Source organism: Trematomus bernacchii, unplaced genomic scaffold, assembly GCF_902827165.1.
Source record: "Trematomus bernacchii unplaced genomic scaffold, fTreBer1.1, whole genome shotgun sequence".
In the NCBI taxonomy this organism is placed as follows: Eukaryota; Metazoa; Chordata; class Actinopteri; order Perciformes; family Nototheniidae; genus Trematomus; species Trematomus bernacchii.
The window spans coordinates 4,492,056-4,636,234 of record NW_022987531.1 but is presented as its reverse complement, the minus strand read 5'-3'; the positions used below and the strand labels follow the sequence as shown (position 1 = coordinate 4,636,234).

The following is a 144,179-nucleotide window of genomic DNA, read 5'->3' as shown; positions in this document are numbered from 1 at the left end:
ATATATATATATATTATAATTAAATGATATGTTATTATTGGAATAATGCTAGATCATGTGCATGCATATCTTCCTATGGTTTCACTATGTGTTCAATAGAAACACATGCATACAAATAAAATAACACTGTAATCCCCCCCACCCCTTCTTCTATTGTGTCTTTGTGTTTTGCCTGAACATTGTTGACTTTTATTTACTGCCAGATATCGTAATCCATACAATCATAATTCACGAGTTGACTAATTGTTAATGATATGAACCTACATAATAGCCTAACTTTTATTGTCATGCATGAAGAGGAGACAGGAAATCAAATTACTCATACAGTATAGAGTAAAGCTACCTCAAAATGTTATATAAATACGGTACTTGTAAAATGTATTTAATTACTTTCCAGGCCAGGGGATCAGTTGGGTACTAATAGCATACATTTGGACTGGACACCCCTATACAGTCATACTCACAGAAAAACAGGTCAAGATTACACGGTTTGGGTTAAAACTTGATTTTTTTTGTGTGTCTTTTAAATAAGCAATCTTTGGTTTGTTTTATATCTGATTGCAGGAATGTTTTCTGTATGTTTTACTGATCAACTTTTTTTTGGCGACGTCACCCTGTTCCCAGATCCCCAGAAGTAATTTAGGTCGGACTGTATTATTAACACTGATCTGAATGATGGGCTAGAGGAATAAGACCCAAATTACATATGAAAGTTAATTATTTACCTTAGACTTTAACATCAGCTACTTATTTGCATGTGCTGAAACACGTCTGGTCAACATACCAAAACAGGTGATGTAACCTTATCTAATGTTTATGTATAAAACATTTTGAGGAGTTTGGGTGTAATGCATTAAACTTCCTTCAAATCCACTTGTTTCTAGTCTCCTTTGCAAGACTTTCAGAAAAGTATCCGTGTATATTATCAAGCTTCACTGGGCACCACAGTAGCCATTCAGAAGAATTTCATGCCAACTAACCCAAGGTGTAATTCATTGAATTGTAAACTTTATTGCAGTGACTGTTGCCAAAGCAGTATGCAAAGTGTACGTCAAGATAATTTGGTTTGAAAGCATTTATTATACAATAAAACACAGCTGCAATTCCAACGATAATGTAAAAGCTCTGCAGATCATGCAAAAGCAAAGTCAGAACACTCTAATAATTATTCCTTGTGTACTGAATGAGTGTTCCTATATGTGTGTGTTGTTTCTTGCCCTAGATAGTGACTCTTCCTGCTTCTCTACACCCACCACCTCACAGTTGCAGATTAGGCCGCTTAGCGCTCACCACAGGGCGAGCTAATCACCAAGGAAAGCAAGAGAGAGAGAGAGAGAAAGAGAGAGGGGTAGACATAGAAAGGGGAGTGGTGCTTAAATGCCCCCCACCTCCCATCTCCAACCACCCGACCCCCGCCAATTCCCGCCCCCGTACTGCCCGCGGGGCATCGTCACGGTGACAGCGGTGTGACAGTAATCTTCCAGTGACACTTTTCTGTCTTCTTTCTTTTTTCTATTTTTTAATGGGGGGGTTGAGAGAGAAAGGGGGTGGGGGGTGGCAGGGAGGGTTATTGTCACCCTCCCCTACACACACACAACACCCAGAGGTACCGTGACACTTAAACGATTGCCCCCGGAGAAGGCAACAACACGGCGGCAAAATGCCGAGCGTTTGCCGGCACCAGAGCAGCCAGAGATGCCTTCTCCTCTCTCGCCTCTAAAAATACTTCAACACAATGCATCTGATAATAGGTTTATGCAATGATGCACCGGCGCCTGGTAGTGCATCCACACCAACATCACCCACCACCACTACCAAGTTTTTTAAAAAAGGGTACAGGAGCACACTGATTTATTTTGTCCTTTAGTAGTACCACTTTATTTGGTAATATTACAATCTATGATGGGCCTCTATACCACATAATAACATCTGCTTACAGATTGCCACATACCTCCTCTCATGGTAGTAATCCACAATTTCTAGAGATGTAACAGTAATCCGATACAGCTTTTTTTGATGTACTGTAACTGTAAGGGAATACTTTTTCTTGTCCTGATTACGTAATCCTGTTACAAGTAATCCATTGCTCCCCAAGCCAGCTGCTTCTACATCAATTATTGCATCAATAACTAAATAAGGGATAATGAAATCAGCAAAAAAAGAAAGAAAAGTGCCAAATGCATTGACACTGCTGCAGCTTCATCAGAGTCAAAATGGACAAAGACATAACACTGATGAATGATGAAGACGTGCAGTAGTAGTGTCGAAATGGAAGTCTGGTTACAAATCAATCAGTGTGCCGCAGTCCCTGTGACACGTAATCTGATAAGCTACTGCATGTCTTAGATGTAAATTAAAAAAAATATCTCCAATATCCACCAAAATACAGAGGTCAGGAGATGTTTTCAATACTAAGATTTATTCTATTTCATTTTTTTTTTGCTGTCATCTAGTCCCCTGACTGAGCTTCAAGCCCATTGCTTCCTGCTTAAATATTAAAAATGGGTAACAAATATCTAGGTAAAAAAAAAAGCTAGGCGCACACACATGTTGGACTAAGTCATTATGGTGGCAAGACATTTTAATTAGGTCTGACCCAAAATCTATTACAGAGTGTGTGTAATGAAGGAGCAGGAGGAATAAACTACTAAGGCTATACTAGTAAGTAGGCAGGCTTGGGGAGTCATGGATTACATTTATTGGTACTATGTAATCAGGATACAAAAAAGGTAACTGTATTCCCTTAGTTACATGAAAAGAGACATAGATGTTTGTAACATCTGTAGGCTAATACTTTAAGTGTGAATCTATACGCCTACTGCCTGAATGCTTTATGGTTTCCACTTTCTTTGCTTCATTTGTTCTGTTTTTAATTCAGCAGGTGAACCTATATGTTCATAAAATAGTGTGTGTGAGCTTAACTGTGTGTATTAAACTAAAACGGAGCATTTTCTGTCAGCTCAGATTTTATTTCTGTTTTTTTAAACTGTAGTATGTGCTCATGTGTTTCAGTGTTGGTGTGTAGGCTACTGCCTGAATATGCTTCATGAAAGGCAGGTTTTCTATCAATAAAATCTCTGAGCAGAGCACACTTTTTATACTAAATATCTTGCTTTCTTATTTTTCTAAGGTTACATTTGTCTGTTGTCTTACACAGTGCACTGATATTCAGGTTATCAACAGTAACGGAAAGTAATCATGTTACATGACCTTTAAATAGTGGTCCTCAGATAAGGTTACTGACATTTTGACTCATTGTAACGGAACACATTTGAAAAGTAACCCTCCCGACCCTGTTAGTAGGAGGAATACATTGTTGCTTTTGGTCTATAAAAGAAAATGGCCAGCCAAAAAGAACCATATAAAACATTCCCCAACATTATCCTTTATTTAACAGCACTGCTCTTTGAAACAGAGAATAAATGTACCAGAAGAATGAGACAAAGGTCATGAAGAAGCACAACCTTAGCCACACACTGCGCTTAGTTATGATCCCAAAACCACCTGTTTATTGTTACTTATTCTCTTCCCTTGTTTGAATTGGCGCACACGTACACATTTATCTCCTCATTGAGCACAATGAGGAGCGATGTGTCTACGCATGTGTCAGTAAGCAGAAGGTAGCACTCCAGACAAAAGGAAAAGGAGCCAGATTTAAGAGCATTGTCGCTTGGTGTGCGCCAAGCATCTCCATAAATCCTAATACACACTCATTCCCCGTGGAACCGGGGGGAGAAAAAAGAAAGGCAAAGAAAGGGAGGGAACAAATGCATTTTCTTCTTATCTATCTGTCTTTCACTCTCCTTCCCCAGTGAGGGAGACAGAAGGGAATAAATGGCTCCCCTCTTCCTCCTCTCCTCGGTGTGGGCTGACAGCGCAGCAGATGGTGGTTTAAGCAGTGAATTTATGAGCGCCACAATCTTAATGTTGCAGAAAGAAAAGAAAAGGACTCGCATCAAACGCCACTGACAAATGCACTTGCTAATATTAATGCACTCCTCATTCATCCAATATGCTGCCTAATTGCTTTTCTGTACACAGTAATATGGCACCTGCTGCTCAAGTCCGGTGCTCGCATCAGGAGAGGGTGTAAGGGGGGGAGGGGGGTAGAGATGTGGAAGTAGAGAGAGATGAGAAAGTCTCCCCCTCTCTCTTGCTGTCTTTCTTTCTTCCTCCCTTTTTTTTCCCTGTGATGAATGCAAGGCTGTGGATCATGCGCCAGACCTGTCAGTGTTCCTAATTAAAATTGTATACTTACAGGCTCAGGGAAAAAAAGGTGGAAAGCACTCAGTAAACAATCAGTTATGAGAGTAGAGGAAGGGAGAGGCCAGCACACACACTCCTCACACTTTAAGTACAGCATCATACGCTGAAAAAATATCTGTGGACTTTATTAGAGCTTAACAAGGCCGTCTTGTCGGCAGATCAAGCCCGAATCCGAAAAGGGCCTAAAAAAAGCTACGTGCCGCCCACCTTTGCTGCAAGAGAGAACTCTTTCATGGGCTCTTGTGGACACGCCAAATGTAATAAAAGCACAAAGGCGGTATGGCTCTGTCACCTTCAAAGTGTCGGTGACTGAAGCGGTTTCACAGAATCGTTGGACTGAGCCAGAAAGTTCGAACGTGCCTTACATTTCTCCGAAGTTCCAGCTAGTGACTGGTGTCGCAGCGCTGAGGGTTATTGTAATCTGAGAAGGAAATCAGAGCAAACCCATCATCAAAGAAAACATCCGAAGACTTTATTTATCCTGGGGAAATTATCCTGTTGCTCCACTTGAAAGATGAATTAAAAATATAATAGAAAGTACAATTAAAATACATTTATGAATGTAAAGACAAAGTAAGTATGTGTCATAAAAAATTACAATTAAAATATGTATATAAATGTAAAGTTAAAGAAAGTATGTGTAATAAAAAAGAAAATATTGAAACGTAACTCAATTAAAAAATGTGCACATTGTATTGCAATATATGACATGTATATTACGATTTATACAGGCATGTAAATGTATTTGTAAGAAACTATTTTAGGGTTTCAAATAATATTTGTATCATAATTTACTTTAAAGAATCCATGCCATATGTTAGTTGATGTTGTATGAATGAATCAGTGCTGATATATTGCACATTATCCCCATCACTGCATTACTAGAGGCTGCTTTTCCTGGTATCAACTTGTTTTATCTTCATTATTGTTCATGCACTCAAATCTGACTTTTCAAACATCAGGCCCATGCATGTGATGATTCCAGTGCTTTGCATCATGTTCGGGGTCCATCTGGGGCCCGTGGTAGCCCCCTGTAGCCCCACCATTATCTGCCCTCCAGCTGCTGTTAAATGCACTAAATTGTAAAATAATGAGTTTGTAAATTGCAAGCAATTACGGATGTAAATTAAATAAATCCTCCAAACTATAGATTGTCCTTTCTCCTCACATCAACAGTTAATGGATGCATGTTTGATGGAGAGTAGCAGGTATTTCCTTGTGTGCTGGGATGAGAAACTGAAAATGCATTTTGTTTGTTTGAGGCGTCAGAGGCTGGGAGGAGATGAATAGGGATTTGATGGAACCGAGTGCAGCAGTTCTGGAATGAGAGGCGCAGAATGCTCCACTGGTTGCTGGGTGGATGATCAATGCAGTGCGATGAAGGAGGGCAGTAAATAAAATCATCAACGGCAATGTGATCTAATGCTGGAATATGACGTAACCTTAAAAATAAAATACTGAAAGTCAGTGATCCAGGGGTCAAGTCTAAAAATAACCAGTCACTAAATGAAAAATGGGATATAAGTGATTTAAAAAATGATTTTTACTGTACAAAATGATGTTAAAAAAGTGTGTTTTTCTCTCTAATAAATTACTAACATAATAAACCTCTGATGAGATGTCATACCAAAAAGTTTTTATTACAACTTAAATAAAAATAAACTTTATACTACGTAATGAAGGGTAAGTTGCATGAAAAATAAATTACAGCGATCCTGTCAGGGCCGTCTCTCCCTACAGGCCGATCACGCAGACTGCCCTCGCCGGGGGGGCCTCGTCTTGCGGAGGGAGCCTCAACTGAGCCTCAACTGAGCCTCAACTGAGCCACAAAAGCGGCGCACATATGCGCTTATGCGGCACAATTAGTGCCCGCCCCCCCCCCGACGCTCGCGAAACAGAGGGCCTCATCATCTAACGTTGCGTGGGGCCTCAAGTTGGCCAGGGACGGCCCTGGATCCTGTAATACACTTTAGAAGGATAATGCTCATGTACTAATTGAATTATTTTCAAAGGAATATTAATATAGACAGGGATGAAAACGTTTATACTGATATATTAGTCATTATCCATTTTGCATCAAAGTATATGAAGAAATCGGAATAATAAACTATCATCACAGGGCTGTAGCCAGGATATTAGAAATGTGTTCCACCCTCCCCCCAACACTTCACCTGAAGTTTTAACATTTTAACAAGAATAAAAAAGCTTTTATTAATCAGTTTTAAAGCCTCCTAATTTTCTTGTACCCTTTTTTATTATAATGGCCTATAAATTGTCACATTTCAACACATAAGATTAACAATTGTAATAACTTGTATTTAATAATGGTTTTAATTATACATTTAAACTCCCCCTGAGGCTTTTAAATCTACATTTTCATAATGCATTGTGCAGTGTTTGGTTGCTTCTTGTAATGTATTACATGTGGCACATACGTATACCACTACCACAGTAGCATACCTCACAGAACCATTATAAGCACAATGATAAACCTGCTATATAAGCTTATTTATGATTATTATGAGCTATATACTGTAAATCCTGATACACCGGAACATGATTGAAGTGTTCCCAAATGTTCATTTTCACAGCTAAAGGATGATTATTATTCTCAAAAGCAGCATATGTAAGTTGGAATAATGAGGCAGCAGACACTGAAACATCAGACACAGTCAATCACACAGGATTCACTTTGAGCATCTGACACACACACACACACACACACCTGCTTTTACCGCTTCTTACCCGGCGTGTCTGTGTATGTGGCCGGATGTTTTGCATGCTCTTACCTTGTCCCCGTGTGTGTACGTGCCATATGTGTGTATACATGTGCGCGGGCTAACTCCTTTATGCGTGAAATGGAGAACACTCTGCACCTGAAGGCACACGTCAACACGCCAAGAACTGCCATCAGCACAGGACTTTGAGTCATACCCAGCTGTTCACACACATACACACTCACATATGTATTTGCATGCATGTGTGCGGGAATGCAAAAATATATCTGACAGAAAAAAAGTAATAAAACATTTTATTTTTCAGCGCTCTTCCACCCACTCACTACAACAATCAACTGTGATTTCTCCCATGAGACGAATAACTGGCATTAGTTTAATTATTTCAGCAGCATCATACATTCAGTTTTAATAAAGAATGTGTTATAGAGTGCTACCAAATTAGTGCCATTATTAGTGTGATCATATACAATACAATAAAAGTGTAAATAGATTAAGGAATAGATCTAACCAATTTCTCGTGCTGGCAATTCTGAGGTCACCACAACCCCAATGTTTTATAGTTTGTGTGTTTGAGGGGGGAGGAGTGCAAAAAGTCTTCCCTAATTTAATCACCGGCATATTTGCAAGTTGTAAAAAAAGACCGGAGCATCGCCATCGCCATCGCCATTATCTTCGCTGGAGATATATTACCCACAATCCTTTTCCACAAGCTGACTAATTAGCCACAGAAAGGTCAAGTAAAGTCAGAGTGTGATTAGAGAGAGGAGGGGGAGACAGGGGTGGGAGGGAGGCATAAGAGACAGACAAGAAGAAGAAGCTCACATACATGTAGTTTTGGACCTGTGCCAAAACGTCTCTCTTTTTTTTCTTTTTTTTTTGTCAACGTGCTTTCTCTTCTTCTTTTTACCCCGTGCCGACAAGAGGGCTTTTTTTCTACAAAACGTTGGCTTCAATTTTTAATGAAATGCTTATGTTGCTGCACCTGGACACGCTGGCTAAGCTGGCCCATCAGGTAAGGGTTCCCAGGAGGGTCATTAAAAGCAGATCGGACCTGCCTGAGTGCCAGGCGTGATGCGAGGCCTCCAGAATGAAATGCAGTGAAGACGGGTGGGTTTCTGTGCATTTAGGGAAGGTGTGTGTGCAGTTAATAAGTAAATATGCATTTGGTTTTTGTTCACATTTTGTGTTACTCTTGCGTGACGCTCCAAACATGTTAGTGTTAGATGCTCGGTTTCTGTGCTGTGAGGGAAAGTGTGTGTGCAGTTTTTATATCAATATGCATTTGGTTTTCCTTTTTTTGTCTATTTTTGAACAATACCAATTGGGCATCATAGGTAGATTACAAACCACTTTGTTAACAGCTACATTACAGTGTGTGTAGTATTTAATGTGTGTACATGTTTAGAATCATAGTATTTATGTGCTTTAAGGGAAGGTGTGTGTACGGTTTTTTAAGTGTAAATGCATTAGGATTTCCTTTTTTGTTCATATTTGTATTATTTATTGCATAGCACTCCAAAAATATACGAATTTGACATCATACGTAGATTAGCAACCACTTTCTTCGCTAGCATTTACTATGTGTGTGTGTGTATGAGTTTGTGTTAATTGCAAGTGTTTCTGTGCTTTCAGGGGAAGGTGTGTGTGTGCTTTATAATTCAAAAGGCATTAGATTTATTTTTATGTCCATATTTGTAGTTTTTATTGCGTGACAATCTGAAAAATACAAATTGAATGTCATAGATTAGCAACCACTGGCTTTAAAGCTATATTAGCGTGTATGTGCTAGCATTTGCTGTTTGTATGTGTTAAATGCATGCGTTTTTAGGGAAGGTGTGTATGTGGTTTGTAAGTCAATACGCATTTGGTTTCCTTTTTTTGTCTAATTTAAAGTAATAATTGCCTGACTCTACAAAAAAGAAAAATTGGGCGTCATAGGCAGTGGCGATTCTAGAGTCTGTGGGGGCCCTAGGCAAAAACTTCACTGGGGACCCCTCGAACTAGCTTTCATCACCATCAGTGGCGCCCCAACACACTCTTCCACACTCTTAGGTCGATTCCCAACCACTTTCTTCAAGCTATATTACTGTGTGCTAGCATTTAATGTGTATATGTTAAATGCAAGTGTTTCTGCACTTTTATAAAGTTGGGTGTGTAGTGTCTAAGTCAATATGCATTTTGTTTTCTTCTGTTGTTCATATTTTAGGTTTTTATTGCGTTGCACTCAAAGATATACTAATGGCGCATTTCCACTACAGCGCGGAGCTCGCTTTAAGCGTGCCGAGTCGTGCGGGGCCCGTTTTTGGTTGCGTTTCCACTTAGCGTAGTTCCTAAACTAGAGAGAGAATCGCTGGCAAGGGGGCTACAACTACAACAAGATGAACATATTTGACCGTGATTTAATTGTAATACACTTTTCAAAAATGATGCCGAAGTAACAACATACTGATACCGGTTAGTAAAAACCATGAATTAATGCTTTGACAAGTCTGCAGACACACGGCAGGCGAAAAACCTTTCTTTTAAAATGCGTGTTGTCTAAATGGAGATTGGCTAAGCTAACGTTGTGTGTGTGTGTGTGTGTGTGTGTGTGTGTGTGTGTGTGTGTGTGTGTGTGTGTGTGTGTGTGTGTGTGTGTGTGTGTGTGTGTGTGTGTGTGTGTGTGTGTGTGTGTGTGTGTGTGTGCCAACATGACGGTAGATGGAGGACCGGTGCTATTCCCAGTGAGCCTCGTACAGTGGTCTTGCCGCAGGCTTGTCCCCTGGCTCAACGTTGAGTCAAAACATCTCCTGTGGTACAACAAAAAATCCCAAGAAAAAAAAAAATACAGCATAGGAGTGCGCTTCCCTGTCAACAGCAAAACCCAGCAACGTGTTGGATGACAATGACACTGACACTGCACTCCCAACCTTTGGGAATTCACCGGAGTGACGAGCCTGTGTTCGCCTGGCGCCAAAGATCCGAAAGACGAACAGTAGGCTATGTGTCATTCTGCTGGCTTTTCTTAAGCTACATATGCTTTGCTACACACAAGGCAGACCTCTTACACACTGACAATGGCTGTGCATTTGTCCCTCTACCTGGAATAGCCTGATCCCTGAGGGGAGTGGATGTTTTAAGACATTCGAACATTCACACACATACACACACACACTCACAGGGTAAGTGGACCCGCAGCCTAATGCAGTTTAATCACTCCCAGCACATCCATCAGGGGCTCCAGTAGGGGAGTGGAGTATTTTATCACCACTTTTAAGGGTTATTAGTACAAATACACTGTCACCCTGCATTACCACTGCAGCGCTTTAGGGTGCCATGCCCCCACCACATTCATTACAATCTCTATCAATATCTATCAGAACTAAACGCTCCCTCTTTCTCCCTCCACCCTTCTCCTTCCACGTTCTCTCCTCACACACTTGCTGCCATTAAAAGATGAAGACTGACTCCTCCCTTACCCTCTCCTCCCCCTCTCTTTGCCTCTGTGTCCCTTCACCTCCTTTGACAAGCACCTCTAAAAGTTTCACTCTATTTATCGTCCGATGTTCTTCCGGCCGGATGCTGTCCGACCGACTTGATGGAGTTTGGCGGCTGGCAAGGACACAGCTAGACGATGACTTTAAGAGCCCAGTGGTCACTCAAAAAGAAAAAAAGAGAAGGGAAAAATCCTGGATCGGATGACTTCTTTTCAGGCAGGCTGAGCACATTATTCACTTTGCTGTTCGCTCCATTACCGGCCGTGCAAAGGTGAGGGGATTAAGAGAGATTTGCTTTTTTATTTTTTTTGATGTGTAAAGTTACTTGAGGGAAAGGACAGTTTGCAGTTTCTGGCCTCGGGAGGTGAAGTGGGGGATATCAATCAAGCAGTATCCGACACCTATGGAGTCCATTACTGACTGGCAAGACTGACATTTGGACAAATTTGAAGGGATGTTCTTGTTCAGGTCTTTTAGTCAATGATAATGTATAGGGCGTCTCAGTGTGTATCTGTTTCTGTACTTCGAAGTAGGTGGGACTCACACTATATCATTTGTGTAATTAGCTGCATATGATGTATACTATGGATCTTGAGTTTTAGTTATATCTTGTATGTTTATTTTTGAGGCATAACAGCAATTGCTAGAAGTAAAAAGCGAACAATAGCTTATAAAGTAACCACATCTTGGTCACATGACATTAGCCGACTTTGAGATGAGGGAAATGGTAAAATGGCCATTTCTGGGTTTTAGGACTCATTCCTGTAACTATTTATGTGACCCACACAAAATATGTGGTCACAATTTTCTGTTTTGAAATAATATAATGTTTGATTTAATATATGTTTAGCCAGACCCGGCGTCATGGGGCCGGGATTAGTTTAATATAATTTTTTTATTTTGCTAGGAAATTCTGAATGAAAGGCTGCGCGCGAGACTGGTTTTTCGCTGGGTTGAGTCGTGTGGGTTTTTGAGTGATATGCGGCACAGCAGCCTGTCAGTTTACTCTTGCTAGGTTAGTTTGGCTATTATCATTTATATTTATCTGCAACAATGGATATCAGGAAGTGGTTCACGAACAAAAAGAGCTCACAAAAGGAATATGGCAACTCAGCGCCAGATGCAGGCACATTAGAAGAAATCAGTTACGTTACCAACGAGCTAGCAAGCCAGCCAGGGACAAGGAAGGGAGGCTGGCAATCAATTATATTTTGAAGAGAAATTGACTCTCAAGCCGGCTCTCTCACAAACTCCTGCTCTGTGCGCAAGCAGACCGCTGCACACGCTCTCTGCCTCGCTCAATCTCTCTCTCTCTCTCCCTTTCTCTCCATCGCTCAACCTCACTCCACCTCTGCACCCTGTGTGCGCTCAAGTTTGCCTGCGTGCTTGCCCAAGTTGGCACAGCATTACAAAAATGTGCCACAAAACCAACCAATGGATGTCTAATAAGACCGTCAACAGCCTTATGGCAACCTAAAACCCCTCTCTTTCCGTAACAACAATTCACGAGCGCCTCCCTCCCCCCCCCCCCCCCCCCCCCCCCCCCCCCCCCACGTTGACAAATCTCGAGCGTCTAACAACCCCCCCCCCGTTGACATTTCAGATTTCCCGGGAAATGTAAGTGTCGGGGTGGGCCCGCCCTGGTAAATCAAATGCCCGCCCAGAGATGTATGTCTGCCACCGGGTCTGTGTTTAGCTCATATAACAGTGTTTAATAAGGTAAACATGTAAAACCTGTTTAACTATGGACAGTAGAGGGCAGTAGAGGGCAGGGTAGGGCTGCCGTAAAGGGAATGTTATTATTTGCATCTGCCGTAAAATGCCTGACGTTATGACCTGCCGTGCCGTTAGCTTGCCGTTCTGCAAGACCCGCCAAACGTAGCCAAAGGATTTCTCTTCTCATCATTTCTCCTGTGGTACAGGTCAGTAATGTGTACAGATTGTCAAAAATGTTATAAATATACACAGTAGTGTTATGTTGCAATGTCCTAATGTTTTAAGTGATTTTTAGATGTTGTTGTTTATTGTGTTTAATGCCGTGAAGGAGACTATGTCGTGGTGGCTGTGTGTATGTGTAATGGTGGTCGCTATTTAGATGTAGTTGACTCGCGCTCCCTGATGAAAGTGAATGCAAGTTAATTGTTTATAGCTCCTGTGCACTTTATTAGCTACCTATTTTCAGTGTTTATATTCCAAATGACAATGTGTGTTCTGTATTATCTATAGCCTATGTGTACCGAGTCGTTCTTTAATTATTGTAAATGCTTGTTAGATGCTAATGCTAGCACATTTTAGACTAATGCTAATAGTTATCCTGAAAAGATACTTAAAGGTGGGGTAGGTAATTTTGGAGAAACCAGCTCGAGTGCGCTAGAATTTGAAAATACACAGCCGGAAGAAATCTGCTACTTCCTTACAGAGCCCCTCCTCCAACACACACGAACGCGCACATGACCAATGAGGGCACGAGATAAGTTTGTGCACAGATGGAAGGCTGACAGGCAGGTAGGCCATCCAGTTATTTTAGCCGGGCCGGCTACAATGATTGGTCGTGCTTTTTACAGTATTACGGCTTCCACAGATGAAATATTTTTATGGATTTTTTGTCAAAGCACTTAAGATATTCATTGCTATCGGGATGTTAAGAGCATTCCATGGAATATAACAAAAAGTGTATCTCCAGCCGGTTTCTCAAACTTACCTACCCTACCTTTAACAGTACATTCTTATTTTGAGTCATGATGTTAATGACACTTGGTTATAGACAAATGTGTTTATTTTGAATACTTCAAGCATGTTAAAAGTATATTTTGAAGACATGAACATATATACATGTGTTTATATTGAGAGTAGAAAAAGGGCAAGAACAATTGTGTTTTGTTTTGTGCCAATTGTTAAATAGATTCTGGCAAGACCCGCCAAACGAGCAGCAAAAGGATTTCTCTGCTCGTCATTTCTCCTGTTTTACAGGTATACTATCTGTTTACGCGCCCTGCATAGCGGGGCCTGTTACATATACAGCAACCAAATGTTGTTATACTTTGTACAGCACATTGTTCTTATTTATGGGAAAATTACACAAAGGCCAGAACGTCATAGAAAGTTTTAATTGAAATACATACAATACTGCATTTTTATAATATTCCTTTATCCACGCACAGTGCAAGGGCAACAGAAGGTGCGTTTAAGCTCACTGTTTTTAAAACACATACTTTTCTTTTTGTTCAAAAACACTTGAACCAAACAAACTTACATAACATATCCAACACCCTCCCTTTTAGTTATTTTTTCATATTTTACTAATGTATGGATATTCTCCAGCTCAGACTGAAGTCTCATTAATCTTTTTCAACAAACTGTGTATGTGCACATTTATCTGCATCTCCTCATGTTATATTCCTAATCCCAATTCCTGAAACAATAGCCGTCATCAAACCTTCATGATTTACTTCTACATAACACATTCTGCCTGGTAGTATTAACTTCGAGGTAAGTTTTGGTTATGAGAAAGGTTTTGGTAAGAATATCAGAGGCAGAGTAGGACAGGTCATGCCTTCACCTGGTAAGGTAAGAGGAGAAAGAATGATTTTTCTGAGCAATTGGCCTTCAGAACAATAGGTATTTATTGGCATGACTGGCATGTCAAGATTAAGCTCCAAAGATCCATATTCCACGCTAGCTAGCTAGCAGGTCTAGACAACCAAGTTTCAGTTGGCAAAGCTAGCATATAGCTATCAAAGAAAAATGTGTCACATTTTTGGTTTCTCATTGGCCACTCAAGTGTTTAACTAATTATCTAGTTCTTCCTCCACAGGTAGATAACTGAGGTTTAGCAATAACATTATTCTGCCTTAGGAGCATCTCTGCATCATAGAAACATATGTACACATATACCAAAATATCCAATTTGCGCTTTTTGTTCAAAACATTTAGGTCTCCCCACCTACGCCAGTGCTAGTCCTAGTACTGGCAGCTGTTGGCCACAGGTTCCATGGCTGGGGAAGGTTATTTGGAGGTAAACCCACACAGCTTGGGCTTGCTAAGTGGCACAATTATCATGCTTACACAGTATTTACGTCCATGGCACACACCTGGCACACAATCGACTTGGTGTGCATTACTGTATGAACCAACCTCTAGAAAATGCATACAATGCTCCAACCCCCTCCCTCAAGAGAAACAATTTAAGTTTGAGGTTGATGTATAGCAGCTAGCTCCAAATTAAAAAGATATTAAAGAAGGAACCATTAAAGTCCTGCTTCTCAAATAGCCTTGAAGCCTGCAGCTAATGTGATTTGAGAAAAAGATCTTGTGCATGTAAACCGTATCTGCATTTACATTCAAGCACGTACAGAAAATAACCATCACATCAACTCCATATGTTGCATCTTTCATCCCCCCACACTAGCATTATAAATACACAAGCACTTCAGTCATTTTTTTAAGTTCCTGTTTCAATCCCCCATCTGATCAGGTGGCTGTTTATTCTCCTTTTAATTATTTTCTTCTTTTTTCTTTTCCCAGGATCATGACATAAAAATCTATACTTAGAATCCCCAAGCTCTCGTTATCCCGTTGCACATATTTTATGGTGAAATAAAACAGCTTCATAATGAACGTTGGAATTTGACCCCATGCGGTCCGGGCCATGCAAAGGTCGGGGAAATTAATTTTGCCCACAATTCAGTGGAAAGATGGCGAAAAAGAGCTTGAAACTGAGAGGAGCAGAAGGTTATTGATACAGTGTAACCCTAACCCTGCGTAACTTGAACCTGTATAAAAAGCGTTATCCGTCGGTTGATGAGTTTGTTCCGAAATGTCTACGTGTTCCTTGGTCACTGCATGCAATTCGAACGTGTAGTCCCCAGAAATGGAAGTGTATCTTTACGGTGCTTTCCAAATTCAATGTACCTCTAAAAGCGCCGTTAAGGATGAGTTTGTGTGCGTGTGCGTGAAGCACCTCGAGCACCGCTGTCATCCTTACGAGGAACAAAAGCACTCAGCGTTACAAGCCCGTCCAAGCCGAGTTCTGCCCTGTTATTTATGGAAAACAAGGAGTGTATGGATTAAACAGATGATGCCAAGACGAACAACACACACAAAAAAGAAGAAGCCATGATTCATTTCCCAAACCATGGAAAAGGGCCAAAGGACAAACAAATCAATGGCAGTTTGGATGATATCTGGCCTCGAGCACTGACAGGCCCGCAAGTGTTTGGCATGAATGTAAATGTGAAAAGTATAGTTTTCTTTAAATGCAGCCGGGCAATCTAAAGCTACAATATATGCAATTTTTTGTCCCGATTAACTCAATGCGTGTATTTGACGCTACTGTTGTAATAAAGCTTTCAGCAGCGCGCTCCCTCCTTTTTCATCGGAACGGATTAAGCAGAAAAGTGATGCTGATGATTTTAGGAGACAACACTGAGATCCATCAAATTAGAAACCAGCCAAAACAATCAAATAATGCACTGTATAAATGATGTCATACTGTAAAATCTATGGCTTATTGTCTGGGCAGGGGGCCAATTCACATTGCTACACTGGTTATGCAAAACGGAAGGAATGCTTTGGAACGCGAGCTAGTCATCAGTATACAGCTACTGTTATTCAATGTAAATTTGACGTCTGTTTGTCTGCTGACGGCGAGCCCTGTTAAAAGCTACATGTGAGGGAGGATGAGGAAGAGGAGGAGAGCGAGGAAGAGGGAGGAGATGGAGACGAGGCCCTGGCTGGCTGGCTGCCACTCATCTGGGCACCTTCTCTAAGCAGGGCAGAAAATCAAATACGCCAGGAAAGAATTAAAAGGAGAAAGAGAGGGGAGAGAGAGAGAAAGAAAAATGATTTTTTTTCTCTTATAAATAGCAGGGCTTGCCAGAAGGCAGAGGAAATGAGAGCAAGTGAGCGCTGGAAAAGAAGGGCTTGAGCTTGACACGGGGCTTAAAATTGAGAGGGGGGCGGTAAGAAGGGACCTACTGCGCGAAAATGTCTCCAACCAAAGCAAGGATTAGTGTTCCAACCTCCTCCACCGCCAAGATCCGCCAGTACAACTAATCACCTTCACAGCTTCTCTCACTCCCTCTCTCCTCTGTCCTTTTTTACTCTTTTCATTCCCTTCTTTTTTTTTGCCTCCACTCTCCTCTGCTCTTTAAAGTATCATTTCGCCCCTCTCGTCGTCATTATGGCTAAAATTAAAGCGGAGTATGTTCTGCCAAGAACGATTAGCAGCCGCAGCCTAACCGGGTGCAGTAAGGTGCTTTCTTTTTTATCTAGTGTGCGCGTGCACGGTACATTACCCGGCACGGGAACACAACTTCAAAAGGCATCTACATATATGATGACAAGGGATGTCGCAGATAAACCACACTCCATCCTCTCCCTTTGCTTTCTGTCTGTCAAATCCCCTCTGTCACTCCATCCCTCACTCTCTGATCTCCCCACCATCCCGCCTTTTTTCCACCTGTCAGTCCATCCTTCCCTCCTTTTTTCTCTTCCCTCCTTCCTCTCCGACATCCATTTCCTCTCCCTCTACGACAAGGCTCCTCACAAAGATGGCGACGGCGACAAGTAAGACGGCGCATAAACATAAACAAGTCAAATTGATCACACGGAAGATGAGCCTCTTTTTTTTTTTGAGGGGGTTGTGGTGGGCATGAAACAGACAGGAACGATTAAGCATCTTTCTGTTCTTTTCTCCCAATTCTTCCTCTTGTAGAATGTAGGGGGGAAAGCATTTGCAGATCCATCCCGGAGAAAGAGCCACTTCATAAGCAGATGCCTGGCATACGATTGCAGCCGGGGGAGTGTGTGAATTCATTCTCCTCCGCTATAAATACACGGCCGTGTCTCTGTATAGGTGCAAGCTCAAAATGTAATTAGGCAGTGAGGCAGAAAAGCAAGCTGCCTTTCTCTACGTTTGCATATTTTGTCCACAAATAATGTACTACAAAGACAACGAGAGGGAGAAATCTCTCTTGAATATTCATTTACAAAATAACGGTTTGCTGATAAGGCCAAGGCATGTGATAATCAATTAGCTAAATGTTCTACAAAAACCTGGCAAGAAGCGAAAAAGGCAATAATAATAAATGCACACACACACAGTGTAAGTTGGGGAAGTGAAATGACGGCTTCAGCAGAAGTCTGCGCGGAATATCCATACCACATTAGCCTAGATAAAATATCACAAAGAACAAAAAAAGGGAGCAGGATGTGTATTTCTAATGAGTTTGTTTGTTTCCAGTGTTCGTACAATAAGGAAGAGTTTGTTTTACATACAGTCAGCCTAAACGCACCTGCTGTTGCCTCTGTAATGTGCGTGGGGTAAAAGAATATTACAGGAGAAGATGCAGATAGCGAGTGTGTGACAGGAAGAGAGTGTGGCACGGTAATGCAAGTTCATTTTGTTTTCCAGAGCGATAAATAGCACAAACGGCGAGGGTTAAATGCTTAATGTTTCAGCACTGCTCTCGATTTGTTTCCTAATTTATTTATGAAATGTTGGTCCAAAAATATTTATAAATAATGAAAAATGCCCATCACAATTTCCTAAGCTTAAAGTCTTCAAAGTGCATGATTTATTAGAGCAAAAGTCCAAAGACCCATAATGGTAAATGACTGAGCCCTGCACTCCAAGAACTTTAAAAACACACAGGATGAAATTGATATAGAGCTGCAAATAGTTTTTCTGATTGATTTATTTTCTCAATCAATAGATTTTATTCACTTCATGGAAGTTCATACCAATGTGAAAAATAGTAACAATTGTCAGTAATTTCAACAGTCCAACATGATTTCTTTAAACGTCTTTCGCCTGATCTATGAAAGTAAAAGTGCTGTATAATGATGCAAATTCTCAAATGCAATATGCAGAAATCACAGAAATGGCTTTAATCATGAATTGATTATAATAACATTTATGATTAATTGTCTGTCTATCAACTCATTGATTATTGAGCAGGTTGTTTCAGCTCTTGCACACATTTTCTGCTGAATTCCACAAGTCTAATTGTACAGCATGTCCAACATACTGTAAGTGAATTGTCCTAAACGCAGTGCTTCAGTATTATGCATTACTGCTGTGTATGCATGTGAAACCAATTACAACACATGCAATTAGGCCTTGTGCCCATTAATACCGCTAACAAATACTAATGTTAGATATAAGCAGCTGCTTTTAATCCAGTTCTTGTCACCACTAAGGCTTCTCCTCGAGGCCCCCTGCCCCTGATGCCATGCAGGGCCCGGCGTCCTCTACTGGCCAGAGCAGGAACAACAGCTGACCCTCCTGCAGCCGACCTGGCAGGGAACAAAGAGCCAGCGCTGTGCCAAGGAGGGCCCGGGGAGGGAGGGTTCCAGAAGGGGGGGGGGGGGGGGTTGGGTTAAGGGCATAGGCATACTGGAGCAATGCAGCTGTGCTCCGCGGTATACCCCCAGCCAACAAGGGGCAAACGGTTTCAGCGTGTGTCACGGGAGGAGGGCAAGGGGTGGGTAGCTGTTGGCACAGAGGGGTGGGCTGGGAAGACATCTGTCATCCTATCATCAATGCTGTCACATCTTAGACAAATGGGCTGATTTTTACAAACCGAAAAACAAGGGATGGCAAAAGGTATCATGTGACCTGTTACGGCCTACTACAATGAAAAACTGAAACGTTGACTTTAATTAAATGTCAGCAAATTTCACATTACATTCATTATAACTATATTAGGTTAGTTGAAAGCAATAATATTAAGTTGAGCCTAATTTAAACGTGATATTATTGCTTTCATCTACTGAATACAGTTATGTGAAATGTGTTGACATAATACGTTTAATTAAAGTCAACGGTTTCACTGTTACTCTTTGGTGACGATTCAGTAAGCGTCAGCCACAACTCATCAAAGGAGGCTAAAATAAATGGTCACCAAGTGAGTAAATCTGTCAAACTGAAATTAAAAATCAGCCCCTGAAGCTGTTGTGCATGTGATCGTCCTTGGCGGAGGCCCAAAGCCACGTTTCGGGGTCCGGAGCACCCACTTCCGATGAGTGAAAGAAGGGAGAGTGGCATATTTAATTTCCCCCTTACTACCCCCATTGCCCCACCACCACCACCAGCCTTTTGTTTTTCGAAGCCACACCGTGGCAAGGTCTTCCATAATGACACCTTGACTGTGAAGAACTTCATCCACTCCGCCGCACTATCTGCCGCCCGCGTGACAAGACGGCGGGCTTTGTTGCGAGGAGGGTGGAGTAGAGCTTTGAACTGCAGACTGACAGCGCAGGGGAAGCCGTTCCAGGCGTAAATGTAAATTATTATTACTTACACGTTTAACCCAGCACCTACAATCCCCCCCCCCTCCTCTTGCACACCCTTCACCACCCTCTTCCCCGTTCACTGGCTGAAGGAGGCGGTGGTGGTGGGGGGACAATTCTGACATCATGTTGCCCTCTTTTGGCGGGTGTTTGGAACTACACCTCACTGTCCTCTCACCTCAAAGGCAACAAGATGTTTGACAACTCATTCTAATGGTTCTATCTCGATATTAAATGTAGGAATACACAACATGAGGATGCCAAGATGAATAAAATCTTGGAAAATGTGCATTATTCGAGGAACGTTTAAAATGCCTTGAATTCACACCACAGGTAAGAATGTCAAACTTCTTTATCACCTCACCATCACAATGTGTGTTTTATATTGCCTGTCTATGAAGCATCATGGGGTGAATTTGGGAAAACTTCAGAGGATTAATAGTATTCACCTTTACTCCTCAATCTTTCATACACCTCAGCATTTTCTTTTAACCATATTTTCATTTAGCTTATTGTCGTTGAAATCCATTTTATGAGATAAATCACCAAAATGGCAGCTTAAGAATAGTATAAAACAACAGAAACATACATCAATGACTGCAACCCGCTACATTGGATTTCCATGCCTGAATTGATGTCCAGTTAAGATGCATATGCAGTAATGCATTTCTGAAATCTGATAAGTATGATAAGTAGATGGGAACAAATTGAAAACACTAAATTAACCTTAATCCACCAAAAGTAGTTAATTTGGTCAATTTCAAGGTGACAAAGGCCAACATTTAAAGTTTTTTTTGGCCCAATTCTGTCCTTAATCATGGGGACGTCTGAAAAAGAAATGTCATATAGGCTTTACATTTCTACCTACTTATTTAGAGTTTTATGTATAAAAGTCAACCACTTACCAATAGCAATACTACGCATAATAACAAATATGACTGCGCTGGTGTATTCATCACAGTCATCTCATAAAAGCCGGAAGAAAAGGTCTTCTTAAATGAATTGATTATTCTCAGCTTTATATTCTGTCATTACACATTTTTGTTATAAATCCAGGGCTGTCCTTCAAGTTAATCTTCATATGATTTCAAAAGACTTCAGAAAGAAAGCAGGAGGGACATACTGTTAAATACATTTAAACTTCAGATACAATCAGTGCCTGGACTAACTAGCGCCAGAGGGTTACATTTGAGGCACTTTATGATGAAACAGGTGAAAGCAGATAAGGTAACAAAGCTTAATCATTGGCCACAGATTGAATTATTTAATATAAAATGACACAGAACGTGGATTGAGGCTCGTGTTCTGCTGTTGATCTGATTCCCCCCCCCCCCCCACACACACACAGGCAGAGCTGAGAACACTGGCAGCGCCTGTCGTCAGGCAAAGCTCCAAGCCATTTCCCCGAGATGCATCTCCACTGAATCAATATGGCCCTCGTAGCATATCATTAGACATAAGTATTATAATTACTTGTGTTATTAATTTTGCCTTAATACCAGGGATAATATGATATGTAATTCAACCCTATTGAGGGAAGAGAAAATAAGATAATCACAAATGCATCTCTTATGAAAATCAATGCTGAAATGGATATTCCAATAATGCCAAACCACTGCCCCTCTGTTTTTTTCCTCATGCATATCAACCAATCATTTTCCGCATTCATCTGGAAAGAAATATATAAATATGTCCGACATATTTCACATGGGCGCCCCTGTCCGAGGCAAAACAATATGGATTTGTGTTGCCTCGCAAACAATTTTAATAAAAAGCTATTGATTGGGGATCGAGCGGTTAGCCTGTGGGCGCGGAGCAGCAGACCCCACCGGGTCCAGATCATTAATGTCCTCAACTGCTGGCTTCACTGGCGCAAATTTGTTCAATAAGGGTCTGGCACGCATGCTTTAGGGTTTGATTTTGATACAGCACATCAAAGTGTCTGAGGCTGCTCCATAGGCCAGAAAGCTAACACCACACGTTAGCTTAAAACACGAAACGAGCATGTGTTTTTCTTCTCTGGCAGTGTTAGAATGAATTCCAATTAATAAAGCATGCTAATGTTTTGAGAAAGTGGCAAATGATTAATGAATTTAAACACACATTACTCCTACTCAGCCTGAGCACTCATGGCAAACATCATCTGGACTGGAGACTAAACAGGGCTAGTCGGAGGAATGTGCATAGTAATAGAGCCCCAACCCACAGCAATACACACGCGCACACACACACACACACTGTTCAGCTTGTCATCAACAGACATCCTCCAGACAGAGCGGGGGGAATGAAGAAGCAAAACACACTCTTACATCCTCTGCTTTATGTCAAACCTCATCGAAATGTGTGCAGCCACTGTATCTACGTCCAGGCTAAAACACAGGCATATACTTTCCTGAGCAGGTATCAAAGCCTTGGCGCAGCGAGACACTTTTAATTACCAGGTACTTTCCTTATGCTCGTGATTTCAATTTCTCCCCGCAAAGCTGGTAATGATATTCAAAATGCCTGCTGGCAACTCCGACTCCTCATTCTCCCCCCTTTCTTTTTCTTCCCACTAAGATGTGAATAGCCTATTTATAGGCTTATTTGTCCTCCAGTCACTTTGTAAAATCTTTATTCTACCGAAGATATCTTTTTAAATGTGAGCCTCGCTGGAAGGAATGGCAATAAAGGTTTTGGGGTGGGTTGGAGAGATCAATGCAGAATGTATTAGCCGGCACTACCGAGACCGACTTCAATAATAAAAGAATTGATCCTTTAAAGTGAAGCTTACTCCGGGCCTGCATGGTAAAGGAGGATGGTCCATTCCAATACTAAGCGGGACAGATAGAGAATCACAGCAGGGTATTTCACCCCCTCCCCCCCAAAAAATATTCACATTGTATTTCAAACCCATATTAGATTCAGTCGCACGATTACTGAGGGATTCTTGTTGAAATGCATGCATTATGGAGCAGCATATCCACTCATACAGCATATGGAATAACATATTCAACTGGCACTACTTAGGCTTTGTCAAAGGAGGGTGAGGAAAAGAGAATAAAAGGCAAAAAATAATACAGTTAAATGTAGATTTATAGAATGTAGAATATGTACTGAATGACATTTTAATTTACTGTTATTAGGGCAATTCGAAGAGTCGATACGTGTGATTTAATTTCAAACAATTTTCCTTGGCATTTCTTGTTTTTAAAACAGGAGCTCCTAATATTTCCATTAGTCACCGGACACATCAGATCCCAGCAGTGTCTGTGCACACAGCCGTCAGTGGTAAAGCGCCAGCAGTAATCAAGCGTGAGGGCTGGATATATAACAAGCACACTTCACAGTATGCCTAACAAGCGCACTTCACACACTAATCAGCTCAAGTGGACTTGCACATCCTTGCGCTCCGTTTCCGCATGGATACGAGCAATGGTTTAGATTATGAAATTATCCAGATAGTATCAATAGATAATGTTATCAATGATTTGACAAAATTACTGACTACGTCGAGGATTAGTAGCGGGTGAATGTCCCTGTGGCAGTAAGAGTGGCAAATGCAAAATGGGGCTCATCTTATCAGAGAGGAAGTACACACAATGTACTTTTTCTTTCTTTTAAAGAAAACTTTCGTATGTTTTTTCTTATAAATGTTTTGTGCTCCTTCACAGTGCTTCCATATCAACACATTAAACAAAAAAATACAGGGGCTATAAATACACCAGACAGCAATAAGGCTGCAGCTACGTAAAACTTTGGAACAAAGCCAATGTGTTTTCTTTTTTTTATGAAATCTACATATAATCAATAAAATGTCAAATAGTGGAAAAAAGCCAATCCAAGGTGCAGTCTTCAAATATATTTTCCTGACACAGAAAAGCCTGTATATATTTATATTTAATTGTATAAGACATACTGAGGCAGTACATTTCCATATTTAAAATGTTGGAAACAGCAAATATTCTTGTTTGACTGACAACTGACCAATTCTCCAAATTCAACAAATGTTCTGTCGATCATTGATAATTTGAATAATTGGTTCAACTTTAATAAACAGTTTTAAGAAGCTCTAATACATCAAGACTTAAACGATAATCCTGAATAAAGAGTTGAGTGTTACTTAAATAGAGACTTTTTTGCCCCGTGTCATAATTCGGGTTCAAAAGCTGCAAATTATAAAATAACACTTTTTTTCCATTTATTTTTACTCAACCGTAAATATAGTAAAATGTTATACATTGTGCGCATAGAGTGCATTGAAAAATCTGTTATTTGTAGCCTAAATAAAAGCGAAATAAGTGTCAGCATCAGCCTGTAATGGTATAAAGCTAAAATACACACACACACACACACACATGCAGTGACCCCCAGTTCTACCTAGTGTGTCCTCCACCCATAGAGGGATGCGGAGGGGGGTGCAGGATAGACACCGCCTCCTGTAATCCCATCAACTCATGTCAGACAGCAGTCTGGATACAAGCCTATCTGTGAGGCCTGTAATCCACGACTAAGACTTCACACACCACACTCACACTATCTGCAAACACACACACACACACACACACTCATGCACACACGCACGGGTGGAGAGAAAAGTGATAGTTGGTGTCTGCTTTACTCAATTTGTTTTTGCAGAAACTCTTGATATGCTATATATAAAGGCAGAATCAGCATGTTGTCATGCATCGTTTTGGCATACGCGCAGTGCTTTAATAATACATTTAAAGACTTGTAGATATGTAGATATAGAATGTAGATATCAACGGCAAAACATGCAAAGGGAATTATATTATGACTAGTTAATGTGTCAGTTAATCCTTAGGGCAATGGTGCAGGTATAGAAAAATATAAAGAAATGTTAATTTATGTACTGACAATTTGACAGACTAGTGCATGTTTTCAGAGAACATAAATCAAATGTCTGTGTCTGCAAGTTTAAGTTTTAAAAATGTTTGCAAAAAGGGCTGATATATTACAAGAAAATAAAAAGATGTGATGCTTTTGTCAATAAGTCTAAAATCTGACCTGCTGAAACTGTATTTCTTGAAATATAAATGAGAATCAAAGCTCCTCTTAGTGTGGTTAAGAATCACGCATTACATTACTCAGATTAAACATAAAAAGCGGCTTAAAATGACAAATTCAAATATGTTAAAAAGGGGCAAAAACCATAAAATAATCTACACGTGGCCATGCACAAATCCCTGAACGCCTCCACCACATTTTCCTGTCAAGCCATTCAATCAATCACCGGTACCGGGGAACAACGTGTCCCATTGTCATTCAGATAGGCTACATGCAAAATGCCACAAAGAGGGGAAAAAAAAGGAAAAAAAAGGAGAGATAAAATGACACGTCGGACAAGGCACCCCTGCTCATGTCTTGCTTCTGAGAAAGAGAGGGAGGGAGGAAGAGAGAGAGAGAGAGAGAGAGAGAGAGAGGCAGAGACACAGGGTGCAGGACCCACACGGTGTAGTTCCAGCCAATTGCATTCCAGAGAAGTGACCATGGCCAGTGATAAACAAAGCACCATAGATCATTCCTCCCCCAGACGGAGCTCCGGCGCTGGAGGCAGCGGAAGGCAGAGCGGTCAGAGTGAGACAGAAAGAGAAGCAGACAGAGACAGAAGACCACAGAGAGCTCACCGCTTATATGCCCCTCTGCTATCCTCTGATGCTACATTTTGACGCCCTTTTTGCAACTGGAAAATGCCATTAAAGCCGGCTGTGCAGATTCCATCACTGCATGACAAGAGAAAGGCAGCGAGAGAAAAAGAGGGAGGGATCCTTCTCTCACTGTGCCGATGCAAAGCAAAAAATACTGCCTTAAATTGTTTCCTTTAACAGAACAAAAAAGGCATTCAACACTTACCCAGATTCATTTGCATCACAACAGAAACCTCAGATATTCCTCCCAAACAGATGTGGAGCAGTGAGGTTCCCCCTCTTTTGTTTGTGAGCCTGCCCGGGCTAGGTTTCTCTGTTTGCATCAGCCGGCTTTTTTACGGCTTTTGAAGCAGGTGGATGACAAAAACATCAATCTCTCCAGGCACATTGTGTGGCATGCACGCTTTGACACACTCCCCTCACCGGCTCTATACAGTATAATCACACATTCCTATTCTCTCCTCGCAGCTCCACGAGTAAAATACGGGCTCAAAAGGGAAACTGAAGGACAAGTGTGCATTGCATTGTTGGAGTGTGCTTTTGTTGTAATCATGTTTTGATTGGATTATAATGGGAATTTGCTTTCTCTTCAGAGTTACATTTGCCATATGTTGAGGCAATTGGTAAAAGGGAGGGTATTGGGTGAATAAGCCAGAGTTGGAATCCTGAATCAGTTCTATTGTTTCCCCTCTTTAAATCATTTATTGCAAACTTAGCTGTCAGTCAGGTTAAAGATCAAAAGTCCAAAGTCAAAACTTGATCAAAACTTAGAATATAAAAAAACAAGATATTTAGGATCAAACATGTGTCCTCTGCTCAGAGATTTTATTTTTAGAAAACCTGCCTTTCATGAAGCATATTCAGGCAGCAGCCTATACACCAACAATGAAACGCATGAGCACATACTACAGTTTAAAAAAGCAGAAATCTGAGCTGACAGAAAATGCTCAGTTTTAGTTTAATAATACATACAGGTAACCTTGCACACTATTTTATGAACAAATAGGTTCACCTACTGAATTAAAGAATAACAAATGAACCAAAGAAAGTGAAAACCATAAAGCAAATTCAGGCGGTAGGTTTATTGAATACTGCTAGTAATCCCCAATTTTCAGAAAAGTAACAGTATCTGTTTTGGTATCTTTGAAGTACAGCTACCTTTTTTTGTATCCTGATTACGTAAACCTGTTACATGTAACCCGTTACTCCCCAAGCCTGATTATAAACTAGTATTCATTGGGTTGCCAGAAACATGACTGCGATGATTAACCAGACAACATAACACAGCGGTCTGTATAATATGTTGGGAAAAGTTTTGTTTGTGTTTTATGTTTTTCTAATAATGTTGGGCAACATGAGTGATAGCCCTAGCCCCTGCAGAGCAGACCTTTTGAGGCAACAACACAAGTGGTGTCGATGAGGTACGGCAATGACACAACAAATAACGGTCATGTTGATTCTGGCTTCACACAGGATATAAACAACTGGGTGACATTCCTGTGTTATTTGGACCAACCCATTATCCCAGCCATTCATCCTCCTCACTTTGTCAAAGTCTGTAGCTATGTATCACCTTTCCTCGCTCGTTATAATGAAGTACATTTCAGTAACCTGTCTGTGTATTTAAACAATGTTTATAATATTATGTTGTCATATTCCTTACCATTTGTTGCAAGGTGCAGGATCAGATGTAGCTGCAACCCAACCAACAGCCTTCCAACATGGACACCGAAATTATCTGGGATTTAAAATATGTAAAACATTAATACTTTATTGCAACACTATTCTAAATATAAAAAATAAAGTGAGAAAAGTTGAGAATATATTCAATTTGAAGACGCCTAAAATACCTCAACATGAGCACTCGAAGTTAACTCAATTTGCTTTTATTACCTAATCACATTTTATTGCATATTTTTGTAGAATTTGACTGCTGTCGTTATTTATCTTCCAGTCTGCTTTGCAGTAACACACACATTAGCCAATGCAGTAATAACCTCAGCAGAGGACAATGAATGTTATGTTAAGGTAAAGGCAGCAAATTAGAATAATCTTAATTCAGATCCAAGTGTCTGCCCTAAACTGTTATTTTGACAGCTTTGTATGTGTAACAGTTTATCCAACTTTTATAATCTTCGAAATCAGGGACTACATTTGTGTTTTTGAGTAATACAAATAATGTTAATGGCCCTTGTAATCACTGCAACCAACAGTTAAGACAAAATAAAACTATTTACACGTCAAAAAAGTATCTGCATCTGATTTCCGATACTTTTGAAAGACACTGAATGCAACCGCATGACGTCACCTGTTTTGTTTTTCATGGCGGGATGTGGAGGTTTCAGGCAACTTCTTCTGACATTCCTGACCAAAAACAAGTAACACATTGAGTTTTAAAAACTTTAATTTAAAGTTATACGTTCAAATGTGGGATTAAGGGTGCTCGTTTACTGAAACATGCCTGCTAGTTAATACTGTTAGGCTGGCCTCGCTAACGTTAGCTAAGGGAACAGACCTCCTGGTTTGACAGCTAGTTTAGACCAGGTTTACACTCACTGTTAGTGCGATGGAGAGTTCATTGGTGAAAGACAACCCACTGCTTTTACCTCTCAACAAGGAGAAAACTATTTATGACGGATTCATTACAGTCCAGGTAAGTGAATGCGTCAGTGCATTGTTCTTTCAACGACCCTACAACTCCAAACATCGTCGATTATTAGAATTCTAGGATTTCTAGCTATGAACAAATTACCATGTTGATACAAAATAACTGACAGGCGTTACATCAATGTCTACAAACTGCTGGTAAATTCGGCATATTGTAATAGTTCCTCACTTTGGAGAACATGTTTGTAGCAACCTTTAGCAAACTACGTTTACATTATGGGTACCAACTTCAAAAAAGTAAAATTTTAAAATACTTTTTATTTTCAGGTATTGTTAATGCCGAATTGAAGAAGTAATATAGTTTATTAAGATGTGGAAAAAGGTTGTGTTACACACTAAGTGCAGCTTTTAGAATAAGCAGCGAAACCTTAAATTGGAACATTTCTCACTGGAGTTCGGAAGGTCACGTGTTGCTTTTCTCGGTTCTCAGTATAAAGGTCATTAAAAATGCAGCTGGTTAACGTTTGCACACGACCCTCCTCAATTCAGCTCCGTTCTGTTGCCTGTCATGCTTTGATTATTCTCACAGGAACGAGACTTCAGATTGAGAATACTACTACCACCAGATCGTCAAGTTAAACAGGCCAGGTATAAATGATCATCTCACTTTCTCTTTACAAAAAACCTAGCATATGCATAGTGATGTTCCAACTATAAATACTTTTTTCTTGCAGGCTGCACTGCTGCTGGCAGTTAAAACACCTGTTGCATGGGTATGAGCACATAGTGAAGCAGGTAAACTCTACATACATCCCAAAATAATGAATAAAAACAGTTGTATTTTGCTGCAAAGTTAATCATAGTATTAATTTTAAAGGTCTCTCTGCTGGTTCTTATTGAAATCAGGCTTTGTGTTTTTAGTTTTATTGCCATGTCATTTAAGCCCCTTTGTGTTATCTGCATCATGCCTGGCTTCATACTTCTACTCCCTGTCAGCCACTCAGAAGCAGAACAAAATATATTTTTCACTGTTTAATTAACATCGCCTGGAAAATGTCCCTATTTGTTATGCTGCCCCTCAGGGTTATTTGGATGAGATTGATATTTCACCCCGGGCTGCAAAGTTCATTATTTTCACAGCCTTTAAGCTATCATTAATTATTAAAGCTGGTGGCAGCCCCCATTAATCACAAACACTGCGTTTGATTTGAATGGCTGGCTAGAGGAAGAAAAAAAGAATTGACACTGTCACTTCATTATCCTCCCATTCAAGGATGTCTCTTCTCTCTTGTTTGACTCCGCACAGAGGCAGCAGCAGTCGCCTGATCTTGTCACTTTCATTCTGGAGCTGAAGACCGTCTTGGTAAGGAGGAGAATGACACGGTCACTTTGACATTTGTTGCTTCATGAATAAGAAGCAAAAGGAAAGCTAGAGGCGCTATCAATAGCCTGATCTGGAGGTACCAAATACATGTTTGTTTTGTTAGATTAATGAAAAGTGTAAGAACCTATGTGCTCGCCACTAAACACTTGCATAAGACTTACTGGCCCTGCTTGGTGTATTCATGCTATTCGCTTTTAGTATAACGATGAAGTTGTGATATGATGTGCATAGTAATCAGGGATTAAAATAAGAAGCATCCTCTCTGTTGTTGCAGGAAGTGGGTCTGAAGAGCCGCCATGAGTGCCGCTCCATCCCGCCTCCACAGTATTACGCTCAGCTCATCTCTGAGATGGAGACCCTTGGGTGGGGCAAGTAAGTGACAAATACTAGCAGTGTTTAAAGGAGCATAAAGCCTCTGATCAGACAGAGTGTCACACAAACCGTGAACTCTTCGCTAGCTTATTTTAGTTTCCTTGAACCACTTATACGTCTTTTAAACAGATATTTCTGATGCGTAATCTTTCAATATAGTAGTTTTACTGATAGTTGCGAGTACTTGTTTGGCTTCTAGTGATGACTTAAGGTTATTTGACTGGTGGTTGATTAAAATAAGATGAAATAGTTTCCAAACTCATTCAATAAAAAAATAGGCTTTTACAATAGTCAAACAAATCAAAAGAGGCAAAGCTCAAATAAAATGATAAACAGATTTCTATCATCTTTCTTTCCAACACGCTGTGCAGACTACTGCTTCTACACAGCTTGCCCCTATCGGTGGCACTTGAAGGCTGGCGCTGTGGGAATTGTAGTCTTTTACAGTCCATTGACTACAGAGATCATTAGTAGGGTACAATATTATTTGACCATGACACAAAAACAAAAACTGGCTCTAACGGTACACTTTAAATGAATGAAAACAACTTATCTGAACCCACAAACACTCATTATCTCTCAGGCTGTTGTTTTCTGTTCGAATCATGGTAACTACGTAAGATCATAATGCTCCAAATATCCAGTAGGTAAATAATCATTGGGAATAAATGATTTAAAAATATTTATAAAGTTGGGCATCTTTTCTCTGTGTTTTTCTCAGTTTTTTCACTTTTTAGCGAAGCATTATCAGGGAGAAAAGAAATGAACTTGTCAGTAATTGAAAACAACTTCATAAACACACTGCTGTCTGATCAGGGCTTAACCCTCTACATGTCAGCTTACCTGTTTTGTTTGTGGCTAAAGTTACTGTTGTTTCCTCCAATGAGTCAAATTGCATTATGCTAAATCCTAAACAGTAGTCTGTGGTAATCAACTAGTGTTAACTAGTATATTTTTGTGTTTAGAACATGTGATGGAAAACTTACTAAATGTTAATAGTTGTTGAAATTGAAAAAATAGGTGAACCAAATTTTCCCTGTTTCATATTGAACTGAATATATTCTATATTTGTAAACGAGCAAGCTTTCTGAGGGCCCATTCCTTCCTCAAATGGCATCTGAATGAGGCGTTGGTGGTCCAGCTGCCATATTCTCACAATATCCTGTGTGGTTGACTGCCATTGGCCTGAGATATAACTTTCTACAATTGCACTGGTCGATGTTTGTCTGTTGTGTCGTTGTGTCACATACATTTTTTGGCGACTAAACCCACACACTTACCCATTTCGCTGATTTCAGATAGAAGCCACTAGCTTGACACAACTCTAGCACGGCGTCACCAGGTGTAAATAGGTTTTATAAACGGACCTACAGTAAGAATCAAATGACAAAAAGAGGTATTTTCTCCAAATGAACAACTATTTTTGTTTATCATGTTCCTATCCCCCCTTACATGGTCTCAGGATACTCTGAAAGACATTTACGTGCAGAACTGATGGAGCTTGTTTCACGTTGATATGGTTCTCAACTCTGTACTTTGCTTTTCTCTTTAGAAGCTACATGCTATACACCTCAGAGTTTCGGGGCCAGTTATTATTAAAAATGTACATTTTCTGAGACTTCTTTGACTTTTTGTTTACTTTCCCCAGAGGTGCGATTAACATAGTGTATACATAGCTAGAATCCTCTGGTGCCTTACAGAGCTATATGGAGCAGTCCTTGTTTTCCCCCCAGCAGTGATTGTAGCGCCAGCAAAAACACAGCTCCACATTAACAAATGGCTCTTAATGACTTCCTTATTTTTAGTTATTGAGTTACATTTAAATCCAGGTCACATTTAATAACTCTCACCCACGTGCAGCGACAGACCCGGCTAATACCGTCGTCTCCTCTCGTCAGCAGGGAAGGGGGGTGGTGGTGCTTCGTGGGAAGATATCTATTCTCCCCCAGCTCGGATTAAGCCTTGACTACTACACTCATTTTCCACTTTCCTATTAATGACCACGGCTACAATTATGATATTAGCAAAATGCAAATGGCTCTAATTGAAGACTCTCAGGTTTTAATAGGAGAAGGGGGAGGGGGGGTGAAGGTATGCTTTATGCTGAAAATGGGACCAACATAATTTTCAGTGTCGTGTTACGGTTAGCAGGCATTATACACAGTGGGCCTCAATCTCCAAAGCACTCGAGATTCGCTTAGCGTCTTAATTGGTATGGGCCGTGCTAATAGCCACCAGGGGTTTTCAGCTGTAATTCTGTCTGCTGATTGGCCCAGGTAAGTGAGTCTTCCTCTCTCTCCGCTCCCTCTCTGTGTGTCTCCATCCCCACGTTTGAAAGTGTGGTCATCTTAATTGGCTGAAGATGGCATACCATGTGTTAATTAATGGAAAATGAGGTCAAGTAGGTCAGCCGCCATCACTCGGTGGCCCTAAAACCGTGGCCCTGCACGCTATGGTGCTCATTACGGGCACAGCTGGCACTCATGTTCGCAGCCTCTTGGTGTACCTACCAAGGCTCCTCTTATCACAGTGTAACCACTCTGTCACAGTGTGTTTCTGCTCTTCTGAGGGCCAGGTACAGCAGCTCTCTGACAACGGGGCCACATAGGCCCGGAGCTGAGGGATTACATGCTATCATGGATTTTTTTTTTTGTGTCGTATTTATTTTCTTACATTATTAGGCCAGCTAAAATGACTACTGGGATGTAAATGCATTCTAATTTAGGATTGAGAGGTAATGTGCAGTTAGTAATGAGGTTGTCCTGGTTAGCACAGTTGGACTGCAAACCAGGCTTAACTAGCAAGGACAACGCCACAACAGTAGGTCAGTTAAAGATTTAATTAGAGGAGATATTGAGCACTGCTCAATGTAAGGAGTGAAGTAAGATGAGGGATCTCGTCCAATAGGCCCCCAGGAAGTACCTCTTATTAGACAAGAAGTATGCACCAGATTAAATGGAACGAGAAAAGGGTAGACAGGAAAAAGGATAAAGGGGTGTAAGAATGGAGGGATGAATAGATGAAGGGAAGGGAGGGATGAAGGCTCAAAGGGAGTTTGGGATGAATGGAGGAAGAGATGTAGGGAGGGAGGTAGGGATGAAGGGTCGAAAGGATGCAGAGAGAGAGGGAACGATGGATAAAAGGATGTAAGGAGGGAGGAAAATATGTAGGGAGGGGTTAAGGAATGTAGAGAGGTAGGGAAGAAGGTTTGTAGGGATAAGGAGATCTAGGAAAGTAGGGATGAATGGAAGTACAGAGGGAGGAAGGGATGGAGGAAAGTAGGGATAACGGTCAGTAGGGAAAGAGCAAGGGATGTAGGAAAGTAGGGATGCAAATATTTGGGTAAAGATGAGGTGAAAGGCTTGAGAGGTAAATCAGGCCGAATGTGTTATCCGGGTATAGGTTTTTTAGCAGCTGGTTAAAAGTGTTATGGAGGCGTGTCCCGGCTCCCCAATCAAGTTGATTAATATGTCTCTAGGTGTAATAAGATAAGTGCCTTTCTTCACTTGGTTTGCACATACAGTGCTTGTTCGTCGTGTCTTCTAATGTACCTTTGTATGCCATCTTACAAAGTTCTCGTGCAACACACCGCAGTGCATATGTGTTATTCTCACCGTTCATTAATCACTTTGTTGACACGCAAAGAAAAAAGAGAGAGACATGGGCACACACACCATCACAAATGTGTGTGGTGTGCACTGTCTGGAAGAAGCTTGCTTGGCTGAAGAGTTGCAAATGGGATGCTCTCATCAGTCTTCCCAGCAGGACGCCTCACTGTCACGCTGCTTCCATCATGGCAGCTCGTCCCTGCTATCCTGAGTGTAATACCTCAGAGTAGAGGAAATGGAAATGTGTGTTTAACTGAAACTGATGCAGTAAGTGAGAATACTTTCTTACTGCCTATACTACTTTTGATAGTTGGTCATCTCAATGTGCAGCGGTTTGTTTGTTGAAAAAGCAATGAGAGCTGCAAGATGATTAATGTTTAGCCAATAAGCAGCAGGGGCGGGATTAATGGCATTGACAAGCAGTTGTCAAGATTGTAGGCATGTCTTCTAAATAGTGTTGTATGAATGAGTCCTAAACCTGGAAATAAGTTAGCATTTTACAACCTATTCCCTTGTCTCTTTTTTTGATCGAGTTATTGTGAAAAAATCAAGGGAGCCCTTGTGATTCTAACTTCCAGGATGCCCTTCAAAAATATGTCTTCCACATTCTCCTCTTAAATTGGTTAGAAAGGAAGCAATATAATATATGCAGGTACTGTAGAGCAGTGAGTGGTATTCATATACTACCAGGTGGCTTTAAACATGTGTTATGATGTCTGGCTTTTTAAAACCTCCAAAAAAAACGTTGTATGTCAATTGGACACAACCGACTGCAAAAGTTACCTGCTGTGATTTACTCAGTGTCACGACTGAAATCGGAACAAAGAGAAACAGTGTTCTGCAACTAACAGCACTTCAGCTCAAACATTCAACTTCTCATTTATGGATTTGTTCATATGGCTGCTTGTCACTTCCTTCACTTGCACAGGTCTATTAACCGGTCATGCTTGACAGATTTGTGTATTTATTGCTGTTAGCAGTAATGGGTATTTTATAGGCCTGTACACTTTGTAAATGTGTACTGGAGGATATAAAAGTAACTTGGGTCTGCAAGAAGTTCTTTGCTGCAGCTAGATTATGTTGGCCTGGTTGGTTAGTGTGCTTGTTTGTGTGTGTTAACAGGAGCAGATAAAGCAATTTGTTTATAAAATCTTACTATGCCAATAGTTTTACAGATACGAAATGCGGAGGTCAAATTGAGCATGTAATAAAGTGACTCAAAAACATATTGAGATTATCATGATATAGAATGGTGCAGGAATAAGTCTGCGTTCACACCGGACGCGATGCGAATATTCGCTTCGCTCTAATCGCTTCGCTCTAATCGCTCCTATCGCATCGCTCTAAACGCTCAAGTTTCACCGCGGCTGTCAGCTGTGTTTACTCGCGTCATTCAAACAAGACGCGCTGGCTCGGGAGCTACAACTACAACAAAATGAACATATTTTACCGTGATTAAATTGTAATACACGTTTCTAAATGATGCCGAAGTAACAACATACTGATACCGGTTAGTAAAAACCATGAATTAATCAAGCGGCAAACTCTGGGGAAGAGCCGGGACGCCAATACGGAAGTGCCACAAACTGCAGTTCATATATTGGCCGATAGGCGATGACTGCAGAAAGGAGCAATTTCCATAGACCCCCATGTTAAAATGCCCAATTTCACAGCAGAAAAAAACATGTTTCTAGCCCTGGATGCAATAAATATTATTATGGATATAGTTAGATTCCACCTTCATGATTATGAATCTGTGAGTGAATTGTTTTCTAACGCGACCCTTTTATTTATATTAGGTCTTAAAGTATTTGCATAGATTAGGGCGTGGTCACTAACAGCAACTTGTCCACTCTGCTAGGCTACAACGTTAATTAGTTGTAGTTACTGTACTTGACCCTTTAGCCGTGTTCGTGGTGATTGTGCCTTTTAGGGAATATTGTTACAAATACCAGACAATTAAAATGTCGTGCTGTGCGCTTGAATGTACTAACAGAACTTCCAAGAAGTCTAAAATGATCATATTATACATGTTAACCCCGTTAGCAGGTGTTTGTGTGCTTGTTAGCTTAGCTTGTTATGTAGCTTATTAGCCAGCTAAGGACGTAACCCTTTATACATGTGTATATATATATATATAAAGACTTTTATAGTATATGGCTATGACGCCCATAATGCTAAACGGGAGCAAATGTTAAAAGGGGACCCAATTATCCCAGTGGTGGCCGCCGGAGCTAACGGAGCCGCAGGGGGCTAGCTCCAGCCGGCGTCCAGCTCCAGCCGGCGTCCCGGAGCCCCCGGGCGGTGGAGTCCGGCGTTATAACTGGAGATCAAGGAATGCAGCGAAACGCGGACTTGGTTCGCCTGCAGCCCGCTGTAGTATTAGCTAAATAAATTATGTTGAACAAGGCTTATTAAGCTGAACATCGCCACAATTGTTCTGCTATGTATCGGTACTTCTTTTATTTTATTAACGTGATGACAAGCATTAAGAATAACAAAAAATAGCAAATTCTCTTGCAGATTGTCTCGTTTGATTATGAATGTAACGTTTATATAGGGGAACTACACTGTTTTATCAAAACCAAAGTGCCACGCAGTAACTTGGTTTGCATGTATTTCATGTTAGCTTAGCTTCTTAGCCTGAGCTAGCTCTGTTTACTTCCAGTTCGGAGGCAGCAGGTCCCGCCTCGGTTCCGCCTCTTTGCCCTTATTTGGAGCAGGCGGGAGTTAGACTCTGACGTCACTGTCGAGCCGTTAGTGGCCGACTTCGCCTACTAAGGGCTTCTCGGCAACTCTGCAGAATCCTATGGGTGACGTCACGGACACTACGTCCATTTATATATACAGTCTATGGAATTAATGCTTGACAAGTCTGCAGACAAGACAGCAGGCGAAAAACCTTTTAAAATGCTTGTTTTCTGAATGAAGATCGAGTCGACCAGGCTAAGCTAACGTTGTATATGCTCCGTCCACACTCATAACAACGGCCTACAGACATAAATAAACCAGCGACTGTATTCGCCATGACACAGACAGTCTGTGGTTTGTACTTGTTTAACTTTTGTCCAGTTTCTGAACAGATATGAGGAGCTGTGAGCTCTGTGTGCTAACTGCTAACAGCTAACGGCTGATGTTTTCTGGTTGAACGTCAGTGACGGCAGGCTGAGATCCTCACCGCTGATAGGCTACCGCGAGATCGCGTCTCGCGAATATGACGCTAGAGTTGAAAAAATTGAACTTGAGCGTTTGTCGTGGCCCCCTTCAATCGCCTCAATCGCGCTGCGGAATTCACGTCCACCGCTTCTTGCTTGCCGTCGGAGCGAATTCGCATCTGTCCGCGTCTCTGCATTGACTTTACATGTAATCGCGCCGCCCCCAAACATCGCATCGCGTCCGGTGTGAACGCAGCATTAGAAACCCAGACATTCTGGTTCCCTCGTCTCAAATGTAAAGTTTTGTTTTATAGGTAGATGCCTGAAATAAGATCTGTGGTTACAAAAGCTTACAAAAATGTTTAATTTTGTTCGACTAAATTTGCAGGTAAATACAAAACAGCAGTTGCTACCAAACGACTAAATCAATCCTATTTTCTGCAATATTCTGAAATCCAAAGGAAAAGTCCCATTGGTTTTGTTTGAGGGACCCTTATCGATGCTAACTTTTTGGTATCAGCCTTCAAAATACATCATCACTGCACAATTATTTGGTGTGTTTATGTGTAAATGTAAGTGGGCACATGACTCTTCAGTACCGTTGCCCTTCGCCAGCGTTTATTTGCAAGTGCGTGAGCGAGTAGATGCTTTAATGAAACGGGGAACATTTGAAAACGGTCTCCCATCATTCCATCACTTCCCTAAGTGTGTGTGTGTCATCCCTGAGCACACTCCTCTCTAACACACTCCATAAATCCTCGGCAGATATACAGCCATGTCAGCCTCGGCACACAGCGTCCGTCGTAATGTACTGTAAATCTGGAGAGGCACTGTCCAAAGCCTTTGTCTCGGATCAGTCTTTGTTTCCAGTGGACTAGAGGAGGACTTGAGAGGGGGAGGATCTGGCTCTTTCATAGTGTGCTGAAGCAGCTGTAAATCTGACAGCAGTGTTGGTGCACGCCCGGGCCACATCAGTGTTTGTCCTCAGCCTCAAAAGGTTAGAATTAGCCAAGGAGGGAAAGGGTCTGATTTACAGGGCGCCTTAAGCTTGAAAATGTGAACCCACCGCAAGGTCACTGAGAGAAACATTAATCTACTGTTAGTTTTAAGTTGTGATGCTACTGTTGGTATGAAACTTTCTAATTTAAATGGTCAATTTGTCTGGGAATACTTCAATGTACCAGACAATTTCTGGTAAAATATTATCTGAGTTTGTTGTTGAGCTTATAGAATTACTGATAGTAAGGCTATATAAAGATTGTCATCACAAGGCATGTAGATTTATATTTTATTGAAAAGTAGGCCGTTAAAAAAAAACAAAAAAACAAGTCCAATCGATAGACTTTTGCAACATTTTTTTATAAATAAATATTATGGAAGCCTACGTTGTAACTGTGGACACAATACATTTCTATCAGGTTTAGGACTCAATATTATTGTTTAAAATAAATAAATGGAATAAAAAAACTTTTTGTAAATGTATATCTTTTTTTCATTGCTCCTGAAAGCCTATTTTTGTGCTTTTATGCCTACAAACCCAACATTTTCCTGTTAAATTATACACTTGTTACTGTGTAAAAGTTTCCCCAAAAATCATTTAGGCAATCAAGAGAGAAATATTATTATTTAAGGGTAGGCCACTCACCTATTAAGTATGATCAATAATTATAATAAAGAAAAAAAGGGTTTTTTGATTGTTGTGTAAGTGTAATACATTTGCTCAACTGTCCTTCTGCATTTTGTGAATACATGTGAAATTGCAGGTTAATTGTATTGCATCACACACCATTTTTCATTATCAGTCAGGTGAAGAGCGTAGAGAGTGCACCTACATTCCGTATGTTTGCTTACATTTTTATTAGTAAGCACAAAAAGCAGGTGTTATGTGGTGAAACAGAATCAAATTAATACCCTGAGCATCAGCACGATTGCTTTTGCTGTATTCCTACATTAGAGCATTAAAAAGGCACTTGCTGGAGGAGAATGCAAATAAGAATGTATAAAAGAAAAGCCTTGAATGCGGAGCTGTAGCCTGATGTAATGTCACCGCGTTGGTACCCGGAGTGATAAATCTAAAGGCAGAGTTGATGTCTCAATATTGCTCTCTGCTGCTGTGATTAATGGCGGATGATGGCTGCTGTCAATTTACAGTGTGCTCTACGCTTCTCTGTGAACGTACGCTGATTTATTGTGTTCGTGTCTTCAGGCTGCTCTTCATAGACACGGAGTTCCGAACGTTGAGACTGAAGGCGGAGGACTCCTCCAGAAGGCAGCACATTCTCAATATCAAACTCAAGTCTAAGGTACGACACACTCCCTGAGCGTACGGAAACACACACACACACAGTTCACTGTAAGGACTGGATGATTTTCACACTGAATTATTCATGATCAAATGGAATACTGTTGACCTACAGCCAATCCAAATCCAAATACAGGCTGACTTTACCGAACGCATATGGGACGTTCAATTTGCTGATAGCAAATCAGTGATTTACATCTGCGCCCCTAAATCTAGGTCAAACTGGAGAGGGTGTGGAGAGACATGATAACCCACTGTGACTGAGATGTAGCACAGATAAAACATCTCCACATAGACCCCAGCATGATGGAAAACCTTCATCTATGCATAGAGAAAAGCCAATACACCCACCACTCATCTGCATAGCTGCTGATTCTGCTCTCTGCTGAGAGAAGTACACAAAACCTTCACCTGCTGTAGGTACAAAAAGTAAATGTCGGCTGGGGAAATAGCAGAGCGTTTTGAAATGTTTGCATTTCACAGATCTCCAAAGTGTCAGATAAGAGGTGACAAAGTGTGTTTTATGATACATTGTCCTGAAAACAAATTATGATTTTTGTATTGAATTGTAGATTAATCTAGACTAGTCTTGGAGTGTCACTAGAATACTCCTCCACATTCTCAAAATCTGTATGAATAACATTTTTGTGAGAAAAAATTGCTCCTTGTGTTGCTACTAGTAACTGTTTTCAATAGGCTCAAGGATACCCACTAGGGCTATAAAGAGTTTACCAGCTCCTGTTCAAGCTGCACTACGTTTTTTTAACATGTTTGTGGTGAGATGCCTGAAATAAGATTTGTGGTTAATACAACCTTAAGAGATTTTTAGGTATTGTTCTATGACATCAAATACAACAAATAATAGACTCTGATGAATGACTGAAGCTTATATGTGTCCTAAAAATACTGGCTGCTTACAAGTGGCTAAAAGAGACTATTAAATGTTTTCACACCAAACATTAACCTCCTTTAGCTTAGCAGTGGAGATGCACAGCAATGGGACCGTGATGTATTTAGTTTATATCTCAACGGTATTTATTTGACTTCTGCCGATTGAATTTACGAAAACAATCAAAAATCATAAAAGCGGTGTTAATATGTGGAGATTATCCTGGTGAACAAAACGTCTCCAAATGATGAACATGCTTTTGCCAAAGATTATTTTCTGCAATATCCCATAAACCAATATAGAAATCGTGTGGAGGGACCCCTTGTAATTCTAAATTTCATTTCATTTCATTTCAAACCTTTATTTAACCAGGTAGGTCCCATTGAGATCATTGATCTCTTTTTCAAGGGAGACCAGCAGAACCTGCAAATTACGGGCAGGCCTACAAAAATACGTCATCCCGCTCTATTGTAAAAACAAATACTTCACTACTATTGAAACCGAATAATGAAGTTTAAGTACAGTCAGCAATAATGGCCAGAACTATAAAGTTATATTGACGTTTCACTTACTCATGTTGTGGTTAACGCAAGGGATTCATGTCTATCAACTTTGACAATAAGGAAAACCTCTTGTGACACAAGAGTGCATCTTCCATGGTCCTGTTTTCCCGTTTTGGGAATTTTACTATTTCGGTATCTGAAATTTTTCTTCAAATCTCTGTCAGGATTGAGCTTCTAGAAGCTGGCAGGATTGTTAGTATCTCACAGTGGGCCTGCATATTCTGGGCGTAGTGAGGTGGTGCTTAGCTAAGCCCAGATGATATCCACTGGGGACAAGGGAGGGTGGTGGGACCCCACTCTGTGTCCACCTGCCCACCTGGCCCACCTCACCCCTCTGGCACCCGGTAAAAATAGCTTAGAGTGCATTCCAGCTGCTTCCACCGGATCCAGCGCCAGGTCATCCCTCACCAGGCACAGCTAGGGGGGAGGCAGCACTGGCAGGGACACATAGAGACTGGGAGGCAGGGGAGGGAGAGAGGAAGAGCTCAGGGAAAGGACAGGAAGTAGCTTGATGTTGAAGGTGAACCGGGAGAAGAGATCTGGCACAGGTGTTCTGACCAAAGCTTCTTATAGAGGAACATGCTTCTGTAGGCCGGCCTGGAAGCAGTGTATCCGTTAGAATACAATTGTGCCGGTCAAGGTGACCGGTAAGATGTCAATTGACCGGACAAATGGGAAAACATCTGTCAAATATTATCTGTATTTGAGCTTGAAAATCATAGAAAAAGACATCATCGAGGCATGTAGATTAATATTTTATTTAAAAAACAATTTAAAAGAGATTCAAGCTTGCATAACCACCTAGAGCTGTCTGTAGTGTTATTTGTACACAAGCGCACTTGTGACGTGCACACTGTGGCTCGTTTTGAAGGATACGTTACCGCTGTCAATAACACTCTTGTATAACTAAACAATGTGACCATGTACGAGAGACGATAAAAAGTTCATATCCATAAAAATACAGACAGTTCAGTTTATTCATACGTTTTCATCAAAGCAATTTCATTATTGTAACGATATGGAATAAGGCAAAAAAAAGATGTGTGGCAAACAAACTTTTATGATACTTACATATTTTGTTCAGCAGAATAATATCTACATATGAACACCACTTTTTACAATTTTGAAGTGTAAATGCTAATTCTAGAAGTAAAAAGCTAACGTATTGCTACATGTACTGACATGTTCTTAGTCTGTATTAATCACAGACCATATTTTGGGAAACTAACCACATTTAAATGTCTATTGACTTTGAGACAAGGGAGCTTAAGTGCTAAAATGCTAACTTGTTTGGAACTTTCATAAAGATATAAGTAGGTTTAAGTAACATAATAAAGATGACTAGCACTAATAGCAAATACTAGACAGTCTTCAAGTAATAACCAAGAACAAACAAAGGCAGGCTTCTCATAAAGGCCAGACATACAGTACAGCAACAAGGAGCGGTGGAGTTACCTCTCATTGTTACGTAATACAGAAGCAGCTCTCTAACGGTCCTGTCTTCTCCACCCTTAGCACCCTGTGGAGGCTCCTGAATGCTCTGCTGACCTGCCAGTGCCTCTGGCCATGACATGGACACCACAGGTATGTGCAATGATACAGTGTCAACAGTAACTATTTATCCATCCCTCAATTTGTTTGACAAAGTAAATGGTTAGCAAGCAGTGTTGAAGGTAACTAAGTACTGTACTCAAGTACTATTTTGACCAACTTGTACTTTACTTGAGCATATGTATTTTGTGCTACTTATACTCCTACTCCATTACATTTCAAATATTGTGCTGTTTACATCAGGCTTACACATAAAAACACATGATAACTGAGACAAGGGAACCGGACATGGTAAAAAGCAAAGTTATTTCTGCGTTTAAGGACTTACTGCAACACTTTATTTATAAATAGTCAGCCAACCCGTCCTCAATTATCCTTTATGTACTGTATAGATCATGTCAGTAAATAAAAAAAGCCAAACTCAATCATCGTCACTTCTTGAGATCTCTTTGTGCTAAACCTCCGAGCCTCGCATTAGGAAAAGGTTGATGTTTCCATCTAATAGTTGTAATGTGAGCTCAAACTGTGATTAAGGGCCACATCAATACACTTGACTCATCCTGGTGCATGATTGGACAAAACACTTGTCTTCTGTAATAAGACGTTTTATTCCCGCCCCTCAAATTGAGTCCACTGTAATTGTCATGAATGTGTTTTGATGTGAAACCAGCTGTGGGCTCTTTGTATCTCTTTGCTTCCTCGTTATTGTTGTTTGCCGTCTCGCTTCTTTCACTCTGCCTCTGCTTTTCATCTCTGTCACTGCCTCTGAGTCTGTGTCAGACAAACACGTCTTTTTTTTATTTATTTTTTTGCTGTACTTTTTTTTTTCCAGTCACACCAGTCGCTCTGGCCATCATAACAAGTACTCTCAGTGGACAGGCTTACTAGTGTTTTAAGTATGTGTGTGCGTGCGTGCGTTGAGTGAAAGTGTAGGCAAAAATGAAAGCCAACATTGAGAACAATTATTTAAGCAGAGAGGTGTGTGTGAGTGTGTGTGTGTGTGTGTGTCATTGAGCTGATACATGGCAGGCGTACAGTGAGGACCAGCTTAGAACAGCGCTGCCGTATGGAGCCTGTCTGCCTGCTGCGCCGTTGATGGATCTCTCCCACCTTGCAACATGAAGTGTGTGTGTGTGTGTGTGTGTGTGTGTGTGTGTGTGTGTGTGTGTGTGTGTGTGTGTGTGTGTGTGTGTGTGTGTGTGTGTGTGTGTGTGTGTGTGTGTGTGTGTGTGTGTGTGTGTGTGTGTGTGTGTGTGTGTGTGTGTGTGTGTGTGTGTGTTGTGTGTGTGTGTGTGGTGTGTGTGTGGTGTGTGTGTGTGTGTGTGTGTGTGTGTGGTGTGTGTGTGTGTGTGTGTGTGTGTGTGTGTGTGTGTGTGTGTGTGTGTGTGTGTGTGTGTGTGTGTGTGTGTGTGTGTGTGGCGGGGGAAGGCCCTGTCTGTCGGCAGTCCTGACATGTTCATTTGAATGAGTAATTATTGCCTGCTCTGTTGCAGGGCCAAGACATGCCACTCAGTGCATTTGTGTGGAACTTGAATTGGAAGAGAAATAAACCTGTGTGTTTGTCTGTCTATGTGTTTAGTTTGTGTCCTTTGTGCTAGGAGACTACACCAAGGTGGTTTTTAACAACCAAAACAGGGTTCTGTGTGAATAAGACGCTGGATGGACACCAGGGCTACAGTTAAATGCAAATTGTAGCCTGACTCAAAGTCCTGCCTGTTTGTTCAAATATATAGATTCTATATTTGTTTTCACAATACATTTGAATTATTTGTTTAAATCACAGCTGATACCTCAGTTATGAAAAAGCCAGTCATGAGCTTAAAACCATATTTTTTGGTGATCATGGCCATGGGGTGCTATAGTACTTTAGTTTGTGTGATTACATTTGTAAAGCTGTAACTAGTTAGAATTAGTTATGGTTAGTAATAGTTAGACTGAATATTGATCTAATTTGTCATTACTTATTGTTTTTTAATTGAATTATTCAATCAATTGTATAAGCACTTGAAAGAGTCAGCAAATACCCCATTGGTGAATCTCTGAAGCTTTTATGATTTTTATGCTTTTGCTATCATGTGACTAAATAAGACAATTAAACGTCATCATGCCGCACATTAGCCGCCTTTAGCTTAGCGGTGGTGAAGTGAAGTCATTCAACTGTTAGTTACTTCCTTCATTGCCTTACATTAGCATTTCACTTTATTTACACTAAAACATTGAAAAAGGCGTGTTGATATGTGGAGATTACCCTGCTGAGCCAAAGGTGTTACTCTTCTGCATTTACTGACATACTATAATGCTGTATTCACATGATACGCGGTGAAACGGCTCTGCGCTGCCGTTGTGTTTCTATGAGTGTTGCCGCCCGACTGGCGGAAGTGCTACCTTTGCTGTTGATCACTGCTCGAAACTGTTGCAGAGCGCTGCACTAAAAGTTACAATTATTTGAACTCTGACTTTGTGCTGCTCACCTTTCAACGCGGTACCAATCAGGTAACAGCCCAAAGAAGGGCCATAAGCTAGAAGGGTATGTCATCATGGAAACACAACCTAACTAGCTGTTGACTCGTGGTGAACAAAGGGCAAATTGTGTATCATTTGAATGCCGCTTGAGAGTTGATTAGTGATCTACTACGAAATGGCCAGATTAGGTGTTATCTTGTGATTTCAAACCCAAGGGTATTCTATAAATACATTCCATTCTATAGTGCAATGTCGATGATGTAAATAAGAGGGAAGCCTGCCTGCCTTTTTTAAGCGCAATTAAGGTCAGCCAGAGATGGCATAAATAGATAAAGAGTACTGATTGAGGATCAGATCTCAGCTCAGATTCAGTGTCTTTCATACTTTCTTACAGCTTTCTGCTCTCACATGTTCTTCTCAAAGATACAGCAGGAATTAAATTACCAGCTCTTTTTATTTTTTCTTCTTTCTGAACTGGGCCGAGCATAGTTATCCTGAGCTGTAACCGTAATCATGCCACTGGCATTAATTGGGCTGTAATTGCCGAGGCTCTCAGCACCTGGACGATGCTTAATTGTGTGCACTGTGCTGGCACAATGACCCATAATTTTTGGTTCATTTTACCCACTAATTTTTTCTCTCTCATTCCATCTGTATTGGTCTCTGACACCTCTATCAGCCTCCCTTTCTCTCCTCTAAGTGTGAGAGTGTGTGTGTGTGTGTCTGTGTGTGTGTATGTGTGTGTGTGTGTGTGTGTGTGTGTGTGTGTGTGTGTCACAATGTTTGTGTGCTCAAAGTTGTTACCGTTTTAACCAACCTGCCAATTGATATATGCACTTTCAGTTCACTCCAGTTTCCCTGTGAAAAATAGTATTTTATAGTTTTAAGTGTTGACTTATTAAAGTTACTTGTTTTGTCCGACCAATCCAAAGTCGAATAACTACAAGTGCTTAGTTTACTACCAGACAATCAATGAAAATTAGGGGAAGCAGGAAGCAGTGACTGTAGCACAACCATTAACATACACCTGCAAAAAAAAAAACTACAGACATTCCCAGCAGCCTCAGCTGTACAGTCCTTTGTGTGCAGTTCTGATTAGCAGAAGCATGCTAATATTTTAATGAAAGATGGGGAAAGTGGAAAACGTTATGCCTGTTTAGCATCAGCATGTTATCATTGTCATTCAGAGTATGTTAGTGTGCTAATGTTAGCATTTGACTTAGAGTACAGTCTTAAGCTGTGTGTCCACAAAGCATCCTTTTCAGGCTGAGCCTCATATCAGTGTTTTATCTACGGTATCTTGACAGCGTATCACTGCTTCTGTATGACAGACTAGCTTCGCCTCTAGATTATTTATGCTATATATTTGTTTGAAAATGTTTCACCATGAACACCAACCAGAAGTTTGTTTGAATGAGCTTCACTGTGCAGTCCGACAGCTTTAGAGTGAGGAGGATAATGTGTATAGGGCAATAAAAGTTCAACTCTTACAGGCAGCAACTATCAGAAGAAAGAGTCCTGGACTGGGCCGTTTGAAGAACTTCCTCCTTAACCCTTAAAGTTCTACACTTCTTTTGCATTGTGTGGAGTTCTAACAGGCTCGGACGAATTAGCTGGAGGCGGTCAGAGTACAATGCAGAATAACTTAATTTCACCAACAACACTAAACAGTCCAAGCAGACCCTGAGATCATACTGCTAAGCAACAGTTGTATAAACATATTTATAGCTAAAGCACTCTTAATTCTCGTCAGTGTACCTTGGTGAAGGACCAACCTCTTTGATATACACTTTATGTGCATATATGTTCTAATAGTGGTGCCCTCATTCACTCATCTCTGCAGTTAGTTAGGCCTTGTTTTTTTCAAACTAGTTCACATCCATTCTACTCTTAACAGATACAACATTGAAAATATTAGGTTACTTACAACTACATTGTATAACACAGCATTTCATACAAAGTATCAACAACACAACATCCAGGGTCCACCGCCTTTGCTCCAACAAACAAATTCAAAAAAGACGCCATCACTCAGAAACAGCCGCTATGCGGACTCAGGCCTTTTAAAGGCTTTTTCTTCAAACAAGAAAAAACATGTTAATTATTCAGCTTTATATCTGTTTGTAGGCAATTCCATTTCTTACTATGGACAGGCTAACTGTTCCCCTTGCTTCCAGAAATTACATCTGCTGTTTGGACACGGTTTTGTTCGGTAACAATAAAGAACCAGTAGTCTAACAGAAGCTTTAGGATACATCTGGTTTCTCTTAAAAATAAATGTGCTTTTTCTGATCTTCTTTTCATCAAGAGCACTCTGGAGCAGCTCCACAGTCAGTTCCTGCTGCTCTTGGAGTCCCTGACTGAGTTCTGGGATGTCCTGGATGAGATTGACAGTAAGACGTGGATTCTGGAGCCGGAGAAACCCAGCCGCTCCGACACCATGAGGCGGATCGCCATCGGTACACTTTATGTTTAACTTGAGTTTTCATACTGATCATGCAACTATATATATATACAGTTCATTCAATAGAAAATACATACATAGTAAATGATACATCCCGTCTGTGTGCAGGAAACAACACATCCATCAAGGTGGAGGTGGATCCCAGACACCCAAAGATGCTGCCAGAGTGCTGCCTGCTGGGAGCCGAGCATGGTGGGTAGTCAAACCCCAGAGACATGGCCACACTTGAAAGTTTGTTTTCCGGCACAAGAAGTGTATCTGCACTATTACACACTCAAAGCTGACACACCTTATTAGGGCGTGTGAAATCCTCTCCTTATTATAACACAGGTAGCATGAGGTTTAGGAATACATTGTTTACTAAAGTCCTTGCATGTGACACATACAGATTACACCAAATGTATATTCATTTATTTCTTTCATTTTTTTTATATCAAATGACACATTAGAAAGAAACGTGTGATTCCTGGAAGTCTATCAAAGTCATTTCGAAAGTGTTGCCTACATTTCTTATTAACACTAAAAAAGTATATTGACAACTAGGATCTTATAACTGAAAGGGGCATTTTTGTCCCTTTTGTGTAAATAAGTCACTTGCAATCATGACAATTTGTTAAAGAGGCCTATTCTGCTTTTTGGGGTTTGGTGCATGTAAATGGTCTGCAAAGGCTCAAATCCCTGTGTTCTCTCCCACACACCCCCTCCCTCCCACCCTGCCTGAAAGGCCTCCATTGGACTCCTTTGTTTACTTCCAGAACATAATGACATCACTATGTTCTCTTGGCTAGTGCTCCAACACATTGTACATGTTATGCTAAGAGGCGGGACATTTCCGACACATCTCTTAAAAAGAATGTAAACATGTTTGCATAATATGTCCTCTTTAATCTACCTTAATTCCCCCCAAATGTTTTATCTACATCACATTTTACAAAAAACCCAGAAGCAGCAAATTCTCACATAGGTAGTTGCTTGTTTTGGCAAGTTAAACAATAATCTAAATCATACACTAATCATTTGATTGATTAATTCCTAAACAACTAATGGGAATAACTGTGTCCTGAGACTCTTCATCAGATGCCTGTTTTTATAAAAGAATCGGCCAGCCTAGGATCATCCCAGGCAATAAAGTGCAGATTCAGCTCGCCATTACCCAGATCAGATGGTCTGGACTCCAACCAGACTGCTCGTGTTGCCTGTTGTCTGTCTTCGTGTCAGAAGACTTTGCCACAATGTTTTCATTCCCGCCACGCCGACACCGGAGTCAGCCTGCGAGCTCCGGCTTTCTATTTAAGTCCCCGTCAATTGTCGTCCATTGTTTCTGTAAACCCAAGGTCACGCAACTCCTAGCCTGTTGCCTAGCAATGCAACTCAAAAGATATTAAACAGATACACACTTCAGCCGGCAAGACGGGAGGCAGGCGGAGACCCTCAAATACGAGGGGTCGCGCACAATATTGCTTTTTGTATGTAGGAATAGCAAATAGTGAAAGTGATGAGTGCTGCACGGAGACAAAGCTCCCCGTGGAACAGAGGCACGACGATGGTTCAGATGTGACGGCGCTGGCGGCCTGTTGTCTAATAACAGAGGGCCAGAGTATGCAGAGTGAGGTTTTTTTAAGGCAGTCGTAATTTTCGGAGGGCTTATATACAATAAAAACGGAATCCGCAGGTGCTTGAAATCAAATTTCAAGGCTTTTATTAGTATTACCGTTTACGTTCTACACCAAATAAAACCCTTCTCCTTGTTGCAGTGGTGACTCCGCTGAGGAACAAGCTGAACGCCAACATGCACCTGTGGTAAGGGTTCTGTCTTTACAAGCATTTTGTACTACGTTCTATATCATTCAATTCATTAGATTTATTGTCTTTCAGAATAACTTTTGCTAGATAATGTAATGATCACATTATTATTTACTAAACCTGTACGATTTGGACTTTTGCTTTTGCTCGGTTTTATTGGGTTTAAGATATATAAGGAAGTGATTACTTTTGCATAGTTATTCTCATTTTGATTGAAAATATATTTAGAGGCCCTTCTATGCTTTTGTGGGCTTTCCCTTTCCTGTAGTGTGTTATATAGGTTTTTGTGTATTTAAATGGTCTGCAAAGGCTAAAATCCCAAATGTCCCTCAAGAGAGTTTCTCTCCCACACACTCCCCATTGGACTCCTTTGTTTACTTCAGGAACATAATGACATCACTATGTAACACTCACGCTTCTTGTGGCTAGCGCTTGAACACATTGTACTTGATAGGCTAAGGGGCGGGACATCTCTAAGCGGTTGACCAATCACAACAGAGCCGGCCAGCTAACCAATCGGAGCAGACTGGGCTCTGGTTTCAGACAGAGGGTGAAAAAAGGTGCTGCAGAAAAATAAAGAGCTTTTTGAACATTAAAGCCTGGAGACATGTCATAGAGGAGACACGAAATAGAGAATATGAACCTGGAATCTTGAATAATAGCGCCCCTTTAAAGGGAACATGGTGTGTTTCTCAAAGAGAATCTGTACCAAACAAATACGTTGAGGATCCACTTCAGAAAAATACAAAATGCTGCAGCTCTCTTTGAGTCCTTCATATCTACAGGTACTGTAGGACTACGTTGATGTGTTCCCAAGGACAATAGAACATCTATTTTTATTCCTGGTCATGCTCCATGGTGAACAAAAAACTGTGCTTAAATGGGCAAGAGGAAAGCACACATTAGCTGTTAGCAGCCGGTGGGTAGCACAGTACTGCTTGGCTAAATAATGGAGCTAAATAATAATAATACATTTAATTTATATAGCGCTTTTCAAGTCTCAAAGTCGCTTAAATGCTATGCTAACGTGAACAATCAAGGTTCTATCGAGTTATTATGATATGGTAAAGCCCTATTCAGTCAATGTGAGAATTGGGCATGGGTACATTCTAAGTTATCATGTTGTGTCCAAAAGTAATCTTCTAAAATCATTATAAAATAGATATTAAAGAGGAATTTATTACCTTTTTTAACAAAAAAAACAGTATGCCAATGTTAAAAATAAGAGTATCATAAAGCACTCGATGGTTTTCAATGTTTTTTACTGTTTTTTTTATCTATTCCAGAGTTAAGCATCCTGGAATATTATTGGTATTGACTACATTTCTAGAATTGCGAAATACTAAAGTCCCACACCTATGATTATCATGGAAAAAACCCACACAGCTACAGTACTCTTCAGTTTAAAGTAAAGCACATATTTTAACTCTCACCACAGGGTTTAACATTTGCCTCTCTGCATGACACGTCTGAGGAAAATCTCCTCCACTGCTGTTCAGTTTGAATCAGCTTTAGCTTTTTTCCCTTTCTTTTTTTATACCAATGGTGAAAGTCTCCTAATCATCCCCCAGTGTCTTTGCAGGCTCATTTGCATGTGGTTAATTAGTGTGTGAAGGAGCTGTCTGTGGTCTCTGGCAGGAACCCGGACTCCAGCGTCTTGCACAACCTCCGGGATGTTTTGGAGATCGAATTCCCGTCACCTGCCACCCACGAAAAATCTGTACGTGACACAGTTGCCCCCTTTCCATTTCAAACATGTCCGTTCCCATCACGATTACCTTCAAGCGAGTGTGTTTATGTGTGTGTGTATCCTCCAGTTTGTGCGTCGGTTTGAGCTCCGAGTTATAAGGGGGCGGACATACGATACTGCCTATTTTTCTGTTCATTTCCATATTTTTTCTCTCTGTGTTGTTGTTCCATGAGGTGGGCACAAATTCTCCTTTAATTGGGTTGTTTACAGAAAAGATCATTAGAATAACAAAGATGGCAGAATTCTCGGCACTATCAAATCACTTTAATCACGCAAAAAGCATTTATCTCTCTGTTTCTGAGGCTCGGGCTCCCCCCCTCCCCTCTACGTGGAAGGGGTTTAAAGGGCGCCGTGTTTATCTGCTGTCGCCGCGGTGATTAATGCTTAGGCTTCATTAACATTCAGAGGAGTGCAAAAAAGTTGGGTTGACCAGATGTTGATTTATTTTTTATACCTGCCATCCTCTCTTAATGGATAGCTCCAGAAAAACAGGAGCTTCTCATTATGCCAAAATGCAAACGAGGCGGAGAGAAAAGTGTGTGTGTGTGTGAGGGGGGGATTCGGGGTGTTACAGGGTGATGTTAGCACTGCAGTTTTAACTAGACGCTTGTTTAACACTAAGTGGTTACAGAGGACCTGCCCATATCTTAAGCATCTGTAATGTATGTGAGAAATCACGCTGTGTATTTATTAATTTGTGTGTGTGTGTGTGTGTGTGTGTGTGTGTGTGTGTGTGTGTGTGTGTGTGTGTGTGTGTGTGTGTGTGTAGAGCTTCAGTGTGGAGTGTGGGATCTGTTACTCCTATCGTCTTGAAGATGCGATCCCTGATCAGGTGTGCAATGACCCTCGCTGCGGCCAGCCATTTCACCAGGCCTGTCTTTACGAGGTATGGAGACACACTCACCAAACACACACACACACACACACACACACACACACACACACACACACACACACGACTGTGAGGAGCATCTACTGATTACATAGTTCATGGTTCTAAAAAACTGAAGGTTATGTAAGTGAATAGACAGGTGTCATTCTTAATGTTTCAGTTGAGAATGATAAAGTTAAACACAGGCTTTATGGATAATTAAGATAAAAAAAGATGAATTCCAGTGATGAATTATTCCCCTCCATGAAGTTTGGGGGCTCAGAATAGAATAGTGAAAACATCCAAGCAGCAGAAGCGGAGATATTCTGACATTCAGTGGTATGGTATGTCAAAAAAAAGTATATTGAAGAATATGTAAAAAGTCATAGTATAAAAAAAGTATCAAAAAATGTATTGTATTTCATTTAAAAAATATCAGGGAAAAGTCATTGTATATTATGTCGAAAAAAAGTCAGTGTAGCATCTCGAAAAAGATTTAATAAAACATGACATACAGTAGTATGTCAAAAAATATAAAGAAATTGTCATAGAAAATTATGTCATAATAATGTAAAAAAAACTCAGTATAGTGTGTTAAAGGTCCCATGTCATGCTTTTCTGGTTATTACCCGTCCCCTTGTGTGTTATGTAGCTTTTTCTGCATGTAAACGGTCTGCAGAGTCACAAACCCTCAAAGTACACCCTGTAGCGAGTAAAACTCTAATACAGAAAAGACCTGTCTATGCTGCCCCAGAACGCCTCGTTGGACATTTCTCTTTTTCCATTGTTTTCTTCTTGGGTATAGTGACGTATTTGGGTATAGTGACGTAACGTAACGTAATGGACCAATCCGCGGAGCCGTTACGTTTGGACCAATCCGCGGACTTCCTCACACACACACACTCGGCGGGACGTTGCGAGGCTCGCTGCTGCGAGGAGCGGACAGTGTGAGCTGGCTCACTGGTGTGGGGTCGGCGAGACAGCGAGACACTGCGAAACTCAGCCTGAGCACACACACAAACTCCCAGCTAGGCTGTGGGGGTGTGTGTGTTTCGGGCTGGGTCTCGCTGTCTCGCAGACGGCCACTGGGCTCACAGGGAGGGGGGGGGCAGGAGCTCCAACAAGCCGTTTAGGACAGAGAGTGAATACACATACTATACAGAGATGCTGTATGAGAAACCAATGTGAGTTTGGAAAATTGCACAATATAAATCTATTTTAGTATACCTCAACAATGGAATTATGATCAGTAGAAATGGCCATGACATGGGACCTTTACATATATCATGATATACAGTATATTGTAATAATATTTGATGAAAAGATCATAGTATAGAAACTTGAAAAAATAATAGTAGTTAAGCATGTGGAAACAAATCTGAATATAGTATGTGGAAAAATGTGGCAATTTCATAACATTATGTTGTAAATGTCAAGTGTTGAATTTGGATAATAAGTCATAGTATAGTATTTAAAACATATTTATAAAAATAGTCCATTATAGTATGTTGAAAAGAATGTCATAGTATAGTATGTCAAAATATTTGTAAAAAATACATGGTATTGTATGTCGATAAACATAAAAAGGTCATAGTATGTTTAAAAAAGTTTTAATAAAAGGTCATAGTACAGTTATTGAAAAACATGAAAAAAGTCATAGTATGTCAAAATATTGTGTTAAAAGTCATAGTATTTTGAAAAACATAATAGTATTGTATGTGCAAAGAGTCATATACCGTATATCGATAAAAAAACTCAGTGTGGTGAAAATATTAAGATATATCTATTGTAAGAAAATTAGCAAAGGGGATAGTATAGTATGTTGAAAACATAAAGAATACAAATTATTGTTCATTGTTAGAAAATCTTTTAAAAAAATCATAGAATAGTATGTCCAGAAACTCAGCTTTGCAAGCATAGATTTAACTTTTGTTTCTTAGAGAAACACATAATTCCATAATCTTTGACTCAATGATTGGACATAACCCGAACTCATTTGTGAAAAATAATTTATTCGATCCAATAGTTGTGAAAAAAAAGAAATGTTTTCAATTGCAACAAGATGTGTTTTTATTCTGGAAGAATTATACAATACTGATAATACATTCAATAGTTTTGCTTTTCAGCCTTAATACAACCACAGATTATTTCATTAAGAGCCCATTTGAACAAACTTAATGTACCATAATGTTAAAGTGAGCCAGGTGGAGGATTTCTGTCACAGCATTGGTCCTTCTCAGGTTTGCTACAAATCTTTTAAGTGTTTTAAAAACTGTATTGTTATCTCTGATACCGATAGCACCGTTTTTTTCAGGCACTCGGAGGTAAGGAGAAGGATTATTAAAGGTGGAGCACTGCTGAGGACACAGGAAATGAGCTCCAACTGCCTGAGCAGGGACTACTTTGTTGAAATACTGTGTATAGAGTGGTGCAGTGACCCTAAAGTTAGCATCTTCCTGGTTCCCTTCACCAAAATCAATGGGGATTAAAAAAATACAATCTGTGGCAAACAAACATCTTCGATAAGGATAACCTCCACATATTAACACAGCTTTTATAAGCATAAATACGATAACCAGATTTTAAAATACTAACATCAGGATACGAACAGACTACATGACGTGGCTGCGCTGATTCACTTGTTCGCTATTTAAGACACGTAAAGCTTCATCAGTGTCGTATTTATTGGCTTATTTTATGTCGTTGAACAAAATGTACTAACCACAGATCTTAATTCTGCAATGTAACCAAAGCCCAACAATAAAAACCCAACCAAGACATGTAAACTTGGGAGTGCTAAAATGCTAACTCATTTCCAGGTTTAGCTCCTGCACCACTCTATTCACTTAGACGCAGCATACAGACGTTTCTTTAGAGCTTAGTGTAAGGGAGAAATGCCTTAAGTTCCACATAAAAGCCCTTAAAATGCTTATCTTGAAAAGTGTGCAGTAATAAGTGTACATTGAAACAAGGGGTTATTATCACTTGACACATCGGATCCAAAGTGTATTTTCTTCTTCTCTCCCTCCAGTGGCTGCGAGCGCTCCCCTCCAGCAGGCAGAGCTTCAACATTGTTTTTGGAGAGTGTCCTTACTGCAGCAAGGTGTGTGTGTGTGTGTGTGTGTGTGTGTGTGTGTGTGTGTGTGGTGTGTGTGTGTGTGTGTGTGTGTGTGTGTGTGTGTGTGTGTGTGTGTGTGTGTGTGTGTGTGTGTGTGTGTGTGTGTGTGTGTGTGTGTGTGTGTGTGTGTGTGTGGTGTGTGTGTGTGTGTGTGTGTGTGGTGTGTGTTGTGTGTGTGTGTGTGTGTGTGTGTGTGTGTGTGTGGTGTGTGTGTGATGTGTGTGTGTGTGTGTGTGTTGTGTGTGTGTGTGTGTGTGTGTGTGTGTGTGTGTGTGTGTGTGTGTGTGTGTGTTAGATAAAGGCCTTCACTGCAGCCTCAATAGAACACATTCATCTTACTTAATTAGCACGAATCTTTACATAGCCTTCTCTCTGTACACTGTATTCAGTTTTTCTCATGCTGCTCCTTGCGTGATGCACAAAGTTAAGTGTTTGATACTCCATATCTATCATTTAATCAAAGGCAGTTTTATGACTTTGTTTGGGAATCCTTCATCTACATTCCAGTTAGACACAAGCGCCCACTTCATTTGTTCACAAAGCCATCTCTCGTACCGCATTCAATAAGCTTCTCCTTCTGTTTCAGCCTATTACGGTGAAAATGGCCGCCCAGAAGTCCTAAGAAGTGTGTTCCAGTGATGAAAGACTGGTAGATCCCTTTAATGTTTTTCAAAAAGGTTTGAATTCACGTTGGCAAACACCAAGAGCAGCACCCAGGAAGAAGAAGACGCCGGCGAAAAAGAACATGGAGAACCATCCGTTCCTGCGTGTGGGAGGAGCTTCCTGTTCAGAGTTCTGTGTGTGTTCGTACCCCTGAATCTGAGGCGGGTAACGGTCCTTCTCCTGGAGTTTTAGAGCTGCCCACCCCTGGTTCACACACTCATGGGTGGGCCGCCCTCCCTCCCATCTCCCCCCCTGTGCTTCACAGTGTTTCCTCCTGTGTGATAGGAGCTGTCGTTTCTTTCTCTCCATTGCGGAAAAGCCGTCTGTTTTTCTGCCCGTATATTTCTGTTAAAGATTAAAGTGTTGGCTTTTTATATAGGTGTAAACTTTTTTTTTCAAAACATCTAAACTAATAATTATTTGTTTTATTTAACTTGTGCAAATAAACTTCACAGCAAATAACTGACTGCTGGAGCTTCTCGTCTTCACACCTGTTTGGACTGAGCTCCGGGGCTGGTAGGGGGGCCCCTCAGATAGCATGCAGCGATGGGTCTGGGACTGGCCTCTTCCTCCTCCTCCTCCTCTTCATCATCATCATCCTCTTCTTCCTCAGATTCACTGTCATGTTCCATATAAGTCACAGCACCTCTTGTCCTCAATGATCTGCTGACAGCAGGCACATCTTCAACTTCCTTCTAGGAGAAACAGCAAAGAATAGCTCTTATTTATTAATTGACTCATAAATGTTTGATTGGATTCTTTTGGAGTGCAAAGGTATGTTTCCTTGTATCCGTGTTAATGTGTCTGGATTTAGGAAAATAAAATATTGTTAAATCATTCTCATTCTGCTTTAGCATTCAAAACATCATGAGTCTGTTGAAAGCGTTATTGACAGAAAGACTTTGCCACTTCCTACAGATGATTCCATTATCAACATATGATCTGTATTTGGACCATACCATTGAGAAAGTGAAAATGGAGTTTTCCACTTCAATGCAAGCACTCTTTATTCTCAGTGTTCTGTGAGACGTGTTTAAGATTGAGTCTTGGTTTGATACGTTTTCTTGAGGGATTCAAATTCCGAGATAATTTGTACAAACCTGCTCCCAGGACTATTTAAATGGACGAGAAAGAGTGGTGCGGGAATGAGTCCTTATACTGGAAATGAGTTAGCATTTTACCACTTTAGCTTAGCGGTGGTGATACGCATCGTAATGTAATGTGTATATAGCCTAACATTAGCTTTTATTTACGGTTATTGTAATTACACTTGTAAAAGTGGTGTGAATGTGTATACATTATGATGCTGTACAAACTAAAGGTATCATAAAAGGTTGTTTGGCACATTTTCTGCAATATCTCAAAATCAATTTGGCAAAGATTGTCAATAATCGGTGACGTTTCAGACCTTACCGGTGATTGAGCCTGAGGTTTAGTGAGGGGAGGTCCTCTTATGTAGCGAGCTGGCACTGGTTTAGCCTTCATCTCCTCCTCTTCATCGTCCTCCACCTCTGCGGGGACAGCCTTGGCTTTGGATGGTCTTTTGACTCGTCCTGCTTTCTGTTTGACACAAAGGTGGGAGGGTCTTCCAATTCAACTCTTCCTCTTAATTGAATTATTAAGTTATACCAGAAATCCTTTCTCCGTCCCACAGCGGGGACATTTACAGATTTACAGCAAAGCTAGAGTGCAGATAAAAGGCACATAATAATAAAGGGTATATTGAATTAATAGCAAAATGATACATATTAAATGGTAAACAAAAAACAAGAAGCAGCATTGTAAGTGAACACACACAAGTATTAAAGTAGCAGCCAGTCATACCAATTGTAACATTTGTTAACTTTGTGTAGCAACTTCACTCAGATGACATTAAAATGGACTTTTCTCTCTTAAATAAAACTTCCCCCCAGCATCACTATAATTACCGATAAAATAATAATATATTTATCCAACAGCAGTGGGGAGCTCTTCAGTGATTGGCTGCGCTGAGCGGCCTTTATCTCTGCTGACATTTACTCTGCGCACTAAGCCGCCGGTAAATGGCCACTTCTGTTTAACTAGGGATCAAACTGGCCAGCACTTTAGCATGGAAATGAAATGACACAAGGAGAGGAGCGGGGATCAGGAGCATAATTGGAGCGGCCCCGCGCTGTGGGGGAAGTGTGTGTCATCAACTTCAAATTGGGCCGTGGAGAGGACAGCCGGGGCCCGAGGGGTCAAGGAGTGATTCTGCTGAGTTTGAGGCGAATCACAGTCCTCCTCCACCTGTAGACCCGGTTCACATAATCATTGGGAGGGAGGGGGGCAGGGGCAGGTTAACCCTCCCCTTCACTGCTGTCACGTTTCTCCACTCTGGGGTTAAGAGACTCAAACAGGAAGCCTTGTGACCCGTTGTTCACGGAGTGCAAAAATATTTCATATAAACTATTCCCTGCTCGCTGTGAACCCGTGATCAAACGCTTCTCAATGGCAGGTTTGTTGAAGAGCAGATGAAGATGTTTTTATGTTGCAGAACTCCAAAGGCAGCACACACACCCATCAGCATAAACGGGACAGAGTTTAAACATGTCTCCAGCTTTAAGTTTCAGTGTGTCCACATCCCTGAGGACCTCTCTTGGACGCTTGACACCTCGATCCTAGTTAAGAAGTTTCCCCAGCGTCTTTTCTTCCTGAGAAGAAAAGCCCATCTGTATCCTCAGTGAACTTCTACCACTGCACCATTGAGAGCACTGGATCACAGTCTTGTATAGCATCGCACCGCATCAGACAGAAAAACACAATGCATCATCGGTCCAGCACACGTGGTATCTGCGGGGGGTGTACAGCATTGTCTCTAACCCCCTACAGACGGTTTGCTCTCCTGCCTCTGGAAGGCACTACAAGAACCTCCATACCAGGACAAGCAGGTTCAGAACATGGCTGTATAAAGAGGACTGTATAAAGAGGACTGAATAAAGCGTCGGACGCGGGGCCCCGTCCATTCCTGTGAGAGTGGGTGTTTCTCAATCGCGAGTAAAGCTGCTTCAGAGCCACTATTTCAAGCATACTACGTCATCGAGTGCCGCCGAAGTACTGTTCCAATCTCCAGCATACTTGGAAATCTACCGAGCCCGGCGTACTCCGTTTGGAGAAATATCGAGGCTGCACATGAGTAGACTTCGCGGTCTTAAAATCCTCACAATGCTTTGCGCACGGACCAATTTCCCCAAATCTGTGGCGGAAGATGTAAGGCGGGGCCTCTCATATGACGCACACTTGCTAGCGTGTTCCACACTTCGTTTTCCAAATGTCAGGAAGTATTCTTGACTCGCTTCTGAAGCAAGATGCTCGGCAGACATGTGCTACCAAGCAAGCGTACTCGCGATTGAGAAACACCCACTTGCTTAGTGGAGCATGAAGTCAAAATGGAGCGACTGTAGACTCGAATAGTACCCGGATCATCCAGTGTGGGCCAATAGAGCATGTGCACTTGAATGTTCCTTAAGCCCCGCCTCCGATCTGCCGCTCTCGGCTCAGTCGAAGGAAATGAGGGAAAATAACTCTGGAGTCCACTCTAATGAGTTAAAAAAAAAGGGCTATAAAGTGTTTGTATTGGGTAGTTTATATCAATGGGGAAAAGTCATTTTACCCAATGACGTCACAGACTGAACCAACAGATGTAGCGCCACTACGAAAATATGCGCACTTCCTTAGGGCTTTGTTTCAGGAAGAGCTTTTTCTCCACCGCTGTCTCCTGCATGCACCATGATGACAGCTGTCTGCACCCCCCCCCCCCCCCCACCCCACACACACTCCTGGATACCTTTGACTGACTTTGCACATTAGTCTTAGTCACTTATTCTGTTTATAAACTGTCAAAACGGTTATATCTTCAATAGCGTACTCATATTTATTCAAGTGTCAACGACCGACCATAGTGTATTCATATTTATTCTGTCTCTAGAGTTTGTATTACATAGTCTATATCTATACCAGCTCTGTGGTGCATTACATTTCTTTCCTGACGTTTATACATATACTGTTCGTACTGTATACTCTGACTTTTAGAAGTATATATGTCATATGTATATTGTTATATTAGGCTATAAGACTATATTAGACGCAAAACGTTTACACATGGAAGCTGTTCCTGTCTCACCTTCTCCCCAGTTGGCTTGGTGGTGGACCCCCCTGCGGGTTCTTGTGGCACAGAGAAGTCCAGCCCCCCCGTGTGGACACTGGCCAGCAGATCTTTGAGGTGCTTGTAGTTTGGCTTCTCTTGGTAATCCAGAGTTTTCACATAACTGAGGAACGCCTCCACCTCATCTGAAGACACAAACACATCAGAAGCACATTCTGAAATCCCTTTCCATACCGTATAGATTCACACTTAAAGTATTAGCTTACAGAACAGTACTGACATCAAATCTGATCCTTTTACAACAAACACTATATGCTCTTCTTAGTTCTTTACAAACATTGTAATCCTGCAAGTAATCCCCAATGTTTAGAAATGTAACAGTAATCTGATTACGTATTTTCTTTATGTAACCGTAAGGGAAAAACTAGGAGACGTACTCATGCAGAGAAACAAACTGATGAACCTGAAGGTCTCACAAGTCCAGCAAATACACCGCCCCGTAATGTATCTCCGACAGAGAGTAGATTAGCACACAGCTATAGAATGCATTGTTTGTGTGTGTGTAAGGTTCATACACAGCCACTATGCATCACACCCTGGCAGGACGACGTGTATGACACATCCTGCTGTAGAACTTGTCCCACACACACACACACACAGTTGATGCATCCTCCCGCTCTTATCTGCAGCGGGCAGCCGGGCCTCGTCAGCAGAGGAGGGGCCGGTAACAAACACACATCAGACACACTGAGCCTCACACAGGTGTGACCTCCCGTCATAGAGAGGTGAGATAAAACAAGACAAACTTTGAAAGGCGTGTCGATGGGACGGTTGTTTCACCGGTACAGAGTTATTCAGGAGCTTCAGGAAACTGATGGAAGGTTTATTCTAGGGGGAGGGACTGGCAGAAAGAGGATTTGATCTATTCGTCAGGAACATTGTTGAGGCACGTTTACAGACTCTGAAGCTGCTTTCACATGAATTGCGGTAAAACGTCTGCACCTCTTGTATCGCTGATTGTTCGAAACGCAACCAATCAGATAACGGTTGTATGAAATGGGGCAAGCTACAAAGAGCAAATTGTGAATGCAAATGTAGGCAATATTAGAAGATGGACTGCATTTATACAGCGCTTTACATTTAAGGACATGCCCATGCTATCTGGGTTCAGTATCTTGCCCATCGACATGATGACTGCAGGGGCTTGGGATCCAGCAACCAACCTTCTGATTGGAGGACAACCGTCAAAGCCTCCCAATAATCCAGTTTAAAGTATTTTAGTATGGGATGCTCTGGCCCTGTTCAAACCAAAATAAGCCCTTCATTCATTGCATTGACGAGTCCCATTGCGTTGGCATCACTGATGTTCCAACGCAAAAATAAATGAACAAAATGCTGGTTCCTCCAGCATTGCATGGTGTTGGCCAATTATATCAACCCACATGCTTTCCAGGTAAATTAGTTTTAACGCGTTAATTGTTGCCTTGAAAACTATAACATTGGAAACACACCCCCACCTAAACTGCATGGTTGTTTGGGCTGAACCGTAGGAACTGCTAACTCCCAGGACTACTGACCATATTCTGGTTCCATTTCCCAGAAGAAAAAGGAACCCTGAGGATTCCATGGCAGTTATATTACATTATTACACGGCTTCTGGGAGTGTTCCCATCTTTGGATGAGGACGCTAAAGACACTCTGATCAAGGGACTATGTCATATCAATCCACAGAAAGAAGTCCGGTCAGTTTAAATTCAGCTGTGGCCAAAAACTCAATTGTTTTCTTCTGCCAGAAAACACCTCTAATGCTGCGTTCACACCGGACGCGATGCGACTATTCGCTTCGCTCCAATCGCTCCTATCGCATCGCCCTAAACGCTGGAGTTTCACCGCGGCTGCCAGCTGTGTTTACTCGCATCATTCAAACAAGACGCGCTGGCTCGGGAGCTACAACTACAACAAATGAACATATTTTACCGTGATTAAATTGTAATACACGTTTCTAAATGATGCCGAAGTAACAACATACTGATACCGGTTAGTAACAACCATGAATTAATGCTTTGACAAGTCTGCAGACAAGACGGCAGGCAAAACACCTTTTAAAATGCTTGTTTTCTGAATGAAGATCGGGTCGACCAGGCTAAGCTAACGTTGTATATGCTCATTCCACACTCACAACAACGGCCTACAGACATAAATAAGCAGCGACTGTATTCACCATGACACAGACAGTCTGTGGTTTGTACTTGTTTAACTTTTGTCCAGTTTCTGAACGGATATGAGGAGCTGTGAGCTCTGTGTGCTAACTTCTAACAGCTAACGGCTGATGTTGTGTGGTTGAACGTCAGTGACGGCGGCTGAGATCCTCACCGCTGATTGGCTTCCGCGAGAACGCGTCACGTGAATTTGACGCTCGAGTTGAAAAAATTGAACTCTCGCGTTTAACGCGGCACCGTTCAATCGCCTCAATCGTGTGATTCGCGCCGCGTCCACCGCTTCATGCACACCGTCGGAGCGAATTCGCGTCTGTCCACGTCTCTGCATTGACTTTACATGTAATCGCGCCGCCCCCAAACGTCGCATCGCGTCCGGTGTGAACACAGCATAATACCTTTTGAATATTCATTTTTATATTTGTGGAGAGCCCCACACTTTGGATTCATAATGGATGAACTGTCCCCAGTAAAGAAGGTCGTTTAAAGCCCTGGGGCCTCATTTATAAACGTGGCTACAACGGAGCTGATCCAGATTTGCGTCCGATATGACGTAATATCGGAAATGTGGACCCACGGCCCTATCAGAAACGTTGCTATCAGAAACAATGCCCGACTGTTTGGGACGTAATATGGTCGGTGCATGTTTACATTAGCATCGCTAACACTCAGAGCTAACCTGTACTGGAGAGCATGTGTGTGAAGAAGCAGGAAATAAAAAGGAACTCACCTTGTGGTATAACCGGCAAGAGAGAAAGCCTTTGAGCTCCATACTGTTTCAGAAATAATCCTTGATAATCCATGATATGGCGTTTCATCACCGCAGTATTTAGTTTAGACAGTAGATGAGCAAAACACTTCATAGACATGTTTTTTATATATTTTTAGAATAGATAATAGAATAGAATCGGAGGGATGAAACCCCTCTGTAATGGTCACACATGCAGAGCACACAGCACACACAGTGAAATGTGGCCTCTGCTTTTAACCCATCCTAGTGCCAGGAGTCTTGTACTAGGAGCAGTGGGCAGCTATTGTACAGCGCCCGGGGAGCAATGGGAGTGAGGGGGGAAGGGGGGTGTCCGGTGCCTTGCTCAAGGGCACCACAGCAGGGCCCAGGAGGTGAACTGGGACCTCTCCAGGTAGCAGTCCACACTCCATATTTAGGTCTGTTCGGGGACTTGAACCGGCGACTGAGCCACTGCTATTGCCTAAAAATAGCATGATAGGTGACCTTTAATGTTATGAAATGTATTCTCATAAATGATGCGGTAAGCAGAAGGACAGAATTACTTTAAACTGAGGCCGTTTTGCATTTCTATAGGTTGTATAGATACGAGCATGGTTTTATATACTATCATATGTTTAATTATGTTTTCTGCCTTTTGCCAATACTTGATAAGTCGCTCATAAAACACAAGAGGTATGGAAACTAAGAACACCATATATTTGGTAAATTGTACAGCTGATAAAAAAAAAATTCAGATCCATTCGTCATGACTCCACTCCGGAGGGATCCCCCGACTTTCTGACAGTTTCTCATCATGGGGGGGTCTCCTGTCCCCGGCACAAACACACTGACACACTGCCTGAGGAAGGTTATGTGTATTTTGTCATGACCTTTTCCGGGCCACTTATTTATTTATTTTAGTGACGATCCGACCTCCATGCTGCTACTCTGGTTCAAACTGCATCCACCAAACAATGTGATTCATCTCGACCTCCCCAAAAGAACCTAAATCTGACTCGATGTGAAATGTCTTTTTTTAGCTGTTCTGTCTGCATTTCCTGCGATCTTCTTCCTGCAGTCAGTCTGAATGAATATTAATACGGGGCGTTTCTTTGACTAATTATAGGCAAATATGGGCGTTACGTGAAGCCCGCAAAAGCTGCGCCGCATTTCGAGTTGATTGTGATTTATAAAGGGGAAACCGGCGTAGGACGTGCGTGTTTTATAAATCGGAATATTTGTGTGCGTATTTACTTGCTTTGTCCTACGTACGCCACCTTCCCACGTGAATCCTACGCAAAGCTTTGTAAATGAGGCCCCTGATCACCATATCAGGGTTACTTTCACTTTAATGACCGGCTCTCTCGGCTACATTCAGTTTGTCTGGTGAGAACAACGTTTAAATAAGGTAGAATGATCTAATTGCAGACAGAGAGATTATTCTCCTCTCCTTCACAGACTGGTCTTGTTTTCAGATTCTCAGTTTACAGTAAATGTTGTCCAGTGACCCTTCCTCACCTGTGCTGGCTCCTCTCACCGACAGCTGTAGGACTGAGTCTGGAAGATTATCCATCAGTCTGAGAAAGGAGGAGGAGGAGGAGGAGGAGGAGGAGGAGGAGGAGGAGGAGGAGATAAAACAGTGACAAGGTGAGGACAGAAGAACAAACAAACTCCAGATAAATAAATACAAATAGTGTATTATCTCTTGGCTATAGAAACAGTACTTTGACCTACCTGGCCTTGGCCTCCTGGACCTGAGTTGGGTTCCTAAGAAGTTTCTCCCAAGGCAGAGACCCACATAACCAGTGAAGAAGACAAAAACCCAAAATCTGCAGGTCCCCACGTCTAGATGGAGCTATACAAAGACAACAAACAGATAAGCTGGTGAGGAAAACAATGCATCTACTACAATTCATATTATTCCATTATAAAATCACGCCATCACAGACATTTCCCGTTTGAGAAAGCTTTTACATTTGTTGGTCAAAGCTTAGCATTTTGTCCTTCTCTTTTAAAGATCAGTAGCGTAATTCCACAAAGAAGTAAAAAGCAGCAGTACAAATGTCAGTGTGAGTTGCTCTCTTATCACAAAGAGTCACCTTAGTGTACTTTCAAAGGACGGATCTTTCACCAGAGGAGTCAAGGTTGGACACAAATACCATTTCCAGCACTGGCAAGGTGTTTGTGATTCATGAATAAATCGAGAACTGTGCAGCAGAACATTCCCCTCTTACATTGTGTCTCTTTTCAGTTGGACATTTCTGTTAGGCCTAACAAGATGGAGACTATTGAAGAATCTCTGAGACACTGGACCCGTACAGTAGAATAGCATAATGATCAGAGTAATCATAGTTACCTCCTCGCTAAGACAGAAAGCACTCTGGAGAATTCCAATAGACATTGTTTTACCAAATGATGGCAATAGAATAAAAGATTACGGGAAGACTACATTTCTAACTGTTTATCCTCAGGGGGACATGAATGTTCGCACCAAATTTCATCCGTTGAATATTTGCTATATCTTTCACAATTTGTGAAGTTTTAACTCTTCGGCAGTGCTAAAAGAAAGGTTACTTGAGCATGAAGGGTCAGTAGGATTCATTCTCTCGGGAACATGAACAATTGAATAATGTAATTCTATATTAGAGACATTTCAGTCTGAAACATATAATTGGCAGACAAATCATCTGATTTCTCTTAACCTAGAACATTTCAAGGGGAACCCCTCCCTATCTTTTACTAGGTGTAGGGAAGTATTGATAAATGTTTAAATCAAATGTGTAATATAAGATAAAATATTGTTCTGAAAAATTGCCTCAAGTGATTGTCTGTTGAAAATGTCATAAATCTATGTGTCTGGAGCTCAAATTGGTATGGTAATAATGACACACAATACTATTTTGACTGATTAAAGTAATAAATGAAGGCCTGTAAAAGAACACTTTACGGTTGATTATATCATTATTTAACTACCTTTAAGTGTTCATATTGTCATTAGTTGTACACCTTACTGTTGATGTAATCATTAGTTCATAGAGGAAAACCATTGTACCATTACTGTCTGTCTTTCTGTTACCAGTGTGTTTACTGTTAACCATTTAACTGCCAGACCATGAAAAAAGCTATGGAAAAATGATTTGTTTGCATTTTTTTATCAAATGGGACACGAATAACCACAAACCATTCTTTTTTTGTTTTGACTGACCACACAGTTTTGTTTTTATGAGCCACTACCAACTGGTCGAGCTGGCCTTTTATGGTAAAAGTGCATTTTCAACAATCATCATAATACAGTACAGTATTTGTATCAAACTCAAATAAAACACAAACTGAAATACATGTTTTTCTTTTATGGAAAATGAGCAATAAATACAACCAGATATATTCATAAAAGATAATAAATTATAATTGTAAAAACTCTGAAACTCTGAAAAAGTCATATTGCTAGTTTACCATAAAAGGCCAATTCGACCAATTGGTTGAGCATATTTTCCAAAAAATAATTACACCTTTGTGCATCAAGTTATATAATTATGTTCAGTCAGTGCCCTGACACTAAAATACTGTATGTCAAAAAGGATATGGTTACCTTACAAAGGTTGACCAAAAAGAGTGATTTTGTCAGCAGTGATTTTTAGCATGGCAACTTTCTCAGTGGAAGCTAGCTGAAGGGCTTTCTGTTCGAACCACAGTGACATCTAGAGGTTGTTTTGTGCATAACATGTCAACCAAATGGTAGAGCTGGCTGAATCAGATGGAGTTAAACTTTTAAAAATAAATTTCAACAAGATATCAAGACACAAAATGTGCTCTACCAAATGGAGGCGCTGGCTGTTAAAGGGTTAAAGAAGGCTCAGATCTATGGAAGTAGGTCAAGGGTCACGAACATAAGGATACAGGTGACCATTGATTGTTTCAAATTATCCAGCACCACATTATGAGGTAAACCTTTTAATGATAAGATTTTGTAAGATTCTTTCAGTCTTCAGACATTTTTTCAGACTGACTAGTCGCAATAATTCTGTCTCTTAGACTGGATGACAATGTAATCTTTAACTTCAATCACCTGTGTCCATGTATGTTTAGTTTTATATTCTTATGTTCCGGAGTGATTAAGGATTGAGGAAGTAACAGATTCGCGACAGGCCATTTAACCACAGCACACAGCTGTCTTTTTGGTAAAGAGTTCCTGATCAGTAAAGGGTTAGGGTTAGTTCCTCTTCTCTATTACAGGCTAGCAGCTGGAGGTTACATTATCCTCTACAAGCCTGAATCTAACTTTCAGTATTCATGATTGTGCGTAAAGACTGCATCAGGTTTTGAGGAGGAAAAACTAAGTTTATAGAATCAAAGAGGACAATATCTGGACATGCTACATTGATTTGGATCCTTCCCCGTTATTTGTTCCAAAATGTTACAAGAGAGCCTCACTCTTTTAACGCTTTTCTGTTATTTTTCTTGAATGAGAAATAAATGTAAGTAAACAGTTTGTGACAAACTTTTCATACATCTGGAAGCAGCACTCTGATGAACCACTGTGCTCAAAATACGCTGCACCCTCAGGTATTTAATTATTTAGAGCACTGTAATCAGTTGTGTATCAGCACTGTAAATGTCTCCGGAGGGTACCAAGGCCTTCCACAAATCATAAGCAAAACATTTCAGCCCTTCAGGGATTTGATCAGGAGGGCAGGTAGTGCGACAGATTCTAGAATTAATGCTTTTAACGATGACCTAAAGATTAGTATATACCAGAGTGACTTCCCATGCATAAGACTTCTTTTAACAACAGGTTTGTTTGCATCTTATTGTGAATGTGTGATTGCAGGGGTCTACATTAATGTGTGAGGTCTATCAATACTTGTCGACCAAGTCCATCCAGAAGGGTCGAGCCCGGGGAGTTTTAGCAGCTCAATACTCTAACGGCCACCACACGTCTCTGGAGAAATTACCTATCGACTAGCTCCATCAGCGGGGAGAAATCTCCTCCCTGAGCCCCGAACGCCATTGATCCTCCCCAACAGGCTGCTCTAAAGAAGGAGCTCGGTCACGGCCACACAGGACCAGATTACATGGAACGTCTGGGCAGTAATCTGATTACAAGATAACCAATTTGTGGTATAAGTATTCCAATTTTTTTATTCAAAGATGGAATCTTCAATGTGGGGGGAGGGTATGAAGACGAAGAAATGTGTCAAAGAGGAGAGGTCAGGATGAAATCAAATCACTTCAAGGAAATAAATGTTTGGAGGTGTGCCTGAATAAAAAACTTGAAGGTTAGCAGGGAACGCTAAACTGCCTTGACCCAGCAGGAGGGAACAACAATCAATGAGGGAATGGGAGAGGCGGTTAAAGACTGGATGTTGACACTGACTGTAGGAAGGGCCTTTGAGAGGAGGGGTGTTAGCAAATGTCCTTTCACAATGGCATCAGAAACAAATCAACTAATACCCACAGGTAAGGGTATGAAACCCTGCGGGGGTTCTAATACACAAACTGGTGTAAGACTGATAGCCCACGATCACCATCAAGTAATGATGACTGGTTCCAAAGTGATTCATAAAGCTGTGATAACATACAGAACATGAACATCCGGTGTTAGTGCTGTCAGGAACAGTTACGTCTGTCCTGGGCATGTTGCCGAACATGGTTGTATGTGACTGAATTTCTGAAAGACATCAAGCTTTGATCGGGGTCTCCGTACCTTCCTAAACCTCAGATTTGAGGACTTTTCAAAGACCCTCTAGATCATATTCCCTCAAATTCAAAACACACAACATGGCTTAGATGGAGACACGGATAAAGGTTGATTACTGTTACAAAACTGAAACTGTATAATGAGAAATAGCAGGTCGTTCAGAAGCTTGCTGACAATAATCAAAAGCACTGAATGTGAAACTATGACGCAGTTACAGTTGACTTAGCCTAGTAACTACTAACATTAACTTTAAAGAACTTTACACAACTTCTATTTCTGCACAAAATATATGAATTCATGCACTTTCAACGATTTGCGTTTATTGATGTCTTCTTTCAAAAACTTAAAAACCTAGATTGTTTTTCTCTCCAACTCACAAACTTTCAAGGGTTTCAAGGATCTGTGGAATCCATGTTTGATTGCTCAGGGTTGAAAATGCAGTTGGTTTTGTAAATATTGTCGTGAATTGCCAAGATTGTGTTAATAAAACAACTTGATTGTATTACTGGATCCCTGTAGTGTGAATAGAGATGGAGAAACCACCTGAGAAACTATGGTAGCCTGGCAGGACTTTTATGGCCACTTTTTTTAGCCAAACAGATCTGGAAAACATGCACTGCCTTCAGCATCAAGTGTCCACCATCCGTCAGGTCTAAATATGACACTGCCATTGTGTGTTACGCTACATCTCAACAACTCTGACAATTACAAATGTTTGTCCTTGTGGGCGTAAAGTATGCATTTAGTCAGCATTACAGCGTGGCTTCCTGTTGTTGTAAATAATTGCTCAACACTTCATTGCTGCTGAGAGCTTGTTAAAGGAGAATAAAGATGAACAATGTCTGATACTGACACTGTGAAAAAGTGTTGCAACTCCCAGAGTGCCATAATAGATTAACAATTAAAAAGATCAACGACTACATTAAGCGGCGCTGCCCTCTGTGTGTGCTCTGGGCGCGTTATCAAAGCTCATAATAGTGTTTTGTGTGTGTGCTCTTCTGTGTTCAATGTGTTTTGCCCTCGTATGAGGAATGGCAGGGCAGTGCAGAGAGATATGCATGTGCGTTCACATACATGCTTAAACAGCTCTCAAAGGGAGTACGGACATGCTCGAAAAACACACACATGCACGATACATGAATACTGAACACCCCCGTATGCAGTCGCGCACGCACCGCGCACACACGCTCTTCGTGCTTTAGACAAGGAGGTGAGGCGGCGATGGTGTTGTTGTTAATTATCTCCTATTGTTATTCAGATTCCCCAAAGCGTGCCGCGGTGTCACACTCTTAACCCTTCCGCTTCACAGTCTTGTCGTTTGGAGACGGTCTTCTGTCTGCCGGACGCCCACCGAATGGTGGTAATTACACCGTTTAACTCCGAGTTCAAAGGCCTGCCATTCGCCAGCTGCATTCACCAAACCTCACCATGGCAACCTGTCAACATCTTTGCGGGTATTGGTGCCATCGGGTCAGAGAGGGGTCGCGTCCTCGGTCTTAATCTGCATGCGCGGTGGAAAATACTTAAAGATGACAATAACCTGAAAAATACAAATGTTTCTGTTTTGTTCCCATAGCTGGAGGTTGTATCAGTTTCTTTGAAGAGTAAAACTGGCTGATCTGTGTTTAAAAAAATGATAAATTCTGTCAGGCTTGCAGCAGTCTTGTAGCTTCAATAAGTGCTCATGGTGAAAAGATGGACCGCTAAAATGTTCATCTATAATTGTAGCTATTGTTGTATTATTGTATATTAAAACTTTATATTCCAACCTATCAAACAAGCTATAACTTTTTTGATGTATTTTTTAAGGTGACCTATTATGCAGATGTTCAGGTTCATATTAGTATTTTGTTCCTCGACTGTGACACGTCTCCATGCTTTAAAGGTCCCCATTATACTGTTTTTCATCAATATAATATAGGTCTCAGATATATACAAAACATGTCTCTGAAGTGTTTGGCTCCAAACACCAAACAGATCATTGTAGCATCCCATAATCCCCTCTGTTTCAGCCCTGTTTCAAAAGTGCTGATTCTCTGTCTGTTACTTTAGATGAAAATAAGGAGCCACTCCCATCGCCCCTCTGAGAGATATTTGGTTAAAAAGAACACAATGGTGCTCTAGGAGGAGATTCAGGTGATAAGGTGGGCGGGTGTTATCTTGGTTGGTGATTGGCTAATGGTTACACAAGCCAAAAAATCGTTATGACATCATAAAGTGGCCAACATCTGATCAGCTCATTTTCAGACAAAAAGAGAGCTTTCAGAATCTCTTTACACAGAGGGGACACATGTGTTGTATAAAAGACGTGAAAAAGTGGATTTTGCATAATAGGTGACCTTTAATGTTAAAAAATCTCTGTACTGCCTGTGCTGCAGCACCTCTTTTCACCCTCTGTCTGAAACCAGAGCCCAGTCTGTTCTGTTTGGTTAGCCGGCAGCTCTGTTGTGAATGGTCAACCCCTTAGAGATGTCCCGCCCCTTAGCCCATCATGTACAATGTGATGTAGGGCTAGCCAATAGAAGTTTGAGTGTTACACAGTGATGTCAATATGTTAAGGCAGTAAACAAAGGAGTTCAATGAAGGCATTTCATGCAGTGTGGGAGAGAAACTTCCTCTGGAGGAAGAATTGGTGATTTTATCTTTTGCAGACCATTTACATGCACACAAATCTATATAACACACTCCAGGGAAGGGAAAACCCCCAAAAGCATAACAGGGGCTGTTTTAGGCCCCGCTCACACGGGACCGTTTGCGTTTATGCACAGTATGCGTATTCAAAAAAGTCTTCCATTCACATGCATTCGTTTCATTTAACGTGTCTGTTCAAACGAGACCGCTGGAAACGCTGTAGTACATATGCCGGGACTGTAAGTGGCGCTGTAACTTCCGCCACAAAATACACCAAAAGCAGTGAAGAAGACTCCGCAGCAGCCCCGCAGCAATGTTGCCATGGCTACCCTTCTGTTTACGCCCCGCCGTGGATTTAGCAACATGTAGTTCATGTAATTCTCCATGTCCACTTGTTGCTGATGGTTGTGGTAGAGGAGCTGTAGATTTTGCACTAATATCTGTAGTATGGTCAGTAGCAGTAGCAGTAGCAGTAGCTACTGACAGGAGGAGGAGCATGTCTCCGTGGAGAGGACTCGCTCAGAGAGATATTCTCTACAAACACCGGGTGAGATCCTCCTTTGTCAATATAATGGATCAATGCATGAAATCTGACTCTGTTTATTTTGTTTTAAGGAGTATATTGGGCGTTAACAATTCTGGTTTGCCTTTTATAATATTATTTCATTCAAGAACCCCTTGTGCGTTTAATTAACACAGCCATGCTACAGCAGTGAGCAGGAGAGGTGGGGCTATCCTATTTTTTCAGGAAATATTCGTATAGAGGTGATTACACGGACTCGGTTGACCCCCCAGAGCGTTTCGTTTGCAAATCTATCCACCTTGGGACCCGTTATCGTTTGTGGGGTCAGTTTCTATCGGCCTCGTGTAAATAATAGGGCTATACGCACGCGAAACTATGCAGATACAAGCAGTTTTCTCCTCGTGTAAACGGCGCCTTAGTCTTGATAGGCTTTCCAAAATGTCATGATGAACCGTGTATATATTTACTTTTCTCAACCAAAAAGTTAAACCGGCATGGATCTGTGTTTAAAGCCATGATTAACTCTGTCAGGCTTTCAGAACTCTAATAAATGCACATGGTAGAAAGATGGATAGCCAAAACGTAATTGTATAATTGTAATTTTCATAGCTATACTTTCTCCCACTCTTTTCAAAATCATATTAAAATTGACATGACTTCCATTTGATAGATATTGCTGACAGGACATTTCTGCCCCTCTTTTACTTATCGATCCTGTTGATAGAAACACTACCGCGGCGATTAGGCGGTCTGAGCCATTGCTAGCTCACAATATCGAACTGCAGGGAAGTGGAGTTGGGCGGAGTGGAGCTCATGGAGGGTTATCTGTGGCTCGGCCTCCCTCTAACCAAACATCAAAGCCCTTAATTAATGGGGGATGAATACACGATGCAGGTTATGACTTCAGCTAATTAGGGTATTGTTAAACAGGGACGGTAGGGGGGAATTCAGCAGGGGCTGCGGATGGAGAATCGATGGTCAATGAAGAGAAGGAGCATGTAGGCAATTTGCCAGTTAATGTGTTCCCAATATCTGCAGAGGGAGGCAGGGGGCGGCGGGGCGGAGAGGGGAGACTGTTTTACATGTATTGACAAACTAAGACTGCCAACTAAAAGGACAGAGCTTATTGTAGGATTAATATAGATACTGTTGAAATACTTAAGTACTTTTCATTCTTTACAAACTAACTCAAATCATTGGTAGCGAAATCAGCTGTCTTGAGATTAACAATAGGCATTTCATTGCTGGTGTTTTTTCCGAGCAATACATCTACCAGGATAGGAGAAAAAAAAAGGCTCTTAAAGGTCCCATGTCATGCTTTTCCGGTTATTACCCGTCCCCTTGTGTGTTATGTAGCTTTTTCTCCATGTAAATGGTCTGCAGAGTCACAAACTCAAAGTACACCCTGTAGCGAGTAAAACTCTAACGCAGAAAAGACCTGTCTATGCTGCCCCAGAACGCCTCGTTGGGGATTTCTCTTTTTCCATTGTTTTCTTCCTGGGTATGGTGACGTAACCATACCCAAATGGACCAATCCGTGGAGCCGTTACGTTACGTCCGCGGAGCCGTTACGTTAAGTCTTCCTCACACACACACACTCAATCTTTTCTCAGCTGCAGCTCCGCCGATTTCTCCTCCCTGAGACGGCGGAACGCGGCGGGTGTGTGTGTGTGCTGGTTTCGGGCTGGGTTTCGATGTGTCTCGCAGACGGCCACTGGGCTCACAGGGAGGGGGGGGCAGGAGCTCCAACAAGCCGTTTAGGACAGAGAGTGAATACACATACTATACAGAGATGCTGTATGAGAAACCAATGTGAGTTTCGAAAATTGCACAATATAAATCTATTTTAGTAGACCTTAACAATGGAATTATGATCAGTAGAAATGGCCATGACATGGGACCTTTAATGTACATAAGTCACAGAGTCCCAATCAAAGAACTTGAACTTTTGTCTTGGTTGCGAGCAGCTCATATAAAAACTGAAATAACTATTTAATGCTTGTTGTATAAACTATATACTTGTTGAATTAACATTAGAAGTTTATCACAGAGAAAATGTGGAGCGTCCTTATCTCCTGTAAACTGACACAACACTAAATGCACATTTGTGTCCAAGGGTTGAGAAATATATTCTTTCTTGCCAACATTTCGCATCATGCCACAACCTTTTCCATGCTTTTAATATGCAATAATAACCTTAAGTCTAGATTAGCCTGCCACAATTTCTTGATGAACCGTTTATTATTTACTGAACTCAAGTTGGCAGGTCAGAGAAGGCCGCACAGCTTGTGCCTCCCAATGCGAAGTATGCGGCAGATTGCAGTGCACTACACAGTAAGTACCCGTATGGTGCACTAATAAAAGTTGGAACACTCGACACACTTGCACTCAACGCTCAGCATCTTCGCTTAGTAACATACGTTTCTCAATCTGCAACACAGTACTACACAAATAAAAAAAGACAGCTTACAGCGCCAATCATCACTTCCAGTGGGGGCAAAGCAGTCATGTGCGATTTGAGACAAAACTAAATGATCCAAATTCCCACAATGCACTGTTCACAGTACACGGCATGCAGTGTACTAAAGGAAGTGTCAGAATCAGTGATTTCTACTTCTCATTTTATACTGGCTTACCAAGTCCTTTGTGGGCATCAAGGCTGGTGTATTCAATGGTTCCATTGTGGCCCTTCTTGGGGTTTTCCTTGTATTCTTTGTGGACTCCATCAGGACAGTATCTGTAGGACAGCCCGTAGTCTGCTAGATAGACCTACAGGACACACACATACACATAAAACACGTAGATGATGGACAATGTGCATACTTAGAACTCATAGCCTTGATTGCAAAACATACTTAACATAACATTCTGTAAACTATAGCATAACTCTATGCACATGAAGGATAATCAACGGAGATCTAGAAATACTAACCTGTTCAGGGTCTCTGCAGCCCAGCATGAGGTTGGCAGCTTTAATGTCTGCATGCACATACTCGTTCTCATGAATATACTCCAGAATGTCCACCTGGCAAAGGACGGAAATGTAAATCAATGCACAACGTCATTGGTGACCTTTGTTCAGGATATTAAAGGGATCTCACCAGTCCTCGTCCAAGCTGGAGAACTGTGGCCTTCTTCAGTTGACCTCCGCTGTGTTCCAAGATTTTCTGAAGGTCACTGCCCAGTCGGTCCATGGCCATGAAACGATACCTGAGAGGAGAGGAAAAATCAGTGGTCAATATCTTATTTTTCTTAAATCAAAATAACTCCTAGTTGCTGATATAAATGTATGTTTGAGAGTATTGAAAAAAGGTTTTAACTCACAGATTTATCACCCAGGAATAAACAACCTTTAAACAACCTTGCAGTACATGTAATGTTGTAATGTCATAACAACTGAAACACATTGGTAGATAAGGGAGGGAGAAAAGTCACTTTGAAAAAAAAGGGACATTCAGCTGGTTTGTTGCTCACTATGGATGCTACTTGTACTGTACAGTGTTAAGTTCATTTGCAAGGCTCACTCAGTATGTAGCCATGGCAACGCAACATCATTGGGTAACATCTGCCTTTTGTTGTTATGCAGTAGTGAACAACTTCTTCAGATGAGTCATCTGCTAATGTGTCTTCAGAAATATTCATTAGTAATAAGCCACATGTAACGTTTATTTGCATAATATTATCATACAGTTCAGTCCAGTCCAGTGTTTGTATCCCTAGCCCTTATATCAAACATGTATTATGGTCATCATCTAATGACATTTGTCCTGAAAGCTTGTCAATACCTCAGGTCATTATATTCAGCGAGTCCTGATCCCCAGTAGGTTGGAATGCCCAGGAAGTCCAGTTTCCTTCTTTTCTTCCATTTTTGCACTGAAACAACAATAGGAGACAATTATGTCAATGTGTGTTCATATATATTTCAGCATTTAAACTCCAACCAACAACTAAACTAAACTCTTAACCACAATGTTTGAGAAAGAAGAAACCTTTGTCTCTTGAACCGCTGTTCTGACAGACAACTTAAACAAACTTTGGTGTTACTCCCTAAGAATTCTCAAAGTCTAATCATTTCCTAACCCTTACCAAAACCCTGATATAACACTCTCCTTTTCCAATAGGTATTCGAAGAAAAGCAACAAATCTCAAAGAAAGTAGAAAAATGTTTTGGCTAGAACTGTTCGGTGTTATGATGTTTAATAGACTTATTTAGCCACTTGTTAGTAACGGACGTTTTTCTGACACAAAAAAGTTTCAGACGTTCATTTGTGGGGTGTTTACTGACTTATTTTATGTTGTAGAACAAAACGTAAAAATGATCTTAAGCTTTTAACAACAGATCTTATTTCAGAATATAACCAAAAATAACTGATTTTGAGACAAGGGAACCATATGGTGTAACGCACGCACGCACACACACACACACACACACACACACACACCACACACACACACACACACACACACACACACACACACACACACACACACACACACACACACACACCACAACACACACACACACACACACCACACACACACACACACACAACACACACCACACACACACACACACACACACACACACACCACACACACACACACACACACACACACACACCACACACACACCACACACACCACACACACACACACACAACACACACACACACACACACACACACACACCACATCACACACACACACACCACACACACACACACACACACACACACACACACACACACACACACACACACACACACACGTCGCGGCCGGCCTGACTGGCTCTCCACCAGACTGGCAGGTGGTCAGGGGCTCAGCGGAGGCCCGGGCATCATTATGTGTGAGTGGCTTCCTCTCTGCCGCACCTCTCCAAACCGAGGCGTTGGAGAGCTCAGACAAGCGTGGAGAGGGGGGCTAACTGCCACTGAGGTGCATGTTTGCTTTGGCTTATTATTAATTACTGTGCTGCAGGCAGCAAAGCCTCCGTGTCTGCGGCCACTTCATCAGTCAAACACACTCGTGCTCCAGTGAGCTGCCGGGACGCTGGACGGACGCTGCTACTCACTGCTCTCCGCTTTGGCTGCCCTCTGGTAGAACTTGAGCTCGGAGAACAGGGGGCCGTTCTCATGGTACTCCTGGAGATGCAAGGGAACATTACTAACAATTTCATTATCATGGTCTCAAGGCGGCTTGACAAAAACACGTGTTAGCATATCACACAGTGGAGTTGAAAGAGATAATGCTCCACAATAAGAAAAATAAAGACATTTTTTTACTCATATTGTGATTATGATACAGGGGGACTGATCAGTTTTGCATCATTATTATCATTATCAGTGGAAAATATATTATGATGATCATGGTGGGATTTTTTTAAGAGAGTTTAGAAAATACGATTTGTAGGCAAGTCTGCCTCTGCAGTTCCAGAATACTTTGTTTAAAATGCTATTTCAATACATATTTAGCCTTTAACAAATATTGTGCTTTTTGAATGTTGGGCTAGTCTAGTTCATAAGGCAATTTCAATGAAACAATTATTAAATGTGATGGGCTAGTAGGAGACATTAGGGTGGCATTTTTTTTTCTTTCAAAGATGTATTTCTGCTGTGTCTTCCCTTAAATCATAAGAATCCAAAACACTTGGATAACCCATGGCAAGGCAGCAAAAACATTTCCATCTAAACTCTATATTAGGTGAAAGTTGAATCCCACCTCTTTTGCAAATATTGAAGTGTAAGACAATATCTAGTCACGATATCAATAGAATATTGATGTATAGACGTAGAGTATTCTTATAATAGTATCAGCTGAAATGTAAAATATATAATTTTATCAGAATTTAGCAAAAAGATTTGATTCTAAAAAGGTCACTCAGCCACCAATTTGACAATTTGCATGAATGTCTCATATATTTAAGGCTGTAAACTCTACTTCCCCTGAACAGAAATGCATGTGATTCAACCATCACACTCAATCAAATGTCTTTTTACTACATTATCCAAAGTTATTTCTGTCATCATTTGTTTCAGTCTTCTCAAACACATTTTCGGTGACTTCAAAATAAATCACCTGATGTTTGGAGAAATCGAAACTGAAATGAGGAAACATAGTTTTGATGCAAATAGTTTCCTTTTCCTCTGTAACCTTATGAACAGCTGTGTGAAGCTCAAATGTACTCACCAGTTTTATGACAAAGTCAGTGTCTGCTGCAACAGGTCTGTCCACATCACGGGAGGCTGTTCAACAGGAGACAGAGAGGAACATTATAATAACATACAGAGGATAAAGTTGTGATACATTATGAAACGTCTTAACTCTTGGACGTTATCCAGCCATTTGCATGTTTAAAATGTATCCAAGACAAGGAAGAAATTAACAAAATACTGTACTCAAAAAGCCGGACTGCACTTATGGATTTGTAAATATCGGGAGTTAGTGCTGAGTGGAAAGGTCTCCATAGATTAGAGGTAGGAATTTGTTAGGAATCCCACGGTTGTCTTGTAACAATCTGATCTGTTGAAAGAGCTTTCAACAGAAAGAGACAAACAGATCAATCAGAGTCTCCCAGGAAGAGAGAGATGTTCTGTTACCTGCATGAACATACTCATTAAGAATCAGAACACTTCGTTTATCCTGGGAGAAATAGGATTTTGTGACAATTGCTCCATTTACAATAAATTCAAACAAAAATATGTGTACCACCATACAAATACAAAAGGTTAAAATGGGCCATTGAGATTAAACAAAAATGTTAATAAAATATTTATATTAACAAAATAAGTTAAATACAAAATGTACAACAAACAGAGGTGGAAGAAGTACTCAGATTATTTACTTGAGTAAAAGTAGCAATACCACAATGTAAAAATAATAAGTTACATGTTAAAGTCCTGCATTCAAAATTGTACTTAAGTAACATTTAAAAAGTACTTTGATCAATATATAAAGTACTCATTGTGCACATTAAAGCACAATATATTTTTTAAATTATTGTATTATAATTAATGATGCATTAATGTGTTCATCACTTCAACGTTGGACTTGACTTGACTTTATAAACTACTGGGGAGCATAACTGTTAACCTGTTTCACCCTGAGCCTGTTTTTCAGGTCTCAGGCTCGAAAATGACATTCCCAGAACAAATGACCATATCTTCCCTTCTAAAAGGGTTAAATTAATAATCTTTGTTCTCAAAGTAATGATAAACCTGTGAGTTGGATGTAGAAAAGTCAGAATCAATATACTGTAGATGTTTTTTATTTTAAAGAAAATTCAGATTTAATTATTTTTTACTTATAGTGAAAACTACCCTTGGATGATGGGTTAGTAGACTAAAAGCTATAGGAATCCAAAGTACAACATATAATAAGTACCCTGTATCAAGATTGATGCAAAACAAGTCAAATTTGACCTTTTTAGAGAGATTTAGCAAAAAAAAACACTTCTGGGGTCATTTGGGTGGATTTTCCATATCTCTGCCCCCCCTTGGTCGATTTTGATGAATGAAATCTCTTTATAACCGCTAGAGCCAATGGAATCGAGGGAAAGTTCTACACACACCAAAACGTTAACAAATAAGGAGTGAGAGTGACGCGTGGCCAAAACCGGAAGCTGCATACACTCTGTTGGCTACCATTAGCAGCTAACTTTTTTGCTCCGATTTTTACATAAAAATGGAATTATGGATTATAAATCATTTTTTCAAAGCAACAGATACATTATTAACCTATGGATCAACCGATGCAGCCGCGTTTTCTCTCGCTGTAATGCCATTGAACACGTCTTTTGATCAGATTGACAGCTACGGTGAGACGACCTCACGTAAAAGCTCCGTAAAGGTACGTGTTGTGATGTCTGTGTTTGCTTCCCCTGTTGCGAGTTCGGAAATCGTATATATTGTATGTGCAGTTTCGATAAGTAATAAGGGTATCTTTATCTTGAGTTCTGTGCTAAAGTGCGTTAGCATTTTTTCGCTTAGTGCTAATTCAGAGGCTTGGCATTACCCTTGTGTTTTGTTTTGGTAAAAATTGTTCATATCTTCAGTTAGCTGAGATTCTTCCCGTTAATCTGGTGCTACACATTAATAGTTTCATAAATGTTAAGAAGCCCTGAGACACAGTCTCGAAAAAAAATGGTGGGGGGGGGTCCACTGGGGGGACCGTCGTCCTTAAGAGGTTAATAACATATGATAATGTGTTGATTTTGGTGTTAAATTAATAATCTAAATTTGTAAAATAACTAGTCACTAAATCTGTAAAATAAATGTAGTGGAGTAAAAAGTATAAAGTAGCATAATGTGAAAATACTTAAGTATAAGTACCACCGTTTTTTATTTAAGTACAGTACTTGAATAAATATACTTTGTTACATTACTGCACTAGCAATAAAATATATAATACAATTAATTCACAGTAATATGTAAGATGTCCACAGTAAATATGTATTACCTAAATAGATGAGTCCACAGCCACCTTGGCCGATGATTTTACCCAGCCTCCATTTCTTCTTCTCACTGTCAGTCAGTAGGAAGCCTTCTGGGAGGGGTTTGGGCAATGCACTCTTCTTCGGTGGTGGCATGACAACTAAGCAGGAAGTGTAGGAAAAATGTGATGTTAGGAATTCTGGTACCACTTTACAATAAACTACCCTTATAAAGGATTCATAAAGGGTTTATAATTAGGTTATGAATTAGGTTGTAAACACTTTATTAATCATTAAGAACCATTTATAAACCAGTTCTAACATAGATCATACATATTCTACCTGTGTAGATTCATACATCAACACAGGCTCACTATTTGGCAAGATGACTAAGCCTTATATTGGCTACCTAGCGAGAATCAACTCAGTGAGCAACAGATACCAAGGATGCTGGCTGATGAAGAAGACGAAGTAAGCTAAGTAGCCAATATAAGACTTAGCAGTACAGATAAATGTGGGCTCACTATTTGGCAAGCAACCGGTCACAGTCGCCCTGTTTATCTCATGTCTTATAAAAGCTTATTAATGATTTGTAAAGTGTTCACAACCTAATTAATAAATGAATTACAAAATATTCGTAAACCCTTTATAAGGGTAGTCTTATTGTAAAGTGGTACCGGAATTCTTATATGGGCAACATAAAATTAATATCAGATCTCATGCGGCTTCGGTCCCACACTACTTAAAAATAGTAGGCTCCGGAGTCACCGTTCTGTCTAACATGAAAACTAAAATTAGAAAACACCAGCTGGCTGGTACAGGATTTACCTCGAGCATTATACTGCCAGTTTTGTAACGTTAACAATGATTACAAACACATTTTAAAATTAAATTGTATTTAGAAAAATGACTGCCAAAAACGTAATGACAGTACACACTGTAACCGTCTAGTCTTTGGCAATAAAAGTTTGGATATCAATAGTGCACGTGACGGCAGAGTGTTTTATCTGACTATCCAACTTTGTTTGTCACGGTTAGTAAGCAGTACAGTAAAGTACAGTTAAAGTACATTTACTCAAGTACTGTACTCAGGTATAATTTGGTCGTATTTTCACTTTATGCTACTTAATACTTCTCCTCCACTACACTTTGAAAGCCAATATTGTACTTTTACTCCACTATATTTATCTGATAGCTTTGCTTATTAGTTACTTTACAAATTAAAATGATAAGACAATATGCAAGTTAACTAATAAATAAACATTCATTGACACACTAATGCATAAATAATAATAATCCAGTGATTTGATTCTGAAATTGGACTGTATGTACAAAAAGTACGTGTATATGTACATGCTAATGCTTGTAGTAGTAGAGTTGTAGAGTAGTTGTACAAGTACTTCTTCCGACACTGTTAGTTACACACTTAGAGTGTATATTTAAAGGTTACACACAACACAAGAATGACAACAGAAATAGCTCCACAGTTAAAGATAACTCAATACCGTTAAACACACTGTCGTTAAAATTAGATGACACGCCTAATGCAGTGGAAAATGTAAGGTTTGAACACCTAAATCTAACAGTTAGCGTTAGTTTAAGGAGCATCCAACTAGCAGCTAAATAAGCTAGTGAGGAGCTATTTTATTACTTACATGCTTTGTTATGTACCGACCTCCCAAGGGAACCCAAGCCGTAGCCTACGTCGTCCCTTTGTGTATAAATATATATCGAAACACGGTGATAATATATACTTGAGAGCAAACGTATTCTTAAAATGTGTATCTGTCCTCTGTTGCTCATATGCCGGTGCGAAACAGAAACAAACGCTGTTTACTTCCTGAAAGTTGTCCCGCCTCAGCCAATAGAATGCAAGGAAAGTTTTTATTGTGAAGTCATACTGATAATTTAAAGGTCCCATGTCATGGCCATTTCTACTGATCATAATTCCATTGTTGAGGTCTACTAAAATAGATTTAGTGGGAGTGGTCATCCCGTTGTGTGTGTGTGTGTGTGTGTGTGTGTGTGTGTGTGTGTGTGTGTGTGTGTGTGTGTGTGTGTGTGTGTGTGTGTGTGTGTGTGTGTGTGTGTGTGTGTGTGGAGAGTCTGCAGCAGTACCGCCAAACCCCCGACCCGTCTTGTAACACGGAGCCCGTTTCCCATCAGGGCCGGTTCTAACCAATTTGCTGTCCGCAAGATCTTAGCTATTTTTGTTGTTCATTCATATCTTATTTTACCTAGTTAACATTTATTTATGCATGTTTTTGTATCTCTCAAGTTTTAAACGATATTTTTGGTTTACTGTCCTATAGTATACATTGAAATGATTTCAAACCTGTTTATCCCAATAATTATAAAGGAGTGCCTTGGAAATATTTGTTTACATAATTTGCATTTATCTCTCTTGCTCGCTCCCACGCCCACTTTGGCTGTGAGCTGCGGACGCCTGATAAGCCAACACCCCCCCACTTTCATCACTTACAGCGCCCATCGTACAGGGCAAATGAAAAGTGTAACCGGGGTGAAAAGGGTGTTACCTTTACTTAATTATGAATGTTGTTACATCAAGGCCGAAAATTAGGATGTGCGCAAACAGTAAAAAAAATGTTTTTCCCTCCCAGAGCTGCCAGTGCAGCGCCCCCCAGATTTGGCGCCCTAGGCGACCGCCTATGTCGCCTATGCCAAAAACCGGCCCTGTACACCATGCTAAATGTATGTCTACATAAAGCTGAGTTATGATCGGTCATAATAACACACAGAATTTGGTGATGATTAAATAGTTTACAGTGAGATTTACTCCCATACTTTTGGCCATACTCACACAGCCCTACAAATGAATTGAGATTTCCACACAAATGTTCTTTAGCAAGTGCGCAGAGCAGTGTTGATTTAAAAAAGCAATTTGAAGGTTGGATATTTGTTAACCTTTTTTTGTGTATATATATTAATAATTTAAGATGTAAATGAATTCCAGTTTATTTGTAGTACTTTCTATTTTTATTGTGACATTTGGTGGCATCAATGTGTGCATTTGATACAGATAATGGAGCAGTTGCTTTAGGGCCACAGTGTATATCCCTTAAGGTCAAATAATGAGATCCTCGACCTCCGCCCCCCTCTCGCACCTCCACACAGAGCCCCCCCACATATCAAATCCCAACTTAACCCCTGCTTACAGGCTGTGTACCCGAATCTCCCGCTGGTCCAAACAAAGTAGGAACAGCATCGTCCTTCAGTGTCCTACGCTGTGCATATCCGGCATGAATCGCTGCAATGTTTGCGAAGTTTTGGTCCGTGAAATGCCGCGCACACAGTACAATACCGGCTCGAACATCTGAAGGAACAGTGTTAACAAGAAATGTCTACCAGTTTTGAACTGAACCTGAGCTTCCAACAGTATGTTCGGCTGGCAGAGGGTGCGGCCATAGCTCTGGGCGTGGCTACTGGGTATCCCTACGTCACGATACCCAGGAAGAAAACATTGGAAAATGAGAAATCTCCAACGAGGCGTTTTGGGGAGGTCTTTTCTGTGTTAGAGTTTTACTCCCTACAGGGTGTACTTTGAGGGCTTTTGACTCTGCAGACCGTTTACACCTTCATAACACACAAGGGGACGGGTAATAACCGGAAAAGCATGACATGGGATCTTTAACTGAATGTTCTTTTAATAATACGTTTTTCAAAAAAAAAAAAAATTACATAGGATCCCCTACAAACAGGGGTCGGCAACAGGCGGACCGCGGTCCGGACCCAGACGCCGACCTATATGGACCCGGACCTATAATCAATACATTAATAGGGGATTTCAATTTTGACGGGGCGATTCTATTTTAACCGCTGCCGACAGGGGGCGAAAGAGACGAGTGAGCGATACAGGGAGAGAAACACAGAAGAAGAGACGAGAGAGCGGCAGAGAGAAGTGGAGAGGAAAGTGAGTGAAGAGAATAATTAGCGATACAGGGAGAGAAGACGGAGAGGAGAGTGAACAGGCGTGTTAGCGGCAGACAGGGAGAGAGAAATAATTACACATGGCGCTCTCCAAGAAGAGGAAAGTGGACAGTGAGAACAGAGCTTGTAATCCTGAGTGGACGGACTCATTCATGTTCATCCTGCCCACTGGGAGCACAGAACCAGTGTGTCTCATGTCTTCAGAGACCGTGGCGCTCATTAAAAGTGCCAAAACGCCACTATGAGACAAAACACAAAGTGTTTGACCAAACATTCCCTCTCAAGTCAGAACTGAGGTCACAAAAAATAAATATCGTTCCAGCGCAGGCTAACCGAGGCTAACCAATGAGCACCTGCATGTGTGTATGAGAATGGCCCTGACACCATTTCAGCCCAGATCTAAACTCCTGGCAGGACAAGCTCAAGCTCAATTCTCGCACTGAATTAAAAAAAGTGAGTGAGGGACTGCAATATAAGAGGGAAAGAAAGAGAAACTTTAAAACTGTTCAATTGTTATGATGTGTAAAGACTGATATTGTTCTATAATCGTCTGAAAACTGTTAAGTCATGATGTGAACGGTTAACAAAGCTATTTTATTTATTTTCTCTATTTTATTTTTAAATGCAGCCAGAGAGGAACATTACACATATCCACAGTATTTTACTGTACATAGTTCAATGTTAATTGACAATAAATATTGTTGTTTATGAATTGTACTTTCTTTATTTGATTGGCAGTCAGTTGTTGATTACATGCAGACGTTGATACAGCTGCAGGCTACTTCAATATCTCACACTAATTCATAAAGCAAGTTAGACATTTTGAAGTTCCGGACCTTTGCATGGGGAGATTTTCTCTAACTGGACCTCGTTGAATTTTAGTTGAATACCCCTGCCCTACAATGATTGGTGTAAAAACCTCATGATTACAACCAGCATAACACTCTTTAGCATAATGGGTTTTCTTGCATGTCATGATTTCTAAATCCAGTCAAGATGACACAGCTTTCTGTGGAATGATGGCAGCCTATATGCTATAAGTATTTTGAAGAGCATTAAGGCATGATGTTACGGCCCCAACGACCTCTACTCTGCGGTAGTGGCTCGTGCTGAGACCTTTATATATACAGTCTATGGCTGAGACCCGCAACAAAAAACAAAAATATTTTTTTTTTATTTTTTTTTTATTGTGTGTCCTTTGTAGAGGACATCGGGTGTTAGTTATGCGAAGCATAGTATACAAACAACATTAACATATAAGTACATTTAGACAACATTAGAGCACAACAACTCAATGCAACAAATATTGAGCCCTCATTTGTAGTACTCCATCCTTTTTTGAAATGCAGAGATACATCTGACACTTGAGACACTTGATGTATGTTTTCCCACTGCATCCGTCTGCCATGAACCCTACAGAAACCTACGTGTTAGTTTTGGCCCATAGTGGACTCCATTTGTGTTGTGTAAAATGGGGAAAATCAAAAGTTAGCAAATCCCCATGTCCTCCTCAGAGGACATTCATAAAAACATTTAGTTTTAGGTCAAATAAGTATTACACTGCTCTGAAAACTCACTACACTAACTCCTAAGATGTTCCCTTACTATAATTAATTAAAATATTGAACTCACAACACTGGTAATTACAAAATTACAAACTTACCATTTATCTTTCTATAAATAGAAATCGCCCCAAACATAAGCGCACGCTGATGCGCTCACACACGCACGGACACACACAACCACTCATAAGCGCCACATCAACCACAGCCTGCCCTGGCCTCAGACCACCACAGCCTGACAACGGCACAGCAAACTAATCACACAATCACTTTACAGAATTAATCGAGATTTGGAGGACGATGTATGACAAAAAAAGCTATCTAATTTCGTCAGTTTCGTCGTCTCCTTGTTCTCTCTTGTCCTTTCTCTTTTGAGCGCTGCTCTTGTACTTTGGTTTGCTGTACATTATAAATGCAAGCTATTACATTTGTTATAATGCTGCCAAACTTGCTACTGCTAGCTACAGTAACTATAACTTTTGAGGTTGATTAAACGGTTCGCTCGTCAGGCAAGGTATCACATGACATGAAAGGGAGCAAGGTCATTGGACAGACAAATTACAAATTAATGTAGGTTGCTTGGTTACTTTGAAGACTGCGTGATACGGTCAATGCCATTGGGGCTCCCCCCAAAAAAAATTATTACTAAAAAATAATTTAAAAAAGAAAATGTAATATCTTTTTCTTTTTTTTTTGCATGGGCCCCTGGCCGGCTCTGGGCCCCGGTGCGTTGCACCAGCTGCACCGTCGATAGTTACGCCACTGACCTGGGCAGAGGCGGAGCCAGGGGCAGACCAGGTGCACCTGCGCAGTAGGGAGACAGAAAATAAAACAAGGAGGGGAGCACGTAACACCCCCACCATGAGTTAGTGATTCTTTTTCTTTTTTCAAACAAAATAATCACAACAATCAACTTTGAGTTGACAGACGCGCTCACGACTACGTTTGTCTTTTACGACCACTCAGGCCACACACAGAACAGGCAAATACCAGACAAACACACAGCAACAAAAAAAACACTCGCAACAACTGCTACATATTTATATATATAAGCGCGACAATGCATCGGCCAACACATTGTCCTTGCCACGAATGTGTTTGACCTCAACATTGAAGGCTTGCATGAAAATACTCCACCGCATCAATCTTTGATTTGTGTTACGCATCCTCTGCAAAAACACAAGGGGGTCGCGATCGGCAAGAACAGCGACAGGAATGTCCGATGACCCAACGCACACCCCAAAGCGGTTTAAAGCCAGAACCATAGCCAGTGCCTCCTTCTCGATGGTGGAATACACCCGCTGGTGGCGATTGAATTTCTTGGAGCAGTATGACACAGGGTGCTCCACTCCACGATCAGTTCAACTATGTCTGCACGCTGTGCATCAGGCAAGTGTGCTAGATGAGACTCTATATTCATCAGAATTTCTGAGTTTCGCACCCTCCGCTGTAACACCGCCTTTGATTGAACACCAATAACCTCATCCCCCTCCGCAATGACCTGGGCCTCACAGGTGGAAGGTTTGTCACTTTCAGCACTGGGCAGCGCCACTACACAGGCAGCGACAGATTTATTAACACCAAGGTGGCCAGCAAGCTGATGACGTGCCACAGGCACAGCACCGAGGCTTACCGTACCAGATGTCCCACCCTCACGCCATGGTGGAGGGTCACTGATCGGTCTGTCTAATTCTGTAGCCCTAAAACTGTCAGACAGACTAACATCGCTGACGTCAACTCCACACTTGGACTTTGCGCGGGTGACTGCAACCGCAGTCAACTCCGGCTTAACGAGCACTCTGCCACCGGCTAAATCATTCCCCAAGATCAAATCTACCCCCTCAATGGGAAAACATGGCCGAACCCCGACAATTACCGGACCTGTGACTAGATCTGACTCAAGGTCAGAGTTGGGTGTAACGCGTTACAAAGTAACTAACAAGGTTACTAACATTGCCCCGACACGCGTTACTTCGTTACTTTTATAAAATCAGTCATAATCACACTGACAGACAAGAGGGGTTTCCACCGCAGGTTTATATGTACGTACTCTGCACGACTTGCGCGTCCACATCTCCACGTGCAGTGCTGCATAAACATGGCTGAGTCGGGGGTGGAGGTATGCCCATTATTTTGAGTTCGTCCGAAGAATAGACAGGAATGTGACGGTGAGGTGCAAACTGTGTCCAGGCCAGAAGCTGTTATCCACTGCTGCAAACACCACGTCAAACCTCAACAAACACCTGCAAAGAACACATGCTAAGGTGAAGCTAATAGCTAAGGACCCCCGAACCCAGAGTGAGGATGTTGTGAGTGTGCCGCCGCCGACTCTGAAGCAGCAACAATTACCGGTAACCAAAGCAGAGATGGACAGGCTTGTAGCATCCTTCATAGTAGAGGAAATGTTGCCCATTTGCACAGTGGAATCACCATCGCATCGTTCAGAGATATACTGCGCAAAATACAGATAGCAGGAGACAGAGGACAGCCATGGTCAGATAGGAAAACATTCAGGAGCTATCTGGATCAGTCTTATGCGACAATGGAAACTGAACTAAAGAGAACATTTGAAACTTTAGCAGTCTGCGTGATCTGCCTGTAGGGAGGGGCGGGCCGGCCCTGCGAGTAAAGTAACGAGTAAAGTAACGAGTAAAGTAACGAGTAAAGTAACGAGTAAAGTAACGAGTTACTTTATGTAGAGAGTAACGAAGTAGTGTAATATATGACTTTTTTTTAAAGTAATATGTAATATGTAATATATTACTTTTTTTTAGTAACGACCCCATCTCTGCTCAAGGTGAATATTATGCAAGGGCGAACCCACATACTGCATACCAAACCCCCTCACAAGAACACCGGAACCCACAGCAGACTCCTCAGACAGGGGCACCACACCCCTCACGATAAAAGATTGTGACGCTGCTGTATCCCTCAAAATGGTTACTGGAACCCTGTTGTTCTTCCCCGGTAAAGACACCATTCCCTCCATGAGAAACGGAGCAAAAACTTCCAGTTCTGACTTAAGAGATCCTGGTTTTGAAGTATTCACAAAGGCGACCGACTTTACAGGCTTCTTCTCATCCCGCAAAGCATAACAATTAGCCACAATATTATTTTTTTTCTGGCAGAAGAAACACACTGGGCTATCCTTAGGACCCCAATTCACCTCCCTCGGCTTTTCCTCCGCATTTCCTGACATGCTGGCCTGCCATGGCACGTTAGTGGAACCTGGGCTTTCCCTGACCTGGCTGTCACCAAACCGGGCCTGCGCCCTATACCTCTCACTGAAGACAGACTTGTGAGTGAGAACATACTCGTCAGCCAAAACCGCCGCATCAGACAGTTTCACGGGTTTTTGCTCATTAAGGTATGTGGCTACTCTGTCCGGTAAACAGTTTTTAAACTCTTCCATGAGTATCAACGTTTTCAGGTCCTCTAGAGTTTTTACCCCCGTCGACGAGCACCATCGAACAAACAGTACCTCTTTCTCACGGGCGAATTCCACATAAGCTTGAGAATCATGTTTTTTTAAAACTACGAAACCTCATGATTAAACATTTTCATAAAAAATTATGAATTTATGAACTAAATCTCAATAAATAATTCAAATGAATTTTACAAAAACCCACTTAGCTGCAGAAACTGTGATGTTATTGATCAGTGTCATATTATTGTCTGAATACAACACATACTTAACTATTTATAGACAAGTCTCCCACTTGGAATATGAAGTTTGCCCCTGCCAAAAATGTATTCATTTATGTAATCATTCAGTAGTAATACAAATGTGTTTTTCTTTAAAGGCCTATTTTTTGCCAAAAATGTCCCTGCCATTGGTGTGGGTCACCCTGCTTCACAGAGGACATCACTCCCATGCAATGAACTCATTAGTCAGTTTGTAACATCTTTAAATGGTCTAAAAAAATGCTATTTCACACATTTGGCTTGTGCTGTGGGTGTCTTCAACACATTCGAGTTCCAAACATCATAGTCATAGTACACCCTTGTACACTCAGTACTGAAGTGGACCTATGCAGAAATACTTCAAATAGTCAATAAGGGCAGCGCTGTTTGCAGTAACATGCAGAAAAACGAAAGTGCTAGATTCTGACACGGGGTTGGGCCTTCAAAGCAGCCTCTTGTATACTGCTTATTCAACTTACTCTGACAAATCAATAACAGTTTGTTTTCAGGAATCCAGCCATCCCTGTTGTAACCCAGCTTGATCTCCGTTTTGCTTGTACAACATGGTCAATACCACGCCTGGCTAATGAACACGGGCTGCACGAACAAATGCAACGGCGGAACCGGGTGGTGGACACAAACTCGCACATTTCTCTCTACTCATGGCTCCCAATCAAGCTTGTTTTATTCCGATGAAAGGAGAGGGAAAACATGCTTTCTCTTGTTGTTGCAGTCGGCATGCACCTGCAGAGAGCCTATCGATCCACAGGCACCCTCAGGGCCTAATTTAAGACTCAAGGATTCTGCTATGAAAGGAAGAAAATAAAAACATCACTGGTTGAACATCAGGTAGTCGTAAGTAAAACGGGGCGAGAACTGGGTCTGCTTTGGATTGAAGATGAGTTCTGAGTCATGGGTGCTGTTTATCTGAAGATCAATGGAACAACACTTACAATTAATGAGGCCTAATTATTGTACTATAGCACCTATGGTGTCTAAATACCTGCTATCAACTGAGCTTCTATCTAATTGGCTCAAGAATGCTTTTAATTGCATAGTCCTTCACTGACATCTCATTACACATATGTACATCATCGATTCAGTGCAGTGTTAAAATATGTTTTATAGGTTAGCCCTGAAAGGTGTCCTTATGGAGTTTTGGACTGTTGTGTGTTCAGAGGAAAAATAATCCAAAAACAGATTTGAACCTGTGTGCCAATGAATAAAGGTTGTATCTGTCAAGAAAACTCTTGAAGGTATTGATTTTGGACACGACAAGTATATCTTCTGTGAATCTGGAAGGAGCTTTGTCAAGTCATGTGACTACAAATGTATACCAAAAAGACTGTTACAAAGTGGAAGTGTCTAGTTGGAAAGCCAGACACTTACACTTTACCCAGTTGAGAGAAGAGCACAAAAAATGGTTTTCCTACAGAACTCAATCAAAAGGTTTCATTGAGCAAAGGACTCTACGTTAAATTAGTGCGTTTTAAAGAAAAATAATCTCTGGGTCTCCTTGTTCAACCAACCCACTATGGACATGTGGAGGTAAGAAGATAAAAGGAAACAACGTGATATTACTGATAACGGCTGGAACTTAGGCCTGACCCGTTATACACTTTGTATAAAATGAGCTTGTCACTACTCAGTCTGACAGCTATATATCGAGGGAGAAGGATGATTAAAATTACACACTCATCATGAGCTAAATCCAGGGTCCACAGGGCCAATCTGCTCAAAGAAACAGGCTTTGTGGTATTTGTTGTAATAGTTCCATCTGACAGACACTGCCAAAAACAAGCTTTCATACAGTTTGCAGTGGCGTCACCAGGGCTTTTTATGAAAAGTTAAAACATTTTCAAACCCAAGTGATCAGAACATCGAAGAAAAAGTGGAGTGCTGTGACATCATGAGCTCTGTTTTTATTGGAATCAATTGAAAAAAGATGCTTGTGCTCAGAATAAGGCGCTAATGGGCCCTTATGTTAAAAAAAATGTATTTATCTGTTTTGCTCTGCAATGTATTTTTCAAAATGCTGAACTATCCCTTTAACCAGTTCTCCACTGAAAGAGACTCTTAACTTCAATGGAGGCTTAATAGAGGTTAAATGACTGGATAAAGTCATTGTCCAGTAGGGTCCTGCTGTACACCCAATCGATCCTACACTCACAGGTTAACTTTGTTGACACTGTAACCTCTCACTGTGGTCCAGGTGTTAACCCTCCATCCCTTTTCTCTCTCCGTTGTCTCCTCTCTTCTCAGTCGCCCTCTACCTGTCTCTTCTCTCTCCCGCCACCTCTCACCCGGGGTAATTGCTCTGTGAGCTCGCCGGCGCCTTCCAAACGACACCGCCGTTTCCTCCCGCCGCTCTCATAGTCTGGGCCCGGGAAGACCAATCTCGGCGAGGGCACGACACCATTTTGCGTAACTGGCCCTCGTGATGGAGATGGCATAATTGTCCTAATTAGGGGGGCTCGTATCGGGGCGGCCGCCGCTCTGACCCACGCCGGCCGGAGTCCATATGGTGGGAGGCTGATAATGAGCCAGTTAATGTGCTGTGTCCATCAGCGAGAGACACTCAGTATGGACATTGTGCCAAAGAGATAAAGGGGGTTTTACTCTCTTCGCCCTCTTTTTTATTTCCAATACTATCTTAGTCATACAAATTTTTATTTTGTGCACAAAAAAGTCAAAATTCACTCCAAATGTATGTGCTTAATTACCTAGTCATACAGTTGGCGTTCATTTTGTCAGTAATTAGAGACATCCTGACCCGCTATCATAAACGGGGATTTCAAACGGTTTCATTTTATGAATAATTTGTTCCTGGCCATGTCTCTGAGCTCCCATCATGCAGCTGTGTCACTATTTCATGTTGTGACTCTGTTCTGTCTATGCATACGAGATGTATTGCTGGTTCAAATGAAAGTAATACAAATCTAATGGCCAGTAATGAGATGCTGTTTCGCCGTTATTGGATGTGGGCTGGGTCTATTCCAGTGTGTGTGTGTGTGCGTTCTCAATGCTGTGTATGATTTGATATTAATAAAGCCATACTTTATGCTCCAGGGAGCAAACACTGACCAAGATTCAGATTAGGGCCTTAATGGCTTCCAGGCCTGGGGCTAAATTGAAATGTAAAAGCCCAAACCAAACATCATTTAGTCCTTATATTTCTTGATGTGGCCCAGTGAGTGGAAATTGGAGGCATGTAGCTGTTAAACTGTAATTTGCTTTGTTCCATGCAAACATTGCATTGAAGAGGCCGCACTACTTGAACAAAGACGCACGTCTGGATTTGCATTGAGATGCTGTTCAGTTAATCTGCTTCCACTCAGCAGTCCCCTTCCAATGAATTCAACTGTTTAAGCATATAGCAGTTATTCCTCTGTTGTGTGCTGAAAGTGTTTTCCAATAAATAAAATCTCTGACACATTATTTATCCTAAATATCTTGGTTTCTTCTTTTCTAAGGTCACATTGTTCTGGTGTCTTACGTAATACACCTAGGTAAAAAATATTGTAGTGTTTTGTTTTTCTCTTTTATTTCCAAAAGTAAACGAAAAGTAATCAGGTTACATTACTTTTATATTTTGATACCCATTTTAGTTTACCGATTACATTTTGTTAGTAATTGCAATAGATACAATTCAAAGTTACCCTCCCAACTCTGGTTATATAATGCATGCAAGTCATGTAATACAAATAAGTGGAGAACAACAGGATACAAACATGTCAACTGGCACTTACCTGAAACATAGTCCAGTTCTATCCCGTAGTGTGATGTCTCCTGCAGTATGAATTGTAATAGCATAACTCATTTCCTGTCTTTTCTGTTGGGTGAAGTTTTTTTATTTGTCCAATACTTTGGTTGCTTCTGAATCGAAGGCATTCCTTTTATCATCAACTCAGCTGCCCTTTGTGTTATTTAGAAAATGTTAGCTAACACGACACATACAGATGCTTGGCATCACTTTTTTAGGCACTGGATAGACTTATGTGTAAAGCTATGACGCTCCACTGTCAGGACCTCGACACAAACTGATGAACCCAAATGCACGACCCAGAGACAAAGTCTTGAATATAAAAAAAATTTATATTTATTTATACAGTTCAGGTAATCCCTCTTAACAGAGTAGATGGTGGAAATAAAAAAAGGCGCTCACAAGGAGGAAAAAACTAGCGTAACAAAAAGAGGACTTAATAAAAACTTAAGCCCAACAAAATAAACAAACATAACAAAACCTGACATGAGAAAAAGCAATCCTTTCTGAGTTGAAGCTTGGCACGACCATTCGGGGAAACAAACAAGACGAACTGACACAGGACAGGGGAGAGACAGGACTATTTAAACATGAGGTGAGTGGGAACAGGTGGAAACAATCAGAGGCGGGGCAGACACTGATGATGGCGGGAAAAACACACAGGGGGAGGAAGAAACAGGGCCTGAAATGAAAGACAAGAGGTAAGTACAAAATAAAACAAGAAATTACAGACAAAAAACATAAACATAACTAACACATTTGCAGAGATGGGGTCGTTACTAAATAAAAGTAATATATTACATATATTACATATTACTTTAAAAAAAAGTAATATATTACACTACTTCGTTACTCTCTACATAAAGTAACTCGTTACTTTACTCGCAAACTATTGCAATAAGGAAGACATAACACAAGTCTTTCTTTTGATATGCTCTTTAATAAAATAAGCTACTAGCCTACCACAACAAGCTTGCAAGACAGCTTAGCATGTGTTCTTTGCAGGTGTTTGTTGAGGTTTGACGTGGTGTTTACAGCAGTGGATAACAGCTTCTGGCCTGGACACAGTTTGCACCTCACCGTCACATTCCTGTCTATTCTTCGGACGAACTCAAAATAATGGGCATACCTCCACCCCTCGAAAGTTATCGCTGACTCAGCCAAGTTTATGCAGCACTGCACGTGGAGATGTGGACGCGCAAGTCGCGCAGATTACGTACATATAAACCTGCGGCGGAAACCCCTCTTGTCTGTCAGTGTGATTATGACTGATTTTATAAAAGTAACGAAGTAACGCGTGTCGGGGCAATGTTAGTAACTGTAGTGTGATTACTGAATTATAAAAGTAACGCGTTACACTACTCCGTTACCGACAAAAGTAATATTATTACAGTAACGCGTTACACCCAACTCTGCACATTTGACGAGACACAACATCCACGGCGCTTGTTGTACACTCAATGTATGCTGTGAATTTAAACAAAATATACAGATAGTAGTTTGGGTTAAAATAAGTTCCATGTTGTGTTTTGGTCTCCTTGGTCAAAGTGCTGCATTTCTTAGACCCATGTATACCTCCTTTAAAGTGTTTCATAGTAATAGGAAATTAATAAATTTCAAAGTCGGATATAGAAAGAACATCTGCTGTAACCTCCACTGTAGCACTGATATCATTTTCAATTACCAAGTTCTCCTGACAGTAGCCATGACCTGCAATAGCTCCAACACCCAATATCAATTATCTCTTGGACAATGATTGATACCAATGGAACTCTTCTGTCAAACTTTTCTTATGTATCAATATTTCCCTTTACACACGGAACAAAACCAAGGATCATGGAAAGTTACTGCTCAGGCATGGATGTCTTTGTTGTGTCATCATAAGCAGCATGCCCAGAACACAATTCTCAAGCACTTGACACATTCCCAGCTTGATGCATTCACTTGGACAACCTTGGCCAAGACATCCCCAGTGGTAATCAGGGGAATAAGAAAACATACATTTATGTCTCTTCCTGTCTCATATTGATTGGACAGGTTCAACCTATGGAGTGATCATGCCTACTTTAATTTCTATGTGTCATTGTCTGGAAGTTCATGGACTGTGGTCACTGCTATATTTTGTATCCAACAAATCAGTCACACATCACAGTACCCTCTTTGTACTCTATGAGTTCTATGAATTCTATGCAGCATTTAATGTATTAATACTGTAGTTTGAAATAGAGGCCTGACCTGACCTGATGATACTATTTTGTCAGATCAAGTCTGAAGTTTGTCTTGCTCCATTTACAACACCAAGGACATACAATAAGAAAGGAAACAAGTGAATAGACCTTTAACACAACATTCAATCACAATATGTTCAAGACCCGTTAACATACATTTGATTTGGGATTATCTTCTCTTTAAATGTAAAGATCAATTGCTGCACAAAATAGAGATTCAGTCTGACCTTGGTACCCAGCATTTCCAATTTGACAGTCACAATGTATAGACCTTCTTAAAGGGTTGACCTATGGTCTTTTATCAGATTTCCATCCGGTGGAGCAGATTTCACTCTATAGCTGTGGAAGGCAGACAAAGCTAGACCACATTAAAGATGATTCTTGAACTTCAACCCACTTGATTTTTCTTTGATGTGTGTCCACATATGATCAAGTCAAACTTTCTCAAAGAAAGCTTGAATCAAGCGGCTCGGATGAGGATCAGCCTTTTTCAGAAGGAAACCGAGGGACTCTCCACTTGAGTAGGGAATGAGTCCTTACCCCAAATGAAGGAGTTTCTCAGGTCTTGTTCTCGAGTGAGGGGACAATGGAGAGGGAGATGGGCCCGAGAAGTGGAGCAGCGATCGCTTTACCACACCGTTTTGAGGAAAAGAAACCAGAGCCAGAAGGCAAAGCTATCTATCGCTCCATCTTCGTTCCTACTCTCACCTACAGTCATGAAGGATGGGTAATGACCAAAAGAACAAGATTTTGAGGGTACAAGTGGCCGTCATGAGTTTTCTACGGAGGTTGGCTGGCATCTTTCTTAGGGACAAGGTGAGAAGTTCAGTCATTCGGAAGGGACTCAGAGTAGGACTGCTGCTCCTTTGTTTAAAGGTAGAAGTAACCAGTTGATATAGTTTGGGCAGGGCCGGTTCTAGACAATTTGCTGCCGTAGGCAAGATTTTAGCTGGCGCCCCCCCCAGCCTGAAAATCGTACAGTAGAAAAGATAAAGATTCCAAGGAATACACAATATAATATATAAAGAATAAATGAAAAATCTCTACAAAAGACCAATATAGAAAAACTTATTGACATATATATATACATAAAGAAGGCTTCAACAGTATTCAGTATTGTATGAACATATTTTAATTCGGGGGTGGACGTCAAAAATATATTTTTTTAAATGTTACAGTACAATGCTTCAATCTGGTGCACTTTGAGCAGAATTACTGGAGACTAGATCTAGGGGGTACAACTCTAAAACACCCATATGAAAAAGATCGGTTTACATTTTAACAATCAAATAATAATGTGAACATAACCAATAACCTACCATAGCCAATAACAAATAAATGGAACGTATTTAAATTTTGTATTTATATCTTATTTTACCTAGTTAACATTTATTTATTGATGCATTTTGTTTAAATATCTCCAGTTTTAAATGACATTTTTGGTTTACTGTCCTAAAGTATACATTGGAATGATTTCAAACCTGTTTTTATTTATCCTAATAATTATAAAGGTGTGCCTTGGAAAATATTTGTTAAGATGCTAACAATAACAATCACCGGTGTGGTGAGCCCTCTCTCTCTCCCTCGCTCGCTCGCTCAGACGCTCGCTCGCACTTCGGCTGTGAGCTGCGGGCGCCTGATAAGCCAACATCCCCCACTTTCATCACTTACAGCGGCCATCGTACAGGGCAAATTAAAAGTGTAACCGGGGTGAAAAGGGTGTTACATTTACTTAATTATGAATGTTGTTACATCAAGGCCGAAAATTAGGATGAGTGCAAACAGTCAAAAATGTTTTTTTCCTCTCCCAGAGCTACCAGCGCAGCGCCACCCCCAGATCTGGCGCCCTAGGCGACCGCCTATGCCAAAAACCGGCCCTGAGTTTGGGCACCTGGTAAGGATGTCGTCACCTAAATCGTTTTTCAAACCCATTTGAGATTCAACCACTGTCGCAGGACGAAAGCATCAACAAATCGCCAGAGCATCACTCACTGCGTTTTCGTCTCACCAAATATGAAATAAAGACAGCTACAGTCTCTTCATGGAGCATCTTTTTAAAAAGCAGATTGATTAAAATACCCCTCTTTTTTATATATGAAAGAATATCACAGCTATGCAGTGCTAACGTACGTAATGGTAATTATGGTTTTTAAATATGAATTCACCATGGATTAAAAAATAACAAACTAAAACCATCTGTAGCCTATTAGTGATTACAATTTTTACATAGGTACAGTATTTGTACTGTTCATTTCCAACACTGTCAGAGGATACAACATATTCAGCTTGCCCAAGACCGCTGTAAAGTTTTGAGCATGGCTTGCACTTGCACTGAGTTTCTTCCGCATTGTTAACACGGGGACGGCACATTCTCGTTATACATCCATGACGCAGTCGCGCAGAGCTACGTTAATGTGGAAGGTGGCGTGGCTAAATCTCAATTGGGTTGTAAAAAGCATTGACGCCACCTGGATGCCTCCCTAAGGGCAGACCCAGGACCAGGTAGAGGGATTATATCTCCTTGCTGGCTTAGAAGCACCTTGGAATCCCCCAGTCAGAGCTGGTTAATGTGGGCAGGGAAAGAGAAGTTTGGGGCCCTCAGCTGGAACTGCTTCCTCCGTGACCCGACCCCGGATAAGCTCTAGAAGATGGATGGATGGATGGATGGATGGATGGATGGATGGATGGATGGATGGATGGATGGATGGATGGATGGATGGATGCATGCATGGATGGATGGATGGATGGTTGATTTATTTGAGGTTTCTCTGCATTTACGAAGTAAATCAAAAAGGTTTTGCTTAAAAGGCTGGTCCAAAAATACTATCCTCAATTGCTTAGTTATTATAACGTATGTCATTTGTTTTGTACTGCAGGTTTATTACATTTATAGCCTCTCTAATTATTCAGTTTTGGAGGATTAAATAGACAGATCATTAGTATAATGATGTTTACCTTCCGCTGACTTGTTTAAAGCAAACAGTCAGCTTAAACATCCAGTTAATAGACAGAACTCCTTACATATTTCTTTGTTTTGGTAAAAATATATCAGTTGTTAAAGAAAAACAAACGTAAAACTTCATATGTTTTGTTGTGTTTGAAGGACTCTTAAAACGGCTTATTAACACTATCCTTTTTTGGTCTCAAGGGATTTTCAAGAGCCGTAAATCAAGCAGTAAACAACACATTAATGCTTATTTTTCTTAAGTGATTTTAACTATGCGTCAACACTCTTTTCTAATTGCTCCTAAGGGGGTCTTAAGACGAAGACATAAATCAGATATTATTCAGCAGAAAGCAGGTTAGGTTAATAAAATGCATTGTAGTTCTTAACTAACACACACAACTTGGTTAGCCTGTGTCAGTAGATAATACTGACATATACATGGGTCTTTATAAATTCTTCTTATATGATCCAGGTTATATTTACAGACATGTTCATGATGTCAGTGTAGCATATATTGTGTTTTAATTGCTGCACTTTATTTATACCAAATCAGATATACTATTACACCATGGTCTCATTCCCTGGATTTTAAATACCAACAATTTGGCATTTGTTGCATATTATTACTGACTACTACTTCTTCACATTCAGGTAAACATCTTCTTTTCTTTGACAAATATGCAAATAGGAATGTGTATCTGCGTTTCAAAAGGCATGCAAATCATCAGTGAAAAGAAGAAACATGGAGAGAGAAAAAACGAGCTCATATAGAACCAAAAAACTGCTTATATTCACGTTTACTTGTGTCTCTGTGGACACCTGAAGCTGCTTCACACACCTCACCATTGGGCGGGGGGGGGGGGGGGGGGGGGGCTGCTGGCCTTCAAGCCATTCACACTAACAAGTCTCCACTTTTTACCTCCTCACAGCAACACTGGGCATCCAACTCAAACCTGTCTTTGTGAAATAAAAAAAGCAAACAACCACAAAGGAACACTGCTGGCAAAGAAGAATGTATTGATTTATTGTTTATGCTAACGAGAGTTTGTAGTTGAAACAAACAGACTTTTCTTTTGTTTCATCCCAAGTCCCACCCCTAAAATTGTCCCGGCCCCAATAAACAATATGCTTTTGAAAATACAAAAGCTTCTCTGATGTTGATCCCAAAGTTTCTATCCAATGTATGCATGTGTTTGTGTGTGTGTGTGAGATCCAGCCCTTCTCTTCTCTCACCTGGGGCTCCTAACTAGCTCGGAGAGTACGGTCTTGTGGCTATAGGTACCGCAGGGCAATTACACAACTATCATTTGCTGGAGACTGCCTTTGTCTTTGATGATGCTCCTCAAACAACAATGCCTTCCTTCTCTTCATCCCCCACCGGTCCTCGCACAGTGTTAATTACCAAAGATGATTACCATCTGCATCCAAACCACTGTTTCCCAAACGGTGGGCTAGGATCCTGATGTGGGTCGCACGCAATTCTGAAGAGAACTTTGATAAGGTATAAAGTGGATATCCCAACACAACACAAGACTACTGTAATAGTTTACACTATGTTCACCTGCAGTTCGTGGGATTAGCATCTGTGTGTAGAGAAGGCCCGATTCCCCTCTGTGACAGAGTGAACTCTGTTTGTAGTCAGACTCACAGCTGAATGAGGCTGTGAAGGCAGATTTAGAGATTTCTCTTTCCTCAGGTAAGTCAATGAGAAAAAGGTATTTTGGGCCCAATGACGACACGGACTGACATGGAAGTTGTAGTACCACTGTTTGGTAAATGCAGTCAGTGGTTTGATCCCCTGCAGTCAACGTGTCCTTGGGCAAGAACCGTCAGCCATATAACATGACATTTATTTCTCAGAGCTTGCACTGAAAAGAGCAGCCACAAGTGGCGACACTCAGTAACAGTAGTTAGGAGTGCAAGGAGTTTAAATGAAAAGTCATTCTGGAAACTACAGGTAGGGATATTATTTGATTTTCAATTGAAAAAAAAAGTATCTTTTAAAGAGGCCCTATTATGCTTATGGGGTTTTCCCTTTCCTGTAGTGTGATATATAGGTTTTTGTACATGTAAATGGACAGACACTTTCACTTTTTGTGAAAAGGTGTCAGTTTTTGAACATTAAAGCATGTAAACATGTCACAGTAGAAGCACAAAAATAATATGTACTCTTGAAATACCCAACCCCACCCTTTAGGGAGCTAAAGCAAAAAGGAAAACCACTTCTCAGAAGTTTTGTATTGGCTTTTGTTATGCATGTGGGTGCAATGTGGATTTGAATGGAAAATGTAATTAGTAAAAATAAAGTAAAATCATGATCACTATGTGGCCAATATACCCTATTTATTACCATATAACTGATACTACTTTCACAAAGTGTCAGCTTCAGTCAGTAAAGGCTGTAATCATTCCAATAAAGCGCTGGGTAAACAGAGTTATGCTTGGTTTACCTTCCATTATAAACTCACTGATACACATCCACACACTTTGTCACCTCGATGCCAAGAACAGATATGCCCATGTTTTTTTTTTACTTTATATTTTTTTAGGCTGAGCACATCGCCAGCACAGTGGGAATGCATTATTCAAATAGATCTTTGTTACTTCTCCAAGATGATTGTGGCACAATCAGCCATGAAATAAGTTTGCTGTTTTAAAAGTGTTATTCTCCCTCAGGTCTCTCAGGTGTAGCTTTGTATTCAGGTCGGCTTGCCTGCGCCAAAAATCAATCTCAATCAAAGGTGGTGAGGAGTTTATCATAAATTATCATGAAAAGGGTTCCCACTCAGTAGATGCTTAATTACAATCTCATTTGAATAAGTTTGCATATTAATGAGTCTGGAATGAAAATGGTTTGTGGGGTTTGAGATGGGGGGCCGCGGGGTAACCCACGGCGATAATGACGGTCCTTTAAAATGTATGCGATATTATTGCTGCTGGAGAGTCACACACTTCTTTCTCTCTACACATGCACACACTTGTACATATGCATACTCCCATAAAGGCATATGCTAACACTCACAAAGAGACACACAGGCTATACACACATTAGTGCTCACACGCACACTCAGGGGCGATATAATATGATTAATGGGGGAGTGTCTCTGACATTAATAAACTATAACCGAATTAAAGACTTCATTAGTCTCAACTTGGGCGCAGTGTTTGGTCACACGGTGAATCAGCGCTGTGTGATGTTTGCCTCACGTTACTTTTCTTTTCTTCCTTCACACGCCAACAAAGTTTACTTTTAAATAAAGTTCAGATTATGGTCCGCCTTTAGCCTAGCGGTGCTGATGCGCGTTGCGCAGCCATGTGACTGTGATGTAGTTTGTTTATGGCCTAACGTTAGCTTTTTACTTCTGTCATTTGCATTTTATGCTTCAAAAATCACAAAGTGTTGTTAATATGTGGAGATTATCCTGCTGAATAAAGCGTGTTAGTGTGTGTTTATCACAGAGATTATTGTCTGCAATATACAGAAATCCAATGGGGAAATCCGATTGCTTTTTGCCGAGGTAGCCCTTTGCGATGCTAACTTCCAGGTCGTCCACAAAATGTGTCAAATGGATTTCTTTTGTTTTTATAAATACTACTGTTCGATTAGTTCGGTCTATTCTTGCAGCAACATTTCATATTTAATCAATACAGGGAATCATGTTGATGACATCCACTGTCTAAAAATCCACTTACAGGAAGGCACAAGCTGTAATATCAAAATAAAGTTCCTGACTCTATTTTAAGGTTTCATTATATAATAGTGTCAAGTTCCATTTGCCACATTTTAATACTTGTAAATGATTCTGTTATTGCAGTTTCACACATTGTGGTGATGTTACTATTAGCACTTACAGGATGCTTCCAAATGTGTGCTTGCACTTCCTCTATTGTCACATCCAATGGAAGTTATGTTCATTTGAACTTTTAATGAATGTACATTCATTAAATGTACCCACCCTGAAACGCCTCCATTGGACTCCTTTGTTTCCTTCTGTAACATGTTGACATCACGATGTAACACTCGCGCTTATATTGGCTAGCGCTAAAACACATTGCACATGATAGGGTAATGGGCGGGACATCTCTAAGAGGTTGACCAATCACAACAGAGCCGGCCAGCTAACCAATCAGAGCAGACTGGGCTCTGGTTTCAGACAGAGGGTGAAAAGAGGTGCTGCAGCACAGGCAGTATGAGAAACATAAAGAGCTTTTTGAACATTAAAGCACGGATACACGTCACAGTAGAGACACTACATACCAATATGAAACCTTCTTTAACTTCAGACGGCTATAAACAGCAATGATCATAAAAGCTCAGTTTGTCCACTTCAGCAAAACCTTTACAGGTGAAGGGATCCAAACGTTCCTTCTTTGATCTAAATTCCAAATAATAATCGGGGAAAACTGGTTTGCTTCATGCGCCTGTGACATACAGATGCTGTTAGATCAGCGGGAGGTGGATATCTGCATGACGCACAAAACGAGATGAATTGAACAGTCCTTTAAACAAGAACAGCCTTGGCAGTGCTTACTGAACACTGTGTGTTATTTAAATATATATATATATATATACATTTCTGAATATCCACCCATATAAAGACTTGAATAGTTTATCCCAGCTGCTAATCTCTGATGACCCATTTATCTGCTACTCTGTAGGGAAATAACTCAACACAAGGACAACACAAATCATATTTTGTGATGTCAGAATGTACAAATTAATGTTTTAAGTTAAACAGAAAGGGGATCATATTTATTAGCTGTGTTTTTGTGAAATAGCTTAGGACTCTTGATTTAGCTTGCAGACAATTATCCATGAAAACAGCAGGATTTATGATCTCGCTAAAGAGGAAAGGCTGTGGTTGTTATGTAATTAAGGCAGTGATGGAATTAAGCATTACTTAAGTAAGGTACTTGTACTTTACTTGAGTGTTTTTCTTTCTTCCAACTTTACTACAATCTAATTAGAAATATGGTGCTTTTTACTTTACTACATTTATCATACAGCTTAAAGGTGGGGTAGGTAAGTTTGAGAAACCGGCTCGAGATCGCTAGAATTTGAAAATACACAACCGGAGAAAATCTGCCACTTCCTTATAGAGCCCCTCCTCCAACACACACGAACGCGCACATGACCAATGAGGGCACGAGATAAGTTTGTGCACAGATGGAAGGCTGACAGGCAGGTAGGCCATCCAGTTATTTTAGCCGGGCCGGCTAAAATGATTGGTCGTGCTTTTTACAGTACTACGGCTTCCACAGATGACATTTTTTTATGGATTTTTTTGTCAAAGCACTTAAGATATTCATTGCTATCGGGATGTTAAGAACATTCCATGGAATATAACAAAAAGTGTATCTCCAGCCGGTTTCTCTAACTTACCCCACCTTTAATGTGTGTTGAATCACATGTACCTGGTGTACAGTTGATACATGTTTGATAACCTGAAACATCATATTTAATTATATATTTCACACATTGATAAATCCTTATAGTGTGGTAGAATAAAAAAAAGAAAAGAGAGAAATATATATATATATATACTGTTAAGCTTTATGGGAATTTATTTGAGCTAATTCATTGCATTTTAAATGATTTATTATTTGAGCAAGATATGAGATTTGGACAAACTTAGATAATGCACTCATCATATCTTCTAACTAAATTATATCATGTGTAAATAATAAATGAATGAATTAATAATGTATTATCTATAAAGGATAAATGGTAAGATTATTACAAAGTTTTAATTTATAGCCATACTGTATTTTTAGAACTTTATAATGTTCTGCATAAGCCATATTAAAAAAATGACAGGACTGACTATTTAACGTGTAATTTTGCAAATAAAACATTCTCTTTGTACATGAAATAAATCATGAAATCATGTTTGGGATTTCACATGTTAAATTCAACAGTAGAAATAGATTTAAAAATAAATCTAAAAGTGTGAAAAGGTGAGTAAAAGGATTAAAGGCGCCTCTCCATCCCTGCTCATAAGGCCTACAGGAGAACGTAATGAGAGCACTGTAAACATTATGCAACACTGTATAATGCATAGTGCTCCAGATAGTGCTTTAAGTAGAGTGTCACCTTTGTTCTCCATAGGAAGCGTGCTTAGTGGAGCTCAATTGTTGTGAACAACGTGCTGCAACAATACATCTGTCTGTAACAGTGCTGTGTGTGTGTGTGTGTGTGTGTGTATCTCTGTGTGTGTGTGCAGTTGAACAGGACTGCTTCAGAGACCTTGGGGCTTCCAAGAAATACAAATGCAGAGAGAGAGGAAAGTGAGTGCTGTCCAATGGGATGACGGCGAGGATCATTCATCCTTGATGCAACAGCAGGGACTAGTGGTGAATGACTGCAACGGACGTGCACTTTTCCTCTCCTCTGTTTCCATTTTCCTTCATCTTTGTTTACCTGCCCTCTCGTTCTCAATCACTCTGCCGTTGTTTCTGCTCTTTTCTCCCCCCCTCATTCCCTTCTTTCATTCACCTCCCAGACTTGACCTTTTCCTCTGTTTGCAAGATTATTACAGCTACAATTATTGCAGATTACACCAAGGGAAGAGCACACACACACACACACACACACACACACACACACACACACACACAACACACACACACACACACACACACCACACACTGCACACACACACACACACACACACACACGCACACACACACCGCACACACACACACACATACACACACACACACACGCGCGCGCACGCACGCACGCACGCACACACACACACACACACACACACACACACACACACAAAGCAGCTTTTTATTAGATCTGTACAATAGCGCGTATTGACTTCTCATTTCACCTAAAGGGCAACACCCATGAAATAGGGGAATTATATTTCTATTGTTTTTTTTATTTATTGAGTATGCATTGGGAGTCTCTCTCACCCTTTGCACCTGTGTTGCTAATTTTACACACAATTGTATAGAAGCTGTAGGGAAAATGTATTTTTTGACCCATAATGAAAGAGAGCATTTCTTTTTTTTTTTTAAATCTTCGAGGGCAATCAGTGGCTTTATTTAAGTGACAGTAATGAGACAGAGGGGGTGACACATGGCAAATGGTCCCAGGCCGGATTTGAACCTGGGTTCTCCACATGGTGACCAAGCCCAAGCTCTACTAACTGAGCTTTACGGTGGCCCACAGGGTACATTTGAAGGTTTTCCAAAACAACATGTTCTCTTTTTTGTATTGCATGACCTTTAACACCCTTTTCACCTCATTTTAAACACTGTTTGTATATAAGCTGTTAAGGAAAATGCATTTATTTTCAATGTTTCCATATTTTGAGAGACACTTTGACCCATGAAAGGGACGATTTTAAGCTTTCCAAAACAGCTTGTTTCTGGAATATTCAACCATGCTTCCCTTCAATTTTATTTTGTATTTCTTGACAACATAGAAACCTAAATCATCATATTTGACTGTGTATTTCGCAGCGTGTTGACGATCAGTAGCATAAAAAAGACGGAAGGTGGAGAGTGTTCAGCTGTGTGGAAGAATCTGAGCTTAATCAGAGCTGAGGGCAAGCAGATTAATTACACTGCGACTTTATACACACAACACCTAAAGTACACGCTTCACGTTCACACACATGCTCGCACACACGGACACACACACGAGTGTAAAAACGTAGACACCGGTGGCCTTGGCTAATGAAGACAGCATGCTAATGAGCAAGTGTAGCCCCTGTAAAAAAAAAAGGGAAAGAAAACAGCCGCGGAGCAAATAATTCATAAGAGTCATATTGATCTGTGAGTAGAGACGTTAAGCCTCCATTAAGGGCAACAAAAGGAAGGCATCATGCTTCATCAACAGGAGAAGCTGAAGGGAGAAATGTGAGATCACAGACAGATTGTCATTAAGGACGTCATGTGACATGCACACACTGTTTGCACTCATGCACGCCTGATCACAATGACAGCAACACACACACACACACGGGTAGAAAAGTAGACGTGTGCCCTTACACTGTAACACAGAAGGAGGGGAGGAGGAAGAGACAATAATGAAAGATTAAGAGGAGGAGAAGGAGAACAAGAAGGGAGGGCGGCTCTAATAAATCAAGAAAACACGCAGCTCCGTTTGTTTGGTGATGGACTCAGGGTGAGCTTTTATGAGAGTGCTGCGATCCGGCAGCCCGCCGCATGAATACTAAATCTTTACCGTTAAATAGCCACGCTCAGCATGGGCCCCGTGATGGGATGTCACTGGAGGAAGCGTGGAGGAATCACACTCTGTGCACATAGATTAGAAGGAATATAAAGACTGTTATTTATTTATTTGCATTTTTAGAACTTTAACGGTTACAGAATGGGCAAAATCTTATTTTGAAAAAACATGTTATTGAAGTTAAATAGCTCAAACTCCAATCCTCAAAAAAAAAGTCTGACTGTAGTACGTTGTCATTGTGACATTTCCAGAGGTTTCTATGTTGTAAATGTTGGGTTCCCATCAAAATGGATTATTGGATTAGATTCTAACTCTCTGCCTTGGGTTTTGGAAACATCCAACCAATGCTTCAAAGGATTACAGAATACATGGCGTAGCCATCATCGATATGCAAATGTGCAGTTAAAATCAATCGATGTAAAGAGAACTGGATACAGCCATGGCGGTGGGACCCTTTAATTCCTATGAGCTCTGTGGTGCATGGAGCCAAAATGGCCTGAAAGCAAAAGTATCCACATCGAGGCCCAGAGAGCATCTCCAATCGGCAGCGCTGAATCCTAATGATTTAAATAAGGGCTATAAAAGTGTTCCTTCTGGGTAGTTTAAAAAAAAAGTCCGCTGATTCACCGACATGTCTTTCCCAATTGAAGTTAATAGGAAAAAGTATATTCGGGCCCAATGACGTGACTGACTGACACATAGTTGCAGTACCAGCGTTTGGCCACTACAGACATTAGCTTCAACGTCTATGCAATTCCAAGGGGCTTCTCAAAGCCCAGACGCAATGCATTGTGGGTCTTGTTAAAAGCACGTATGTCCAAAGCTTGATGCTGCAATAATACGTTTAGGTCAATTAACAATTGAATCACTTCTTGAATGGGGTCACTCAAAATGACAAAACTACAAGGGTTTATCACACATCCCAATCTGCAGTTCCCTTATAGTTTAATGAACCATTTAGGGTCTTTCAGCTCATTGTTTTGGTATTACGGCTATCAACTTTCCTGCGGTAGGCAGATAAGGTTAGCTGGTGAATGAGTGAAGAATTTAGCAGTTGGAATGCCAGATATTTCCCTCAGAAGTTGTTGGAGACCAAACTAGAGCTAAAAGTAGAGTGAAATATTGGACTTAGATTCAACGTGTCTCCAGAAGCAGAACTACAAATGCATGTTAATGTTGCTCCGTGTCTGTTGGATATGCAAATTGCCAGATGTTAGCACATTTACAAGGTGGTAATAATTCACTGTTGCGTTCGCTGGTCTTTATGCAGCAATATGTCTTTCTTTTCTTTCTTAATTTAAGTGAACTGGTCTTTTAAAATAAATGCTATTCTTGTCTGTCAGAAGTGGGATATGAACACCTGATCACCCAAGTGCCTCAGCTTGCACAGGCAGTATAACACCTGGAGTGGTGAGGGGAAGGGAGTGCAACATGTTTCTTATGCAAATCATTTCTCAGATACTCAAAATGAAACCTTTGTGTTTGTAGGTAATGTATTTTAAAGGATATGTGTGCTTTTCACTTGAGGCAGGAAACTTGACAAGATAGGCAACAAAGACACAAAATATTGCACGTAGGTGTTATAAGTATGGGTGCTTTATCTTTTTCATTAATTCATTGCGAGAGTTTTGTCTATGGCTTGGTGAAATAGACTTATATAAGAGAGGAATCTTGAATAAAAAATGGCTGGCTAACATTAGTACATATTTCTATTAGTGTGCAGTGATTTCAGTGTTTTTGATGAAGTACAAAAATAATAAATAATGTATAACATATTTAATGAGAAAGAAATGCCATCAAATATATGTATGAGTGAGTACAAAGCTAATTCTGAAGGTATGTTGAGCATTTCTTTGACTATTTCTCAATTTTCATACATCAACGCGCACACACACACACACAGTTCTCGGTGCATCAGAATGATTGAGATTGCCCTGGCAGAGGTCCAAACCTTGTTTTGGGTTTAGCCCATGCTGAGAGAGGAGAGCAGAAGCGGAGAGTGATATACTTCATCCCGGCTCTCATTAGACAACTCGGGGAACACGTCAAACTGCAATTTGTTTCCCTTGCATCCAATAAACAGCTCATTCACCGGTCAATCAGTCACCACAGCGGCTAGTCAGATTAAACCCAGCGGAGGTTGACAGAAAGAAAAGAAATCCAGAGGAGAAGGAGGTTCGGAGGAGAAGTGGGGAGAGGACAGCTGAGACAAAGAAACAGAGACAATCATACATGGGAAATATTTGGTACCGTTTACTAAATAATGGATGGTGAACCCCACCTGCACTGTAGTGGTTCATACTTAGAACATACAGTATAATGGCAAGGTGGCAGGACAGAACAATATCTGAATATTGAATGCAAAATCGTTTTAAATCATATGTTGCTAAAGAAGTAAAGTCTACTAAACTCATCTGGGAATGCTTTGTTTTATTTTAAGGTAAAGCAGTAAATGATTGGACTATGCATATATGAGAATCAGTTGTTCTACCAGAAATGTTTCCAGACAAAGTGTGTTTACCCCCCGTTCAGTGCGGGACGTTCAATTTGGATTATGATTGTCTTTGGTTGAGTATTTTATATGAACTAAATAATGTCTGTCATAAATTGATTATGCCTTTAAATCATATCATTCGACAGTGTGAGAGGCTCAGCGTTCTTTGGCAGTGGGACAGTCATTGTCTATTAGCAAGTCCACACTCGGTTAGCCTCAGCATGCACAGCTCATATAGCAACTGGCAATGAGGAACCAGAATTTGAAGAGCCTCTGATGTCATAAAGATATATCATTTGGAAGCCTTGTGTTTCTGAACGCATTACAGAAACACTGGACAAAGAATGGTGCATTAGATGGACAATGTGTTCCGACTTGTACTGAAGCTGGATACATTTGAAGTTAGGGTTAGGGTTAGGCCTCACTGACACTGAACTGCCAAGCAGAGCCTTTACATCAGTCAGGGCTGAAGAACACAACTAAACTCTTTCATCTTTAAGGGATATATCTCATTGCCTTATGTGGGGTTACTTATTCATAGTCGTATTACCTACAGCGGAAAGCAGTTGGCAATGGAATTATGTTGACGGGGCAAAATAATCGATACCTGTATAAGTGTACTGTATATTTAAGATATTTGCACCACTGTACCTTGCCATTACACAGCCTTTTTCAATGGGTGATTGAAGATGCTATCTATACCCTCTACAAAGCTACCAGAAACAATGGACAAAGGCAGGTTACTGTAGCATGGCTGTCTAAGTATTTGTTTAGTTTGTATTATTTACCTTATGTCACTGTTTGATTGCTGTAATTTTCATTATAATATACATGGTCAAAGTGGCACTATGTTTCACCCTCATTATGAACTTATTACAGGGCCTAATGATGGCAGAACTGCCTTGAATAAATGTTCCATAACCTTTCTGTTGACATGATCCCTGGGTCAAGAAACCGGCCTGCAGGACTCACAGAGGACACCAAAGGAATGTTAATGACAACGCACCAATTTATAGCAGAATAGATAATAGCTTCGCATGGCACTGACCCTTTTAAGGGCCATCTCTCACAACCCTAGAAACCACAGATGGCGTGGTGAAATCAGGAAACACAGAACAAAGGAACTGACTTTGTAATGCTGAATTGAATTTACATTAGTTGATTGTTATTTTGAATTAACAATACATTCACAATAGGAAATTACTATATGATTCAATGCTGTTTTTGATGCAGAAACAATAGCAACCGAGCTAACAGGAGCTATTTACACCAATAGCACAAATTACAGGTGCAAAAGCCATTTCTGCCCTTACATTTGTTCCGCATTCATTCAGACTGAGATGTAAAAGGAGCATGAGGCAGTTGGCCTCATATGTAATCTGTATAACTTACCATGCATCCAGTGGTCCATTAACATTGACATGTTTCCATGAATCCGGTTTCCTGACTTTTCTATGTACAGTACCTGATTTCGATGCGGGGGAATAGGCAAAGTAAAGCCATAATGCGTACAACCATCAACGCTTGGTCCTACTTCAAGGTAGAATTTGTTGGCAAATTAAAATGTATATTCTGGTTGTGTTGGGACAGGTTTGGACACATTGTCATAAAAGTAAACCCTGAGTTTTTAATTGACACAAATCCTGATTTCAGTAGTTTCTGCTTTTTGCAGCACTCCATTTCCTATAATTTTCTTAAGCTTTTCGATCTGTAAATAAAGGGGACAAATTCAATTTGCATAGCCAATTTGCAATAGCTCTTTCCAACTAAAGTCACTTTTTTGAGACATTAAAATAACTTTTACTCAGTGGGCGAAACCGCAATGACTTCCGTCTCATAGTGACGAAAAAGATGTCTCTTGCATAAGCTCTATTATTCTGAGTTACATAACATTATCTATCAGGTTGATGATCAGTTGTGTTGGTTGTCTATCAACAGCTAAAAGCCCCCTACACACCAGCCTTTAGGGAAAGGCTCTATGTGGACACAGGGACTAATTCAGTCTAAATACTGATCATTCTTAATGTACAATCGCTTTGTATCTTTTTTCTCCAAATATTGCAATTACAATTCATATGTTTTCTTCCCATTGAGGTCTATTTATCATTACCACATATCTTATTCTCTTTAAGACATATATGCCACACTGGTTACTTGTAGAACTATATCATTTTGTATTGTAAAAGCCCCACAGCCAACAATTCCCTTAGCACACTGTGTATGAAGGGCCGTGTAGGCCAACATTCAAACTCACCTCGCACACACACTACTGAAAACATCCGGCCTTGCACAAACACTAAACATTAAGAAGGATTATACTGTAGAACAAAAGGCTTCTCGTGAGGTTGGTAAAATAAGGTCATGCTTGTACATTAGTTAGTTTGCTAACTGTATGCATTGTTATTGTTAATTTAAAATAGCTATGCTCGACGATGCAGACAGCTAGCGTCACGGTAGTGTTGACGACCAGCGTACTGAGATTAACCTCACTATAAGATCTGTGTATCTGAAAAATATGAATCTCACATTTCCAGATGGTTCCAGAAATAACGTTAACGTAGATATTGCAATATGGTTTGTTGAGCTGGAGTTGATTATTGAAGCTTACCGGTTAACGTTCATCATATTAAACGAACAAACCCAAACCTTGTTGTTTTTATTAATATTATTACCAATACTTACTTAGCATTTTATTATCATTACACTGGAGAAACCGACTTATTGTGGCAGCAGAACGTGAACATGTAACTTAATGCCTGCATTTAAGGATGAAAAATAGCGTCGTCAATGCTTTAGTGACAAGGAAATTATTTATTTAAATATTAGATATGACGTTATGTGTGCTTCTGTGACAATTAAGCTTATTCATTGCATTACATTTGTTAAAGATGTGTGTCTGTTACCCTTACGTGTGTGTTACAAATGAATGTGAATATGGCATAGGACAAATATTTAAATTGACTGTCTCATGAAAAACGATTCCAAAATAACAGTAAAATAAAAAAGACCCCAACTAGACAATAATACACAATCCAATTGAAAATAATTCAGTGATAGAAACCTCAAATTGCTTTGGTATGGTAGAGTCCTTGGTTGTTGTACCAAAACCCTGAAACTGTGAAAGAGGTGCAAACTGTTGTTGCAGAGAACTTCTTGTTTTCTACAACCTGGTCTCACCAGAATGCGTGACTCCACCACGACTGCTTAACACAGCAGTGCGTGGTGGAGTCACGAACTTTGCTACATTTACGTGTCTGCACCATGCAAACAACCCCAATGTAAAGTGAATGAGGCTCCTTTGTCGTGGTGCACACACGCATTTCTGCAACGTCCAGCAGTGAGCTTTTATTCTATAAAACGTTTTTAAAATCTACTTTATAGCTTGTAGTAACTCACAGGAGGCTTCTTTTATTTTATTTGTATTCATAATCATTTTTATTTTTCGTCAGAATGTATTATGGTGCATTATTTACCAATGTTTGTTCTCAAAAAACAGTGCATTGTGTGTAATACAACTGTGATTTTTATTAAATTAGTTCGTTTTTAAGGAAGGCCAGAGCTTCAGCTGTGTCAAATAGATTGTTGTGATTTTATTTACAGTGATATCTGCACTACTCATCAACTCAAAAACACCAGATTATCCTTGTTAATTACACAACATTGATTGGTTTAAATTGTGTACAATGCTTTTGTATTTTCCCCTTTCGATTCGGAGAAACAAATATGTTTTCAGAGTGTGTGGATGGCAGAAGACACTACACTACCCAGAATCCTCAGCTATGGGAGTGAAAATAGTGAAATAGTGCAATACGAGTCTATATACAAGTGATTGGAATATGATATATTAGATAAATAATTTCTAAGTAGCAGCCAGATGAATGTTATGGATGTTGTTTCTAAGTTCAGGTGTTTAATAGTCTTATGGCCTGTGGGATGAAACTGTCCCTGAGTCTGGTGGTTTTAGTCCGGATGCTGCGGTACCGCCTGCCAGACGGCAGCATACAGAACAGTTTGTGGCTGGGGTGATGGGGTCTTTTATAATCCTGAGGGCTTTCTTTAAGGTTAACCTGGTATTTTTACTCCACTACATTTATTTTAGTTACTTTACAGATTTGGATTAATGATGTGAAATATAAACAACCCTTAAATCAGACTTTAGTTACACCTGAGTAAAATTCAGTGAATTCAGCCAACAATCAGGCGAGATATTTGATAGTGGGTGCTTGAGAAGACTAAATATGTATCTGCAGATCCCTATAAAGCATATTCATTACTCGTTATTCTCTACTAATAGTTAATTAAAAACTGTATATAATGGCTATTTGCACATCCCTTTCAAGATTTCAAGATTTTCTAAGGTTTATTGACATATCATATACACAACTACGGTGTAGTTATGCAATGAATGAAAAACTTGGATCACAGGTTCATCAACAGTGCATTACAAGACATCTATCGATATCTGTGTACCTCCACCATTAAACATATTCTGCACATTTCTTATACTATCTACATACATCTTATAAGAGTATAATTAATATGTATAATATCAGTTAAAATAAGTGCTTCAACATAGTTAACATTGCAGGAAAGTTGATTGTCAAGTTCCAAGTGTGCATGTGTCACTGCATTTTTACTTTATTTGTATTTGTTTATTTGTATGCCACATAATTATATTGTACTGTGTTTTGTATGTTTGTGTGTGTGTGTGTGAGTGTGTGTGACTGCTGTTGTCCTTGTCAGAACACCTGCTGTCTCCTCTCTCTTCTCCGTCCTTTCTTCTGACATTTCATCATTCACACACACACACCCCCCCACACACACACAATAAAAGGACCCTATACACACTTTGAAACACAGATACATGTAATCCTGTATAATATATACTGTATACAGAAAGCACACACACACTGCAGGGGACTTCCCTTGATGTCATGTCGCTACTGTATATAGTCAGATTCACTCCTGCAGACCATACATTGTCACACACACACACACACACACACACACACACACACACACACACACACACACACACACACACACACACACACACACACACCTCTCGCTACCGCTTCCCTATATTTTCTTTTCTTGTGCCAACTTCTTTCATCCCCATTCCTCTGTCATTCCACCTTACGCATTTTTTCCCCACTCCCCCTCCATCTTCCTCTTTTGCTCCTCCACTCCTCCGTCCATCCTTCCATCCTCCCTCCCTCTCTCATTACCTTAATTAGATCCAGCAGATGAACATCGTCTAGTCTGTTGGGGAGGAGGCGAGGCCTCAGTGATGCAATAAGGCTCATTTGCATCGGCAAAGTTAATTGCGGGAGCGGAGCAGGTGTATGGCAATAATGATCATCACACATGACACTCACCTGTGACCAGCGGCGTATGTGACACACAAACACACACACACACACACACACACACACACACACACACACACACACACACACACACACACACACACACACACACACACACACACACACACACACACACACACACACACACACACACACACACACATACACACACACAAACACTGAACATGCATGTAGCCACGTGTTCCGAAACGTGCATTTAAGGTTTTAAAGATGCACACATAAGCATACACCGGGAAATTTGAGAAATCTCCACACACTGAAGTAAATTCACGTTCACACTTGGTCATCTCTTGTCACAATTTTTTTTGTTTCTTCGCTTACCCTTACATTTATTTTTGAAATATTTCGCAGATGGCCTAACCCCTAGATTCCACCGGGTCCGTCTGCGTCGCGTCACGGCTGCGCCGCGGTTTTGGTCCGGCCTCCTCCGGCGTCATACCCTACCAGGCGCGTTTCAGAAGCATTTCAGAAGCATTTCAGAAGCGGAGCGTCTTGCCTGCCAGCTCGCAGTTTTTGTTGATTTGGGCACATTTCCTGGACAGGCTACTTTGTACAGACAAAGTTAATAATAATTGTAATATCCCAGTTATAAACGACATGAATCAAAGATGTGTTGCTGTATTTTAGTGGTAAAAAAATGCATTCATCATCATAATTATTCTATATATATAATTTACACAGTGCCTGTAAACCGGAGGAGAACGCTGGCATTTCTCCTCCTACTTGAAAGACTACGGAGGGATAGGGTCTGCAAAATTCGTTTATTTTGGGGATTGACTGGATGCTCTGACCGGTCCACTTCCTGCCCGGCGCCTCTGCAACACCTCGCGTAGACTTCAATCCTATTTTGAGCGGAGCCCAGCGCCGAGACGCTTCTGGGACGCTTCTGAGCCGTAACGCGGCGCGTCTGGTGGAATAGCACCCATTGACTGATCGCGGCCACTCTAGTCAATGGGAGCTATTCCACCAGACGCGCTGCGTTACGGCTAGAAACGTCCCAGAAGCGTATCGGCGCTGGGCTCCGCTAAAAATAGGATGCAAGTCTATTTTCGACGCGACGCGAGGCGTTGCATAGCGCCGGGCAGGAAGTGGACCAGTCAGAGCATCCAGTCAATCCCCAAAATAAACTAATTTTGCAGACCCTATCCCTCCGTAGTCTTTCAAGTAGGAGGAGAAATGCCAGCGTTCTCCTCCGGTTTACAGGCACTGTGTAAATTATATATATAGAATAATTATGATGATGAATCAACCAAAACTGCGAGCCGGCAGGCAAGACGCTCCGCTTCTGAAACGCTTCTGAAACGCTTCTGAAACGCGCCCGGTGGGTTATGACGCTGGAGGAGGCCGGACCAAAACCGCGGCGCAGACGGACCCGGTGGAATCTAGGGGTTAGACATGCATGTTCAAATGAAATCCAGTAGGCAATTGAAGTAGCAGTTATATGAAATATACATATATGTAAATATATTGGATGCAATTACAATTAGTGATTGTAAGGCTAGTTAGCCGGCAGAACATTATACGCAATGTCCTCAAAAAAAAACTTCGCCCGGTAGCTTGCGCCGCTACATAAAGCTGTGATCTGATTAGTTGCACGTCGAGAGGGCAGAAGGAAACAAAGTCAAAGTTCAAATAATTTGAACAGTGTGAGCAGTGTGAGCTTAGCCGTTTTACCGCATGCATGTGATGGAGATTAAGACTCCTTATTGGATCGTTGCTCAACTAGTTATTGGTGCATCAATAATAGAATATGCAACTTAACAACTTATAGATGCTGGTTATATGCTTATAATGTTGGACTATATGAATACAAATGTATTGTCTGATGCCAAACTTAATAAATATAACCTGCTTAGTTTCAGTATGTTATGATGTTCACTGTACATCAATGCTGCAGGCTACATCTCACGTGTAATGCTGAGGTGTTGGGATAGTTTCAGTCGGCTTTGCCTTCTTTTCGGTGAAATGGGATCTTCTCAACCAAGAATGGTGATCTTTTTTCTGGAACCCAGCACACAGTTTCTTCCCTGCATGAACCACGGAAGAGGATTAGGGCAAAATGTGAAATCTGACAACAACAAAAAAAAAATTGAATTCTGATATGAAAAAAAAAAAAAACTGAATTCTGATATTAAAGTCAGACATCTGAGTGAAAAATTCAGAATTGTGAATTAAATCAAAACAAAAATATTTTAATCTCATAACTGAAAAATGTGGCCCTAATCCTCTTCCATATGAATGTAATGGCCTGCTTATTCTATTTCCTCACTATATTCCTTCTTTACAAGTATCAATGCAAGTTCCAGGGTTGACTGATTATTGGAAGAAATAAAAATGCTACGATGACACAGGAACAGAACTGTGCAGCCTGCAGAGAGTTCCAGTCTGCGGCTGGCCGCCCAACATCAAGCATCACTGTCAAGAAAGCAACAACTTGATGGGTTTGTCATTACTGTCTGACCTGAATAATTTATAGACCTTGAAGTGAGGATCACACGTCGGTGTTGCCAGGTTCAGGGCCTGGCTCACACTTTGTCAGGTTGGGTGGACAGGGTGCTGGTGGTGGTGGTGACGGTTGCACCTACGCTTACGGCGTAAGATGGATTTCTCTGTGCATATTTAACACTGCCATATTTAGATGCACTGAGGTGTTGCATCACTTACACTTAAGAAGCAGAGTTTATACATAAAACAGGAACAGGGGGCCGAGAGAACACATGAGCTACTATTTCTACTGATCACAAAGTCGTGTCCATGCTAATGTGGAAACATATGAATCGACAGTGAGTGTACCCATTATATGACACTAATGGCGCATTTCCACTACACGGCCTCGCTCGGCCTCGCTCGGCCTCGCTCGGTATGGCTAGGCCTCGTTCAACCCGGTATCACGGCAAGACGTGAACATGTGACGATTTACCATGCTGGGAGACGTGAAGATGTCACGATTTTGTCCCTTCAAACGTGACAGTTACACGGTATTGTTAACATGGCCCAACCAGTGGAGAAATACCCGGAAGTGCCAAGCAAATGCTACCCCGACGGTCGGTTGTTATTGTCAATATTAATATAATAATGATTTATTTTTTAATAGTCACACTCGATTTCGCCGATTTTCTTGTTGCCCCAGCTGGTCGACACTTCTTTTAGCAGAAACAAAGGCTGCATTAATGTATTAAATCGATGTTAATCCATGTGTGTGTTTGTGGAATTAACGGACGTGACGTTGTGCGATTGCGTTACCAGGCAACAGCTTCGGTTCATGTTAATTTACAAACTCTTCAACTAGAACCGTAGTTATATCTAAAAAAAAATTAGAAGGCCTCACGAAATACTTTAATGTAAATTAAAATGTAAATGTGAAGGAATACACCCGTCATAAGCAATACCGGAAATAGACATAGGCAAGATCCTCAGCTCGCTGATTGGATGGTTTAGCCGCGATGCACGCTGGGAAATGGGGTTTATGCGATGTGAAATCCGAAAAAAAATTTTAAAAATAAAATAATACTTTATTCCGAGTGTGCTTGCTTTTCTCTTTGAAAGTCATCACATAACGGCATTGTAGTACACGGTTCGGCTGCATTAAATATTACATATCTGCCGTAGTTCTGTATTTATAGAGCCCTGATGAGAAGACTTCTAGACAAACAGGAACAACTGCCGCCAAAACTGAAAACGTGACGTGGATCTTAAATATATCAGCAATTAAACAACATCTTACATTTCTTTTCACACAATACGTCTCCTTGCAGTATCAACACTAATTCGGCTGACTTATATTTGATCCAATTGGTAGATAGGCTGTATTTACACCATAACGGTGCACAGCTGATAGAAAGGGACACCTGGTGGTTAAAGCACGTTATTGAATTTTATTATTTGTATTATTAGATATTAATAGGATCTCTATAAAGTATATTCATTACTCGTTATTCTCTACTAATAGTTAATTAAAGACTGTATATAATGACTATTTTGCACATCCCTTTCAAGATTTCAAGATTTTCTATTTATAATATCAGTTAAAATAAGTGCTTAAACATAGTTAACATTGCTATGTTTAAGCACTTATTTTAACTGATATTAAACATATGTATTATACTCTTATAAGATGTATGTAGATAGTATAAGAAATGTGCAGAATATGACAGTTTGTTTTGGTGAGGGACAACAATATAAATATGTTAGTTATATGCTTTTATGTTTTCATTTATGGCCCATAGGATTTTTAATTGTGTGGTGAACTTGAATCTGAATCAGAAAACGTAATACATCCCGCGGAAATTTTTATTTTTGGACAGTTTGCTCCGTTTTAGAATTAAAAAAAAAGAAGATACATTTAAATTAAAATATGTATTTTAACATTAAAAGTTGAAGTAGGATAGCACATACATTTAATTAATAAATAAGGATATATATATTTTCTATTTAAGAATTTAAGGTAAAATGTCCAAGATAAAACAAAATAAAATGTAATAAAAATATAATATGCATATAATATGCATATATATATATATACATACATATATACAACCCTATAATTGAAAAGGTAAATGTCCAATAAAGACAAAAATAGGAAATATATAGTCAAAAAATAGGAAATATATACTCCAACATTACATACGTATTATTTAAATTTCCGTGAAGGTGCAGCCTCCAACGAAAAGTAGTGAGGTGGGCCGCCAGGGCCAGCAAGTCCTTCTCTGCTGGCCTACACACTATCAGAATTACTGACTTACCTTTTAATAGAGTTTTTTCAGTAACATGTACACAATTATTGTATAATAGTCTATTGTCTTCATCGATTAGCTTTTCTCTGTGTTGCGCTCGGTTGCACTGGGTCCAGTCATGGTTGTTAATGTTGGAGCCTTTATCCAATCATATTTAAGTCAGAATGTGTTGTTGGGTCATAGAAATATGCCTGAGCCCTTCAGAATCAACAGTGCGGGCGCTTGAAGTTTAAAATAAATGGCAATGAAACTGCATTGACCAACACCATTATTGCATTGACCAACACGAGGGGCCATCAAGAGGGCGTAAGATGATGTCGGCACTGCAAACTGTATTGCTGGGAATGCCTGATATTCACAACTGATGGACTTGGTGTTTGGAGCCATAGAGGGTTTGCAAACTTGACGTGTCTAACCAAGGCAGCGGCGAGACACCAAAGCACGGCTGAACACATAGAAGCAACATTGATTTTGAAAACTTTTGGGAAACCCGAGTGGATCTACTGTAAAATGAATGTTATTTTATTAAGTAAGTATTGCTGCTTCTGCCAGAGATGATGTATGTGGCGCAGCTGTGACTGCAGTGAAAGGGGACTTGCTGAATTGTGTAATTTTAGTTTCTTGCTTTTGTAATGGCATTCATTCTCGCTACAATAGATACCTGTCTGTGATGCAAGGCCCTGTTATACTGCGTTTCTGTATAATATTAATGGTTTCTATAGGCGTGACATCATAATGATGGTATTAAGAGGTGGATTTATTCAGGAAGGAAACTACTGGAGACCTAGGTGTGAAATGCACAGCCCGCTACTGGAAAATAGAGCAGCAGTTGTGTTGAGTTTAGCAGTATGGAGGAGAAACGTAGCACAGTGAAGTTGCTGCATGATTTAAGGACTGACAAAGTGAAAATGTGATGATCACGCCAGATGGCGAGTTTTCCATGTCACTTCAAAGAGGCAGGGAGGACGCTTTGTAGGCATTCTGCCGATTGCTTCTCTTTTCATGTGCGGGTCAGGGGATCAGCGATGCTCTGTCTGAGCCTCTTCATTAGACTCATTCATTATAGATGGTTTTAATTGTCCCCAAGTACTGTACACATATTGCATTTCTGGGTTGCGTTTTGCTTTGCGTCAACACTTTGCTCGGGAGACAAATGGTGGAATTTGTTTGAAAAAGTCTTTGAACGACCAAGGATTTTTCCCAGTAGTTGGGAACGGCATCTGATGAGGTAAACAAACTGAGGAAGTGTTTGCCTTTTCTGATAAAGAACGACCATGCTACACAAACAGTCCAGCGTGGCTCTCTGGGCATTTCTGCCACATACTGAACTTGCAATGTCCCATTCAAATTATTAGTACAAAGACCTCCACTGCACACTGTAACATTGTTATTTTGACAGTCCTTCTTTTTGATCTGCCTCCTACAATGCAACAGAGGATTCTCCGTTAGATATCTACACACAAACACACCCACACACAAAAATACATTAAAAAAGGTAAGGGGATTGAAAATAAAGTCTCCCCCTGGCCTTATGTTGACCCATCAGTCAAACAGGAAAATAATTTGCCTGAGAAGAACCACAGAAACCACAAGTAAACAAGCTCTTCCTCCTTTAAATGCATTATTTATGGAAAACAGGAGAAGGGGGGGGTGGTGGTGGAGTTTATGGGGGGCAGCTGAGTTATGTGTGCAGGATTGTCTATGATGTCCTTTGTGTATTATTCATGAGAGTCCCTGTCTGGTTAACATACTGTGTCTCTGTGTACGAGACTCACTGTGGTCAGTGTCCACTTGGTGAGAGTCCAGGGGGAAGCCACTTCAAGTCCCTTCATTGAGTGTACCAATAAATGCAAATAGAAACATAACCCTATCAACCAGCACCAGATTAATCATATGGGAGGTGGACAAAGTGCTGCGTGGACAATATTTTATTATCAATCAAAGGCAAATACAAGTCCAGAAAACTCTGCACTTGTATTATTTGAACTGTACTCGAAGACAGTTATATTATATTTTTGTATTTACGATGGTCATTTGTTGTGTGTTGTAAGTATGTATATGCTTCTGATCATCCACAAGTAGAATGATGGAGCTACAAAAGCCTTTAATATTTACAACAACATTTTATATAAACTATGAAAGGACATAGATTACATTTGGATTTGGTTTGCATGTTTGTTTTCTATGGTAATGGTTATTAGACCTCTTAGTAGGAAATAAAGAAAGTTAGAGGCCCTATTATGCACTTTTGGGGTCTCCCTTACCTGTTGTGTGTTGTACAGGATTTTGTGCATGTAAATGGTTTGCGAAGCTAAATTCCAAAAGTTCACCCCGGAGGGAGTTTCTCTCCGACAACCCCCCCCCCCCCCCCCCCCCCCCCTGTCTGAAACGCCCCCCTTTTTATGCCTCTTTGTTTTCTTTTGTAACATTATGACATCACTATGTGACACTCACGCTTCTATTGGCTAGCACTCCATCACATTGTACGTGGTAGACTAAGGGGGGGACAACTCCAGGCCGTGGACCAAACAAAAATATAGCTGGCCAGCTAACCAATCAGAGCAGACTGGGCTCTGGTTTCAGACAGAGGGTGAAAAGAGGTGCTGCATCACAGGCAGTATGAGAAACATAAAGAGCTTTTGAACATTATGGTCAGCAATGTTGTGTTATTTTGCATTATATAATATTATGTCACCTAACTAAGCGCCTGCAGGTAAACCCTCTCAGGTTCAGGTCTATCAAATCCTCTGTAACACCTCAGTCATTTGGCGCTGGAGGAGGACGTTATTTTTGGAGGTGCACATTGGTTTGCTTCTGCGGGCTTCAAGATAAAGTCACAGGGACTATGTGCTAAGATTAGCAGTGTTTCAGACTGAGAGAGGAACCAGCAGAAGCAGGCATTAGCAGTGTTTGCACAGCTGTTAAAGTAATGCTACCTCATTCCTCTGCATCCGAGGCACGGCCTGCAAACTGCGAGGATGAGAAATCATCCCTTCTGTATTCCCACTTTCAAGATTATTTTCGATGTGTTAGTATATTTGGCACACTAGCACTAGCATTGTCTCTTAATCACTTACTTTTGCTTAAGGACATGTGTCATTAGCATGCTTCAATATTTCGCAGGAGGAGACCAAAACAGAGCTAAAAGAAGAATGAATATTGGGTTTTAAAAAGACAATTGTTCACTAACAAGGTTGACAGAATCAGGATGTTATTTTACATAAATATACTGCCGCTTTGGGTACTTGTTTCCTGTTATTAATATCAAAAGAAATGTATAGAAATCGAAATGAAGACTTTTTTGGAAAACTTACACTGGGTTGTCCAATTGGTCAGAGCAGCCAGTATAGAGACCACAGAATGACTTCTATCTATCATTTTTCATTAAATCTGAATCCAAACCAGAGAAATTAAGCGGGCTTTTGTCATAAAAGAAAGTAGACGGCAACAAATTACAAGATACAGTTATATTGGTTTGAGAACATTTAGAAGGTACGGAAGCAATTTTTTGAATTATATAAGTGTATTAGGGCTACTCAAATTGAAATTGTAAATTACAGAGGAAACTATTACATTAATATAGTGTTCAGTACCAAAACATCTCTGATCTCTATCATCTCCGCTGCTCTTTCGCATAGAATCATATTTTAAAAAGGGAATATCCCTCACTTAATGTCTTTTTAACTGGCCTTCATCCTGATGTCTATGACATGGAAGTTGGCTCATTACACACTCTGACACCGTCTGTTTTAGCTAATCTGGCTCTGTACCGACGCACTAATGAGAGATTGGGGGATCGACACTGGGTTCAGAGTGTGCAATGACTCATAGAGAAAAATGGTCCATCATGAGAGCCGTTACTGCTCTCATAACGCCTTGGAGCCAGAGACTTTAGTTTTTCTCATTAAATGAATAACATCATAATATTACCCTGTTCAGAGGTATTAAAAATCTTATATTTCCCAAAGCTGCTGAAATAAAAGGACTCGCTGTCAAATTTCGGTCCACACCATCTCATACTGTAACCGTAGACGGTGACATAGCCAGCTGGGGAGGGTGGAGATGAGAACCGCAAAAGAAGGGAGGGATGTGTGATAGAAACAGATCGGTGTGCTAATGCTAATTTCCTTGCGTTTTCCGCCGTTGATGGGGGGATAAACAGGAAGCGTTGTGGTAAATTCTGCCTGAAGAGTGTGATTGCTGACAGCCCTGACCTCCGCGCTCTCGCCATGTTTCCCCATAACTCACAATTAACGCTGACATTAGAGCATCCCTAGAGGCCCGTCCGGCTTTATTTCCCTGCCCGCCAGAAACCGGGCAGCGGCAGAGAGGCCCCTGGACCCGAGCCCAGTTCTATGATTTACCCGGAGTGAGCGTGATAGCGGGAGGAGAGGATGGAGAGAGGTGGTGGAGGAGATGAGGGGGTAGAGGGGTACCCTGAGCACACTTTGGGGGTTTAGGGCTGTTATGGATATGGCTGTGGTAATTACTCAGCGCTTGTTATTGCCCACACTACCACACCTGCGCCCGGCAAAATGCCGGTACAGCGCCGGAAGGGGTCCGACAACATCTGAAGAGGGATGGCGTCGAGCTAGATTAACAAACACAAACACTCCTGAAGAAAAATTATTTAAAATAAGATTACTTTGAAATTGCACAAAGACCCAACAGTCAACCGGTTTACATTGTTATGTGTTGTTTTGGACGGTGGAGTTTTGACGCAGTCCTTTTATTTGGGAAAATAAACGAGCACCTGTTCTTCGAACGTGTCAAATTCAATCTCACGGCTCGTTAGCGGGGCCCCTGCCCAATAACCCAGCTTTAGCACTGCTTTGGCTCCTAATTCCCATCTCTGGGCTGTCACACAGTGTCATCGCCACAGTCATTCATGTTTTTATTCATTTCACATTTCATCATTTATTTATCTCCTTGCCTGACTGGCACACTAACACTAGGAACTCGGACAGGAGGAATGGAAGGGCTGACAGGAGACAACATTATTTCTCTGGGAAACCCGCTGACCACTGGCAGTGAAGGCAGCAGCCAAACAGGAGAAGCAACCAAGCTTTTTCCCAGGTTCCTCATTTATTCCTCTGTAACTGTAAGGTCATTCTAAATGTAGAAGTTACAGTAATCATGGTTTTTACATTGGGCAGCATCAGGACCCATGCAGAGGCTGCCAGTGTCTTATATCTCAATCTTCATCAGAGTTTACGACTCTAAATTCGCTTTTTAGTAGGCTAACAGATATTTCAGAGAAAAAGAAGTGCAGCCGAGACATGGGAAGTTTAGTCGCTGAACATGGACCTTAAACATTGAGTTCTTAAAGGGGTCATAACATCGAAGTATTAAAGACATTGAAAGATATACATAATGATAAATGAACCATGCAGGAATTATTAACAATTATAATTGTATTATTACAAAACTCCAGTTAAAGGGATTTTTCTCTTGTTGGACATGGTTAGTGGTAGATTAATGTATTTCCCCCCCACCTTTTTATATAAGGGTCTATGCATATGCCATCAAAACTTGACCATGGACCAGCGATAATTTAGCAGATTATTATTGGAATCCATGCACACGGCACACAAGTGTCAAAATTACGTCATCGCCTCTCTCGGCACCACACTGATCTGTCACCAGTCCCTCACTGAGTCATCTGGTGAAATGAAAGGTTGCGATTGCTCAGAAAAAAACTGAACAAGTGTAGCAGAGTGTGAGGGTTAGAAAGAGAAAGACCATGGCTTCAGAGACATCTCATGTTCGCCAGGAAGGGACCAAGTCAGTCAAGAACGTGATGCTTCATAAGCTATGACCAGGGGTTGATTGTGCCAGGGTTACACAAGACTCAAGTCATTTTAACATTTGGACTATGTGTCTTAATCTCTTAAAGTGTAGGCAAATCGTTTTTTGTGTAGCCCTGCACATTCCTATGGGCTATGATTGGGGTTTTACACTTGAGTTTGTGAGGGTTCACACATACCTTGAAAGTATTTAGAAATTGATTGTTGGACATTACCAAATGTTTGTATCCCAAGTGAACTAATGCATAACTAGACTGGTACCCATTCAACAAATATGGCGGTCTGGGTGTTTGCACTGCAGATACTGTAGGTTAGCCTTTGATTGAGTCAAATTCCAGGCCTGAATTACTGTCTCAGTCCACCAATGGGTTTAGGGTTAGCTTACAGTTAGCATATGATTTTTAATTGTTCAATTAAAAGTGAACTCAAGTAGCCTTTGGACTGTTCCTGTGTGTGGCAGCTTATGTTGGAGTGCTGGAAGGGAAGCAGATGCCCTTTACTCCCCCAGTCCCCCTCCCCTCCCTCCTAGCCACCCCCGCCCACGACCCAGGTAACAGAGCTGTCACCCTGCTCTTAACCAGATCTGAAAGCATTAACACCCTCGCCCTGCGTGCTCTCTCCCATGGGACACGGGCCATGGGCGACAGCAGCGTTGCCCTCCAACCACCAGCGTTGGCACATGAGGATCGGTGGTGGAGCTGTGTGGCGGGGGCTCACATGCGTTGGCAGCCGTACCCAAAGCCACTCGGCGGGCCCTGGAACAGAGCCAGTCAGCTGAGCCAAGGCCAGAAATAAAAAGACAGCCAGAAAAGAGGGGAGGGAACAGGGGATGGATGAAGAGAGAGAAAGTAGGAACATTTTCTCTATCATTTAGCCGTCCAACTGTTTTCTTCCTCTTCATCTAATTGACAGAATAAATGCACCTGCCATTGTGGGGCATCACATCAATGAGTTTTGGCGCCTGTAGAGACACCAGACGGGGGGAAAGTTGACGGAAAGAGAACAAATCAAGGGTCAACTGCTCCAGTCATTTACCTAACTCTACAACTACAACACAGTTGTTTGACTCAATGGGTTATAGCGAGCGTAATGCAATTACTTTGATTGATTGCATTACAGTTCTGCAGTAGAATGTATTCCATACTTAGATTAAACAGTTTCTGCTTTACTTCAAAATCGCAAGTAGGCCTATTTACTGTTGAGCTCAGTTGTACTGAACAAGTGAAGTAAGCCCAAGTATTTCCACCAAATTTTCGGATTGACAAAGAGCAGAGCAAGATACATTATCATACATTAAAGTTAAAGGTAAATTAAAGGTGTTGCGAATTCCAAAGATGTTTTTCGGGGAATTTTCATTGGCTGTTAAAAGAAATGAAAGAGCAGCAATAGGGATTAAACAAATTAGCTAACACTACTTGGTGTATAATTGAAAGTTTAACGTTTAAACGTTTAAGACTTTGAAAGTCAGGAAGCTCATGTAATACCCTTTTCCTACAGTATATTTAGTTAGGATTTGAACATTGAGTTATTGTCCTAACTCGAATAACTATGGTGACCAGTACGGTGACCGGCAGGTGCAAACGCGGAACAACGGCCAAAAACGCATACATAAGCAGGAAACACCTGCAAATAATGAAATGAAAAACAAACAAACCCTGACAACAAATACAACAAAAAAACTCTGCATTTACAGAAATGATGCAAACTAAATACAACACACAAACCCCGAAAACAAACGCAACAGAAAAACGCTGCAAATACAAAAACGATATGCAAAGTCAAAAACACATACAAACCCAAAAACACATACAAACCTAAAAACACACAATGCTCCAGGCCTCTAGGGGGCGCGTTACGTGGAACAGATTGATGTCTGACCAGACATAGAGAGAACGAACGAGAGTGATGGAAATTGAATATTACGTTTTCTCCGTCATATTGTTTCCATAGCAACAACAACTTCCTGTCAACACCGTAAACTTGCCTTCAAAATAAAAGCATCTAAATAAAACAGGAATGTCATGCCCATGTCATGCTTTTCCAGTTATTACCCGTCCCCTTGTGTGTTATGAAGGTTTTTATGCATGTAAACGGTCTGCAGAGTCAAAAACCCTCAAAGTACACCCTATAGCGAGTAAAACTCTAACACAGAAAAGACCTCCCCAAAACGCCTCGTTGGAGATTCGTCACTGATACGTCATTGTCCAATGTTTCTTCCGGGTACGGCTTAACGTCATGCGGTACCCGGAACCAAATGGACCAATCCGTGGAGCCGTTACGTTACGTCCGCGGAGCCGTTACGTTAAGCCCCCGCTGATTGGTCCAAATTGACCAATCCACGGACTTCCTCACACACACACACTCAGTGCAGGCAGCTCTGCTGCTGATAACAGACAGTTGGGATCGCGGCGAAATTCTCTCTGCAGACCCATTCTCACAGCGTTTATCAACCTTTTTCTTACTCAATATCAAGCCACACTTATTGTTTTTACTTCGGCTGTGAGTTTGTGTGTGCTCAGGATGAGTTTGGCTGTGTTTGGCTGTGTATCGCTAACAAGGAAACAACACCTCCACGGAGCTCAGCGCGATTCACAACGTCCCGACCAATCAGAGCACACTGTGCTCACAGGGAGGGTGGGGGCTGGAGCTATTGGAGCTACAACGAGCCGTTAAAGGCAGAGAGTGAAATTCAGTGAATACACGTAGTTTACAGAGATGCTGTATGAGAAACCAATGTGAGTTTGGAAAATTGCACAATATAAATCTATTCTAGTAGACCTCAACAATGGAATTATGATCAGTGGAAATGGCCATGACATGGGCCCTTTAAGACATACAACTGCAACGAAAGTAACAAAATATTTTTTAATATCCTTTTCAGTTTCACAGAACACAAATTGGGTTATTTACATAATATGTTTACATGATTTTGTTGTGCAATAAAACAAGCAGAGAAGCGATCTGTAATGAAACATTGCACACGTGGTCCCATCTCGATGTCATCGTACTGTAATACGATGGCTACACGACGGCATTGCGAGGGCTTCACGTAGTCGCGTTGCCTTCCTAAGACAATCGGGCAGCTTCTTGTTTCCTTCGTATTGTCTTCGTGAGGCGAAAAATGCCCGATGGCACCGATGATCACACAAAGTAAAGACGAAGATGACACGATTTGACAAGATGCCCTCACGCTGGCCTTACGAAGGGCAAAATGACACACAAATTCAACACGAAAATGAACCTTCGCAAGGTCCTTCGGCAATTTTTTAGCATGCCAAAGATTTTGCCACCGTTCACGAAGTTGCTGCCGGAGCCTAAGAAACTCCACCGGTGGTCATACGATGGCTTAAGATGCCCTCACGAATGGCCCGATGTTGTTACGATCAGAGCCGAATTTGAGCATTTCCTTTATCGTGTGTCCATCTGGTGTCAATTTCGGGACAGTGTGACAGGGGCTTTAAGATTGGATCTCCAAGTCAAGAAGTGTCTGTAATATGGAGCCAGGTGTCTGGGTTTGGCTGGAACACACACAAGTGGACAACTATGGGGCAAGTGGGTAATGACAGGTATCTGACAAGAGACCTAAAAGAAAGAATGTACAAAAAAAACGTAAAAGGTGTACATCAACAGAAGTAACTGATTGATGGTTTTGTGACTGTCTTGAGGAAAATTATTTTTGTATGAACACGTAAACTGCTGGATGCATGTACATGTAGTTGCTGGTAGCTCTTATGAACTATGCTACATTCTTTGTGTAATTGCGAAAAGCTTACCCAGTCAGGATCTATCGCTGTTCCATTACCTGGAAAATAACACTCATGCTGTGTCTCAATGTTTATACTTTATAAAGTAATTAACGTAATTAAATGTGCTATTTTAAGTGAATAGGTCTGTCCCAATGCAAAGTATGGCAATGCACTATGAGTCCCCAGATGCTGCACTTATATTGTCAAATAGTTGAGGGTGAATCGCTGAACACTTCTAACCCTCAACAATTGCCATCTTAGCTAACTAGCTTGCCCCTAACTAGCCAACAGAGGCGATTTCCACTTTCGCTGAGGACACAGCAGCCGTGTGCAGAGATGAAAGAAGTTCTAAGATCTTGTACTTAAGTAAAAGTAGAAGTACCAGAGTGTATCTGTTACAAGTAAAAGTAATGCATTCAAAATGTTACTTGAGTAAAAGAAAAAAAGTATTAGCATCAAAGTATACTTAAAGTACCAAAAGTAAAAGTAATCATTATGTAGATTGGTCCATTTCAGAATAATATATATATATGTTTTGATTATAATTATTGATCAATAAAGTGTTATCAAAGCTGGTTAAGGTGCAGCTAGTTTTAATGAATGTGTATACTGCAGGGTAGCTTGTGAATTTACTCCAGGTGTAACTAAAGTCTGATTTAAGAGTTGATTATATTTCACACCATTAATCCAAATCTGCAAACTAAATATATTACATAATTCCATTGGTGTAGAAGTACAAGGTAGCAACATATTTAAATACTCAAGTAAAGTACATGTATCTCAAAACAGTACATGACGGAAATGAACACACTGCACATGTATACACAGTGCACAACATGCTAATGTGATTAAAAAAGTATCCAAATTAAGTCTGTCTCAAGGCATTCATATGCAAAGCATTGTGGGGCAGTTGAGCATGTGCAGTAAGCTCACGTCACATAGCCTACTCAGAAAGGTTTCCGTAAGTAGAAAATAATTGATCATTTCATAAACAAAATCCATATCCAGTTGGAACGCATCACATACTCAATTCAAAGTCATACTTAGTTTCAACAAACTGTTAGTATACGATTTCGAATACAGCGCCTTTCTTAGAATTGCTTTACACCTAGCACAATAAGCTACACATTACACGTAATGTTTTGTTGCATTTTTCCTTTACATTATCCTAGAGATTTTAGTATTTTTAGTGGAAGTTAAGTGATGTGTGTGTGCTTTGTGTGGCTGTCTTTAATTCATGCTGTGGTTGGTGTGTGTTGAGGCTGATGTCTGTGTTTGTGGTGTATTCAGGGCTGGAGGAAGGGAGGGGGAGATGGACTGGACAGATTCCGACGCATAATTTAAATTTAATTGGAGCGGGCCTGACTGGCTAGGGTCAAAATGAAGAGAAAATCAGTCACATTAATCAAGATAAAATTATCAGCTGATTAATCAGTGTTCTAATTATGGTGCCGGCGCTTCTCTTCTTTGTTCTGTTTTAATTACTCTGCTTCATTGTCTTTTCCATATGGCCAACATGTCCCCCTCAAAAATGCCCAGTGAGCACACAGACACGCTGTCCATGACACACATGCGCTTACACATCACCACTAACAGCTAAAATAATTAGTGCACGCTCAAATGTAAATGTAAGGACTCATCTTGATTCCATAGTTTCCATTTCCTTTTTTTTTGTCCTGTACTTTTCTGCTTGGCAGGGACACAGCCTCTCTTGTAAAGGGTCAACCTGTGCCTTCTTTCAGTTTCTGTTACATGTTAATGTCATATGTATAGGTCCACTGTTGAATGGTCGTGCGACAAGATCTCCATTTTCTCATAGAGATGATTGCACACAGCATGATGAATACATCTCTAAAGAGTATTATTTTAACCAGACTTGAAGGATGTCAGTATTAGCCCAGTATTAGTAGTGTAACATGTATTTGTTTTATGAAGACAGATGCAGACAGGAACTGTATTTATTGCCAAGGAAAAGATAACAATGTTCCATTTTGAAACAATAAATGCTTCCAACTCTTGAAAACACTAAGGTCACATTTAAGGAGGCTGAAGCTCAAAGAAAGAGGGAAGCAGAAGGAAAAAGTTGACATTAGGCTATAAATGAACTACATCCCAGTTGCATGACTGTGCATCACCACCGCTAAGCTAAAGGTGGCTAATGTTCGTTGTGATGATTTTTAGGAGTCTCATTTAGCCACTTGTTAGCAACTGCTGTTTTTAATGACACATTAAAGCTTCAGACGTTCATTGGTGGACTATTAAGTGACATATTATATGTCGTAGAGAAACATTTTAAAATCTCTTAAGCCATTGTTAACTATAGATCTTATTTCAGGCAGTCAACAAAAAATACATACAAAAAAACACTGACTTCGAGACAAGGAAGTGGTACAATGCCAACTCATTTCCGGATTTAATTTTGTTCCTGCAACACAAACAATCTTAAGAAGATATACCTCTATAGAGTCACAAGAGACAGAATACATTGGTTTCTTTAAATAACAGTAGAAAAACATTTACTTTATATCATGTTATCAAATGTATCTTTTCTTGTTCATGCCAATAGTATACATTTTTTTATATAAATATAATAAATATAGTCTACTCCTCGGTTATTTGCATTAGCATATCAAAGTGTAAGTTAATCTGCCACTTATGGGTGCAGATGCAGTGCTTTGTAAATTTAACAATTAATCATAACTCTACTTATCACAACAGAATTGTAAAAGAAGACCAAGCCTCTTATCATATAAGAACGCTTCCAGTTTATGTGTAACCGTTCCTGCATGGCTACAGCGCTATCTTGGGTTAAATGCTAACTGCTAACTATCAGTGAGTGTGGACTGGGATGTAATACGTTGGTGAATAAAACATGTTCTGTTGCCACAGGGGCTCCACATTAGGCAGGGCAAAGTGGTGATTAGCCGACCCATCAGACTTTGCACCGTAATTCCCATCACCACTTCCTCCACAGTCACTGCTTTACTCCATCTTTTTTATTCTCTACCTTTTTTCTCCTTCTCTAGTTTTTTGAATTCATGTATTCTTTCATCTTATCATCCCTGTTGGGTAATATGTTAGAATTTTCCTCATGCTGTTACTTAATCCACCCAGTTTCCATGAAATGTAGCAGTGATACGAATGCAGTCATATGATTTGTTGATATTTGCATGAAACTGAAGATTATACATATGAAAACATGAATAGTACACTGTATATTTGACTGGAGTAAGAACAAACCGCATGTCATGCCCTAATTAAAGATATACAAGGATTATTTTTAGCAAAAAGATACACCGCACCAGCACCCAATAGCCATCAATCTTGACAATGTTGACCTCTGACTGAGTCAGAAACATAGGGAGTTATAGCTTATTATTACATCGTATAATTGAATACCTGATTCTGATTGGTCAATTTGGACATTCCAGAGGTTGTTCATGTTTGCTAACAGACTACTGCGGAGTGGATCAAGGAGAAAAAAAAGAAAGCGCAAACTGATTTGAAAAAACTAAATATATTTTTTAATAAATCAAATCAAAGAAGGCTCACTAGCCAATTTACAAAACAAACTGAAGGCAAAATCAGAAAAGAAAATCTTAAAAAATCAAAGCTGCAAGAGCAGACAATACGATGAGTAGCACTGGGATGTTTGGCTGCCAAGGCTGTTCCACTGGTTCTGCCATGCTGTTGTCCTGGCATCAGTTGGGGTGGTCTCCAGTACTACTTTAAAATAAAATACACTAGTCACAACCAGGTACAGGTCTCACACTTAGAAAAAACACCACACAAGCCATACTGATCACACACTGACATGCATGCAGCCCAGAGGAAAAGGGAGGAAAGGTTCACCTCAGGACCTTTTGTACAGGCCCTGATTAGGAATTGGGAACACCTGAGGGAGAGGCTGCACATAGAGGGAGACAATCAGGGGGAGAGGGGGTGAGACACACACAAATCAACAAGGCACTTAACAGTTGAGAACGACTTTGTTTCACACAGTTTGCATCCAGCCCGACCTCATCAAAGACTTCCACAGACTTCAATTCAATGTTCTGGGGATCAATTTTGGGGGAAAAAGCATCCTCTATTTCAATTGACAATGCAAATTGGTTGTCCTGGATCGTCATTTTTAAGAATCCCGGAAGGGACAGATGATGTTGATGAATTTTCTTCATACGAGATGTAGCCTATGATTGCAGAGTTTCAGAGATTATAACAGCAAGGGTTGGATCAACGAAAAAAAAGACAACCTTTAAATCTACATCAAAAGCTCTAATGTGCTCTTTGGTGAAGCTCGTACTTTTCATTTCACAGCTGGATACGACCCAGAAGTCTTTGAGATTACCAATCACATAGAAAAGGTACTTTATTGTTAAAGAAAAAGATGGGTCTACAAATGAAGCCCTCACAAAATAAGGGGAGAACTTAATATTCAAGTGTAAAATCTCTTTCTGTCACTATTTTTTTACTTAAAGTGTTTTATTTAACACTTTTCTAGACAGTACATGTGCAGCGGTTTGAGACATAGCAGTTTGTGTTTCATTGAGTTGTCAGTTTGTCGGAGTTGAATCAGACCACTAACACCAGCTCCGACGACCAAACCTCTCTGAATATATAATTAGCTGCAGCAGTACAAGTGTCTCATGAATATTCATGGTCTTTTTAATTAGGCGGCTCTCTTCACAGCTAGCCGCCACAAAAAGTTACCTCCTTGTCGCACACTGTGTGTGTGTGTGTGTGTGTGTGTGTGTGTGTGTGTGTGTGTGTGTGTGTGTGTGTGTGTGTGTGTGTGTGTGTGTGTGTGTGTGTGCTCATGTGGGGGAAGGGGTTGGAAGAAGGAAAATTATAAAATGAAAGGGAAAATGTGACAGCAAGAAGAATAAAGGAAATGTGTTAAAATGATGATCCATCTATCTATCTATCTATCCATCTATCTATCTATCTATCCATCCATCTATCTATCTATCTATCTATCTATCTATCTATCTATCTATCTATCCATATATCTATCTAACTATCTATCTATCTATCTATCTATCTATCTATCTATCTATCTATCTATCTATCTATCTATCTATATTTGTTTATACATTAAACGTGGTACAGGGTAAAACAGAAACACTTTATCCTTACCTTCAAAAAATAGTATAATATTATAGTTGTCAATCATAAACTATCACAGTGAGGCAAGTTAATCCATTGCACTGATAGTATTGTGTGTTGAGGGAATAGATTTGGGAATTATGATGATACACTTTCCTTTTACAGGTTGAGGTAAGAAGATTGATACCACTCTCATGTCTGTCCTTTCAATGTAAAGCTACAGCTACTGGTTGATTAGCTTAGCTTAGCATAAAGACTGGAAGCAGAGGGAAACAGCTAGCCTGGCCATACCCATTGTGTAACCAGAGATACATTACCTACTAGCTCAACAATTAACAGATTGTATCCTGTTTGTTTAATTCATAATTAAATGTAATACTTGATATTCGTTATTGGCGCATTAAAGGGGAAAAAAGCACTGAAAGCTATAAAAGAGTGGCACAGTAATATATTTTTGTTGGCCAACACGGAAAATTGCATAGAAAGTAGTCCCTCTGAACAAAGTCCAATGGGATTTTTCCATTGGATTTCGGCATATTGCATACAATAAGCTTTGCGATCAACACGTTTATTATACTTTACATGTTTTGTTCAGCAGGATACTCTCCACATTACTACCGCTTTTTTATTTCTGATGGGAAAATGAAATCAGCAGAAATAAAAATAATGTAATGCTATGCTAATTTAATGCTAATTGTTGAATACTTGCTTTTGTTGTAAAGCTCTTTGAGTTGTCCCAAGACTCTAAAAGCGCAGTATAAAAGTATATAATGCAGTCTATTTACCGTTAAGTGGTGCAGGAATGAGTCCTAAACCCGGAAATGAGTTAACATTTTAACCCTTCCAGGCTACCCCGTCTTAAAGTAAATGTTTTTTTTATATTACATGTTACTTGTTAGACGCTTTTATCCAAAGCGACTTTCAATACTGTGGGCAATCCCCACAGGAGCAATTTGGGGTGAAGTGTCTTGCCCAGGGATACAACGACATGCTGACTGCAGTGGTGTTTGAACCTGTGACCACCTGATCCCAACACCAAGGCTCTATCCTCTGCGCCACACACCTCCCAGATATCTGGAATAAGATCTGTGGTTAACACGAGCTGAAGAGATTTTAATGTTTTGTTCTATGACATAAAATACATCAGTAAATACTCCACTGCTGAATGTCTGAAGCTTTTACATCATTACGCCACCATTAGCCACCTTTAGCTTAGTAGTTTGTTTTTAGCCATACATTAGCTATTCACTTCTGGGGATTGCGTTTACGCTTCAACTACTATGAAACTGGTGTTAATATGTGAAGAATATTAGCATTGGACCGTGGTGTAACTCATATCCTAACGTTAGCTCTTTACTTCTGCCGATTGAATTTACGCTTCAAAAATCATAAAGGTGGTGTCAATATAGAGATTATCCTGCTGACCAGAACGTGTAGGTATAAATGTGTGTTGCCCAGTGGCGAGCCGTGACTTTTATACCAGGCCCTCTGACCCCCACCCCTTCCCTCTAAAAAAAGTAGAGTTATTACGTCACAGCGTATACTTCAGCGGAATATCAAAACAGCGGGGTGCAAAACGCATCAATGACAGCGACCCTGGCCTCTACCACACAAAACAACAACATTTATATAAACACCTATCATGACAGGGCACCCACAGCCAAGTAACAATTCAAAATGAATTAAGTCGGCACGGCGGCCCACATTAATGACTTAAGGCCCTGACACACCAGGCCGAAATCGGCCGTTTTCGTTAGTCGGACTACGAAGCGTGCCCTGTCGCCCAAACTCAATTTGGTGTGTCCCGCACCGTCATCTAGATCTATCGATTAGATTTATGATTCGAAAATAATAAAAGTAGGGTAGACATGTGGATATTATCCGGCTGAACAAAACGTGCATTTATCTAAGAGGTTCGTTTTCCACAGACCTTATTTCGAGCTATTTTCCCAAATCCTATGGAGAAATCTCATTGCTTTTTTATCGAGGGAACCGTTTTTATTATACATCCATGGAGGGAACCCATGCGCAGCTTACTTCCGGGTTTTAGGACGCGTCACTGCACCACTTGTATAGACTTCACAGTGGGCGGAACTTGTCATAAAGTCCGCGAAAATAAAGCCCACCCATTTAGAGGGAAGATATGATTGGTCAATTGTACTGTCATTTGACATTACTCTCTCATTGAGTTACTATAGCTGGCCCTCTGTGAATGTACAGAGCAGGGGTCGGCAACCTTTTTGATATGAAGTACCATTAAAAAAAAAAAACGTTATCAGCGTGCCGACGATCGTGAATTATCAAGGGGGGGGGGGTGAAGAGCTCGACGCTCGTGAACTGTCAACAGGAGGGCGGGGGAGCCTCGCTGCGGGGAAGCAGTGTGTGGACCTGTCAGCGCAACTTACATTAGGGATGCTCCGATCGCCGATCCGATCGAGTGGGCGGGGCCTATGGGGATCTTCCATTTAAAGTGATGTTTAAAACTCAGTTAATGGGGCTCATTCACTGGAGCTTCCACAAACAACAGCCAACATAATTATTACATTCAAATGAAGTACATTATTCAAGTTTACATTCACTTTGGATAATAACACGGGAGAAATGAGCGGAAGCGCTCTCTTTTCCTCTCTCCCCCTCTCTCTCTCTCCTGACAGCCTGTCAGTAGCCTATCTCATGCAGCTCACTGATCCAGTAATGAGTGACAGTGAAGAATAAATATATTTAACTAGTTCCAGAGGTAGGCCTAGATAAAATAGCTAAGTGTGTTAGGTCTAACTCTTGTGTGTTTTGCTCTACTCACCGGTCCGTCACAGCGGGTGGAGCTGCAGGATTTCTGCTTCACACACACGTTGCATACCGCTATTTTATTGTCATTTTCGGACACCTTACTGTAAAATACTGCCAGACTGGTGAAGCCATTTTGGCGAGCTTGTTTTGCCGCGCACAGAGAAAAATGTCATGTATTTTACGTCATGCGATCGGCTCTCGCGATCTGCATTTTTAGAGAGCACCGATCGATCGGCAGAGAGTGAGTATCGGCCGATATCGATCGTCACGCAAAAACTGCAGCATTTTTACAGCTCCTTAGGGGTCCTGCAATTTGTGAAGTGCTTTCCTCTGTGGTGAAACTATCAGCACTGCATTACGGAGGAAAGCGGCAGAAAGTCACCTGGAGTTAAAGAGAGCGGGGCTGCGTTGCATGCATGGCTTCCTTCTGCAGGTAACGGGGAGACGCGCTCTGGCGGCGGTCTCGTTCAGGATCCGAAAATACAATTTAAATATTTTGCACACTTATTCCACTTATTCCTAGTGTGCCACTGGTTACGGTGCCGCGTGCCAATGGTGGCACGCGTGCCAGGGGTTGCCGACCCCTGGTACAGAGGGACCAACAAGCTCTCCCGTCTTCACATAACTCGCAGAGACAGCATTTAACCCTTCACATTCCAACAGAAACTGAACAGGCAGATTCAACGGATTTATTTCTTTGGAAATGTTATTTTAAATACAATTAAATCAAGTTATTTTGGTCAAACTAATGAAAAATATAACTAAAACAATATTTTAAAATGTTTTCAAATATTATTTTTAAGAATATCATAGGCCCTCAGAGAGGGCCTAGAGGGCCCTGAGGGCTCGCCACTGGTGTTGCCCACAGATCTTATTTCCTGCAATATTCCGTAATTCAATGGAAATATCTTGTTGCTTTTATTGGAGGGACCCGTTGCAATGGTAACTTTCAGGTTGGCCTACAAAAATATGTAATTATTGCACCACTCTACTGACATGAGATTCAGTAATATGCGGCAATAAGCAATATGCATGATACACAACATGTCGAAGTATTCACAACTGTCTGCTGTTAAGTAGACTGAAGAGCTCCCAGGTGGCATGACATAGTGCTTAAAGAGTTCCTTTCATTGAAAAAAGGTCATACTGTATAAAATATACCTGCACGGTTTGCTTATTTACTAAAGTGGCCAGTTGAGAAGATGAATTCTAAACGCAGCAGGCTGATAGTAGATTCCTATTACAGCAGCCTAGCTATCATCACATTAACCATCCAGTGACTGACATGTTTATGACTGTCACATGTAAGAAGTGCTATTAAATATTACCAACGTTCAATCTCATAAGTGATCCATGAAGGTAGGAATGATATCAGAATAGTGTTTGGAAAAGTGACTTTTTATAGGCGGAGTTGGGGATGTGTAAAGCATGTTGAGTGACACTACACAAGTAGTGCAGGTTTATTAAGAATCTGTTGTCTCTGCATCGAATGCAAGCAGCTGAATTTATTGAGCATGAAATTATTCAAATGTTCTTCTAGCATGACTTTTATATGGAAATATGGAAATGACTGGCATTCTTTAAGCTTTTGATCAAATGTGAGGATTCAAGAAGATGTAATCCTTACCATTGGATTGGACATTTCTTTGGTGGCGATCCATTTATGATAAAGCTGAGTCGAGCTCTGCTCATAAATGTTTTTAATTGTTTATTGATCATCGTAATAGCAGAATTATTATTTGATTGCTTCCTTAAATGGGCCAATTCTATTTTCTCCACAAGATTAAATAAGTAGTAACTTAGTCACACAAGCAGTGGTAGAATGTACCTACAGTTACTCAAGAACTGTACTTAAATTCAATGTATGTTTAATGTATGCTACTTTACACTTTTACTGCACTACATTGTGTTTGCAAAAATGTTACTTCTACCTTTATTTACAGCTTTAGCCACTTTGCAGGTGAATATTAATTATTTAAAATATCAATCAACAAAGACATTATGATTATTATTATAAATTAAGCTAGCCAGCAGTACGTAAAGTATTTCTTTTTTGTATCACCTTTACCAAGTGCAATAGACCTTAATGAATCAATAATAATTAAATAATAAATGCTTCTGAAATTGTACTTTTTGTACTGGATGCCAATACTGTTGTACTATTACTTGAGTTGAAATTGACACTGCAGTTTAGCTTTTTTTACTTAAAGGTGGGGTAGGTAAGTTTGAGAAACCGGCTCGAGATACACTTTTTGTTATATTCCATGGAATGCTCTTAACATCCCGATAGCAATGAATATCTTAAGTGCTTTGACAAAAAATCCATAAAAAAATGTCATCTGTGGAAGCCGTAGTACTGTAAAAAGCACGACGGTTAGCGGCCCGGCTAAAATGACTGGATGGCCTACCTGCCTGTCAGCCTTCCATCTGTGCACAAACTTATCTCGTGCCCTCATTGGTCATGTGCGCGTCCATGTGTGTTGGAGGAGGGGCTCTGTAAGGAAGTGGCAGATCTTTTCCGGCTGTGTATTTTCAAATTCTAGCGCACTCGAGCCGGTTTCTCAAACTTACCTACCCCACTTTTACATTAAGTATCACGTTTGAATCGTTTTTCCACTCTCTTTTTTATTTATAATTATTGTTTTTCTACAATTATATTGTTACTGACCAAGTGGGGGTTTGGGTACTACACCTTTACTGTTTCTAGCACATTTAAGATTTCAACATGTGACAAGGGTTAATTTATTCAAAAACAAATAAGTACAATAAAATATACAACATAAATAAATCAAAGAAAATCAAAGAAAGACAGAAAAACAAACAACACTATATTTTTATACCTTTTAAACTAAAACATAGAAAACACAAAGACACTGTCTGGTGCTTCAGTTACTCCCTGTACCACACTGCAAAATACGTCCATCTGAAACAAGAACACAAATTGTGATTTGAGTAAATACAGTTTTAAAACAAGTCAAATAATCTGCAAGTGCAGTGACATGAGTAGACATTTTAAGAATATATAATAAGAAATAGAAAAGATGTCTGGATATTAGAAAAGTAACACACATATAAGCCGAATATACTCAAAACAAGCTCTCAATTATTTCCTTTTTCTTTACTGTTGTTTTCTTTTACCATATGATTATTTTCATAATCTTAATAAAGAGATATGAAAACTGAAAAACTTTTATTCTTAAAATAAGAAAGATATCGGGATGCTTCAAAGGTGAACAATGTATTACAAATAAGCAGAAAAACATACATTCCAAGAATTGCTATAAACCAAATGTACTCAAAACAAGCTGGCAAATTTTAGTTTACACTTTGTTTTATTTCTTATTTAATTAAAAGGATATTTGAAGGCGATGAACATATTGACACGTGTGACTTCTAATCTGAATGCAGAACAAGAGCGACCTCTGCTGGACATGCAGTGTCAATACAAGAAGCAAAGAGGAGGATGGGACCACAGCGAAATAAAAAGAGATTTGAAATATCAACAAATATCAAAAACACTGTGTCTTATATCATTTTCCACCTCAATATATTGCCAAATGACAGACATTATTATGAAAAAGATATTTGGTAACCCCAACCCTGTTAATGTTGCTTTTTTAAGCATGACAGTTGAAACAAAAGACAGCAACATACCAAACAGCTCAGACTTCAAAGATGATTTCATTCATGTGACAGAAAGAAACACCATGGAACACCTGATTATTTTAGATTTTGCGGCTGGAGACAGTGAACGTTTGCATTAAATCTTCAAATCAATCAACTTGCTCCCTTCCCATTTCCCTCTGAAGTTGGCTGGTGTTGTTCTGAGAAGAGTGTACAGGTACGACACATCGCAATTGATGAATTTTGCAAATGGCAGTATATGAAGCAAAGAATGCAAGAGTACTTGAAACAAAGTATTGGATTTGGACTCGTCATCGTTTTTTCACCTCACTGGGGGACTTTTTGGTACATTCCCTGCTGTTTTTAAAGCTTGCAAGATGTTCCAAATCTGCAAATGTTTGAAATCTGATGTGTTAAGTTGCATTCACATGAAGCGGTCAAACGTCTCTTTGCTGTCGTTGCCGTTGTATTTCTATGTAGAGCGTTGTTGCCCGTCTAGGTGGAAGCGTTACCCTCAGCGTCGCACACTGCTCGAATTAGTGGCAGAGGACTACGCTGAAAGTTAAAATAATTTCAACTTTGACCTCATTTACACACTGTCCTGGAATGTGGTAGCCCTGATGCTGTATTGCTGTGTTCCACCATGCTTCACTCAGCATTAAACTAACTCATTTACATTCCACTATTTTGCATTTATGTGATTTGATTGTGGCAGTGTTTGTTGTGTCCCCTAAAAGCAGATTAACTGTAAACATTTTCGGATGCTTCAAGGAAGAGACTGTCGATAGGAGCTGCAAGGAACCTGGGTGTGACCCTGGACGACTAGCTGAACTTCACTGCTTACATCGCTGCAATGATCCTGCGGATACACACTCTACAACTTCAGGAGGAAACTTCCTGTAGTGTCCCAGAAGGCAATCCAGGTACTGGTCCACGCTCTGGTCAACTCACACCTTGATACTGCAACTCCCTCCTGGCTGGTCTGTCTGCAACTAGCCAGAATACGCTTCAAGACACTGGTGCTGGCCTACCGAGCTGTGAGGGGATCAGCCCCTTCCTACATCCAGGCCTTGGTTCAACCATACACTCCAGCACGTACACTACCCTCGGCATCTGCCAATCGGCTTGCTACTCCATCATTCCGAGTGGGACCCAGGTCCCCTTTAAAACACGCCTGTTTGCTATCCTGGCTCCTAATTGGTGGAATGAGCTCCCCATTGACATCAGGACAGCAGAAACTCTGCAGATCTTCTAACTGAGAACGCATCTGTTTCGACTGTACCTTGGGAATTAAATTCTTGAGAAAAACAGAAAAAAAATTACTTTAGGCCTTGTAACTAATTCACCACCATTTTTAATGGTATGACTTGCTTGAATTTAATATATCTGCACTTTCCTTGTTGTTCTGAGTTTGAATCTTTATTGTTTTTTCACTTATTGTAAGTCGCTTTGGATAAAAGCATCAGCCAAAATCAATGTTCTTATGTAATGAAATGAGCTTCTGAGATCCACGTGTTTTAATAGAAAGGAAAATCTGAATCTCTGGTCTTAGTCTGAGTCTTAGGTATTCACAGATATTTCCTATCTTTGACTCCTTAGACAGTGTGTCTTCTAATTTCTTGTTGTACTGTTTTGCAAACTTTCCCAGAAATTAAACAATTTTTCTAAATTACACAATGGTGTATGTCTGATTAAGTTCACAAAGAGGTTACTTTATACAGACTGAGATAGATGTGTTCACTCAATATAACTTATATTCAAACACACATGTATTCATATACATTCATACTCAACATATATTCAGTGTCAATGCAGGTCGTGCAGGGGGGGTCATATTGCAATTTGCTCATACTGTATACAGCATTAAAGTTTATCACTTGACTAGATCACATTGAAACTTTAAGTGTGTTTCCAATGGAGAACATCAGTAAAGTCACTTTGCGTCTCCTAGAGTCAGATTACCGGCCCCCCTCCATCCTCTCCCTCCCCCGTCTTTCTGCTGTCTAATCATCTGGCCTCATTAGGCTCCGGCTCCTCCATTAGGGGCCCGTGGCTTGGCACAAAATGGCCACCCTCGGGCCCTCCCGCTGCCTGGCGAGGAGCTGGGAAACTGTGAAACTGCTTTGTGATGTCTCCACCGCCCCGGCAGATCTATCCATCACCTCACCGTTTATCACACTCGTCCACTGGCAGGCCGATCCATCAGAGCCTAAAGTGTCAGGGCCTGCTGGAAAACTCAGCAGCTCCTGTGGTAAATAAAGAAGAAACAGCGGGACCACAGAGGAGGAGGGAGGCACAGGGAGAGAACAAGAGGGAAGGGAGAGAAGGAAAGCAAGACGGCAAGGTGTGGGAGAAGAGAACTAATGGGGAACTATGAATAGGAAAGAGGTGAGGGAAACACATGAGGATGGAAGAGAGGATGAGGAAGATCAGCGGGAGAAGAGTGTTCGCATTGGAAAAAGTGATGAATATCAATTTATTCAAACATGCTCACTTTTTCCTGCAAGTAATACCTGTTGTGAATAGCAAAGAGGATATGATTGTGATATAACAATTAACTTAAAAAAAAATCAGCACCATAGGAACATTGTACAGCGACATTGAGTTTTCGTTTACATCAATGATGCTCGGTACTCAAACATCCTGTTCTCATTTCATGTCAAGTGCATCAGTTTGATCCTGAAAGTCACGATGGAGCAATCATTCTTGTGGCTGGGTTAGCCTGAGTCTTATTTTCCTGAACTGGACAAATGCAAGCTCTGGATAACGTTTGCCCTCCGCTAAAATAAACAACTTCTTATAATTACCGAAGACTTGTGTTTACGGAAGACAGGCAAGATATCTTCCGGCTGTGATTGGTTGTTCGTAGTCACCTGACAAGCTGTGCTCTCGGCTGAGTTCAAAAGTGAAAGTTCTTTAAACTAAAGATGCAGTCATAGTGTCCTGGTCACGCCTTGTGAAATTGGGGTGTCTTTAATGACAACAGTGGATTTGAGCAAGGGTACCGCCCCTATGCAAACTGCCAACATTATTTTTCTCAGAAAAAAAACACACACACACACACACACATGCTTGGATGTCCAACAAAGGTTTTTCCAACAAATGCTTTTACTTGACATGTGTCAACGTTCTCTTCATCATGTTTAATTCTTTGGAGTGTTACATTTCCTTCAGTTTGTTCTATTTTCTCTTCCCTCTCTCTGTGCTAACATTTTTGTAACACTCAGCATTCTTTCTTTTTGTCACTCAAACCCTGTCCTCTGATGTTTTGTGATTGTCCCAGGGTTTCTCCTATTGGTCTACTTATTACTCATACCAGTAGAGGTGTCCTCTCCCTCAATGGATTAGCTTGGATCTGTTTCCAGAGTAGAACAGATGGGCTGTGAGAGACTTTCTGATCCTGACCCAAATCTCACACCCCTCAAGGTCACTGCGACCACCGGTGTGTGTGTGTGTGTGTGTGTGTGTGTGTGTGTGTGTGTGTGTGTGTGTGTGTGTGTGTGTGTGTGTGTGTGTGTGTGTGTGTGTGTGTGTGTGTGTGTGTGTGTGTGTGTGTGTGCATGTCTACATGTCTACAAGAACTATTCTTCACATTAATAACCAACCATTTGAAAGCACCCACAGTTTATTTTACCTTCCGTTGGTCCATTCTCCATCCTGGTGTCAGAGTTCATGACCTCCTGCTGACAGGACAGCAATGCTGACCTTTCAGAGCGATGGAAGCGGAGTCCTTCTGAAATGTCAAGCTGAATGTCAAGGCGTAACCTCAGGCCAGGGGCCAACACTTCAGCACCAAACAGTGGATTGTGTCTAAAAAAAGCTGCTTTTGACATTTGTCAGCCAGAAAGGCGAACAGTCCACCTTCAGACAGTCGGCTGCTATATCAGTGACTACTTTCACTCAAATGTAAATGTGCCAACTGTGCATGGAGCCTGATGCAGTTACTCCTGCTAGATGTTTTTTTATTTTAAACGTTAAGCTTTCCTAGTTGATGTTACTTTGTATTACCATTAGTAACTTCTATTAGTAACGTATTAAGCTGTACCCTGTCCAAACATTCTTGTAAAGATAGATTTAGTTTCACCTCTGCTGTTGTGCATTCACGCCAAGCTTTGTTTAACACAGGGAGAAGCTAATTGCGCTAAAGCCGGCCAGCATGATGGTCGGAACAGTGGCTATCCCCACTGAAATCTGGAGACGGACACAGAGGATAAAGGGTCAACCGAAGAGACGGTGAAGGAAAGCAGGGTCCAGATGTATGGAGGAAAGGAGATATAAGCTGCTTCTCCCTCCTCTCATTATGGGCAACGTAAGATTGCTAATGAAATGGACAAGCTAACGGCATTAGCTAGGAGTAAGAGGGTATATCTGGAGTGTAGTTGAATGTGTTTTATGGAAACAAGGCTGCACTAGAATAAATATCTGACAACAACGTATCCATGAATGGCTTCCGGAATGTTTGGGCCGACAAGTATTGCACTGAGAGCTTCACCTTTAGCCTGAGTCTTCATCATGAGCCTGAGTCTTCCTCATGTCTTCACCATTAGCCTGAGTCTTCATCATGAGCCTCAGTCTTCCTCATGTCTTCACCATTAGCCTGAGTCTTCACCATTAGCCTGAGTCTTCCTCATGTCTTCACCATGAGCCTGAGTCTTCCTCATGTCTTCACCATTAGCCTGAGTCTTCACCATGAGCCTGAGTCTTCCTCATGTCTTCACCATGAGCCTGAGTCTTCACCATTAGCCTGAGTCTTCCTCATATCTTCACCATTAGCCTGAGTCTTCACCATGAGCCTGAGTCTTCACCATTAGCCTGAG

General features: G+C 40.7%; 2 protein-coding genes across 4 annotated transcripts; one reads left to right on the top strand and one right to left on the bottom strand.

Annotated features, from left to right (window-relative positions):
- Positions 1-27,753: 27,753 nt before the first annotated feature.
- Positions 27,754-55,359, top strand: fancl (FA complementation group L). 2 transcript variants are annotated; one of them, XM_034122281.1, is made up of 14 exons: positions 27,754-28,075; positions 28,619-28,677; positions 28,764-28,824; positions 29,336-29,392; positions 29,688-29,785; positions 38,755-38,851; positions 41,818-41,886; positions 46,625-46,775; positions 46,889-46,972; positions 48,535-48,580; positions 50,222-50,303; positions 51,103-51,219; positions 54,236-54,307; positions 54,909-55,359. In XM_034122281.1, the coding sequence occupies exons 1-14, from the start codon at positions 27,989-27,991 to the stop codon at positions 54,942-54,944; spliced, it is 1,116 nt and encodes a 371-aa protein (XP_033978172.1). In that variant the 5' UTR covers positions 27,754-27,988; the 3' UTR covers positions 54,945-55,359. The 2 variants fall into 2 exon arrangements, with proteins under 2 accessions (XP_033978172.1, XP_033978178.1); XM_034122287.1 differs by having other exon boundaries at positions 50,199-50,303; positions 54,909-55,074.
- LOC117475917 (serine/threonine-protein kinase VRK1-like) lies at positions 54,576-81,178 on the bottom strand. 2 transcript variants are annotated; one of them, XM_034122271.1, is made up of 14 exons: positions 80,990-81,178; positions 79,361-79,495; positions 77,093-77,148; positions 75,978-76,047; positions 74,692-74,779; positions 74,008-74,116; positions 73,839-73,931; positions 73,543-73,675; positions 63,789-63,909; positions 63,573-63,631; positions 59,127-59,293; positions 56,399-56,545; positions 55,477-55,677; positions 54,576-55,330 (listed from the first exon to the last, which is right to left on the bottom strand). In XM_034122271.1, the coding sequence occupies exons 1-14, from the start codon at positions 81,135-81,137 to the stop codon at positions 54,992-54,994; spliced, it is 1,866 nt and encodes a 621-aa protein (XP_033978162.1). In that variant the 5' UTR covers positions 81,138-81,178; the 3' UTR covers positions 54,576-54,991. The 2 variants fall into 2 exon arrangements, with proteins under 2 accessions (XP_033978162.1, XP_033978153.1); XM_034122262.1 differs by having other exon boundaries at positions 55,477-55,680; positions 80,990-81,177.
- Between the last annotated feature and the right edge of the window lie 63,001 nt (positions 81,179-144,179).

Excerpts from the sequence above, each read along its gene's own strand:
- LOC117475917 (XM_034122262.1), bottom strand. The coding sequence starts at position 81,137 with ATGAGCAACAGAGGACAGATACACATTTTAAGAATACGTTTGCTCTCA. Across the intron at positions 63,910-73,542 it reads TGATGCCCACAAAGGACTTG|CTCCATCTAGACGTGGGGAC; the intron begins GTAAGCCAGTAT and ends GTCTTTGTATAG. Across the intron at positions 55,681-56,398 it reads AACCTCAGGCTCAATCACCG|AAGGAAGTTGAAGATGTGCC; the intron begins GTAAGGTCTGAA and ends TGTTTCTCCTAG.
- fancl (XM_034122281.1), top strand. The coding sequence starts at position 27,989 with ATGGAGAGTTCATTGGTGAAAGACAACCCACTGCTTTTACCTCTCAAC. Across the intron at positions 28,678-28,763 it reads CGTCAAGTTAAACAGGCCAG|GCTGCACTGCTGCTGGCAGT; the intron begins GTATAAATGATC and ends TTTTTCTTGCAG. Across the intron at positions 46,776-46,888 it reads CATGAGGCGGATCGCCATCG|GAAACAACACATCCATCAAG; the intron begins GTACACTTTATG and ends GTCTGTGTGCAG.